Genomic DNA, 121,896 nt, shown 5'->3' with positions numbered 1-121,896 from the left:
TTCATCACGCTAATAGCGTAGGACACGCTAATAGCGTGTGACATTGAACTTTGACGTTTCTTGATCCTTGCTTGTATTTTCCTGCACAAAAAGGGTAGAATAAGGCTCAAAAGCATAAATGACATATTTACACAATAATTGGAGTTTTCCATAGAGAATCTTGCAAAACAAGTCACTAAAATTCCTAAACTCCTATATGAAATATATCACTTTTAAACACTTATCAAACTCTCCCCAACTTGGCTTTTTGTTTGTCCTCAAACAAATCAATTAAAAAGGAAACTAACAAGGCTTTGGACAAGGTTTTCAACATGTTGTCAAACAATTCAAAACAAAAATAAACAATGGTGATTCAAATATGATTGCGTGGACAAGCATGAAGTCCTCCGCTACTCTAGGTTCAAACTAAGAATGCGAAAAATGTCCTAAGCACAAACTATACATCATAAACTTCAAAACATAAACATATCTATCTATGAACCACACCTAACACACTTCTTTGAAAGTAAATGCAATATAATGATAACAATGAATGAGGTAATGAACACACATCCAACAATCATGCTAACATCCTATTTAAGTTAGGTGTCCATCCAAATATCGTCTCAAAAAGCATAAAAGCATGGATCAAAAGGTCTTGCAAGGGTTATAACTTGGCCGGGCTACAAAAGAAATGTCATATGTGGGGCAATTGATCAGAAAGCCTATCAAAGAGGAACATTTTTTTGTATCACAACTTGAAATCCATATACTTCCCTACCAAGAATTACAACCTTTGGTGATTAACAATCAAACTTATAACCTTGACAACTTATTCTATTTTTGATTTTTCTCTATCTTTTTCTTCTTTTTCTTTTCTTTTTTCAAATGTACAACTTTTTCTTTGATTCAATGTTGTCAGGTTATTTTACAACTTCACCAGAACTTAACATATAATGCCTCCTTTTTCTCCCCAACTTGAATACAACAAAACTCTAATTGAATGTTCCCCTATCTTAAGGCAAGGGACAAAGTACAAAAAGGTTAAGGGTTCAACAAAGTAACATTATCAAAGTCCTATAAGATTCAACCATGAACTGGATTTTTGAAAAATTTCAGGCAAATTCAACAAGCATTGTGCTTATGAATATTGACAGTTCATGTTTGAGGACTTGATTCATTTGGCTCAGATTGGGGTATCAGATACTCACTCTTCTCACAGGTAGGCTTTATGTGGTCAAGTAGGTTACTCTCGATTCAAAAAGTGCCTTGATCCTTTCCATGCTTTCAAACAGTTCAAAATAATTATCAGATTTAACATAACTAAAACAAGTTAGACAGTGATTATCGGTCTCCAGCATATATACAACAGATTGAAGCTACCTCACATTTATGCTAAGTACTAAGTGGTTCAAAGATATTTATGTTTATGAAAAGACTTAAATGATATATATTTTGTGCAAAGTACAAGTTTCAAATTCTTATTAAAAACCTAGAATAACAGGAAACCAATACCTTAGCCTTACGCTTTCTCACAAGTAATATCATTATCACTCACCTGCTTTTGCTCAAACATGGCTCCATGGAGCACTTTAAAATTTATTGTTCATGAGCAATTTTCTTTTGAGAGACACAAGCAAGATGCAAACAAAAATTTCATCCAAAGCATAAGTTATTAAACCAAAAAGCTAAGTTATTAAACCAAATATAAAGTAACAAAGTAACAAATCAAGCACTAAAACCACAGTGCTTGAAGAGTACAAAATACAACCAAATAAACAACTGTTCCAACCTGAAATAAAACAAAGAGTTAGAAAGCAAAAAGAAAAACATCACTAAAAACCCAAAATATCACTGATCATCCTCTCTAGCATCATCCATATCAAGATCCTGGTACACATCATCATCACCCACAACTCCAGCATCATCAGGTGTCGCCTCATCATCAACAGCATCAGCCACCCCCACATAAGGACTTGGCCTTCCCTCAGGCCAATGAACATAAGCCTGGTACTGCTCAGGAGTCATAACCGGGTAATCAGCATTTCCCGGATGCATGTGAGCATTGTAGAGGTCCTGGTGTATGCCCATGTTGCTCCTCCAAATTGCCTCATTCTGATCCATTAAGAAGCTATTCTGGTCCCTCACGTACTGGTTATGCATCTGCTGCTCCAGCATAAAGGTCTGCAAACCTGAAAAGTCAAAAGAACCAGCACCCTCAGATGGGCCACCTTCATCATCCGAGAAATGGTATTGGGCTGCCCTCTGCTCTGATTTCTCCCAGGTGCGAATAGAAGTGTCAGTAATGACCCCTTCAATATCTTCATCAAAGGGTCCAGTAATGGCCACTCCATTGGCCTTAAGCAATCCCATAATCAAACCCGGGTAGAACAATGCCACCTTCTTAGCACCTGTGGCAACTTTTAAAGCCACAGCCTTCATCTCATTGGCTATGATGCGAGCAATATGAACAGGCACTTCTTTCATAATGCACCAGATGAGCGGCAGAACGGCTTTTGGGGCATCGGATGTATGGGCTCTAGGAAGGGCATTGTGGACAAGGAATTGGAAAACTAAGCGGGCAGTAGCGGTCATCTCCTTGGTTAGTGCATGCCTAATCTCTCCCTTGTCATTCTTTACAAAGAGCCTACCCTTGTTCATGATATCACGCTCAATTTGCTGAAATTTCCAATTTCCTTGAGCGTTTCTCTTAGCATAGGTACACAAGGTGGGCATTGTGGGGTCAGGTGATGGCTCAAGGTTTAAGGCATTGTCAAGGAAATCATTGATTGCATCCCTATCAAATGGGATTTGCTTTCCTCGGACATAAGAAGTCCAAGAGAAAGTCTCAGCAAGGGTAGCGGGTGAGGCATCAGGGACAGCATTACAATAGAACTCCCTGATCAGGTCGGTGTTAATCTCAGTTGCGGGCACAAGGAGTTTGGTCCATTTGCGACCAGTAAAAATATGGAGCATATCAGCATGCTCACCACTAGGGTGAATGTCAAAGGTTTTCTCGTGCCAGGTTTTGTACTGTGCCATCTTCTTAAACCTGGCAGCGTGGGCAGGGGTAGGGAAACGGTTTGGGATTGCAGGTGCAGCAGAGGTAGAGGCACCTTTGCCTCTAGGACGTTTAGTCCCGGTAGTTTTTTCAACATTTTTCGGTGCCATCTGCAACAAAACCAGGAAACACCAACATATTGCATAGAAAATATTAGCACATGGTAGAATTGGTTATTTAAAAACATCAAAAATTTTGAAAATCTGGGCAAGTAGGAAGATCTACGCTATTAGCGCCTGCCACGCTAATAGCGAAATTTTTCTGGAAAAGTTGCGCTATTAGCGTATATTTCGCTATTAGCGTATTTCTCCGTTCCTGCAATTTTTCAAATTTTCAAAATCTTTGTTCCTGCAATTTCTCAGCACAACCCAGCATATTTCAACCCTAGGTTTCATCCTATGTCTCAAGAACACATTAGAATCATGAAAAGGAATCAAAATCACAACATTGGCATACAAATCATTCAAAACCCTTATTTTTCAAATTTACAAAATGGGTCAAAATCAAAAGATGAATGTTTGTTGCATGTGGGTTATGATTATTGTTCCTTTTCCAACTATTATCAATGAAGAACAATCTCTATTCACAAATCAAAACTCTAACCCTAACCTAACCATCTCTAATCATGTCAAAAACATAGATTTTTTAAATTCAAGAACAAAGATAGGAAGAGAAGATCAAACCTTGTTAATGAAGAGAGAAGCAACACAAATGCAAGAAGAATTGATGCAAAAATGGATGCTTGAAACCAATTGAAAAGTGGGTTTGTGAATTAGGGTTGTATGTGAGAGAGAAGTTGTTTTGTGTGTGAGAGTGAGAAAAGGGCAAATGAAACCGTAAAAGGAATAAGGGGAGTGGGTTGTGGGAAGTTAAGGGGAGTTACTCCCCTTGGGCCCACAAAATTTTTTCTCCCACGCCAAAATCACGCTAATAGCGTGGCTCTCTGGAGCTATCACGCTAATAGCGAAAAATACGCTAATAGCGTGAAGCTTCAGGATCAGTTTTTCAAAGTTTTTCATTTCTGCTTTTAAATGCTTATGTCCTACTACTATATGCAATAAACATAAAAAATACTTACAAAACTGGGTGTGCCTCCCAGCAAGAGCTTGTTTTACGTCCTTAGCTTGACGCATTTTGAAGAAATCATGGCTCGATTAGTGAAATCGTCGTCAAACACCGATCAATTTCACCACCGAAGTAGGGCTTAAGCCTTTGCCCATTAACAGTCCAGTTGGCTTTGGTGACTGGGTCCTCAAGTTCAACAGCTCCGTACGGTTTGACCTCTTTAACCATGAAAGGTCCGGACCACTTAGACTTCAATTTGCCCGGAAACAACCTTAGTCTTGAATTGAAAAGTAATACCATTTGTCCCGGCATGAATTGTCTCAGAATGATCTTCTTGTCATGATACTTCTTGGTCCTTTCTTTGTAGAGCTTTGAAGATTCATAAGCTTGATTTCGTAATTCTTCAAGCTCATGCATTTGAACTTTTCTTCTTTCACCGGCCTTCTCTTGATCAAAGTTTAAGAACTTCAATGCCCAAAATGCTTTATGTTCGAGCTCGACCGGTAAATGACAAGATTTGCCATAGACCATTTGGAAAGGAGTGAGACCTATAGGAGACTTGTATGCAGTCCTATATGCCCACAAAGCTTCATCAAGTTTAGCCGACCAATCCTTCCGAGATGTAGAGACCGTCTTCTCAAGTATGCGTTTGACCTCCCGGTTAGAAACTTCGGCTTGTCCATTCGTTTGCAGATGATACGGTGATGCTACTTTGTGCTTGACTCCATAATGATCTAGGGCCTTGGCAAGTTGTGTGTTGCAAAAGTGTGACCCCCCATCACTAATAAGAACTCTTGGTGTACCAAAGCGGGTGAAAATATTCTTCTTTAGGAACTTCACTACCGTCTTGCTATCGGCTTTAGGCGATGCTACGGCTTCCACCCACTTTGAAACATAATCAACAGCTACCAAGATGTACTCATTTGAATATGATGAAGGAAAAGGGCCAACAAAATCTATCCCCCAACAATCAAACACTTCCACTTCAAGGATGAGTTGTAGAGGCATCTCATTTCTTTTTGACATTGATCCGGTTCTTTGGCATTCATCACAATACTTGCAATGTAAATTGGCATCTTTGAATAAAGTTGACCAATAGAACCCGGATTGAAGTACCTTTGCGGCTGTTCTCTCCCCGTTGAAGTGACCTCCATAGGGCGAATTATGACATTGCCAAAGGATCTTCTTTGCCTCTTCATCATCCACACACCTACGCAAGAGATTGTCCGCTCCAATTTTGAACAAATAAGGCTCATCCCACACAAAGTGGTTAGCATCATGGAGGAACTTCTTGCGTTGTTGCCATTCAAAATCTTCCGGAATGAACCCGGTTGCTTTGTAGTTCACCAAGTCGGCAAACCACGGTCTCACATTGATTGCTAGCAACCGTTCATCTGGAAATTCTTCACGAACCTCCGGTTCATTCTTGGTTACCTCATTGTTTGTCAACCTTGAAAGGTGATCAGCTACAAGATTCTCCGTGCCTTTCTTATCTTTGATCTCTAAGTCAAACTCTTGAAGCAACAACATCCAACGGATGAGCCTTGGCTTTGAGTCGGACTTAGTAAGGAGATACTTGATAGCTGCATGGTCAGTATAAACAACAATTTTGGAACCTACAAAGTAAGAACGAAATTTCTCCATTGCATAAACTATTGCAAGTAACTCTTTTTCAGTTGTGGCATAATTGATTTGTGCCTCATTCAAAACCTTACTTGCATAGTGAATAGCATGAAAAATTTTATCCTTACGTTGACCCAAGACCGCACCAACAGCATAATCACTTGCATCACACATTAATTCAAAATTTAAATCCCAATTAGGAGCAATGATTATTGGTGCGGTGGTCAACTTTTCTTTTAAAGATTCAAATGCATCAAGACATTCATTATCAAAAACAAAAGACTTATCTTTGTTGAGCAAGTTGCTCATAGGCTTTGCGATCTTTGAGAAGTCTTTGATGAACCTCCGGTAGAACCCGGCATGACCAAGAAAACTCCGAACACCTTTGACATTCACCGGTGGTGGAAGCTTTCCTATGACATTGACCTTTGCTTGGTCTACCTCAATACCCTTAGCAGAAATCTTATGACCAAGGACAATACCCTCGGTAACCATGAAGTGACATTTCTCCCAATTGAGCACCAAGCTAGTTTCAATACACCGCTTCAGCACGGTATCCAAGCTATTCAAACACATATCAAATGACGAACCGAAAACCGAGAAATCATCCATGAACACCTCCATGCATTTACCAATAAGTTTGGAGAAGATTGCTTGAACACACCGTTGAAAAGTTGCGGGTGCATTACACAAGCCAAATGGCATTCTTCGATAAGCAAAAATACCAAAGGGGCAAGTGAAAGCCGTCTTCTCGTGATCATCTGGGTTCATGGCGATTTGATTGTAACCGGAGTAACCATCTAGGAAGCAATAAAAGGATTGACCGGAGAGTCTTTCAAGCATTTGATCCATGAAGGGCAAGGGGAAATGATCCTTCCTTGTTGCTTGATTGAGTCTTCTATAATCTATACACATTCTCCATCCGGTGACGGTCCTAGTTGGGATCAACTCATCTTTATCATTAGTGATCACCGTCATTCCTCCTTTCTTGGGAACTACTTGAACCGGGCTTACCCAAGCACTATCCGAGATAGGATAAATCATGCCGGCTTCAAGTAACTTCACTACTTCCTTTCGCACCACCTCTTTCATGTTTGGATTCAAGCGGCGTTGTGGTTGTGCTACCGGCTTGAAGTTTTCTTCCATCATAATCTTGTGCATACAATAAGATGGACTTATCCCTTTCAAGTCGGATAATTTCCACCCTATCGCTTCCTTGTTGGCCTTGAGAACCTCTACCAACTTTGTTTCTTCATCGATGGACAAGGAGCTACTAATGATCACCGGTTTTGTACCATCTTTCTCAAGAAAAACATATTTCAAATTAGATGGTAAAACATTTAATTCTACCTTGGTGTCATCAACTTTTGCTTCTTCCTTGGATTCTTCTTTCAAATCTTCAAGTATAGCTTGATTAGGAAGAACCTCCTTCAAGGAATCTAGCTCCTTCAAACACTCTTCAATGGCACTTGCTTCGTCTTCATCAATAGCATTGAGTGCGTCCACCAAAGCACTCTCAAGGGGTGTTCTATTGTGCAATTGCTTCCGAGTAGTCAAGATGACTTCTTCGGTTGCATCCATTTTGAAACACGCACCCTTGTCTTTCGAGTACTTCAAAGCTTCTCGGATGTTGAAGGTAACCTCTTCATCATTTACCTTGACCTTCATGATATTGTCATCAAGATCAATCATCATCCGAGCCGTTTGCATGAAATTCCTTCCCATTAAGATAGGCACATCCTCATCTTCTTCGACATCCATAACCACAAAGTCAGCCGGAAAAATAAATTTGTCCACTTTTACAAGAACATCTTCGGCCATACCTAGTGGTTTTGCAAAGGATTTGTCGGCCAATTGCAACATCATCCTAGTCCGCTTTATACAAAGGTCACCAACTCTTTTGGCAACGGACAAAGGCATGAGATTGATGCTTGATCCAAGATCAAGTAGTGCTTTACCTCCAGGTGTTGTGCCAATAGCTACCGGTAGAGTGACTCTTCCCGGATCTTGCTCTTTCTTAGGCAACGTTCTTTGAATAATAGCACTACAATTGGCATCGATTTGGATCGTCTCTTCATCGTTGATTCTTCTTTTCTTGGAAAGGATATCTTTCATGAACTTCGCATAGACCGGCATTTGCTCCAAGGCTTCTGAGAATGGTATATCAATTTGCAACTTCTTGAAGAGTTCAAGAAACCTTGCGTATTGCCGCTCTTTGTCTTTCTTCGATGGAGCATGTGGGTATGGTAAGCGTTGAGCCACCACTTGCTTCTCAACTACTTGTTTCTTCCCTTTATCTTTCCCCACATCTTTATTCTTCCTCTCCATCTCCTCTTGTACCTCTAGATCTCTTTTTTGATTTTTTTCTTTTTCAACTAATACTTCTTTATTCTTTATATACACTTCCTCCTCTATCTCTACACTATCCTCCTCGAACTTCTCTTTGTCCTCCTCATTGACAACTTCATCATCCTTCTCTTCAACAACAATATCATCACCTACCCCTTTACCTACTACTCTCCCACTCCTTGTAGCTATAGCTTTTGACTGCTATGCCTTGTGGTGCTCCTTAGGATTTGGTTGAGTGTTTGCGGTGAAAGTTCCCACTTGCGGAGGACCTTGAGCCATTTGTTGTGCTAACTGACCAACTTGCGTTTCAAGGCCTTTGATGGACGCGTCGGTGTTTTTCTGGTTAGCCATGGACATTTGCATGAATTGCTTCAAGACCTCCTCGGTACTTTGGGAATTGTTAGGTTGTTGGGGGTTATTTGGTGGTGGGAATTGGCATTGATTATTGAAGGGTTGTTGGAATTGGGGGAAAGGTTGTTGGTAGAAATTTGATTGAGGATATTGGTAGTTATTGTTGTAAGGTGCTCTCCACGGTCTCTGAAAGTTTTGATTGGCCGGATATCTTCCTTGAGAATTGGAAGTACCCGGATTTTGGGATTGTTGTGAGGTTCCGGCATGTTGTGGTTGGTTAGGCCTTTGTTGGTTTCCCACATAGTTGACCTCTTCCTCTTCAAAAGAACCGGGTTCGGGACAATAGCCGGTTGGATGATCCCCCGTACAAAGTCCACAAGTATTGACTTGAGCGGTTCCTCCTTCTTGCTTGAGAGATTCAAGAATTTGTTTTGGCATAGCTCTCATCTCCTTTTGCATAGCTTCTATTTGTTGAGTGAGAAGCTTATTTTGAGCTAAAACCGCATCATTTGCTTCTAGTTCAAGGATACCGGTTTTCCTTTGTTGAGGACTCCGGTTGTGAGAAGATTTTCTTGTGTTGATAGCCATTTGGTTAATGATTTTGACAGCATCAGCTGGATTTTTCATAGCAATAGACCCTCCAGCACTTGCATCTAGCATCGTCTTGGACATGTCTTGTAGCCCTTGACGAAAAAGATATAGTTGCATTTGGCTATCAAAACCATGCTTTGGACAATTCCTTAGCAATGATTTATAGCGCTCCCAAGCTTCACAAAGAGACTCACTTTGGCCTTGAGCAAAAGTTGTAATTGAAGTTTTAGCCTCAAGATGCCTATCCTCCGGAAAGAACCTTTCTTGAAATGCTTTCTCTAGCTCACCCCAATTTTCCATCAAAGAAGTTGGTTGATCAAGATACCACTCCTTAGCCTTCCCGATCAAAGAATGAGGGAACAATTGCACAAACACACCCTCTTCCTCATCTTCCTTTGCACCAAGTGTACCGGCAGTAACATAGAAGTTTGTTAAATGTCTATATGGATCCTCATGATCCATACCGGTAAACTGGTTATGAGTTATCAAGTTTATCAACCCCGACTTCAGCTCAATTGATTTGGCCTTACGATTGCCAAGATTAGCTAGCCTCCTCCGATCCACATAGGTAGAGCATCATTATCATTTTCTTGAGCCATGACTACTTCTGGTTCACTCTTCGGAGATGAATGTGGTGAAGAATGTGAAGAATCACCAAGTGAAATAGTATGCACCGAACCTGACGGAGAAGGAATAAAAAGTAAAGATTCCGGCTGAGCCAGCCTGGCTAATCTCTTAGCTTCCTTTGCTTGAGCTCTAAGTAACCTAGCAGTTTTCTCAATCTCAGGATCAAATTGTAGGTCTTCGCTAGCAACGGTACCTCGCATAAACAAAGTTCACCAAGACTATACCAGGTGGTTAGCATAAAAAATAATGAATGATATATGTGTATATGTATATGCATGAAAGAATTTTGTGCAAAATTGACTTAACATGACAAAATTGTTTCCATACTTATAATATAACAATACGCTACTCCCCGGCAACGGCGCCATTTTGATGTAAGATTTTTCCTACATGTCATATAACTATGTACACGTGAGTATATATAGGATCGTTTCCACAGGGAGTTACGTTTATTATAAGCATTTTCGCAATAGTTCACATTAAGGGTTTGGATATAATTTGTTTGTTTGTAACACTATATCCATAGATTACAAAAGTAAAAACGAGAGGGTATCGAACTATTTCGCTTGCGGTATAAGATAACGAGCAAGCATAACGGCAGCAATCTCTCAATCGATTAACAGATTCTAGCTTTATAACCAATATTATTACAATCATTTCTACAATATCCTTCGTGTCCAAAGCGACATCGTTATTTCCAAGTTAGCGTTTAAACATTCGTGTCCAAATTCCTTAAACGATAACAAAGTCGATCGGATAACTTAATCGACCGTGTCCAGCCTGATTAAGTATCCGAAAGCATTAAAAGCTTGATTAAAAGTAATTATCAAAGGTTTTCAAACTTGTCAAGAGTGATATAACATAAGATAGATTGTTATTCTAGTTCTAGATTCAAGAGTTTGTGTCCAAATCATCTTGAATCTCTTTGAAAGCATTAAAAGCAAGAATAACAACAATATTGAATCATTAAGCTAGAACCATATATATTAAAAGATCAAAAGATTACATAATAGCTTGATTGTTACCTCAATACTACAAAGAAGATGTTAGTTACATATAGACATGTAAACTAATGCAAGGAATGAAGGAAAGATGAAGATTCCATGCCAAGATCCTTGATGTCTCAATGAATCTAGGGTTGAATCTACTCCTTAATCACTTGCTTTGTGTTTCTCTCTATGAAATAGCTCTAACCTCTCTCTAGAAATGTATAAAATGTTTTAATGGAATAGTGAATAAATTTTAGAGAGAGGGAAGAATGCTATTTAAATGGGCCTGAAATTTTGTACCTACGCTAATAGTGCATATTACGCTAATAGCGTGGTATGTCGGCCTATAATCTGGCCAATGGGCTTGTGCCACGTTGGCCTTGCCCTGCTTCTACGCTTCAGCTACGCTAATAGCGTGGTCCTCTGGAGCTTGTACGCTTATAGCGTAACCCACGCTTATAGCGTGTTTCTTCATGACAGCCACGCTCCAGGTACGCCTATGGCGTAGCTCTCGGGAGCTTGTACGCTAATAGCTCAGAATACGCTATTAGCGTACTCTTCAAAAGTGCTCCAGATCCTACGCCCCAGGTACGCTATTGGCGTATCTCTCTGACCTTGGGCATTTCTTCATCACGCTAATAGCGTAGGACACGCTAATAGCGTGTGACATTGAACTTTGACGTTTCTTGATCCTTGCTTGTATTTTCCTGCACAAAAAGGGTAGAATAAGGCTCAAAAGCATAAATGACATATTTACACAATAATTGGAGTTTTACATAGAGAATCTTGCAAAACAAGTCACTAAAATGCCTAAACTCCTATATGAAATATATCACTTTTAAACACTTATCAGAAGGATCTTGAGTTTCAAGAAGGAGACCATGTGTTTTTGAGAGTCACTCCGGTGACGGGTGTTGGACGTGCATTGAAGTCAAAGAAGTTGACTCCGAGGTTTATTGGCCCGTATCAGATTTCAGAAAGGGTCGGAACGGTTGCTTATAGGGTGGGTTTGCCACCACATCTTTCGAACTTGCATGATGTGTTTCATGTATCGCAACTTCGGAAGTATGTGCCGGATCCATCCCATGTGATTCCAAGAGATGATGTGCAGGTAAGGGATAACCTTACAATCGAGACCCTACCGGTGAGAATAAAGGATAGAGAAGTGAAGAGGCTTAGAGGCAAGGAGATACCTCTTGTGAAGGTTGTTTGGGAAGGAGCAGCCGGTGAAAGTTTGACCTGGGAGTTGGAGAGTAAGATGCGGGAATCTTACCCAGAGTTGTTTGAACAAGGTACGTTTACGAGGACGTAAATATTCTAAGTGGGGGAGAGTTGTAACGCCCACTTTTTCATAATTAATATTTAAGTGATTTATGGCTTTTTATTAGAATATTATGTGAATTATTATATATATATATATATATATATATATATATATATATATATATATATATATTGGTAGAAGATATGTTAATAATATAAGTATTTTCTTAAGTAGGGGAGAAATATTGTTATTAGTAGAAATAACTAAATTATTAGGGGAAAGAGTAAGTTGTGGTGAGAAGAGCAATTAGGGAAAGAATAAAAGTCTGTAATTGGGAGAGAAAATTAGAACGCGTACAACAGAGGAAAGAAGAGAGAAAGAAGAGAAAACCAGAGAGAACCCTAAAGAACGAAGAACGCGGCTGTTGGATTTCAGAATCATAATCTAAGGTAAGGGTGAGACTAACTCTCATTATTAACAAGTTTTGATTCATAGAAGTGGTCAATTGTTGTAGGTTTAAGGGATTGGGATTAGGTCAAAAATCATTAAAAGTGGAAGAATTAAGTGGATTTTGATGTAGGTTGATGTAGACAGATGTTAATTAGTAATAGAAAACGTTTAGATGTTGATTAGTGATGAATTTAGAGGGCTGGGAAGTGAAATTCGTGTGCTGAGATGAGAGATGAGAGCTACGACAGAACCCTGTTCTGTCATCGCTCGCAGCTATGAGCGATCCTACTCGCACCTGCGAGAAACCCCTTAGCTCGCCACTGCGAGCAATGTTGTGCGCAACTGCGAGCCCCTCCGTTGAGCTCGCCATTGCGAGTTGTTTAGCTCGCAACTGCGAGTTAGTGCAGTACAGACCTGATGTGGTGCGAAATTGTGTCTTTTCGCCCGTTCCTTTGATGAGTTAGTTTCTGATGTTTATATTGTAGATGATGTTGCTAATTACGATGTTCCAGTGATGCTGTTTTGATGTAATGAACTGATGTGGATCATTTGTTAATTAATTTAACATTAAAAATGAAGATTGTTGCATTTAGAGTCGAGTTGTTGCATAGTCGGCGATGGGGGCTTAATGCCTGACAGGTTTTTATGACCTTAGCGATGGGGGCTTAATGCCCGACGGTCCAAATATGACCTTAGCGATGGGGGCTTAATGCCCTGGTGGTACCACATGCATGTTGTTGTTGTCTAAGTTGTTGTTGATGTTGTTGTTGCATTGTAGAGTCATCATAACTAAAAATAAATGATGAATGCTGTGATGATGTTGCTGTTTTGATGCTGTTGTGCTGCCCCATTAATTATAATGATGTAAATGGAGTGAATTAAGATGAATATGTTACCCTTGAATAACTATGAAGTTGTGGATTACTTAACCTCGTTAAATGATGATTAAATGATGATATTAATGTTAGATATATGCTGTTGGTTATCTTTTATGAATTATTATTTGTTTTTAATGAATGTGAAATCTCACCCCTTCTGCGTATATGTTGCCTCGACCGTGGGTAATGTGCAGGTAATAAAGACTAGCTGTGTTCGTGAGTAGACTCCTCACTTCGTGTCGTCTAGGATGCTCTGATACGTAACGGGATGGGGGTGTCTGATGATTGTTTTCCTTGTTACGTATTTTATTTAATAAATGTTGAACATTTTATGAAGACTATTTGAGATGTTAAGTTGTGGCCTTTTATGCCAAGATTTTATGTGACGTTGCGAACCAAATTTCCGCTGCATTTGATTATTGAATTTTATAAAGACAGGTTGCTTAAATAAAAAGTATTTTCCCCTTTATTATATTTGTTGTTAAATGATGTATTGATGTATGTGATGCTCCGTTATGTTGATGAACTCTGGTAATTTTAATGAAATTTTTAAGTTGGGAAAACGGGGTGTTACACGTGAAGCCATATTTGAAAAAAAAAATGAAAAGTGAGCAACTGCAAATAACCATTAATGGATCGAACGTCAACACGATATCAAAATTCAAGTGCCAAAAGTTCCCTGAACAAATCAGCAAGCATAAAAGCTCTTTCGAGCTTGAAGAACTAGAGTGTAGGCTAAGAAGACACCTTGAATCCTCAGGCCACCATAACATATTATAAAATTATATTTTTTATGGTTGTAGATTATTAATTATTATATCTTTTAGAAATGTGACTATAAAAAAAAACACCGAAAAAAGGATAAATGAGTCACCAAATAACATAGTTTGTTCAATTCATACACACGAGACTCTTAACGACATCTTTATCAAAAATGAAATCTTTATTATTTAATAACAACTATTTCGATTCTCTCAAAAAAAACAACTATTTCAATGATTTTATCATTGGCAAATTTGTCACGACCCAACTTCTAGCCGTGACCGGCGCACAGACCACTGATACATGAAGTCTGGCCAGCCTGAAGATCCGAACTTGACAAATAGCTTTTGAATAAATAGTACACTATGAAACCAAAACTTACTAGAATTTTGATAGAGTATATTTGTATCTTCAACATTTTCAAAATAAGAACCTTGTTACAAACATATGACATCAAGCAGAATTTGAAAGACTACATATCTAAGGTTTGTACATTCCAAAATAAAAGTATTCCTAGACTCGAATAGCTGCAGATACATCAATGACTCAAGATATACATATACAAAAGAGTGGTTCATCAAGGAGCAGAAGCATACCCAAAGAGTGACATTGCAGGATCTTTAACCTTCAAGAAACTTACACTCAGTTGACTGTAAATCTGAAAAAAAATATAAGATGATGGGGTAAGTCACAAAGACTTAGTGAGAAGACAACAACCACTACCAACTAGAAAGGAAACACACAAGGGCACGATTATTTACATTTCTCAAAATTTAATGTCAATTTACAAATCTAGTAGCCGTATAAAATTCTATTAATCCGCAACCGTTTATGCGCATGAAATCCACGCATTGTAAATATTCCCAATCAAATAGGTATACTTCAACGAAAAGTCCAATATCGTAAAGACATGAAAATAAAATTACAAGCCTTTAAAAATAAATTGCCGAAAATCAAAATAAAAGCCTTTAAAAATAAATACAGAAAACTCCATTTAGTGAAAATAAACAAAATGGGTGAATCGAGAACTAGCTCCATCTCGTTGATAGCCCTCTCCTCCTAATGGTGGCCTTTCCATAGGGGCGGCTCCATCTAACGGATAGCTCTTTTCTCTCGACTCAAAACAAAATGTTTTTAAAGTATAGTCAACTCAATTTAGTAAAAATAATCAAAGTGGGTGAATCGAGAACTAGCTCCATCTCGTTGATAGCCCTCTCCTCCTAATGGTGGCCTTTCCATAGGGGCGGCTCCATCTAACGGATAGCTCTTTTCTCTCGACTCAAAACAAAATGTTTTTAAAGTATAGTCAACTCAATTTAGTAAAAATAATCAAAGTGGGTGAATCGAGAACTAGCTCCATCTCGTTGATAGCCCTCTCCTCCTAATGGTGGCCTTTCCATAGGGGCGGCTCCATCTAACGGATAGCTCTTTTCTCTCGACTCAAAACAAAGTGTAAAACATTTTCAATTAGGGAGCTTACCTCTCATTGATAGCCCTCTCCTCCTAATGGCGGCCTTTCCATAGGGGCGGCTCCATCTAATGGGGTAATTCTACCTAATTGAAATCACATACTAGGTGCACCTAGGTCGTCGTCATTATAACCGTAATTTTCAAAACATCATTCTTAAAACACAATGCTGAAACCATATTTCACAACATAACGAAACTTGTTTCAAAATACGTATCATCAAAACTCAATCGAAAATCTACTACTTAGAATCATAAGTAAATCCAAATTCAAATCCAAATCAAAATCCAAATCGCGTACAAATTAACATCAAACCTTTGAAAAACACATGTTTCAAAACCACCTAAAATACATAAAATCAATTCTTCCGTTTCAATTTCTTTACTTTATAAATCATAGGTAAAATCCAAATCCAAATGGAGCGCATATTAACATCGAAAATTCTCAAAACCGTACTTCCCACATCTCAAAACTCATGTCATTGTATATGCAACCAAATCTCAATTTCAAATCATTTGCTCAATAAGTCAAAGATAAATCTAAATAGAGACCATTATAATATCAATGACTTTTAACATAATATCAATGCGAGGAAAAATGTTCAAAGGGTGTGTTCCCCATTTTTATAAACACTTTAACATATAAAATCATAAAAATATCAATAATGATGATAATGAAAATAAGTGATAATGATCGTCATCAACTCACAGTTATGGCGAATCAACCAAATTTGCTCTGTCAAAACTCCCGAAGCAGCAATCAAAGCAACAACTATCAGCTCTAGTGCTTATTGAGGAATCAAAACAAGTTTGTTGGTATCCAGAGATGAAGAAAGAACACTGATTCTTCCTTCAAGTTTACAGCTCCCAAATCAACTTCTATGTGTGATAAGCAAGGACTCAATTTAGAACCCAAGAACAGAAACGAAAATTTGGGCTTGGCTTGAGTATTTACCCAAACAGAATCTCAATGAGCAACATTCAAGAGATGGGTACTCTTCTCCCTTCTTAAAGCACTAACCTTAACTCTAAAATTATACCACAACACTTGAAGAATTTGGAGATAACATTGCTTTGATATACTATTTTTCTAATGAGGGTTTGATTCCTAAAAAGAATTTTTTGATTCAAAGAAAAGAGGAATGAAATAGAAGAAGGGTGTAGAAGAGTGTAGAAACTGAGAGGAAGAGAAGTGCTAGAGTGAAATGGATAGGAAGAATAAAAATGAGAAAGGAAAAACAAGCCACGTGTGTTTTTTTTTTTTTAAGTTTTATTATTTTATTTATATTTATTTTTATTTTTTTTGAAACGGTGCGTTTCATTCTTCCCCCCTTAAGAAAATTCGTCCTCGAATTTTTAACCACTACAATACTTGGTTTTGAATAAGTGTGGATACTTTGGATATATGACAACTTCAGGTTCCTAAGTTGTATCTTCACCAGTTGACCCTGTACGCTTCCTTATCTACTATAACTACCAGGTGTTCAAGGTATGAAGAATTACTGTCTAACCGCAAATCTTCCTATCTTATCCCATTAGAAAGGTCATAAAGTTACTTTGGAAGCATATATATACTAATAATAATAAGGGTCGAAATAATAATCCAGGTATAGTAAATTGGAGCATTACTTGGCCACTACCCAGATTTGACAGATTAATCAAAAAGAGATTGTATCTAAGCAAGTATAACCATGAATGTGGCCTCTTAACTCTATTGCACCTACTGGAACTAAATTCAAAAGATAGACACAATGAAAGTTGTAAACTCTTAACACACAATTCAATATAAGAAAAGACTTTAATTCAACCATAGCTTATTAAACGGCTGAAAAAAAATCATTGTAAATCAGCACTAAATATTGGTAAACATGAAGATAAATGTGTATTCAACTGTAACCAAATCTCGTACTATAATAAAATTGATACTTTTCTTTAGGTTGTGCTCACAAAACTTCTAGTATAGGGTCTACTTTTTTTTTTTCCTTCTTATTAGTAGTATAAGGTCCACTGCCTCTAGTATGAAATATTAGACATAACAAAAACAATCAATAATAGTGATTTAATCAGTAGTCCTCAGGTCAGGATACTAAAAAAAAAAATGATATTTAAGATTAACCAAGTCAAGGAGACTCTTCAGATATATATAACTACCAATTTTCCTTGGTGCAAGAGGTTTGTTACATGGATTAAGCGATACAATCATGTCCTACACTGTCATAGTAGATACTACAACAACAAAATTTCATCCAATAAAAGGAGCCATCACTGACATAAACAAAAAGGTAACACGAAAGGTTCATAACTTGATTAACAACATGATGATTAACACTAGAGGTTCTTACACTATCTTACATGGTGATTATTTAACTGTCTAAATGCAACAAACCTCCGAGTAAAAGTATGAAGGATGAAATAAAAAAATCATATCAATAACAGTATGCTACTATGTTTAAAGAAAAATTACCTAATACAAGCCACAACTTGAAAAAGAAAAAAAAAAATTGTAAATTATCATTCTTATACGTTAAAATCATAATAAAATAACAGATTTTAAGCACAAAAACAATCTGAATCAAAACCAGCAATGGCATATATAATCTCAGGAATGGAGGGCATAATACTGATCCAGATTATCATGTAGGTTTTTCTTCTAATCTACCTCATAAAAAAAAACAGAAAAACTATCTTACTTCCACACACACTACTCATATCCATATACACAGGATCATTTATTAAAATAAACAGGAGAAATTTAACTTAGTTCAAAACTTGTTATAACACTCACTCATAGATCAGAACCTTAAGAATGTGGGGTGCCACATACATTTGATCAGACGATGCAGCAGTGAACATAAACCAAACTTTTAACTAAATTGATACTCATACAAGATTGATTCTAAAACCTATGTAGTACTGACACTCGAGATTAAAAGTATGTCTAATGTTTGACACTTGACGGTGTCAAACACCTACACATTTGGTTAAATTCAATCACTTTCATTTCCTCAAATAATTATAACATAGTCAATGTGTATCTAATGTATATGCATATGCTTCATAGTCTAACACCCATCAACATCAATACATATTATAACAATAGCAAATTATTATCAAATTTAGATAAACAAATATACATACACTAATAAATCATACAACATTTGAAAAAGTGTCAGTATGAATTAGAGGAAGAAGATTTTCTAGTTCTCAAAACATATTAGTCATTCTAACTCCACTCAGTAACATTACTAGTGCTAACAAACCTATAATTCCCAAACAATCTCATAACCTCTCTCTTCTCATTGGCTGCACACCCCCCCAACAAGGACAAAACACCATTCCTAACTACTCTCTCAATCTCAGATGTAAATCTCGTCAAAAACGACGGCTCATCAAATCTTGCTGTGAAACCAAAATCGAAAACATCGTCAAAGAAAGAAAATTTATGAGGGATCAGCCCGACTAACAAGAGGCAGAGAGTCTAACAGCTCGACGCTGGTAACGTCCTCGACGCCGAGACACAGTAATGTCATGACTTCATGACCAGCATCGACGAAACGCATATGATTTAAAAGAAAAGCATTTTCACTTCAGATACATACTCTCAAGATTGCAAAGACGCTTAAGGTGCATTAATATCAAATGGTAAAACTTCAATTCAGTAATCAAACTCAGTCCCATATTTTATTATTATTATTATTATTATTATTATTATTATTATTATTATTATTATTATTATTATTATTATTATTATTATTATCATTATCATCATCATCATCATCATCATCATCATCATCATCATCATCATCTTCTTCTTAAAGGTGCAAATGAATAAGAAAGTGAAGGACGAAGGAAGTTACACACTAACTGACCAAAGAAAACCGAGGAACTCAATAGATTTCTCCATCAATACCATCAAGGTATCACATGGTTTAGAGACAAACCGACAAGAAAGGTGAGACAAATCGAAAGCACAATGGGATCATAGCTTTAGACAACAAGTGAGACTATCATAGAGTGATAATAGCTTCTTGTAAGTAAATGGTGCCCGGGTTCACAATTTACTAGCAAGAACCTACTACTACTCTATGTCTGCAGCTATTAGGACCTACAACCGAGCTCTGATACCAACTTTGTCACGACCCAACTTCTAGCCGTGACCGGCGCACAGACCACTGATACATGAAGTCTGGCCAGCCTGAAGATCCGAACTTGACAAATAGCTTTTGAATAAATAGTACACTATGAAACCAAAACTTACTAGAATTTTGATAGAGTATATTTGTATCTTCAACATTTTCAAAATAAGAACCTTGTTACAAACATATGACATCAAGCAGAATTTGAAAGACTACATATCTAAGGTTTGTACATTCCAAAATAAAAGTATTCCTAGACTCGAATAGCTGCAGATACATCAATGACTCAAGATATACATATACAAAAGAGTGGTTCATCAAGGAGCAGAAGCATACCCAAAGAGTGACATTGCAGGATCTTTAACCTTCAAGAAACTTACACTCAGTTGACTGTAAATCTGAAAAAAAATATAAGATGATGGGGTAAGTCACAAAGACTTAGTGAGAAGACAACAACCACTACCAACTAGAAAGGAAACACACAAGGGCACGATTATTTACATTTCTCAAAATTTAATGTCAATTTACAAATCTAGTAGCCGTATAAAATTCTATTAATCCGCAACCGTTTATGCGCATGAAATCCACGCATTGTAAATATTCCCAATCAAATAGGTATACTTCAACGAAAAGTCCAATATCGTAAAGACATGAAAATAAAATTACAAGCCTTTAAAAATAAATTGCCGAAAATCAAAATAAAAGCCTTTAAAAATAAATACAGAAAACTCCATTTAGTGAAAATAAACAAAATGGGTGAATCGAGAACTAGCTCCATCTCGTTGATAGCCCTCTCCTCCTAATGGTGGCCTTTCCATAGGGGCGGCTCCATCTAACGGATAGCTCTTTTCTCTCGACTCAAAACAAAATGTTTTTAAAGTATAGTCAACTCAATTTAGTAAAAATAATCAAAGTGGGTGAATCGAGAACTAGCTCCATCTCGTTGATAGCCCTCTCCTCCTAATGGTGGCCTTTCCATAGGGGCGGCTCCATCTAACGGATAGCTCTTTTCTCTCGACTCAAAACAAAATGTTTTTAAAGTATAGTCAACTCAATTTAGTAAAAATAATCAAAGTGGGTGAATCGAGAACTAGCTCCATCTCGTTGATAGCCCTCTCCTCCTAATGGTGGCCTTTCCATAGGGGCGGCTCCATCTAACGGATAGCTCTTTTCTCTCGACTCAAAACAAAGTGTAAAACATTTTCAATTAGGGAGCTTACCTCTCATTGATAGCCCTCTCCTCCTAATGGCGGCCTTTCCATAGGGGCGGCTCCATCTAATGGGGTAATTCTACCTAATTGAAATCACATACTAGGTGCACCTAGGTCGTCGTCATTATAACCGTAATTTTCAAAACATCATTCTTAAAACACAATGCTGAAACCATATTTCACAACATAACGAAACTTGTTTCAAAATACGTATCATCAAAACTCAATCGAAAATCTACTACTTAGAATCATAAGTAAATCCAAATTCAAATCCAAATCAAAATCCAAATCGCGTACAAATTAACATCAAACCTTTGAAAAACACATGTTTCAAAACCACCTAAAATACATAAAATCAATTCTTCCGTTTCAATTTCTTTACTTTATAAATCATAGGTAAAATCCAAATCCAAATGGAGCGCATATTAACATCGAAAATTCTCAAAACCGTACTTCCCACATCTCAAAACTCATGTCATTGTATATGCAACCAAATCTCAATTTCAAATCATTTGCTCAATAAGTCAAAGATAAATCTAAATAGAGACCATTATAATATCAATGACTTTTAACATAATATCAATGCGAGGAAAAATGTTCAAAGGGTGTGTTCCCCATTTTTATAAACACTTTAACATATAAAATCATAAAAATATCAATAATGATGATAATGAAAATAAGTGATAATGATCGTCATCAACTCACAGTTATGGCGAATCAACCAAATTTGCTCTGTCAAAACTCCCGAAGCAGCAATCAAAGCAACAACTATCAGCTCTAGTGCTTATTGAGGAATCAAAACAAGTTTGTTGGTATCCAGAGATGAAGAAAGAACACTGATTCTTCCTTCAAGTTTACAGCTCCCAAATCAACTTCTATGTGTGATAAGCAAGGACTCAATTTAGAACCCAAGAACAGAAACGAAAATTTGGGCTTGGCTTGAGTATTTACCCAAACAGAATCTCAATGAGCAACATTCAAGAGATGGGTACTCTTCTCCCTTCTTAAAGCACTAACCTTAACTCTAAAATTATACCACAACACTTGAAGAATTTGGAGATAACATTGCTTTGATATACTATTTTTCTAATGAGGGTTTGATTCCTAAAAAGAATTTTTTGATTCAAAGAAAAGAGGAATGAAATAGAAGAAGGGTGTAGAAGAGTGTAGAAACTGAGAGGAAGAGAAGTGCTAGAGTGAAATGGATAGGAAGAATAAAAATGAGAAAGGAAAAACAAGCCACGTGTGTTTTTTTTTTTTAAGTTTTATTATTTTATTTATATTTATTTTTATTTTTTTTGAAACGGTGCGTTTCAAAATTACTCTTAAAAAAAATCATGGGCAAATTACACTAACCTCCGTTAAGGTTTTCTTAAATAACACAAATACCCGCTCCATTTTTTAACTAAATGTTATTCTCTCTTATTTTCATATCAAATTGACAAGCACTTCCCATATAATATAACACGGTTCAAACTTTGTTAATTCCATTTTTTTTAGAAATTAACTTCTTCATATGAGTATGAATTCACTTAATTTTCGACCATTTTTTCTTTCTATTTTTCTCTTACGTGATTTTTTCCAACTTATTGTTTCTCAGTCATGGTGATTTAATTTTTAAATGCTAATGTAATAAAACGGATATATCAAATATTATTTCTTTTTCTTTGATCAACCACAATGTCCATCAACAAATTTCTTCTCATTTCTATATTCTCTTTTAATCTCTTATGTAATTGTCGATATTTGATTCTATTTAGTAGTAAAAACAAAATGCTGTTACTATTTCTCCATTGAGAGAAAAAAACCTCATTTAACTTAATTGTGAAAAGAGAAAATAGATACAAACAAACTAAAATGACTGAAATTAAATTGTATATTTACAATGTTATTTAAATGAATAAAATGAGGGGTGATTGATGTGTTTGGAAAATTAAAAGGGGTATGTGTGTTATTTAAGAAAATTTCATGAAAAGTCAATGTAATTTGCCCTTTTATCATTAATGCTAATTTTATCATTGATTTTTTCTTACTTTCTCAATTCATATAGCATTGCAACACGCTTTGATGCATAGCCCCCAGTTTCGAATTAGCCCGTGCGGAGCACAAACTCATGCTTAGCACGAGTTTGTTGCTAGTTAGGCCTTAAAAGTTAAGAACTAAACTCAATCTTCTGTAAGTAATTAGCACGGGTGGCTCATCGGATTAATGTTTAATGATCATGTAAAAAAAATGTCAACGAATTTTAAATAAGTTTTTAAAAAAAAGAATATTAATATAATTATTATTTTTATCATGTAATTATATCAAATTGAATAATTAGGTGAAAACAAATACAAGTACACTCATCTCAATTTAACCATATAAATTAATTACATGAAAATAATAATATTAGATAATAGATATATTAAAGTTATTATGAAAACTAGCATATAAATTACGAACATAGTTTTTATGAAATTTGATTAAAATTATAGGTATAGATAATAGATATTTTAAACTTTTATATTGTAACAATCAAAACTTATATTTTTCAATAATACCAACAATATAACAACTATAAAAAATTTCAAAAAAAATATAACAAAAATTCTTATCTTTTTGAATGACACCAACAAAATAGCATTCTTATGGTCAAATATATCCCTTTTTCTTTCAATATATTTTGGATGTTTCCCCTCTGCTAGGCACATCAGTTTAATTAAAAATAAAATAAAAAACTTTTTTATAAAGATATTATTCAGTAGCTAGCTGAATATTATTTTGTATTTTGGTTTGAATTCATGATAAATACTTTTCGGTTGGTGTATCTCCGATTGGATATATAAGAATGCTCCATAGAAAAATATAATTTTATTATTATTGTTAACCATAGTATAAGAGATCATGTCATTTCAATGTTAAAAATTTGACTTTATAATCTCAAAGGACATGATTCAAATCTAACATATGATAGATAGTTGTACCTCCAAGCCACAATCATCGACACAAAGTTGAGAGATTTGTTGAAGGAAAACTCACCTGCGTAATCCTTGGTTAGAATCCAGTTACGAAGAAGATGTCAAATACATAATGAAACCTTTAAGGAGACTTCTTTATGACAAATAAGATATGAAATTGCTAAGGGATCCTATGATGCATATCATAAAATCTAGACTGTCTGCATGGAAAAGCCGTTTTATGTCTTTTGGAGGTCGATTGACTCTACTAAAATTTGTTCTGACCTCATTGCCTGTCTATGCTCTTTCTTTCTTCAAAGCTCTGTCAGGTATTATCTCTTCCATTGAATCTTTATTTAAAAAAAAAATTTGGGGTGGGAGTGAGGATCATAGTAAAATACCTTGGGTTGGTTGGAACACTATTTGTCTTCGAAAGGAGAATGGAGGCTTAGGGTGATGAAGTTGAGGGAGTTTAACTTATCTTTATTAGGAAAGTGGTGTTGGAGGTTGTTGTAACACCCCGTTTTCCCAACGTAAAAATTTCATAATTAAAAATCAGAGTAATTCCACTTTAAACGGAATGCTACACTTCTTAAAAATTCATAAACTGAATAAATAACAATTTATTCTTCAAAATCATTTAGCATCTTATAATCATCATAACAGCTTCTTAATCAAACTCATAATCGACTTCATAATCATAGTCATAAACAACTTCATGATCGACTTGACTCTTGACTTGACAATGCGACTCAACTCGACTATGCAACTCTTATCATCTTAAATCATCTTGAGTCATCATGAAAATGCAAATGCATGTGGTACCAATCTAGGGCATAAGCCCTCATCGTCGTGGTTGAGCATAAATATACTCCTAGGGCATAAGCCCTCATCGTCGTGGTTGAGCAAAGGCTCCATCGTCGTGGTTGAGCAAAAGCTCCATCATCGTGGTTGAGCAAAAGCTCCATCGTCGTGGTTGAGCAAAAGCTCCAGGGCATGAGCCCTCATCTTTAAATGAGTATGCATGGACTCAACATCTTACGTCTTAGAAACTTCATGAACATCTATGACATCTTAACATCTTGACAACATAACATCTTAACAACTTGATGACTTCATAACGACTCGACGACTTAACAACTTCATATCATCTTAACGTCTTAACATCTTAGCATCATGACAACATATGGATCACATAAATAATTCATGTCATATCATAATATAACAATATCAAATGATAATAAACAACATCTTAAAACATCATATTCATCAATCATAAACAACTTCATATAACATCGTATTTAAACATCAACAATAATTCACTATGTATCTTTGTAAAACATAATAAATTATCCACAACATATATTCATGTCAAACCAAAACTATTGGAAAGATATCACAAATATCAACAAATTTCATGTTTACAACAAAGATCAATTCAAAACAGAAACATATGAACAAAACACAAAAACATGAAACAGAGAATGCTGCAACCGTACAATTTTGCTAAGACCTCCCTGTAGTATTTTCATCATAACTCACAGACCAAACATCATTTTCACGTCAAACCAAAGCCACTAGAAAGCTAACAAAATTATCTAAAACTTTCATGTTTACTCCTAAGACCAATTCTGTACCGATCAATACCAGTTTTTATTTTAAATTCGGAAAAGTTGTGCTGAAAGTCCATAAAAATTTACTGTGACCTACGTGCAGTAATTTGACCATAACTCAAGTTCTATAAATCCTATTGACGTGAGACCAACGGCATTAGAAAGCTAACATTCATACCTACAACTTTTGTGTTTACACCTAAACCCAGTTCGGAACTTAAACTTGTCAAACTGAGACAATAAAAACGCGTTTTGCACATTGACAGCAAAATCGCAGTTCAGCTGCGATTTCGCTTTGGGGAAATCTTTTCCACTTCTTATTTGATCCAATACTCTCCAAACTTGACCCTAATCATTACCCTATGATTGCCCTATCATTAGAACACTAATTATTCATCAACTTACTGTATGCAAATTCAAAGGGTTCTCAAATCTATTAACAACCTATTACAATTATTAAACCCTAATTCTTAAACTCACCAACATCTCATCCAATTCCATGGTTTTAACCTCAAAACTACATCCAATAATCATCCTATGGGTTATCTAAGGACTGTATACAATTTCTACATCAATTCAACAAGTTTTCATCATCTAATCATCAAAACTCTCTCAAAACCCTAATTCTCAAATTCTCACAAACTCTCCCCAACTTGTTAGATGTAATCTAATGATTTAACAACTTAATATTAATGCAAGATAGTCTCACCCTCACCTTAGATTAATTCCTGAATCAGCGGCAGCGTTCTTCTTTCCCAAGGTCTTCTCCTCTTCTCTTGACTTTTCTCTCCTCTTCTCTTCTTTCTTGTTCTCCTCTTTTCCAAAAAGCGGTTTCCGGTAAACTCTTTCTAACCTAAGCTTCTCTATTTATAATACTAAAATATTCTTCCCAAATCTATTTAGTCCCAACAACTTATTCTTCTTTCTATTCTAACCTCCTTATTTCTCTTACACCTCAAAACTACTCTATTCCTCATAATCTTATTTATTTCTAAATTAAATATATCTCTCCCCCACTTAATAATAATAATACACCAATAACAAATATATCTCTAACAAATAACAAATATATTTCTACATTAAATAACATATATATTTTCACACAAAATAACAAATATATTTCTACACCAAATAACATATATATTTCTACACAAAATAACAAATATATTTCCACACCAAAAAATATATATATTTCTACACAAAATAACAAATATATCTCTTCATCAAATAACAAATATATTTCTACACAAAATAACCCCACAACTTAATATTTATTTTATTTTCGAATCTTATTTTATTAAACAATAAAATAAGTTACAACGTCTCATAAATTTCCCTAAAATCATATAAATCATATAAATCTTATAAATCACACTAATCATATAAATATATTCTAAAACTCATTTAAAATAATTAAATAAAAAGGAGGGCGTTACAGTTGTTGGTTGACAGAGATGGGTTTTGGTATAGGGTGTTGGCTGCTAGGTATGGTAAGGAGGCTGGGCGGTTGAAGGTAGGGGGTCGGAGTTGTTCTTATTGGTGGAGGGAGGTGGCTAGGATTAGAGATGGTGTTGGAGAGGAGGGTGAGAGTTGGTTCTCAGGGAGGGTGTCGAGAAAGGTGGGTGATGGGGCAGCCACTCTTTTTTGGCGTGACCGGTGGTTAGGGGATGTTCCCCTTTGTCGGCGTTTTGGTCGTTTGTTTGAGTTAGCGGAGGACAAGTCGATTTCAGTAGCATCGATGTTCTCTTTAGGTTGGCATGAGGGGGGTGAGGCGTGGAAGTGGAGGAGGAGGTTGTGGGCGTGGGAGGAGGAGTTGGTAGCGGAGTGTAAGTTGTTACTTGCTAATGTCACTTTGCAGATAATTGTTTCAGATAAATGGCTTTGGCACCCAGATACTACAGGGGGTTATTCAGTTCGTTCAGGTTACCAGACCCTCTCTGCTCAGATTCCTCCGGTGTTAGATGACTCAGAGAAACTTATATGGCACACTCAAGTTCCATCAAAGGTCTCTATCTTAGCTTGGCGGTTGCTTCGAGGCAGGTTACCAACAAAATCCAATCTCATGAACCTCGACGTCCATTATACATGTGGATGATTCTCTTTGTGTGACGGGCTGCGATCAAATTGAAAGCGCGCAACATTTGTTTATTAATTGTAATTTTTTTGGCTCTCTGTGGCAGCATGTCAGATTTTGGCTTGGTTTTTCAGGTGTTGATCACAACGTCCCAAGCACCCACTTCTCTCAATTTACTAATTACTTGGGTGGTAGGAGGAGTTGTAGATCATTTCTTCAGCTTATGTGGCTCATATGGAAAGAACGTAATAATAGAATTTTTAATAATGTTCATTCTTCCATTATGGAGCTTTCGGAATTTCACGCTTATTGGTGGTTAAAGGCGAATAACGCCTTTTTGTGTACGGTTGCGAGCAGTGGCGGTCGAACCCTTTGTGTTGTTTGGGTATCAGCCATTGCTAGTCCTTGTACATATTTGTCAGACACCTTGTTTTTTTAGCGTCCTTTTTAGTACACCTTGTGCTTACGAGGCATCTCAGTTGTTATTAATATATTCCATTTTAGTTTCTTAAAATAAAAAATGAAATAAGGGAGCATGGAAATTCTCCGTTGTTAAAAATTTGTAAACGACACTAATTGTGTAACCTTTGTCGGGCTCTAAATGCCATTGCCACTTATCAATATCATCACCCTGCAAAATAACATTAGAAAGCAAAGGACTACACCTACCATCTTTTCCTTCCACGCAAACAACCTCCGCCACCATTTACAAGCCTCTTCCCCCACACACCCCCCACCCTAATGCATAAGTATCAACTACAAACAACAATTGATTATCGGACATTTCAAAAAGTCATATGTATCAGAAACAAGTAGACCCCATCTCATGCCATCCTCCTATGTTATCGTCAAACCAATTGCCCACCCCTAACCCAATCCCTCTTCGAACCCCCAACAAATCATTTGCTACATTGACACGTCCCTCCTCTCGCCTTCCTTCAACCACCCCTACCTCACCGTATACCTAACCACTAAAACTTTATACCACAAACTCTCTCTTTCGACACATATCCTCCAACACCATTTGCCTAATAAAGCAAGGATAAACTCCCACGTTCTCCTAACCCCCAAATCACTAACCTCGATACCCAAAAAAATACAGTCCCAACTGACCTAAAGAATTTTCCTAAAATCCTCAACCCTCCAAAAAAAATATATAAAATGATAGAGGATATGATAGACTTCAAAAGAATCGTACATACACGTTACATGTTTCTTCATTTTGATCATTAATGTTGATGTCCAGCCGGTAGGTCATTATCTGCTTAACATCTAGAGATCATACATACACCGTACTACATTCTTTTCTTTTCTTTTTTATCGAGATACATCACACTACATGTTTGTGATTATACGTTTTATTTCAAGTTGATTAATTATATATATTGGTTTTTATGAACAACAAAAATTATATATGTGATGTCCTCTACTTAAGGAGGTGGGACATGCATGATCTACTATTATGACATTTGATGCTGACCCTTTAGATAATCTTCAAAGGTTGTATGGCCTTTAGAACTATTATATGTCCTTGTCTACCTTTAGGTTGTATGGCTCCCAATGACTCAAATCTCATGGTCCTCCTTCACTGATCAGTGATCATTCAAGTTGTCGACTGCTTGGTCCATATCCTTTCATTCATCTCTATATATATTCATGGCTGCAAGCTTTTATAACCAACACAATATCATTCGCAACTCAAAGCATTTGAAATTCAGAAACATTCTTCTTAATACACAAGTCTTTCACTTTTAGCTCAATATCTTCTTTTAACAACACATATATACAAGAATGGGTTTCCGATTACCTGTTATCTCAAAAAGGGCTTCAAACCAAGCGTCTTCAAAATGCGTGAATGTGCCAAAGGGGTATATTGCAGTATATGTTGGAGAGGAAGTGAAGAGGTTTGTGATCCCAATATCATATTTGAACCAACCATCATTTCAAGAACTGCTGAATCAAGCTGAGGAACAATTCGGATATGACCATCCAACGGGTGGTCTCACAATTCCTTGCAGAGAAGACGTTTTCTTAAATATTACTTCTCGTTTGATTCTGTGCTAACATCTTCAGAAGAAGGAACTGACTACTTAGTCTACCTTTTGTAAATGAAAAAAAATAACAGAAAAACAACTGAGTCAGGCGATTATAAACAAAGAGATTATGACTTGCTTAGGAAACTTTTCAGTTAATTTGTATTACAAATTAAACTTAAATGCAGAAATATAATACAAAGAGACTTATTTGACTTGCATATGCTTAGTTTTTTTTTTTTTTTTCCTATTCCATAAATCACGCAAACCAATTTTACTTTACTATGAAAGACGCAAATATGTTGATTTCAAAACCATCTGGGAGTCTACTGTTTTTGGATCAGTAATAGTTTTGTGGTATTGTTAAGTAACCCTTACACAATCACAATCTTAGTACTCAGTATATATTTATTAAGAGAACTCTGTTTCTTTGATTTTGTTGGAAGGAAATTGACCATTGAATTAAAGATATTAGTTAAGGTTAAAAGTTCACTTACATAAGGAACTTGGATTTGAGTACAATTTAAATCTTATTTGTAATGTCTTTAATCTCTTGAGCAAAACCCTCATTGCATTATTGTTTACTACTTATAACTATTCAGCACATACACTTTCCATGATCCCATAATTTATTCAAACAAGAATTTGCTCAAACGTCGCCGTCCCACAGCTCTTCCAAGGTTTTGTAAGGTCCATTATCAGATACAAACATTTCTGCCTTTTGAAATCTGCTTTGATGAATCTGATTAATTTTGTCTAATTCTTCTTGATTCAATTCCCAATCAAATATTTCAATGTTTTGTTTCATCCTCTCCTTGTTGAAGCTTTTCACAATGGGAATTGCCCCTTGCTGGTATATCCATCTTAGTGCTATCTGCATAATATATGTCAATATTAGAGATTGAGTTTCAATGTAACAGTCATTTCAATATAGTAGTATATGTATGACTTTATGAAGTTTCAACTGTTAAAAGAGATAAAATATAGAACCAATTATTTGTTCTCACCTAACAATCTAAGGTTTTGAAGAGTTGGTTCATGATGTGATGTTATATTAGGACTTCTATGACCAAGTCTAAAGTTTGACCATTGAAAAAAAAAAGCTGAATTTTAAAACAAAGGGATGTATATTTAAAAACCTTATCAAAATTTTAATTGGCTAAACATATGAAATAAAATAATGAGCTGCACCTGGGCTACACTCTTCTTTCTAGCCTCTGCAATTTCGCGCAGAATTGGATTCTCCATCACGGTAGGCGAACCCCAACTTAGTTTGTATCCTCCTAGTGGTGACCATGCACTCACATGGATTCCTTTCTGCTTGCAGAACTCTCTGAGTTTCCCTTGTTGCCATGATGGGTTCATTTCCACCTAAATCCAAATAAGAATATGTAACAAAAACATATAACTTTGTGTCTATAATTAGTAAGATGTAACATATCTAGATGACAATTGTGTGGTTAGTCGGTACGAAAGTATTGAAAATGTATTCGAGAAGTATCAGTGGAAATATTTCTAGAAAGAATGAGAATAAATTATTGGATACTATTTGCATAGGGAAGTGTCTGACATGTATCAGTATCGGACATGTGTATACGTGTCTGATGCTTTTCGATTTTGAAGTAACTTAGGCAACCAATTAAGTATATTGAATCTATAAGTCAAAATGAATCAAATCAACTAGTGCTTAATTCTTATACCTGATTAACTGCAGGAGCGATTTCGGCATTTTCTAAGAGTATGGAGAGCTTTTTGATACCAAAGTTGCTAACACCAATAGACTTTGCTAGGCCCAATCTATAACATTCTTCCATAGCTTCCCATGTTCCTTTTATATCAAAGGGAATCATATCCTCCTTTTTAAAGTTTAACCTTTCAGCATCTTGTTTCAACCTTACTGGCCAGTGAATCAAATAGAGATCCACATACTCCAATCCCAGATTTCTAAAATTTCAATCCAAAAAAACCAAAACAATAAGATTAGACAAGTAATAAAATACACAAACTTAAAAGAAGTAGAAAAAAGGTTAAGAAAATTATGCTTGCTTGAGAGTGGTTTTGAGAGCTGGGAGAACAAGGTCATGATGAGCATCAGTACACCATAACTTGGAAGTAATGAACAGTTCATCGCGATTTTTAACGAGGCCTAGCTCTAAAGCCTTTGACACAGCTTGGCCTAGAGGTTCTTCAGTACCATAGAGAGCAGCAGTATCAAAATGTCTGTAGCCAATGTTAATAGCATCAAGCATAATTTGTTGAGGAGGAGTTGTTCCTGTTCCAAAGCCTATCATTGGCATCTTTTTCCCAGTATTTAGTACCACCTCTGGAACTTTCTTTCCTTCCATCTTTCTTTGTGTGTGTTAATTCAAGGCACAAGCTTCACACAATTCACAATTGTCTCTTATGAATGTTAACTTTGAGATTTGAGTTGTGGTTATAAATGAGTTTAAGACACAAATAAGATATTTTAATTATTATATTATTGACTATTTGACTATCTGTTCCCTAATGACCAAAGCAATGACCAAATCAAGATCGTGCATGATTATTTAATGACCAAAGCAATGACCAAAGCAATTGGGTAGTGTTAACTTGTGCCCTTAGGGCACATGTTATGCATTCAACTCATTAAAAAGTTAAAAATTAAATATAATGCACACATTTCAATAAACCATTTCCATATTTGATTAATTAACTTGTGCCTTAAGGGCACAAGATAACATTTCCCTTATTTAATACAGGGGTTTGCTTGGTGACTAGGTTATCACTAAAATTGGTGCAAGTGTTAAATATATGACAATAGTTAAATATGACATCTCTTATGCATACCACACAATTCACAATCAATAGAATGCCTGAATACACATGACATGTCTTGACATTCTCAACAAACATTATATGTGGCATTCACTACAATTGTTTTTTTTTTTTGGTTACTTTTTTCACTACAATTGTTTAATCATGTGCAATACTATAATAAAATTGTTTTAACCTATTGACAATTGTTATATTAACTCAATCATTTATTTTAATTCATTCCATTAAAATGTTAAAATGTTCATTACATCGTAACCATTTTAAAGATATGTTCCATTATAATAGATATAAAAATAAAAAAAATAAAAAAAAACATTCCCACTTCATCCTCCCGTGATTTGTGGCAAATCAAACCTGCATGAAAAAATAAATCACACATTTATATTATTATTTTAATTAAAAAATAAGAAAGATAGTTTATTTTTTAAAGGAAAAAAATAAGAAATATAAATATAAATAAAATATAATGAAAGTGGTTAGTACACTGCCAACAAGAGAAATATTTGTTACTGGTAAATATTAAAAAAAAAACATGAGACAACTATTTATCACTGATACATAAATAAAATTCACAACAAATATTTATCTGGGAAGTTTATAAAAAAACACAAGACAAATAATTGTAATTGTTCGTAGACATTAAAAATCCACAACTATTGACATTTTAGATTTTTTCCATAAATATAATAGATGGATAAGTGCTTTTATTTTGGTTCGTAAAGACCACTTAAACTCACACACTTGTTGGAAGGTCTCAGGTTCAAATCCTGCAGATTTAAACCTAGGTAAAAACGTTCAACCTAACAATTTCGGCATTGTTAGTTGAGTTAGGTTTTACGGACGATGGTTAAGCGTCTTTAGTCGGTGTATTTCCACCATTTTATGTTCTTTTTAAAAAAAGTTGGAAGTGATTTATCAACAAAAAAAAAACAATTGAAAGTGTAATACACACAATCTAGTTTGTGGGGAATATTATGTAAAATATTAGTTACATTAGTGAGTTACACTAATTAGTTAGACTAACAAGTTCTTCTCATTGTTTTCTGTGAAAGTTTCTTCTCACCGACTATATAAACCATATTGTACTTCTTCATCTAATCACAATGTGGAGAATATGTATTCATTTATGTCATATTTTTCAGATTCTAGAAGTGATGAATTGAATCTTGCTAAAAGGGGTGAAAGGTTGATTAGAATCAGTGCTGAAATAAGTTAATGTATCATCATGACTTGTGTGATTCGAATCATATAGGAGCATGACTTGGGACTATAATCATTGGCGTGCATATGTATTCATGACTTTGAAGAGATGAAAACTTCACCTGAGAATTCAAGTGTGTAGGGTCCTTACCAACTGCCAAGTCATGTGATTCTTTATAAGCAATTCCCACCATACAACAATGAAGACTATTCAATCGAAAGGACTTTCCGTGCTATTCACAAAGTACTAGTCCTGCAAGCTGTTATGACAAAGAAAGCCATTGATTTTGACTGCAGAAAACATTATAACATGCAACCATTGAATTTAAGCACCTAGCAGACCAATAACCAATACTAATTTGCAGATAATGTATCAACAATTGAAAAAATTCTTGTAGCTGTCATACCTCCATTTTGGCGATGCATTATTTATTAGGACAAATGACTCATTTATCTGATGCCAAAATGTTTTGATTGAAGATGTGGTGTCCAAGCCACTTATGTGATTGCTCTAGGCCAATGTGATGATCCCTAGGCTCTCCTCGTGATCCAACAGTGGTATCAGAGATGATGGTTGATTAAAGGTGACTGCGGCTCCTTGTATCAAAATTACTCTTGATAATAGTAGTCAGTGGCATATCAAGTTGACGTTGTGTGCCAACGACAAAACATGTATATGTGGATGAAAGAACAAGGTAATTATTCTAGCAAGAAAAATGTGGGTAACTCATTTCAAAGTGGGCCATTATTCTAAAACCCCATGTGGAGGTTCGTGAGCCGTTGTCTCATACTAAACCCCGTCATATAATATAACCTACTAAGTGCTAACCATTCAATTCTTTAGATAAGGATATCCTAACAGGCACCATACAATGAGGCCTGTGAAATAATTGACCTTGTTACTGAATTGTTATTGTGCACTTGTTGTTCATGAAGGGAAGTTACCTCATGTCTATGTTATGTAGTTTTTAAAAAGAAAACTTTGGTCAATTTATGTTTCACCTTTGTCCTATGAAAATTAGTTTTGATATGCCCTTGCTAGGAATCATGTGTTCTAGTCCTGCTTTGAAATGTTTCAGAATATCAAGTCTTTTTTTTCTTTTAGCAAATGACATTACTCATATAGTCGTATTTCATAAGTTTATAAATTCATTAAGCGCGATAAACCAAAAATATAGAAGAGATGCTTGAGTAGTTGAATTCATTCTCATTAAACAAAACATATTTACAATTTGCCAATCTAATGGTCATTTTCTTCCCATCTTTTATAATTTGATGAAATGCCTAGAATACAAAAAAAAAAAAAAAAAATCTACTGAACTATGTCAGTTTGTTTTGGTGTCAGATTCATAGTCCATTCAAGCGAGATGTTATATGTTGAAAGACATCTTCCGTGCAAGGAATGGTGAGGCCACCCATGGGATGATCATATCCAAACTCTTCTTCAGATTGACTCAGTAAGTCTTGAAATGATGGTTGGTTCAAGTATGATATAGGGATCACATACCGCTTTTGTTTCTCTCCGACATATACTGCAAGATATCCCTTTGGCATGTCGACAGATTTCGAAACTGCTCGGTTTGCAGAAAATGTTGCCCTTCTGATGATACCAGGGAAACGGAAACCCATAGTTGTAGGTGTTAAAACTTGAGAATATTTAGTTTGAAAAAAAGACTTGTAAGCAAGAAGCAAGTTTTTGAAATTGTAATGCTTTAGGATGTGAATGATTTGTGTTGGTGCTAATGCTTGTAACCTTTAATATATATATATATATATATATATATATATATATATATATATATATATATATATGAAAGAATATTGAAAAACTGTAGGCTACTTGAATGATATGTGAAGGAGAAAGAATCTACAAAGGAGACAAGAGCATATACAAGATCACATGGAATTGTCTTCGATAATACACCAACATATCACCCCACCAAAAAACAGGCTTATCAATGCAAGAGAAAGTTTAGTTAACCTTGTTACTTATTTAGCAAGGCAGGGACCGCAAAGTTCTGTTCTGGTATGCAAATTTCATGGAGTTTGCCTGGCAACAATATAAATTGTGGTTCATAGTGGTTTGTGATCTTCTGTTCAATATTTGTTCTCTTCTTGCCTCCTAACACTGCCTCTGAGCTATAAATCAGGTCCTACTCAATTAGAAGAAAGATGTGAGATGTCTCTAAACCATGTCTACCATTGCATTAGCTATACCAAAATTCAATAACAAACATCAGGTTTCTTTCACCAATCCACTGTCTTTAATTTTTCCTTAGTTGTGTTACAAAGTAGGGTATTTGCATGTTCTTCCATTTAGCTTCATCTAATCCTTGAAAATGACTTCTAAAAGACAATACCATGTGATCCCTTGTCCCTCACTAGGCCCTATCACAGCTCATCAAAATACTTTCATTGGCTAATTGATTTTGTAGAGGCCCCTTGGAACTATATATACACCTATTCATTGGGATCTCAAGCAACACAAGTCTTTTGCATCCTAAACTATCATAATTCAAACATTTCTTTCTCATCCAATCCTCTAACCATAATAAAACAATGGGTTTCCGCATAGCAAAGCTTATCAGAATGCCATCATTTTCCAAAACACAAGAATCTACCAAGGGACTTGAAGTCCCAAAAGGCTATCTTGCAGTCTATGTTGGAGACAGAATGAGACGGTTTATGATTCCAGTATCATATTTGAACCAATCATCATTTCAAGAATTACTAAATCAAGCAGAAGAAGAATTTGGATATGATCATCCTATGGGTGGTCTCACAATTCCTTGCAGCGAGGATGAATTCCAAAACCTCACATCTCGCTTGAGTGAACTGTAAATCAAGCTAGTGGAGATTAAGATAAATTAGATTAGGCTAATTTGCACAGAAGGCAGTTTTATTTTTTTCTGTTACAAATATTTTTTTCATTTTGTTTCTTCATGTATCAATCATTCCTACGGAAACAAAATGTTCCCTTAATGAGAATGTTATGACAAGACATTGTTACATAATTTTTAGCTTATTCTAAATCTCAACGAATTTTATTATATACAGCATCATTAATTTTCTATATGAACTCATTCCAGAATCAAAAAGAAAATTTATTGCATAAATATATATCCTTGTGTGGAACCACAAATTTATTGATCAAACATTTTCAGAAGATACTCCAAGTTAACATCATAAATTTAAGATCATAATAATGCAATGGTTCTTGACTGTATTGGAAAGGCTGCAAATTACTTGTGTTTCAAGATTAATAGAATAGTTTCGTGCACATAGTAAAGTACATATTAAAAAGATTATATGTAAACATCTGCAGACTGCGGTATAAAGGATGGAAAAAGGTTATCGATTTATAAATATCTAATCTTTAGTTATGAACCATCACGGCATCACCGAAATCGATAACAATGTCACCCATTATATATTTATCACAAATGAGAAAAAATTACAATTTTAGGCTATGATTAGAGGAAGTTAATTGTTTCTTACACCAACCATAATTATTTCTAAATATATATAGATAATGTTTGGAAAACCATTCTGTACACAAATGATTGATGAAGAGCTATGCAAATGGGAAGTGAAGGATCACATGTGTCTAGGACTTCTTATATCAAAGATGAAGAAATTATGTATGATTCAGTGCCCCCACATTCTGATGAAGGCACAAGAGGGTACCTACCCCACATAATACTAGTCAACAGGTAATGCTTGTTATAGTAGCTAGCTTTTTTATTCATTTCTATACACCATTGAGTCATCTCACTTGCGGGAAAAAATGTAAATTAATTAGGAGTATGTTAGTAAAAGAAATAATTAATGTAGTTGAAAATTCAAATTCAAATAGAGCCATATAAAAAAAACAAAGAAAACACTCAATAGGATTTATTATTTACAGGATACGATTTTTTTTTATATATATAACAACTGAAATGGTGCGTTTTAGGAGGTTGATCCAATTGGTAATTTGGAGTTGACTCATCTCATAAGAGCATGGATTCTACATCTGCTGCCGATGAATGGATCTTGATGGCGAGTAATATGTCAATGGCCTTGAGGCAAGACTTTGCCTTCGTAATCCTCTGATATTCACCTCACCTAAATTATGTGTCTGCGCGCGCGTGTGCGTGTGTGTAAACACAGAAGATGTTTGAGTAGTCGAATTTATTGTCATTAAACAAAATATATTTATTCTATAAACTTGTCAATCTAATTGTCAATTTTTTCTCATCTTTACAATTTGATAAGTGTAATATCCCGCCTGTCAGCATCGGTATATTACTCGTGATCGTGCCAGAGGAATTAGATTCATGGAAAAGCAAGTTAATGGAAAATATTTTATGACATGTCAGCATAATACGGATAAATTATCAGTGTCGTTTAAAACACGTTCAAGGCAAGGGCAAAATGGTAATTGCATGTTTAAAGGATATTTAATTGGTTTTATCCCAAAATATCTCATTATTCTCATCTCTTTCTCTCTCTAAGTTGGGAAAACAATTCTCTCTTCCTTCTCTCTAATCTCTCACGCCCTCTTCCTCTCATCTCACCACCAAGCCTTTCAAATCTTTCTTTTATTCATGGCAAGCTTCTAAGTTATGTTCTCTCATGATCTTTCAAGTTAAGGGGAGCTTGTACTTTGTTGATTTCTTTACTTCTCCTCTAAAGAAGATATTTAAGAGTTAGGGTTTGGTTTTGATCAAGAAGCTAGGGCTTTAAGTTGTTGATTTGGAGCTTATGTTGGTCATATTTCATGGAATTGGAGAGTTAAGCAAGAAACAACCTTGAGGTAGAATTCATCTTAAGGTCAAGGGTTAGGGTTTGTATGTGGAAAGCTCAAAGATGGTTCAAGTAATGGTTTCTTCATGGATAGGGATCAAGGAGTCTTAGTTTGCAAGTAAGGACAACAAGTTATAAAGGTTTGAGCCAAAGAAGCAAGTGAATCAAAGCTAGGGTTTTGGTTGCTTGGAGCTTGGTGATGCTTCAAGAACTTGTTTAGGTGAGTTCCATAGATAGTTTTCCCACCCTTTGGGATTATGATTATGTCTTGTTAGATTAATATAAAAACATGAATTTTCTAGGGTTTTCAAGTAAATGTTTAGTTGCCCCTTTTAGTTATGCTTGCTATAAATGCTAATACTTGCCATGAAAATGTTTTACAAGTTTCCTATGACCTCTAAGAGTCGTAATATGCTTAGAGACACTTGGTTTGAGGTTTTTGGGTCAAAAATACCATTTTTAGGGATTCTGGACTGTCATAACTCGCCACGGCGAGCTATTACTCGCCACAGTGAGCTAGAAGGAAGAACAGGGGGTCCTGCTCGCCTCCAACTCGCCATGGCGAGCAGCTGCTCGCCTCCCACATGATTCTACTTGCCATGGCGAGCAAGTAGTGCCTTCTGGTGCTGCTTGCTCGTTCTGGCAGATTCAGTGATTTCCGTTCTGGATCTTTTATGCAGTCTTTTATAAAAGTAAACCCCTCAAACCAAGGTCCAAAATGATAATCTTTTAAAGCAAGATTCTTAAGATAATGAGGCAAGTATTAAGCATGTTAGTAAGGCATGGCATACGAGAGAATCATGTCATGAATAGGGTAGCAAATTATTCTTTAAGCAAGGGAAAGAACTAAAGCCTCGACATAGTTGTCGTGAACTAGCATGTTAGCAAGAATCCCTAGAATGATATGACGCGAAGTGTAATCTCTTCACACATGATCAAGAATGACATAGCAAGCATGTAAAGTCGTGGTTTGATTAGTTAATCTCTCCACTATGATTAAGAATGTACATGAACTAGTAAGAATTTACCGTTAATCGGATCGATTAAGGTTCCGAGGTAAACATGCAAGCATGAACAAGTTTAACTTTCATGAACGACAAGACCATGATTAAAATAATGTAGGTGGCATGTCTCTTGCTATCCACGCCAGGGGGATACAAGGGGTTCTCGTAATGAGAACGATTCAAGCCGTAAGGGACCCGCATGTCACCGAGTAAGCAAGACGTAGGTGTTTGTGTCTCTTGTTATCCACGTCAGGGGGATACGGGAGGTTCTCGACTCAAGGGGAACGGTTCAAGCCACAAGGGACCCGCACGACACCGAGGGAGTCCGGTGTACGTACATCGGTCATGATGGGATTGTTCTCGGGGTTACTCCACCCGGGGCTCTCCGTAAAATGAATCAAGATAATGACTGTTTGTTCAACGCTAACATAATAATGAATGAACTTACGTACGACCATATTCCTTATGACTATGATTATGTTATGATATGCAAGAATGATTCCATGCATGAATAAGTTCAAGAACAAGAGCATTAGATGCTATAAGACAAATAAATGTCATGCATAGAACAGGTAAAGAACATGATACCGATGACGATCTAAGGTTTCCCCTAATCGTCCGGTTTAGAATCGTGCCATGATCTTGATATGTTTAGGCCTCGATACATAGAGCGTACTCTTGGCAATGCAGTTTTAGACTCCCCCTCGACCGCCATGACACGTATAGGAAGAGAAGCCTATAACAAGTAAGATAAGCTTATGACGGGTCTAGCATGCACTACCGTCTAGGAAAGCATGACCACACACGTATAATCAACCGTCAGGTTGTATTGTAGACATGTGGTGACCGTAGGTTTCCCCTGAGGTTACCTATAGCCTAGGATTTAGGGGAACTCACTGAGACATTATGTCTCATCCCAATCCTTATTTGTTTCAGATAATCAGGTTGGATGACAAGCTAGTAGCCGAATGGATGATTCAACAAGTGATCGTTCGTACCCGCAGCTGGATGTTATGGATTTCAAGGACGTATTTATTATTACTTTAGAAAAGATGAGTAGTATATCTTTGTACGAACGCATGTTGTTGTAAATAATTTTCGCTATTAAGTTTTTATGTTGTAAACTTTAATGTATCCAATACTAAAGTTAGCGTTCATGCTAAACTTCCTAGGTACGTTTAGTATGGGTGTTACAATAAGATTCCAAGTTTACACAAAAATGGCTCTACTAAAACCATGTTAGTCTATTTTTGTGTCACATTCATAGTCCATTCAAGTGAGAAGTTATATGTTGGAAGACATCTTAGGCACAAAGAATGTTGAGTCCGCCCATTGGATCATCGTATCCAAACTTTCCTCAGCTTGACTCAACAATTCTTGGAATGAGGGTTGGTTCAAGTATGATACGGAGATCACATGCCGTGTTTGTTTCTCTCCAACATATACTGCAAGATATCCCTTTGGCACATCCACATCTTTTGAAATTGCTCGGTTTGTAGAAAATTATGCCCTTCTGATAATACCAGGGAAACGGAAACCCATTGTTGTATGTGTTAAAAAAAATTAAAAGCAATAACCAAGTTTTTCAAATTTCAAATGTTTTTAGAATGTGAATGATTTGAGTTAATTCTAAATGATTGTAACTTTTAAAATTTATAAAGATAAGCGAATATTGAGAAACCATTGGCTACTTGAATTATTAGTGGAACTATACAGTAGTATAGGATTAGGATGGAGTCATAGAAACTACAAGGAGACGAGAAAATATAAGATCACATGGTATTGTCTTAGAGGTCTACCCTACCATTCAATAGACTTATACATGGAAGAGAAAGTTTAATTGACCTTCTATTTAATTAGGAAGGCAGGGACCGCAAAGTTTTGTTCTGGTATATGCAAATTTGGTGGAGTTTTGTCATGCAAAGATATAAAATGTGGTTCATACTGGCTCATGATTTTGTGTTCAATATTGATTCTCTTCTTTCCTCCTCACACTGTTCCAACACAAGCCTAACAAGTTGCACAAAAATCTGAGATGTATTTAGTTGGTAGATGTATATTAGCTGCATTGTCAATTAGAAGAAACATGTGTGATGTCTAAAGCATGTTTACCATTGTACTACTATACCAAAATACTTGAACAAACATCAGGTTTATTTCACCATTGCAATTGTCTCAAATATTAAGTAGGTTATATGTTGGACATTATTTTCCAAAGTGGGGTATGTGCATTTTCTTCCATTTATCTTCCTAATCCTTGAAAACAATTCCATGTGATCCCTTGTCACTCACTGGGCCATATCACAGCTCATTGATTAATTGGTTTGTATAGTCCCTTATAGCAACTATTTATACACTATTTCGTTGGACTCTCAAGCAACACAAGTCTTTTACATCCTAAATTATCATACTTCAAATATTTCTTTCTCATTCAATCCTCTAACCATAACAAAAAAACAATGGGTTTTCGCATAGCAAAGCTTATCAGAATGCCATCATTTTCCTCAACACAAACATCTAGCAAGGGATTCGAAGTCCCAAAAGGCTATCTTGCAGTCTACGTTGGAGATCAAATGAGGCGGTTTGTGATTCCAGTATCATACTTGAACCAACCATTATTTCAAGAATTACTACATCAAGCAGAAGAAGAATTTGGATATGATCATCCAACGGGAGGTCTCACAATTCCTTGCAGTGAAGATACTTTCTTACAACTGACTTCTCGCTTGAATTGAGATGTAAATCAAGCTAATGGAGATTTAGATAGACTAGTTGAGGCTAATTTGCACAGAACGCAATTATTTTTTTCTGTTATGAATATTTTTTTCATTTTGTTTCTGCCATGTATCAATCATTCCTGCGGAAACAAAATGTTCCCTCAATGAGAATGTTATGACAAGATATTGTTAAATCATTTTTACCTTTTCCTAAATTTCAACAAATTCTGTGATATATAGCAGCATCATTAATTTGTTATACGAATTCATTCCAGAATCAAAAAGAAAATAAAGTTATTACTTAAATATATCTCCTCGGGTTCAACATAAAAATTTATTGATCAAATAATATTAGAAGTTAGTCCAAGGTAACATCATGAATTTAAGATCATAAGAATGCAATTGTTCTTGACTGTATTGGAAAGACTGCAGTAAGTTACTTGTGTTTCAAGGTTACTATAAACATTTCGTGCATATATTGAAGTACATATATGTAAAAATTATATAATTAAAGTTATATGTAAAAATTTGAAATAAAAAGGATTAAAATAAAAAGGTTTTGGATTTTTTGTCAAAAAAAAAAATTAAATTTTAACATTGAGCCTGAAATCTGAATATAAATGAAACAAATAACTAAAGAAAAATTACAATGATAGACTATGATTAGGAAGTATTTACAATACTTGAATTTATAAGTTCATTGTTTGGAAAATCACTAGCTACATAAATGATTGAAGAGCTATGCAAAGGGAGGTGAAGGATCACATGGTATTGTGTAGGACATCTTCAATCAAAGATGAAAAAAATTTATATCGTTGAATACCCCACATTCTGATGAAGGTACAAGTAGGTACCCATTCGATTTTTTTAAAACAGAGAAATATGTACAACAAGTCAACAGCTAATACTTGTTTATTCATTATTCTAAAAAAAATAAGGCCATTATTCTAAAATCTCTTGTGACTCTTGATGAAAATCTATAAGACAACACCATGTGGTGGTTAGTGAGTCATATAGCCTCCTGAGTCATTCAATTCTTTAGATAAGGATATCCTAACAGGCACCATAGAATGCAGCCTGTGTCATTCAGTGAAACAATTGACCTTGTTACTGACATTATTATTGTGCACTTTGGTAAATTTATGTTTCACCTTTGTCCTAGGAAATTTTGTTTTTCTTCTTATAGCAAGTGCAATAAACAAAAACATAGAGGATCAGCTTGCGTAGTCGAATTCGTTTTCATTAAACAAAAAATATATATATACTCCATAAATTTGTCAATCTAATAGTGTCAGTTTTTCCCCATCATTACAATTTCATCAGATGCCTAGTTTACAAAAAAAGTCTCTACTAAACTATGTCAGTCTCTTTTGATCTCAGATTCATAGTCCATTGAAGCGAGAAGTTATATGTTGAAAGACATCTTCCGTGCAAGGAATGGTGAGGCCACCCATGGGATGATCATATCCGAACTCTTCCTCAGCTTGACTCAGTAAGTCTTGAAATGAAGGTTGGCTCAAGTATGATACGGGGATCACATACCGTGTCTGTTTCTCTCCAACATATACTGCAAGATATCCCTTTGGCACGTCCACAGCTTTTGAAGCTGGTCGGTTTGCAGAAAATGATGCCTTTCTGATGATACCAGGGAAACGAAAACCCATTGTTGTATGTGTTAAAACTTTAGAAGAAATGGTTTCAAAATAAAACAAACTTTTAAGCAACAACAAGTTTTTGAAAACTGAATGCTTTAGGATGTGAATGTTTTGTGTTGGTACTAAATGCTTGTAACCATCAATATATATAGAAGTAAGAGTTAATTTTGAGAAACAGTTGCCGACGTGAATGATTGGTGAAGGATGGGTATCCTATAGTATAGGATTAAAATTTAGGTTAGGGTCATAGAATTTACAAGGAGACAAGAGCATATATAAGATCACATGGTATTGTCTTAGAAGTCTTTCACAAAGACCATATGTCATAACAGATAATATACCAACATATCACCCCACTAGAAAGTTTAATTGACCTTGATACTTAGTTAGGAAGGAAAGGACCGCAAAGTTCTGTACTGGTATGCAAATATCATGGAGTTTGTCTTGCAAAAATATAAAATGTGGTTCATAGTGCCTCATGATCTTGTGTTCAATATCGGTTCTCTTTTTTCCTCCTCACACTCTTTGTTTCTGAGATATCAATCAGGTCCTACACAACCGTTACATGTTTCACATAAATCTGATATATATTCAGCTGGTAGATGTATAATAGCTGCAATGTCAATCAGAAGAAATATGTGAGATGTCTAAAGCATGTCTACAATTGGATTAGTTATACCCAAATGGAAGAAAAAACATCAGGTTTCTTTCACCATTTTGCATTGTCTCAAACTTCAAGTGGGTTACTTGTTGGCCATTATATCACAATGTGGGGTATGTGCATGTTCTTCCATTAAGCTTCCTAATCCTTGAAAAAAATCTCTATGGGACAATACCATGTGATCCCTTGTCCTTCACTAAACCCTATCACAGCTCACCAAATTACATTCACTGATTAATTGGTTTGTAGAGGCCCTTAGGAACTATATATACATTATTCATTGGGTTCTCAAAGCAACACAAATCTTTTTCATTCCGAATTATAAGAATCCAAATATTTCTTTCTCATCCAATCCTCTTAACATAATCAGTCTTTTTTTGGGTAAAACCATAAAGAATACAATGGGTTTCCGCATAGCCAGTATTATCAGAAGGGCATCATTTTCCAAAACACAAGGATCTACGAAGGGATTTGAAATCCCAAAAGGCTATCTCACAGTCTATGTTGGAGATAGAATGAGGCGGTTTGTGATTCCAGTATCATATTTGAGCCAGCCGTTTCAAGAATTACTAAATCAAGCAGAAGAAGAATTTGGATATGATCATCCAATGGGTGGTCTTACAATTCCCTGCGGTGAAGATGCTTTCTTACAACTCACTTCTCGCTTAAGTGAGTTGTAAATCATGCTAATGGAGATTAAGATAGATTAGTTGAGGCTAATTTGCTCAGATGGCAATTTTTTTTCTGTTTTTAATATTTTTTTTCATTTTGTTTCTTCCATGTATAAATCATTCCTACGGAAACAAAATGTTCCCTTAATGAGAATGTTATGACAAGATACTCTTAAATCATTTTCAGCTTAGCTTTTTCCAAATCTCAACAAATTCTACTATATACAACAGTATGCCAGTATCAACAATTCATTATATTATATGAATTAATTCCAAAATCAAAAGGATAAATTTATTGCTTAAATTTATTGACAAAACACTACGAGAAAACACTCAAGTATGGGTGAAAAACCAGGCCAAGCCTGTTGTGTCGCCCCGTTAATCCGCAATTTTTGTCAAGACGAGTTGAAGTTTTGCGTTCGACTACTAAATTTGATCTGTCCCGTTTAACCAGCCAAAAAAAGATGTGATCAAATAAACTCAGCTAGTGTTAAATTCTTAATCCGCCGTGTTTAACCCGTCAGAATGAACCAAATCAACTAGTGGGAAATTCGTATACTTTAACTGCAGGAGAGATTATTGCATTTTGTAAGAGTATGGAGAGCTTGCTGATGCCAAAGCTGCTGACACCAATCTATAACCATCTTCCATAGCTTCCCATGTTCCTTTTATATCAAAGGGAATCATATCCTCAGCTCAAAATCAAATATTTCAAGATTTCATTCCATCCTCTCCTTGTTGAAGCTTTTAATCACGTCAATTGGCCCTTGTTAGTACGCGATCTTCCTGCAACCTAAATGAAATTATAATGTGACCATGATGTTAAAAATTAACATAGCAACATTCTGTGTTGACTATTGGCACTTGGCAGAAATGTCCCAAGGGGTGAACAAGACAAAACATGCACCAATAATGTATAAAAGTTTTACATGGTCAATCAATTATATCTCTTCATGTTCAATATGTAAGACTCTTCCATAGTTTTTCATGTCCCTTTTATATATCAAGGGCAACAAATCTTCATAGCAGAAGTTGACTGGTTTAAGGTTTACATACCAACTACCAAGGCATGTGGTTGTTTATAGGAAATTCCCAGCTTAGAACAATGTCTTATCAGTTTGCAATTAAATTATATGTTGCACGGTAGTACTTGTGCAGTTGGATACAGTAGGGTATTGAAGAAGACAATACAATTAAAAGGACTTTCCGTGCTATTCACAAAGTACTAGTCCTGCAAGCTGTTATGATAAAGAAAGCCATTGATTTTGACTGAAGAAGACAATATAACATGCAACAAATATTGAATTTAAACTCCTATCAGACCAATGACTAATAGTAATGTGCAAATAATGTTCCAACAATTTCCTTTAGCTGTCATAACGCCATGTTAGCAATGCATAATTTATTAGTACTAATCAATATAGATATCAAAGAAAGGTGGAAAAAAATGTGAAAATATGAGATGTCTTGAACAAAAAAAGCAAGATCACTACTCTACCAATGAATACGTAGGTGACACTTTCAGAAAAACTTGTAAGCTCATACGACAATACCATGTGGTGGTTCTTTAGATAAGTATATCCTAACAGGTACCATAAAATGAGGTCTGTGTCATTAAGTGAAATAATTGCCCTCGTTGCTGAATTGTATTGTGTACTTGTTTATGAAAGGATTGTACCTCATCTGTGATTAAACCTTTGGCACTCCAAAATTTCAATTTCATGTCTATATTATGTAGTTAAAAAAAATGGTAAGTTTACATTTCACCTTTTGTCCTAAGAAAAATAAATTTGCTCTGCCCTTTGTTAGGACTACTCGTGTGTTCAATTCTTGCTTTGAACTTTTTCAGTACCAATTCATTTTTTCTCTTATAGCAATCAAAATTACTCATAATAATTTCATAAGTTCTTAAGTGCAATAAACCAAAAAAGTAGAGGAGATTCTTGAGTAGCCGAATTCGTTTTCATTAAACAAAAAATATATACAGTATATAAATTTTTCAATCTAATGGACTTTTTTCCCACCTTTACAATTTGATAAGATGCCTAGGTCTACTAAACTATGTCAGTCTCTTTTTTGTGTTAGATTCATATTCCGTTCAAGCGAGATGTTATGTGTTGAAAGACATCTTCTGTGCAAGGAATGGTGAGGCCACCCATGGGATGATCATATCCAAACTCTTCCTCGGCTTGACTCAACAAGTCTTGAAACGATGGTTGGTTCAAGTATGACATGGGGATCACAAATCGATTTTGTTTCTCTCCAACATACACTGCAAGATATCCCTTTGGCACGTCCACAACTTTTGAAATTGCTCGGCTTGCAGAAAATGATGACTTTCTGATGATACCAGGGAAACGAAAACCCATTGTTGTATGTCTAAAACTTGAGAAGAAATGGGTTAAAAATAAAATAAACTTAAGCAATAATTAAGTTTTTGAAATCTTAATGCTCTTGGATGTGAATGTTTTGTGTTGTATATAGATGAGAGATTTAATATTGAGAAACAGTTAGCCACTTCAATGATTGGTGAAGGTATACCCTATAGTACAGGATTAGGTTGGGGTTATAGAATCTACAAAGAGACAAGAGCATATTAAAGATCACATGGTATTGTCTTAGAAGTCTTTCAGATTTCACAAAGACCAAATGTCATAACAGATAATACACCAACATGATCACCCCACTACAAAGTTTAATTGACCTTGATACTTAATTAGGAATGCAAGGACCGCAAAGTTCTGGCCTGGTATGCAAATATCATGAAGTTTGTCTAGCAAAAATATAAAATGTGGTTCATAGTGGCCCGTGATCTTGTGTTCAAAATCGGTCTCTTTTTTCCTCCTCACACTGCTTCTGAACTATAAATCAGGTCCTACTCAAACTTTACTAGTTGCACATAAATATGATTTATTTAGCTGGTATATGTATATTAGTTGAAAGATGTGAGATGTCTAAAACATGTCAACCATTGGATTAGCTATAGCAACAAACATCAGGTTTCTTTCATCAATCCACTGTCTTTGATTTTTCCTTAGTTGTGTTACAAAGTGGGGTATTTGCATGTTCTTCCATTTAGCTTCATCTAATCCTTGAAAAGACAATACCATGTGATCCTTTGTCCTTCACTAGGCCCTACACAGCTCATCAATATACATTCATTGGCTATCTGGTTTGTAGAGTCCCTTAGCAACTATATATATACTATTCCTTGGGTTCTCAAGCAACATAAGTCTTTTGCATCCTAAATTATCACAATTCAAATATATCTTTCTCATCCAAATCCTCTAACCATAAAAAAACAATGGGTTTCCGCATAGCAAAGCTTATCAGAATGCCATCATTTTCCTCAACACAAGCATCTAGCAAGGGATTCGAAGTCCCAAAAGGCTATCTTGCAGTCTACGTTGGAGATCAAATGAGGCGGTTTGTGATTCCCATATCATACTTGAACCAACCTTCATTTCAAGAATTACTAAATCAATCTGAAGAAGAATATGGATATGATCATCCAATGGGTGGTCTTACAATTCCGTGCAGTGAGGATGAATTCCAAAACCTTACTTCTCGTATGAATTGAGCTGTAGATATTATGCTAACGGAGCTTTAGATAGATTAGTTGAGGCTAATTTGCACAGAATGCAATTTTTTTTGTTATGAATATTTTTTTCATTTTGTTTCTGCCATGTATTAATCATTCCTACGGAAACAAAATGTTCGCTCAATGAGAATGATATGACAAAATATTGTTGCATCATATTTTTTAGCTTTTTGTAAATTTTAACAAATTCTATGATATACAGAGGAATCATAATTTGTTATATGAATTCATTCCAGAATCAAAAAGAAAATAGATTTATTTCTTAAATATATCTCCTCAAGTTCAACCACAAATTTATTGATCAAACATTACCAAAAGACACTCCAAGTTCACATCATGAATTTAAGATCATAATATGCAACTGTTCTGTTCTTAACTGCATTGGAAAGGCCACAGTAAAAAATATTAATTTCGGTTCCTTCTTTTATTTTTTTGTTTGTTGTTTTATTTTTTAAAATATTAATTTTCAAATGCTGAGTGTCAAGAGGTTGGTCCACTTGGTAAGAAGTTGACACATTCATCACAGTGACAGGTGTTCGACTCCTTCTGGCGTTGCAAAGACCTCGTTCATGAGTAATATGTAATTATATTTGTCAGCGTTTTATGAACTTTTAGACCTGACCTTAGAAATCCTCGGGATATAACTACCCTAAACTAAATATATATATATATATATATATATATATATATATATATATATATATATATATATATATATATTAGCCATAATTCAAGCAATAAATATGTAACAAACTCATCTTCATCTGTCATTATTCTAAAAATGTGACTCTTGCAAAATCTATAAGACAACACCATGTGGTGATTCTTGAGCTGTTGAGCTCTTGATAAACTACTAAGTATTAACCATTCAATTCTTAAGATAAGGATGTTGTGAATTCGGACAAAATCACACCAATGAATAACAAAGATGTGTGGAGCAAAGGAAGTGGTAATCAATAGATAAAGTGTCTCCAAGCAACAACAACAAAAACAGATCTAAATCTAAGTGTAGAGCAACACCACAAGCATAATCAAAGCAATAAAGATAAGCAATGAAAGAAAGGAACAAACACACCAAGATGGTAACCCAGTTCGGTCCAATATGACCTACTCTGGGGGAGAGAGCAGCCCTCCAATCCACTAAGATGAAAGTGATACAAATGGGTTACAAGAAATTAGCTTAAAAGCTCACAAAAGAACAAGACCTAATTTCTACCCATTTTCATGTCACCCACACTCACAATGAATCCTAAGAGAAAACACAAAAGGAAGCTTTTGATCCTTCCAATGGCGAAATCTCACTACCCAAGGTGTTTACAATGTTTCCCAACCCAAGAGATCCTCACTACAAAGACACTCAACCCTAAAGTTACCTCCTTTGTAATCCAAGTTTCTCTCTCTTCAAGCTCTCCTTCAAAATCTGCAAAGAAACACTTATATAGCAGTCTTCAGCTGTCAAAATCGTGTCACGTTTGTCCAAATCGTGACACGTTTGATACGTACGACCCAAGGTACGACCAACCTTATCCTGAAAACGTGCCCAGCAAGCCGAAAAATCGTGTCACGTTTTCCCAAAAATCGTGCCACGATTATACACCAGCAAAACATGCTTTCGGCATAGCCAAAATCGTGACACGTTGATGAAATCGTGTCACGATTTCTCTGTTTCTCAAAACCACAAATTTGAAGCCAAAACAACATTCTCCACCTTGACTTCTAATTTGGTGATGATGTCAGTTTAACCATCAACCACCATGCTGCTCTCTCCAAAAGGGAATTACTCTTCAACAAACTTGATCAAGTCCAAGCAATGCTTGAACCTTGATCTAGGCAATGACTTGGTAAACACATCCGCCGGATTTTCTTCCGATGCCACTTTTTCCACCACAATCTCTTTTGATTCAATCATGTCTCTAACAAAGTGCAAGCGAATGTCAATGTGCTTTGTCCTCTCATGATACACTTGATGATTCGCCAAGTGAATGGCGCTTTGGCTATCACAATGTATCTTCACACATTCTTGAGTAATTCCTAACTCACCAATCATCCCTTTCAACCATATGGCCTCTTTCACCCCTTCAACAAGGGCAATATACTCCGCTTGAGTGGTAGATAATGCCACCACGGATTGTTGATTTGCCTTCCAACTAATAGCCGTGCCATAAAGAGTAAACACAAAACCCGATAGAGATTTTCTTGTGTCCACATTGCCCGCATAGTCCGCATCAACATACCCCTCCAAAGCATCTTCATCTTGAGCTGCTCTTGTGTATTTCAAACCGCACTTCAAAGACCCGTTTAAATACCTCAACACCCACTTCAAAGCTTGCCAATGCACAATACCCGGATTTGCCATAAACCGACTCACAATGCTAACCGCATAAGCTAAGTCCGGCCTACTACAAACCATTCCATACATGATGCTTCCAACCCCACTTGCATAGGGAGTACTTTCCATCGCTTGCTTCTCATCCTCGGATTGAGGACATTGTTTTATGGACAACTTTGTGTGGTGACCCAAGGGAGTGCTCACGGTTTTAGAGTTTGTCATTCTAAAACGCTCCACCACCTTCTTCAAATAACTAAGTTGAGATAAGAAAAGTTCACCTTTGTCACGATTCCTCAAGATATCAATTCCAAGAACTCTCTTTGCCGGACCAAGATCTTTCATCTCAAATTCACCATTTAACTTTTCTTTGAGCTTCACAATCTCATCCTTGCTAGAGCTTGCCATCAAGATATCATCCACATATAGAAGAAGGTAGAGAATGACTTTCTCACCCCTCTTCAACATGTACACACAAGAATCATACCCGCTTCTCACAAAGCCGGTCTTCAAAAGAAATTCATCAAACCGACGATACCATTGCCTTGGGCTTTGCTTCAACCCATACAAAGATTTCTTCAAAAGACATACCTTAGACTTATCCTCCACAAAACCTTCTGGTTGCTCCATGTAGATTGTCTCTTCAAGGTCACCATGTAAGAAAGCGGTCTTTACATCCATTTGTTCCAACTCAAGATTGAATTGATTCACAATAGCCATAAGTATCCTTATGGAACAATGTTTCACTACCGGTGAGAAGATCTCATTGTAGTCGATCCCCTCCACTTGAGTAAAACCCTTGGCCACAAGTCTTGCTTTGTACCTAGGACCTTCAACTCCCGGAATACCTTCCTTTTTCTTGAAGATCCACTTGCATCCAACTACCCTTTGGTGTTTAGGTAGCTTCACAAGTTTCTGTAACACCCCGTTTTCCCCAACGTAAAAATTTCATAATTAAAAATCAGAGTAATTCAACTTTAAACGGAATGCTACACTTCTTAAAAATTCATAAACTGAATAAATAACAATTTATTCTTCAAAATCATTTAACATAAGTAATTCAAAACTTCGCAGCGGAATTAGTTCATTCAACATAAAAAGTCTTTGGCACGCAGGCCTCATCAGAAAATCTCATAAGTCTTAGTTCAATATTTATTCATAAAAGTTCATAAACAATACGTAAGGAATAGAAGCAAAGTCAAGTCCCATCCCGTTACGTATCAGAGCACCTAGACACACATGTGAGGAGTCCACTCACAACGCCTCTAAAATCTTGATTACCTGCAAGTTACCCATACGAAGAGCAACATTTCCAAGCAGAGGGGTGAGATTTCTCAAAACAAAAATATTAAACATATAAATCATATAAAGTACATTCAACAACTTAAACATCTTATAACTCATTAATCATATCTAACAACTTAAACTTCTTTAACTAGTATCATTAATCTTCCTACATTAGTCATAGACTATCATAACACTAATCATAAACATCTTCATATATCATCAATTACTAATCTTAAACATCATTATATAATCAAATAATAGTCACCAACAATCATCACATAGCATCAATATCAATCATAAGCATCAACATGTAATTCACATAAGTATCATTATCAAAACATAGCATTACCGAAAATAACTTCATAATCAAATTCGTAATCAATTCCATATATCCACATAATTATAAACATCAACTTATAACATCATAAGTACAAACACAACGTTATCATGTATTGTCATAAATATATTCATAAAACATCACATATCATCATATCATAATCCACGTAACATCTTATCATAAATCATATAACATCATAATCAATCATCAACATAAACATCATAATCATTCGTCTTCATTCATCATAGCACTTCATTAATAACTTATCAACGTGACATCTTGACATCTAAACAACTTGACAACTCGACAACTTGACATCTTAACATCTTAAATCATCTTAAAAACCTCTTGATATGCAAATGCATGTGGTACCAATCAACAACATAAATGAGCGTAATTAGGCTCTTCAACGTGTGAGCATAAAGCTGCCGGGCTTAAAGCCCCCAACGTAGTTTGAGCACAAAGGCTGCCGGGCCTAAAGCCCCCAACTTTAATGAGCACAAGGCTGCCGGGCCTAAAGCCCCCAACTTTAATGAGTATGCAATGGACTCAACTTCCTACAACTTAGACAACTTCATGAACATCTATGACATCCTAACATCTTGATATCTTGACAACATAACATCTTAATAACTTGATGACTTCATAACGACTTGACGACTTAACAACTCTTATCATTTTAACGTCTTAACATCTTAACATCTTGACAACATATGGATCACATAAATAATTCATGTCATATCATAATATAACAATATCAAATGATAATAAACAACATCTTAAAACATCATATTCATCAATCATAAACAACTTCATATAACATCGTATTTAAACATCAACAATAATTCACTATGTATCTTTGTAAAAACATAATAAATTATCCACAACATATTTTCATGTCAAACCAAAACTATTGGAAAGATATCACAAATATCAGCAACATTCATGTTTACAACAAAGATCAATTCAAAACAGAAACATATGAACAAAACGCAAAAACATGATGTTGTAACCGTACAATTTTGCTAAGACCTCCCTGTAGTATTTTCATCATAACTCACAGACCAAACATCATTTTCACGTCAAACCAAAGCCACTAGAAAGCTAACAAAATTATCTAAAACTTTCATGTTTACTCCTAAGACCAATTCTGTACCGATCAATACCAGTTTTTATTTTAAATTCGGAAAAGTTGTGCTGAAAGTCCATAAAAATTCACTGTGACCTACGTGCAGTAATTTGATCATAACTCAAGTTCTATAAATCCTATTGATGTGAGACCAACGACATTAGAAAGCTAACATCCATACCTACAACTTTCGTGTTTACACTTAAACCCAGTTCGGAACTTAAACTTATCAAACTGAGACAATAAAAACGCGTTTTGCACATTGACAGCAAAATCGCAGTTCAGCTGCGATTTCGCTTTGGGGAAATCTTTTCCACTTTGTATTCGATCCAATACTCTCCAAACTTGACCCTAATCATTACCCTATGATTACCCTATCATTAGAACACAAATTATTCATCAACTTACTGTATGCAAATTCAAAGGGTTCTCAAGTCTATTAACAACCTATTACAATTATTAAACCTTAATTCTTAAACTCACCAACATCTCATCCAATTCCATGGTTCTAACCTCAAAACTACATCCAATAATCATCATATGGGTTATCTAAGGACTGTATACAATTTCTACATCAATTCAACAAGTTTTCATCATCTAATCATCAAATCTCTCTCAAAACCCTAATTCTCAAATTCTCACAAACTTTCCCCAACTTGTTAGATGCAATCTAATGATTTAACAACTTAATATTAATGCAAGATAGTCTCACCCTCACCTTAGATTAATTCCTGAATCAGCAGCAGCGTTCTTCTTTCCTAAGGTCTTCTCCTCTTCTCTTGACTTTTCTCTTCTCTTCTCTCATGTTCTCCTCTTTTCCAAAAAGCGGTTTAGGGTAAACTCTTCCCAACATAAGCTTCTCTATTTATAATACTAAAATATTCTTCCCAAATCTATTTAGGCCCAACAACTTATTCTTCTTTCTATTCTAACCCCCAATTTCACTCACACTAATAATCCTCATAATCTTATTTATTTCTAAATTAAATATATTTCTCACAAATAACAAATATATTTCTACACCAAATAACAAATATATCTCTAACAAATAACAAATATATTTCTACACCAAATAACAAATATATCTCTAACAAATAACAAATATATTTCTACACCAAATAACAAATATATCTCTAACAAATAACAAATATATCTCTAACAAATAACAAATATATATTATTCTAGTAAATACCAACATATAACATAACAAAATATCACTCATCAAAATAAATCGACTAAATCATAAAAAGACATCTAATCTCAAAACTACCTCCAAATCTACTTACTCTAATAATTCTCATATTCTAATAAATAATAGAATAATGCCACATAATAAAATACTAACACCTCATATAAATAAATAAATCACATAAATAGACTCTAACTTAATAAAGATAATTAAATAAAAAGGAGAGCGTTACAACTCTCCCCAACTTAAAAGAATTTCGTCCTCGAAATTCAGAGCATAAGAGAAAATAAATTTAATTTGGCTTGAGCATCTTAAACCATATATGTCAAAATAGAACTTCAGACAATACACAAAAATCACAACAAAGTTAGTCAGTTAAATATGATCACATAAAAAAAAACATAACTACTAACTAGAAAACATGACGACGCGACACAACTACTCATCTACTTGGCCGGACGGACCGACCTGCTCTGATACCAATTCTAACACCCCGTTTTCCCCAACGTAAAAATTTCATAATTAAAAATCAGAGTAATTCAACTTTAAACGGAATGCTACACTTCTTAAAAATTCATAAACTGAATAAATAACAATTTATTCTTCAAAATCATTTAACATAAGTAATTCAAAACTTCGCAGCGGAATTAGTTCATTCAACATAAAAAGTCTTTGGCACGCAGGCCTCATCAGAAAATCTCATAAGTCTTAGTTCAATATTTATTCATAAAAGTTCATAAACAATACGTAAGGAATAGAAGCAAAGTCAAGTCCCATCCCGTTACGTATCAGAGCACCTAGACACACATGTGAGGAGTCCACTCACAACGCCTCTAAAATCTTGATTACCTGCAAGTTACCCATACGAAGAGCAACATTTCCAAGCAGAGGGGTGAGATTTCTCAAAACAAAAATATTAAACATATAAATCATATAAAGTACATTCAACAACTTAAACATCTTATAACTCATTAATCATATCTAACAACTTAAACTTCTTTAACTAGTATCATTAATCTTCCTACATTAGTCATAGACTATCATAACACTAATCATAAACATCTTCATATATCATCAATTACTAATCTTAAACATCATTATATAATCAAATAATAGTCACCAACAATCATCACATAGCATCAATATCAATCATAAGCATCAACATGTAATTCACATAAGTATCATTATCAAAACATAGCATTACCGAAAATAACTTCATAATCAAATTCGTAATCAATTCCATATATCCACATAATTATAAACATCAACTTATAACATCATAAGTACAAACACAACGTTATCATGTATTGTCATAAATATATTCATAAAACATCACATATCATCATATCATAATCCACGTAACATCTTATCATAAATCATATAACATCATAATCAATCATCAACATAAACATCATAATCATTCGTCTTCATTCATCATAGCACTTCATTAATAACTTATCAACGTGACATCTTGACATCTAAACAACTTGACAACTCGACAACTTGACATCTTAACATCTTAAATCATCTTAAAAACCTCTTGATATGCAAATGCATGTGGTACCAATCAACAACATAAATGAGCGTAATTAGGCTCTTCAACGTGTGAGCATAAAGCTGCCGGGCTTAAAGCCCCCAACGTAGTTTGAGCACAAAGGCTGCCGGGCCTAAAGCCCCCAACTTTAATGAGCACAAGGCTGCCGGGCCTAAAGCCCCCAACTTTAATGAGTATGCAATGGACTCAACTTCCTACAACTTAGACAACTTCATGAACATCTATGACATCCTAACATCTTGATATCTTGACAACATAACATCTTAATAACTTGATGACTTCATAACGACTTGACGACTTAACAACTCTTATCATTTTAACGTCTTAACATCTTAACATCTTGACAACATATGGATCACATAAATAATTCATGTCATATCATAATATAACAATATCAAATGATAATAAACAACATCTTAAAACATCATATTCATCAATCATAAACAACTTCATATAACATCGTATTTAAACATCAACAATAATTCACTATGTATCTTTGTAAAAACATAATAAATTATCCACAACATATTTTCATGTCAAACCAAAACTATTGGAAAGATATCACAAATATCAGCAACATTCATGTTTACAACAAAGATCAATTCAAAACAGAAACATATGAACAAAACGCAAAAACATGATGTTGTAACCGTACAATTTTGCTAAGACCTCCCTGTAGTATTTTCATCATAACTCACAGACCAAACATCATTTTCACGTCAAACCAAAGCCACTAGAAAGCTAACAAAATTATCTAAAACTTTCATGTTTACTCCTAAGACCAATTCTGTACCGATCAATACCAGTTTTTATTTTAAATTCGGAAAAGTTGTGCTGAAAGTCCATAAAAATTCACTGTGACCTACGTGCAGTAATTTGATCATAACTCAAGTTCTATAAATCCTATTGATGTGAGACCAACGACATTAGAAAGCTAACATCCATACCTACAACTTTCGTGTTTACACTTAAACCCAGTTCGGAACTTAAACTTATCAAACTGAGACAATAAAAACGCGTTTTGCACATTGACAGCAAAATCGCAGTTCAGCTGCGATTTCGCTTTGGGGAAATCTTTTCCACTTTGTATTCGATCCAATACTCTCCAAACTTGACCCTAATCATTACCCTATGATTACCCTATCATTAGAACACAAATTATTCATCAACTTACTGTATGCAAATTCAAAGGGTTCTCAAGTCTATTAACAACCTATTACAATTATTAAACCTTAATTCTTAAACTCACCAACATCTCATCCAATTCCATGGTTCTAACCTCAAAACTACATCCAATAATCATCATATGGGTTATCTAAGGACTGTATACAATTTCTACATCAATTCAACAAGTTTTCATCATCTAATCATCAAATCTCTCTCAAAACCCTAATTCTCAAATTCTCACAAACTTTCCCCAACTTGTTAGATGCAATCTAATGATTTAACAACTTAATATTAATGCAAGATAGTCTCACCTTCACCTTAGATTAATTCCTGAATCAGCAGCAGCGTTCTTCTTTCCTAAGGTCTTCTCCTCTTCTCTTGACTTTTCTCTTCTCTTCTCTCATGTTCTCCTCTTTTCCAAAAAGCGGTTTAGGGTAAACTCTTCCCAACATAAGCTTCTCTATTTATAATACTAAAATATTCTTCCCAAATCTATTTAGGCCCAACAACTTATTCTTCTTTCTATTCTAACCCCCAATTTCACTCACACTAATAATCCTCATAATCTTATTTATTTCTAAATTAAATATATTTCTCACAAATAACAAATATATTTCTACACCAAATAACAAATATATCTCTAACAAATAACAAATATATTTCTACACCAAATAACAAATATATCTCTAACAAATAACAAATATATTTCTACACCAAATAACAAATATATCTCTAACAAATAACAAATATATCTCTAACAAATAACAAATATATATTATTCTAGTAAATACCAACATATAACATAACAAAATATCACTCATCAAAATAAATCGACTAAATCATAAAAAGACATCTAATCTCAAAACTACCTCCAAATCTACTTACTCTAATAATTCTCATATTCTAATAAATAATAGAATAATGCCACATAATAAAATACTAACACCTCATATAAATAAATAAATCACATAAATAGACTCTAACTTAATAAAGATAATTAAATAAAAAGGAGAGCGTTACAGTTTCCAAGTTTGGTTCTTTTCCAATGAATCCATCTCTTCATTCACCGCCTTCAACCAATACTTGCTTTCTTTGCTCTCAAATGCCTCCTTGAAGTTTCTAGGCTCCGAGTCTTGCACATCTTCAGCCGCATTTAGAGCAAAACACACCAAGTCCGCATAACCATATCTTCTAGGTGCCGTAATGGTCCTCCTCTCTCTATCTCTAGCCAAAAGATAATCGGGATCCACTACCGGTTGAGTTCCACTTGTATCCGATGTTGAAGCTTCATCTTCCACATCATCTTTCTCTTCATTTGGAAGCTCCACCTCAAACTGAGTTTCCTCCACCATTGTTTCCGGTTCTAAAGTCTCTAGGTCTTTACACTTCATCCCCATACGGGTCTCATCAAAGGTAACATCCCTACTAATCAAGACTTTTGATCCTCCACTAGAGTCCAATTTCCACAACTTGTAACCCTTCACACCTTCCGGATAACCAATGAAGACACATTTCAAAGCTCTAGGCTCAAGCTTGTCTTGCTTGATATGCGCATATGCCAAAGCTCCGAAAACCTTCAAAGAGGAGTAATCTGCCGGTTTCCCACTCCATACCTCCATAGGTGTCTTGAAGTCTATTCCCGTTGATGGACATCTATTGATCAAATAAGCAGCAGTTGTCACTGCTTCACCCCAGAAACTCTTAGGTAACCCAGCTCCTAGAAGCATGCACCTCACCCGCTCCAAAAGGGTCCTATTCATCCGTTCCGCAAGACCATTTTGTTGCGGTGTTCTCGGTACGGTTCTATGCCTCTTGATTCCTTTTAACCTGCAAAACTCATTAAATTGCTCTGAAACAAACTCCAGACCATTGTCAGTTCTCAAACCTTTTAGTTTAGTTCCCATTTGATTTTCTATGAGAGTGTGCCATTCCTTAAACTTCTCAAAGGTGTCACTTTTGTTTTTCAAAACAAAGACCCACACTCTCCTAGAATAATCATCAATGATGGAAAGAAAATAGGAACCCCCTCCATGAGTAAGAGTCTTGGAAGGACCCCAAAGGTCCGAATGCACATACTCAAAAGGTCTACTAGAATGATGCATACCACTACCAAACTTCACTCTATGTTGCTTGCCTAGTATGCAATGCTCACAAAATTCTAGCTTGTCCAATTTATCTTTTCCTAGCAAACCTTGTTTAGCTAGTTCAACTAAACCTCTTTCACTAACATGCCCCAATCTCAAATGCCACAATTCAGAATTATTATGAGGTACAACACTAGCTACCGATGCATTACCAATTACTATGGAACCATCTAAAATGTATAAACCATTCATTTTAGACCCTTTAACCGTAATCAATGCACCATGCGAAATTTTACAAACCCCATGCTCAATTTTAGTGCTATAACCTAGACTATCAAACATGCTAAGGGAAATTAAATTTCGCTTAAGTTCGGGAACAAACCTCACATCCTTTAAAAGGAATTCACGGCCATCAAACATCTTTAGACGAACGGTGCCCATGCCTTGGACTTTGCACGCTTTGTTATTTCCGAGTCGAACAACTCCTCCTTCTTTTAGAGCCAAAGTCTCAAAATATTCCTTCCTAGGACACATGTGATAAGAGCATCCCGAGTCCAAAACCCAACTCTTCTCCGGTTCCCAACTTGTGACCACTAGTGCACCCGCACTCTCATAACCATCTTCATCGGACGCCACCGCAACTTGAACGGAAGAACTACCATTGCCCCCTTTATCCGGGCAATCCTTCTTGTAGTGACCTTGCTTATGACAAAGAAAGCATTTATACTTTGATTTGTCAAAGCCCTTGGACTTAGACTTGGACCTCGACTTCCCCTTGCCTTTTCCTCTTTGCTCACTTCTCCCTCTTGTAACATTCAAGCCTTCACCACCATCATCAATCTTCAAGTCCTTGAACTTGGTCAATTCCTTGGTTCTCAAAGCCGATTGGACCTCCTCCAAAGTAGTGGTGCCCTCCTTACCATAAAGGATGGTATCCTTGAAATGCTCAAAAGACTTTGGTAATGAACAAAGTAACAACAAAGCCTTATCCTCATCTTCCATATTAACTTCAATGTTGGCCAAATCATCAAGAATTTTGTTAAATTCCGCCAATTGCTCCGAGATTGTTTTAGACTCCACCATCCTAAATGAATAGAGTTGTTGTTTCAAGAGTTGCCTATGAGCCAACGATTTCGTCATGTACAATGACTCCAACTTAGCCCACATCGACGCCGCGGTAGCCTCCCTCGCGACATCCCTTAAAACCTTATCTCCGAGACATAAAACAATGGCACTCTTTGCCTTGTCTATAATCTCACGCTTCTCCGCTTGTGTCAAATGTGCCGGCATCGCCGCTTCACCCTTCAATGCTTCTACACACTTTTGTTGTGTCAAAACCGCTTGCATCTTAACCTTCCACAACCCGAAATCATTACTTCCGGTGAACTTCTCGATGTCCCACTTTGAACCCATGATACCAACTTTACCAATTCACGCCTATGCCCCACGGTGGGCGCCAATTGTTGTGAATTCGGACAAAATCACACCAATGAATAACAAAGATGTGTGGAGCAAAGGAAGTGGTAATCAATAGATAAAGTGTCTCCAAGCAACAACAACAAAAACAGATCTAAATCTAAGTGTAGAGCAACACCACAAGCATAATCAAAGCAATAAAGATAAGCAATGAAAGAAAGGAACAAACACACCAAGATGGTAACCCAGTTCGGTCCAATATGACCTACTCTGGGGGAGAGAGCAGCCCTCCAATCCACTAAGATGAAAGTGATACAAATGGGTTACAAGAAATTAGCTTAAAAGCTCACAAAAGAACAAGACCTAATTTCTACCCATTTTCATGTCACCCACACTCACAATGAATCCTAAGAGAAAACACAAAAGGAAGCTTTTGATCCTTCCAATGGCGAAATCTCACTACCCAAGGTGTTTACAATGTTTCCCAACCCAAGAGATCCTCACTACAAAGACACTCAACCCTAAAGTTACCTCCTTTGTAATCCAAGTTTCTCTCTCTTCAAGCTCTCCTTCAAAATCTGCAAAGAAACACTTATATAGCAGTCTTCAGCTGTCAAAATCGTGTCACGTTTGTCCAAATCGTGACACGTTTGATACGTACGACCCAAGGTACGACCAACCTTATCCTGAAAACGTGCCCAGCAAGCCGAAAAATCGTGTCACGTTTTCCCAAAAATCGTGCCACGATTATACACCAGCAAAACATGCTTTCGGCATAGCCAAAATCGTGACACGTTGATGAAATCGTGTCACGATTTCTCTGTTTCTCAAAACCACAAATTTGAAGCCAAAACAACAGATATCCTAACAGTGACCATAGAATGAGGCCTGTTATATTAGCAGAATAATTGACCTTCTTACTGTCATTGTTATTGCACTTACTTGCTTATGAAAGGAAGGTACCTCATACACGATTAAGGCGTTTGCACCACAGAATTTTAATTGCATGTATATATTATTTAGTTTAAAAAGGAATAACTTTTTGGTAACTTTATGTTTCACCTTTTTTCCTAGGAAAAATATTTTTGCTCTACCCTTGCTAGGAATCATGTGTTCTACTTCTATTCCTGCTTTGATTTTTTTTTTCAGAATACCAAGTCATTTTTTTCTTAAAGAAAGCAATATTACTCATATAGTCGTATTTCTTAAGTTCGCAAGTGCAATAAACCAAAAACATAGAAGACCCGCTTGAGTAGTCGAATTTGTTTTCATTATAACAAAAAATATATATACTCCATAAATGTGTGAATCTAATTGTCATTTTTTTCCCATCTTTACAATTTCATTAGATGCCTAGTTTACAAAAAATGTTTCTACTAAACTATGTCAGTCTCTTTTGGTGTCAAATTCATAGTCCTTTCAAGCAAGATGTTATGTGTTGAAAGACATCTTCGGTGCAAGGAATGGTGAGGCCACCCATTGGATGATCATATCCAAACTCTTCTTCAGCTTTACTCAATAAGTCTTGAAACAATGGTTGGTTCAAGTATGATATTGGGATCACAAACCGTTTCTCTCCAATATACACGGCAAGATATCCCTTTGGCACGTCCACAGCTTTTGAAACTGTTCGATTTGCAGAAAATGATGCCCTTCTGATGATACCAGAGAAACGAAAACCCATTTTTGTATGTGTCAGAACTTAAATTGAAATGGTTTTAAAAAGACTTGTAAGCAAGAAGCAAGTTTTTGAAATTGGAGTGGTTTAGGATGTGAATGATTTGTGTTGGTTCTAAATGCTTGTAGCCATGAATATATATAGATAAGAGAATATAGAGAAACCATTGGCTACTTGAATGATTGGTGGAGGGATATACTGTAGTATAGGATTAGGATGGAGTCATAGAATCTACAAGGAGACAAGAGCAACATATATAAGATCACATGTGATTGTCTTAGAGGTCTACCCTACCATAAAACAGACCTATTCATGGAAGAGAAAGTTTAATTGACTTTGATACTTAATTAGGAATGCAAGGACCGCAAACTTCTGTCCTGATATATATGCAAATATCATGGAGTTGGTCTTGCAAATATATAAAATGTGGGTCATAATAGCTCATGTTCTTGTGTTCAATATTGGTTCTCTTGTTTCCTCCTCAAACTGTTCCATCACAAGCCTAACAAGTTGCACATAAATCTTAGATGTGAGATGTCTAAAGCATGTCTACCATTGGATTAGCTATACCCACCCAAATGCAAGAAAAAATATCAGGTTCCATTCACAGTGGAATTGTCTCAAATTTTAAGTGGGTTATTTGTTGGACATTATTTTTCAAAGTGGGGTATGTTAATTTTCTTCCATTTATCTTCCTAATCCTTGAAAACAATTCCATGTGATCCCTTGTCACTCACTGGGCCATATCACAGCTCATTGATTAATTGGTTTGTATATGCCCTTATTGCAACTATATACACACTATTTCATTGGACTCTCAAGCAACACAAGTCTTTTACATCCTAAATGCAACTATATATACACTATTTCATTGGACTCTCAAGCAACACAAGTCTTTTACATCCTAAATTATCATAATTCAAATATTTCTTTCTCAACCAATCCTCTAGCCATTAAAAAACAATGGGTTTCCGCATAGCAAAGCTTATCAGAGTGCCATCATTTTCCAAAACACAAGAATCTACCAAGGGACTTGAAGTCCCAAAAGGCTATCTCGCAGTCTATGTTGGAGATAGAATGAGACGGTTTGTGATTCCAGTATCATATTTGAACCAATCATTGTTTCAAGAATTACTACATCAAGCAGAAGAAGAATTTGGATATGATCATCCTATGGGTGGTCTCACAATTCCTTGTGGCGAGGAAGAATTCTTAAACCTCAGTTCTCGCTTGAGTGCGCTGTAAATCATGCTAATGGAGATTAAGATAGATTAGATTAGGCTAATTTGCACAGAAGGCAGTTTTATTTTTTTCTGTTACAAATATTTTTTTTCATTTTGTTTCTACCATGTATGAATCATTCCTACGGAAACAAAATGTTCCCTTAATGAGAATGTTATGACAGATTCATTAGCTTTTGCTAAATCTCAACAAATGCTATGATATACAGCAGCATCATTAATTTGTTAAATGAATTCAATTCAGGATCAAAATGAAAATATATTAATTGATCAAATAATATTAGAAGTTATTCTAAGTCAAAATCATGAATTTTAATATCATAAGAATGCAACCGTTCATGACTGTATTGGAATGACTGCAATAAGTTACTTGTGATTCAAGGTTACTAGAAATATTCGAGCATATATTGAAGTACATAATAAAATGTTATCTTTATTGGAAAAAGGTCTTAGATTTATGAATGACTAATCATTGATTATGAACCATCACCCAAATCAATAACAATATCGCCTAACTTATCCGGTCAAAAAGTAGGATTTTAGCATTGAATCTGAAATTTGAATATATATATGTAACGTAAATAACTTGAGTTGTTTTTTTAGAAGGAATAAATAACTTGATTTTATTGTTTGGAAAATTTTGTGTATGTTAAACTCAAAACTGCAAAATACTTTATTGTTTGGAAAAACCACCTTAGGTACATAAATAATTGAAGAGATGTGCAAAGGAACGTGAAAGGACCACATGATACTGTCTAGGACGTCTTTTATCAAAGATTTAGAAATTAAATATAGTTTGAATGCCCCATATTTGGATGTACCCACCATTTGAATTTTTTTGACAAACAAAGAAACCTGTACAACAACTCAAACAGCTAATGCTGGTTGGTTTTTTTTATGACACGCTTTAGAGTTTAGACATCTCACTTGTTGTATGATAGGCTTTTCAAACCCTGCAAATGTTACTATGACTATGATAGGATTTTATTTTATTTTTTGCTATATAGGATTGACCATGATAGGATTTTTTTTTTTGACATTGTATATGAACTAAATCCAATAATTTTACCGTAAAAGAGTAAGAGCTAAATTTCTATGCAAAACTAGTTTGTTCCGTAAAACTCAATTTCAAATTTTACAAAATTAATATTTTGACGTGCTTTTTTATATTGTAGAACTCGATTTAAAATTGTAAGAATTAAATGTTAAATTAACAAACTAACTACATTAAAAATATTTTTTTTTTAAAAACTACATTAAAAAATTGAAAATATATGCAATAGGTGAGTAAGCGTGCGAAATAGTGATTGAAAAAATATTCCCTAAAAAAAAGTGATTGAAAAAATATGTATGCAGTATAAGAAATATTTGAAAGTTACCCAAGAGCGTTTGGATGAGATGCACGGGTCTCTTCTAGCTTAACCAAGGTTTTGGGTTCGAATTCAGCCTTAGACATGTAGTAGCATTAAAACTCGAGGGGATACCCAGTTTACACCAAAAAAAAAATTTGAAAGTTACTATTATTTCCATTGAAAACCATTTTCGTCTAGATTTACCCATCTAGACACAGAACTTGGTTTTTAAGTGGGAAAAGTCTCAATAATATTATTTTTTAAAAAAAAATATTTGACTATTACTTTTCTCATCCTATGAGTTTTTCGCGCACCATAATCGGATTCTAAATTCTGAAAAATTTTAACGTGTTTTAGAGGTTTTTATTTTGTGTTTATGCCGTTCAAATTCTTTAGTCCATACTGCTTAGGGCGCGTGAGAAAATTATAGGGTGTGAAAATACTTTTCAGAAATTAAAAAATGTGAAGCAATAAGCCCGTTAAAATCTCCAGTACCATCTGGCCCATTCAGGTTTCAGGCCCAGCCCGTTAAACTATCATCACCGACACCCGTTTACAACGACGTCGTAACACGCAAGAACTGCACCGTGTAATTTTCAGACAGTGACGAACCCTAGAATCAGATTCTGAGATTCAAATTCGATTTCCGTGACGAATTCACAAATTGATATGCTCAACACCTCATCTTCGAAAAACCACGATCAAGCTCAGTCTCAATTAAGTGGTCCCACCCCTATTTCTCACCCAATCAAAATGGGCAAATCCGATGACAATGATAAGAAGGTAACCTTTGTTTTCATTCAGATTCGGTTAAAATCCCAAAATAACGCTTTTTACAACCATACCCTTTTTTTCGGAGTGCATAAAGTTTGCACCTTTATTCAAATTTGAAGCTTTGATTTGATACAAACTTATCACACTGCAATAACTTGAAATCAATCTGTAGAATGTTAAATTTGAAAATGATTTTTGAATGTGAATGCAATGTGAAGAGAAATTTTTCTATTTACTGAAGTAGAATCTCTTATTGATAATGAGCTTGATTGAATTGAATCAGTTAAGCTTATTTACTGATATAAGCATTTGTGATACTCTTTGGGAAGATTTCCTTTGGATGTTTTTAGCTTATTTCAATAAGCTTTCCTGAATAGTTTATGAAAACAACATATATGCAAATAGTTTGCCTTTATTTTATCTTTTACTATAGAAATAGTTTAAGAATAAGCACTTACATTACTATAAGCGTTAAATTAATTTGTTTATTCGAACATGTCGTATATTATCTGAGCTTGATTTAATTGTTCAAATGAGTTTTTGATCTTGTGTCGACCCTTATTGACTTGATTGAATTGAATTGAATTATTTGAGCTTATCTATTGAGGTAAACACTTTTGGGTTTGGGAGAACTGATGGAAACAACTTATAACATTTTCTTAAGCTATTTTCAGCTTATTTATATAAGTTTTCCATGATAGCTTAATGAAAATGGCTTATAGTTTGTAGCTTGTATGAAAACAATTTGTCTTTATTTTATCTTTTGTTACATAAAAAGCTTAATTAAGTGCTTTTATTACTCTGTGTAGAACTCAGGTAAGAAACTCAAAGATGTAGAAATTAGTGTTCCAATAGTATACGGGAACGTAGCATTTTGGCTTGGCAAAAAAGCTAGTGAGTAAGTAACTTACATTGCATCCTTCAATTGTTGTTTTAATTAATTAATAAATGTATTGCTTAAATGGGTTTTTTCCTTCACACAAAAAATGTGCTAAGGTAACAATGTTTATGTTATACAAGGTATCAATCACATAAATGGACTATATATGTTCGTGGAGCATCCAACGAGGACCTGGGGGTTATTGTAAAGCGTGTTGTTTTTCAGTTGCATACTAGTTTCAATAATCCCACAAGGATTGTGGATGCACCTCCTTTTGAGTTGTCAGAGGCAGGATGGGGAGAATTTGAAATTGCCATCACACTTTATTTCCACAGTGATGTTTGCGACAAGCCTGTGAACTTGTGAGTCGTTTGATGTTGTTTTTGATTTAGTCTTTGGTTGCCTGTTTATGGGGAAAATAAAGTTTCTTACCCTTTTGTGTGATACTGTGATCTCTTGCTTCAGTGTAGAGGTTCAAAGTATGCTCAAAAGTAGGGAAAATCTCAAATAGTGTTTTAAGTCCTGTTTGTTACATATCATTAACTATGTGCTTTTGTTTTGTAAAGTCTTGCAGTACTGTGGCTCTATGCCCTGCTAAGTTCAGTTAGATTGAGTTAGTAGTTTGGTTTGCTTTTGTGCCGCATTTTATTAATAATGATAAGCTTAAATGATTATAAAACAACTAATATCTATCGTGTTATGTTTTTATTAGAGCATGCAGCTATACGATTCCAATGCTTGAAAGTTATTCATTGATATACTACATGACCATAGGTCTATTATTCACTGTTATAAATCATGAAGATTGCAAACCATATTTTGTGAATGTCAAAATAATTTCTGAATCTTGTTTTTTATTGAAGTGTAATGTATATACAGATATCATCAGTTGAGGTTGTATCCAGATGATGAAGGCAGTTCCTTTTCCACAAAGAAGCCTGTTGTTGTGGAATTTTATGATGAGGTAGTTTTCCCCGATCCCTCTGAAGCTTTTTTAGCTCGTGTGCAGAATCACCCAGTTGTGAACATGCCAAGACTACCTGCTGGGCTTACCTTGCCTCCTCCTAGTATGTTACTTTGCAATTGCCATAGTCACCTGCGGCTTTCATTTTTCCACATTTGAGTTTAATTAACGTTACATTATCTATAAATGCAGTTCCAATCGAAGATGCTAGTAAACGGAGGAGAGGTGATACTAAAGATAATCCCTTAAGCCAATGGTTCCTGAATTTCTCAGAAGCAGATGAACTCTTGCAGCTGGCAGCAGCTCGTCAGCAGGTATGATGGACATAATATCATATTTAAAATATATAATATTTGTGGAAGTCGAAGTAGTTGTTGTTGCCATGATGATACATTTATTTGAATTTGAATCAACAATTTACAGCAAGTATATGGTTGCATCCTTACTCATAATGAAGTCTGTATCATACATGTACACGTGTTTGGCTGTTTATTACCCTAGAAATGTCGATTGTACATGAGTGTGATAGCATCAAGTTTTATGATTTTGTTCTAAGTATTCTCTCCACACTTCTAAACATATAATCAAGAATCTTCGGTTAAAGATTCAAAACTTCTGTTCTATACTTGAAGTTTATTTTTGTTTACGTGATGCTTATGACCCACTTTTGTATTATTCGTTGACTCAAAATGATTATGCCTTTGTATTAATTAGAATAGATTGCGTCTCATTTTTCTTAAATAAGATTATTGGTTGTAGTTACCTGTGCATGTAAAGGATTCTTGTTTGTGACCAAATGGTTTTATTCAAAATATTTCATAGTTATCTTGTACCATCTCTTGTGATTGTTCATCATTTAAGGATTTGTTTCTGGCATCCATTATCATCAATATATTGTGGATTAGGTTGTTCTAATAATATCTATGTGGGGCATGAATGTTCAGAGTGTATATCATAATGCTATTTTATACTAATAAATATGCTTAAATAAATTTCTGGTCTTGGTAATAGAAGCTTTTCAGCTTTGTTCCTTACAAAAAATTGTGTACTTCTATATGAAGAAAGAAAAATCTATTTTATCTTAGTTATTTAGGATCCCTCCATTACATGGTGAGGTGGCTGACAGTGACATGATTCCACCTTACTTTTACATATGGTACTTATTTGTTCTTTATTTAAAATTTATATAATATTTGTATAAATAAACATAAATAGAAATTAAAAAGTTAGTTTAATTAGGGTTAAAAGTTAGAATTTGCACTGTATATTTAATGGAGAACCTCTTTCCTAAATATTTTCTTTGTTCTTCGTTCATAACATATAATGATGACTTATCAGTCAAAACTTTTTTCTATGCTTCAACTCTATTTTTGTTTGGATGATGCTTACGTCCAATTTTGGGATTAGTAGAGTTAAAATAATTGTCTTCGAATTATTAGTACAAATTTTACTCAAATAAGATTGTAGGTTGTACTGACCTGTGCATGAGAGGAATTCCTGTTTGTAACTAAATGATTTAATTCAACTTCTAAAGAAAGAGCGTGTTCTTCATTGAAGAGTTTGCTTCTGTCATCCTCTATTATCTTTCATCAATTTACAGGTCAGAGAGAAAAGACATTGTACATGCAAATTAACATTATTTCAATTTTATGTAATAGCTATCTCGTACTATCACCTGTGCTTGTTCATTAAAGGATTTGCTTCTGACATCCATTATTATCAATTGTGGGTCATGTGTGTTCTAATAATTTCTATGCCGGGCTGAATATTCAAAATGCTTATCATAATGCTCTAAATAATAAATACTAGTAAGTCATTCTATGTCATTAAGACCAAAGATATACTGTTTCCATGATTTACTTTTTATTTCTGTGATCATGCTCTATAGAGGAACTTATTTTTTCTCCAAATCATTGACCATGTTCAGTATGCTAAACTCTGTGTGATGGTTCTTTTCCTTGTATTTTATTATTAAGTTGTTGTCAAGTTGATTGCTCGAGTTGTGGTCCATTTGGGTAAACAAAGTAGTTAAGTGCTTATCATATAAGCGTTTATGAATAAGTTAATTCTATCATCAAAAGGGAAATGTGGTTAAACTACTTAGATACAAGGTGTATGTTTTCAAAAATCACAGGCTATTGTTTATAATTTACTGAAACAAGTCGACGAAAATAGTGTTTCATTAATCGTGGACTAGTCATAAACTGTTTCATGAGTTAACTCAAACTACACGAGTGCTTATGTTATAAGATAAGCTTAAATAAGCTAATTATTGATGCTTATGTGTCCTCATTTGTGGAAGTTGATACATGCTGAATAGTACTTGTTGCACAAATTATAATATGCTTTACTCTTTCTTGACGACTTTGGATGACTCTATCATCTTAACCTTGTGAGAAAACTGTGTTGCCAACTGATAGTTATTTCATCTTTTCCATGGCGTAGGTTCAAGCTCATATTTCAAAACTCAAACGACAGATAAGTTTGATCGATGGACAGCATAAACAGCTTAAATCTTCTCCTGACCAATAGATATATAATTAGAACTTTGAGATGTATTTTCTCTTCAGTTGTATTGTAACTTATTTCATTTTTGTCTGTGGTGTTAAAATTGTATAACATTAATTTTCCTTAGCCAATAAACCCAAGCAGCAAATCTGTATGATTTAATGATAAAAGATTAAAAAAAATTAATCTTTTTTTTTGTTTGTTATACTTGTTAATCCTTTCCTATAAGCAGCAAATCTGTATGATTTAATGATAAAAGATTAAAAAAAATTAATCTTTTTTTTTGTTTGTTATACTTGTTAATCCTTCCTATGTAGCTGTTATATATTGATGCTGTCAAAAAGAAAAAAAGAGATCATATTGACATGGACTAAGTAATATACCATTGGTAGAAATTGTAGTTTGAATGTTTCTTTGATATTTTTCACCGTTATTGAATAAATAATTACCAGTAGTTTCACAGTTAATTCTGAATGTTTAAATTTATTTATCTCCAATGGTTCTTGACGTACTCATTTAGAGTATGTGAAGAAAATGAATAGATTAGTGGCTGAGGTACTAAATAGCGTCATTGTCAAAATGAGACACATCATCTCAGCTCCAATGAAGAAAAGTAAAATTATGCTTTCTCTGTTGTGATCTGCAATGAGGTTAGTTAAGGTTAGTTAAGGTTATCATTGTATTATTGGAAAAAAGGAATATAGTGGAATAAACTATAATGACATTAGATTGTGGATGGAAGTAGACTTGAGGGATTACTTTACTACTAATGGGAAAAAAACATCTAACTTCCACCTGTTTAATTTTTGGTGTCTTGTAATTTCACAAGTGAAGTTTCTATGTTGATGTTCTTTTTCTTCTTCTTCTTCTTCTTTCTTCTTCTTTTTCTTTCAAAAAAAAAAAAAATGTTGATGTTCTTTTATGTAGGTACAATGAGCAGACCAAAATGCAGAAGTAGTTATCAGTAGGTACAACAACGTATGGATGTTAACCAAGGAAGGGTCTTTTTTTATTTTGAGGCAAGGCGTGAATTTAGGAAGGGTCCTTTAGTACTTCGGTTAGTACATGCAATAACAATTTAAGGGACCTACTTTCTTTCAAAACCTTTGAGGGTTTCAGAGTGACCTGGATTGCAACAAGTTCACATGGTTGCACACAATAAACGATCGTTGATTTGAGATCACATAATTCAGATTGTACATTAGTAAAGTTAAATATAAACGATCCAAGTCATTAACTTGAAATCAGACGATCAAAATTTGTTACAACATCCTGTAATAGCAGGAAATCCAAATCGGTTTCAAAAATCCATTTTCGAACAAATACAATTTGTTTAGAATTACAATTTTGAACACAAAATTAGTAATTATTTGAATATGTAAATCTAGACTCATGTTTGGGGTGTATTTTAGATCTCCTTTCGTAATCCATGTTGGTCCCCCTGGCCCTAGGTTTTGTATTTGTTGTGGTGGATATTTTTCTTGTTATAAACCAAAACAAGAAAGCACTCTATGTAAAATTGGTATTTGCTGCTTCAATTTAGAGACAGAAGCTTACGTTTATTGGATAAGGATGAATAATTGAAAGGGTTAATTATGTTTTTGGTCCCTACAAAATTGCGACCTTGTAAGTTTAGTCCTTACTTAATTTTAATAGCATTTTTAATCCCTACAAAAAAAAATTTACTTATGATTTTAGTCCCTGCTAAAATAAATTTTGTTTAATTATCCTTAAACTCTTAAATTTTTTAACGATTCTTTTTATACAAGTTTAGAACACTATGAAAGGTTCATTTACTAAAATCTATAATTTTTTAACATGAAATAAATTAAATATGAATTTTTTAAAACGACAAAAGTTTAAGATATAAGTAACAAAAATATGGACGTAGAAATCAAATTTTTGCGATATTTTTTTCAGAGGACCTTTTAATAACGTTCTTAACACGCCTGTAAAAAAATGTTGAAAAACTTAAGAGCTTAAGCATAAATAAAACAAATTTGGATTGAGTAAGGACTAATATTGAGTGCAGAAATTTTTTGTAGGGATTAAAAATGCTATTAAAATTAAGTAAGGACTAAACTTACAAGGTCGCAATTTTGTAGGGACCAAAAACATAATTAACCCTAATTGAAATAGAACAAAAATAGAAATGGGATGCAACTGTCATCTTGCAACTAAAGTTTATTATTAAAATCAAAATCATTGTATAATCATAGTCAGTTAGTTGAATGGTCTTCTGAAAAGTCTTCATATCGCACTTTTTCTAAAATACTTAATAACACAATGAATGTTTTGAAGAATTAATTTAGATCTCTCTAAACTTCACAAATAATTGTTGATAGAGAAATTTCAAGCATACCTAAGTGCCAAATTGTACATAAAATTGTAAAAACTATAATTTCCAAATACACATAAGTAGTCATTTTTTGTGTGATTATGGATTAATACATATTACGTGAGATCTACACTTTGCATGTTACCTAACTATCCTTATTACAAAGAAACTTAGGTATTGTTCACAATTCACATGGCAATGAGTTCATTTTATGCAAAATTTTCTAAATATAAATCCCCGCTATTATCACAAAAGCAACTTTGTCCAAATATAGAACATCTTCTTTTATGGGTTGTCTTAAACAACCTCAATTTGGTTCAACATGTTTTCAGGTAATACCAACAGAAAATAAAAATGGCAATATTCACAACACAAATTACATTTTCACATAACACTACAATGATATATGGTACTATTTAAGTGTTGAATGTTCAAACATAAGCATTTTCAAGTTGTTGGAATGATCTAATCTTAACAGGTGTATTTTGAAGGCAAGAGTAACATGGCCTTCATGTGCAAAAATAAAGGTTAAGTCACAATCAACTTAAAAGAACATCCTTTCTTTGATTTGATCATCTCAACACCACATTTTGGTAAAAAAAAAAAAAAAAATTGTGGGCCATGACTGATTGATACAGATTCTAAATTGATCTTTTTCCAATTAATCTTATTCACAGAACATGAAGAGTCTATTCAAGGAATGCGACGTACAAATTATCTGGTTTCATATGTGTACCTTACATTGTTATATTACAAATTTTTAATGTCCTACAATCTCAAGAACCTCACATTACAACTATCCTTTTGTTTTTTTACCTTTGTTTTTATCTCACTTATTTGAGTTACTGGATTTATTATCCTGACAGGATCACTTTCTGTTCTGAGCTTGGAAATTAAAACATGTTGTTACTGCAGGGTAACATTAAATAGTGGTGTATATGCATTGAATATAATGATGTGTTATTTTGGTTCTGTTATCTTGTGGATATGGTTTAGGGAAGAAGTACAGAACCACATGGGAAGCTCGATCTGTCTTGTTGAAAATACTAGTTTCTGTTGGCATTAAGCATTGTTTTTATGTAGCTTGGTAGATCTATATCAACTCTCTAATATATACTAGTATGTGCATTTTCATTTATTAAGGGCTTTTATTAGTTGGCGTTCGATACTCGGTATCTTGGTCCATAAGACCGAGCTCATACTACGTAAGGATAACCCTGAGTATAAACAGGTAGGACCTACTACATTTGTGTTTGGCCAAACCGTCAAGCTAAGAGTCAGTTTATTATGATGTTGGGCCGTCCGAATGAATATGTGCCCTAGTTGCCTTGTGGTCCTTGACATATGGCCCATGAAAGAGCCGAGCCTCTCTAACGTTTTATATAAAGAGCATGACTTGCGATAATTCATATATCTCTCATTACTCTAGATCCGAGCCTAAATTTAGACCACATACATCGACGTTGTTATTATATTTAAGACAAGAGGAATTACTTACCAACGCGACATTTGAGTCACATATAGTTGAATTTATGATAATTTGGTTAACCATTGAGGTTACCCTTTTATAGCTGTACTGATTTTCAATTTGAACAATTAATGCGAATGTCATACTAGAAAAGAACCAACCGACCAATCATTTTGTTGAATGTGACCTCTCCAGGCTCATATTCAAAGTTCCTCGACAACTTAGCTAGCTGGTTATATGGTTTGTTCTTATTAATACAGTATTTCTAAAATCAGAATAGATACAGAGGATATATAAGCAAATTAATTATTGGTCAAATTACTATAAAACTATGATATATACAGTCCAATATTTGTTTGTGAAATCGGAAGGTGGTGATGAAGCATAGTTTGAATTCAATCCGATAATGCAACAATGTTAAATCTCTTAAGGAAGAGTTTCATTATACATTGTAGTTTTACTCTGCTCAAAGAATTAGTCTTTGCAGGCAGATTATATTGATTTACACTAAAATAGATATGCTTGCTTAGTATTCTGATGTATTTATTTAGAAATTATTGAATTATTTTGTGTGGGGGGTGTTGAACTTTGAATTTTAGAGGTAAAGGAATAAGAGTAAGGTGAAAAAGGTTGAAAGTACGAGTAAAATGTAAGAAACACATGGGTTTCTGCTTCATTTCATGTGTCTCTCAGTCTCATCAGAGTATCATAACTGCAATAATCACCAAAGTCAAAATCATCACCAGGTTGTACTAACGAGTACATTGGAGAAAAAATGGCGGTGAATAAAAGAAAATTTAATTTTAAACTTCCACACACTCACTGTCGAACATATTTACACTCCACAAAAACGACAACTTTTATTTATGTTAGTGCATGTTGGGATGCAAGGTGGATTTGTTGAAATTCTAATTATAGTTATTGCAAAATTACGGTGGTTTGTTACAATTTTGTCAAATTTACCATCAATTCGAACATGTAATAACAAATGCACATACTCTAATTAAATATATGAGTAAATGGTATCATACTATCTAATCATGTTGGATTAGAGGTTATTTGGCCCGAGGGCATGCTAACGTGAAAGGAGGTGATGTATTTACAAACACTCCGACGATCAAGCAAGAATGCATTGAATATATAAGATTTTTAACATAGAAAAGTGTGTACATGTGTAGAGACTATAAGTGCCTTTATAGTGGATAGATTAGGGTTTTAAGACCCCAAAACCCTAGTTTAGACAGATGCTCTCTGGACACGTGTTAGCAAATTAATGCAGTATAGTTTAGGATCTGGAACGGATGGTCTAGATGTCTTTAGGCGTCCCTCAATTGGTGCCTTTAAGGCAATCTATAGGATGCTCCGTGCTCTAGCTAATGACTAGGAATAATCCAATCCGTTGAGGAATCAGATTTTAGTCGTTTACGAAAGGTTATCTAAACCATGCAAGAATGTTGTAGAGCAGACGAGCTCCAAAAGTAGAAAATTAGTGCAGGACAGCCTAATTAAGTACGATGGTTGGAACGATGATAATGAAATGAAGTCATCTTTTGATGGTCTATATCAAGTCTTGCCACTATATATTGGATTAGATGTGAGTCTATATTGGCCACACTTTTTTTAGAGTGATTTCAACTTTTAAGTATGCCAGACATGGATAGAACTTTAAAATTGTACGGAAACATCAAGCAAAGATTGGATAATGGATTTCTATCGTCAAAAAGTGAATATCATGAATGAGATTGTGAGCTCCATGTTAGAAAATCTCACTGGATATTGTATTATATACATGTTTTTTTAGAGAAATGATATTTATACAACCATTTTATAACAACTTTTGTGACAACTTTATCTCTTATATTCAAATTTTATAACATATTTTTCTTTGTAAAAATATGGTTGTCCATTAGATTGTCAAAGATGTTCAAATAACACAACTTATTTGTTACCGTTGGATCAATAAATCTTGCAACCGAATTGAATTAGATATTATTATTTGTTACCGTTGGATCAATAAATCTTGCAACCGAATTGAATTAGATATTATAAAATTTATTGATAAAAAAAAAAAAATGTATCCATGGTGTAACACTATCTTTTTTTTTTTTTTGAAAGAATGGTGTAACACTATCTAGTGTGTATAAGCCTAAGGGTTCTCCACCTATTGAGCTCTCCTTATGGACAAGTATATTTTTCTTGTTCTTAATTTAGGGTGGGCAATTATATTCAATTCATAGTAAGGATATTGACGATTATTAATAAATAATCATGTGGTTGAAATTGATTTAGCCAATTTACAATTATACTATTATCTATAATGCATGTGCACAACTGGAAGTAACTATAAGCCCAATTAGTGCATGAGATTGCGAAAGTAGAGGCCATCCAAGTCCACAAAGGAAGGCTTCTTCAAAAAAAAAAAAGTCCACAAAGGAAGGATGACAAATTAAAGTTAACTCGTGAATATACGTACCCTAAACACAAGTATACAATAATAAAATATTCAGAAATGTGCCCTCAAAGCACAAGTTAATGATTCAAATATGAAGAAAAAAAACTTATTGAAATGTGTGCATTGCATTCAATATTTAATTTTTTAATCATTTAAATGCACAAAATTTTAGAGAATGTTTCTTCTTTTAGATTTCTTAACATGTGTCTTAAGGGCACAAATTAACACTATCCTAAAATATTAAACAACATCATGATTATTGAAATGATATACAAGGTTATCCAAAATTTCAGTCAAAAGAAAACAAGAAAAGAATTTAAAAAATAGGCTGTTTGTTATGTCCTTTAAGCCTAACTAAGAGCCCAAAAAATAATTACCCTTTTAAGGAATGAAGGCAAAAAAATAATGCAAAGAAATAAAATCGGTGAGGTTGAACTTGAAACGAAACCATTAACAAATTGTGTACTTGAAGAATGGGTCCATGTTGGCATGAAGAAGAGAAACAAAGAGTAGTATAGCCCAATGGTACTGGGTCCCACCATGTCCTTTGTACTCACAATACACAAACCCCTATACACCCGTGGTCTGTCTTTTCCATTGTCCCCACACTCCACATGGTCCCTCTATTCTATCTTCCCAAAAACTCTCCATAAATACACCCCCCAAAATACTACTTCATCATCACCACATTCTTCATCACCATATTCACCACTACTTCTTCTCAATCTCATCTTTTACTAAACAATGGCCATTATCAAGAAATACTCCAACAAACTACCTCAAAATGCAGTTTTGAAACAAATCCTCAAAAGATGTTCAAGCTTAGGAAAGAAAAATGAGTATGATGATAATGAACTACCTATGGATGTTCCAAAAGGTCATTTTCCTGTCTACGTAGGTGAAAACCGTAGTAGATATATTGTTCCAATATCTTTTTTAACTCACCCTGAGTTTCAATCACTACTTCGTCAAGCTGAAGAAGAATTTGGTTTTGATCATGATATGGGCCTCACTATTCCTTGTCAAGAAGTTGTTTTTCAATCTCTAACATCAATGATTAGATGAAAGAGAATGACATATATAAATGGTTTGTGATTATTTGGAGAAGATCTATATGATCACCAAAGATGAAGCAAATAGTTTTTGCTTCACTTTTTTTTAATTCTCCATTTTTATCATAGCCATTTAGGTTTGGTTCTCATTCATTTTGTTGTGGATGTAATATTTTTACATCTTATTCTTTTTTATTTTTGGGAGTGGGTGATGATGAGGCTTGCATGTTTCAACAACCTATTTATTTTTAGTGGTTTTTTTTTTTATGAGTATTATTATGTAGCTCTAACTTTTTACCCGTGATTAAATCATGGGTTGAAAAATGTATAAAGGTTTCCTTACGGAGGTTCTGTGTAGTATGTACCCTGTGAGAGATATTTGTTTGATGTCATTGAATTGAATGAATGAAAGCAGGGTGGTTAGTTACTCTTCTCTTCTGCACTTTGTTGGTTTGTTTCTTGTCATATCATTACATTACCTATTCCCTCTCCCGCCCTTAATTATAAGGAAATACTAAGAAGTACGGCACTTGTTAGAAAGCATAGAGAAAGTTTATACTTAGAATGGTGTATTCAAAACCTTAACTTTAAAAATGAATATTTTTTACCTCAAATTTATAATTCGTTTCTATTTTTGACATTTTAACGGAGTTACAAGGACACTTGTTACAGCCCTTAATTATATAACCAAAATAAACAATCCATTTTTTGTTTAGTATTAAAATTCATTCCCATCGTCCCTAATTATAAGTAGATGTGTTTAAATCCAAACCGATCTTAACTAAAACCGCAGTCGATCTAAAATAAATTGAAAACCACAAAAAAAATCGAATATATTTAAATGCGTTTAGATGTTGTTTTTTAAAAACCGCTAGTAACCGTTTGGATTTCAGATCACTTTTTCAAAAGCGAAACAAACCAAACCAAACCAAACTGCAAAAGTAAATTTCAATATTTATTTATTCTTTTATTAGAATTATATATTGCATTAATAAATTTCTTGTTGGTTCTTCCTTATATATTTTATTAATTTAATCTATACTATTATTACTTCGTATGTTTTATTATGTAATGTTAATTTTTTAACATGTCTTATGTTATACTTTGCATCAAATCTATTATTTTACCGAGAATGTGTAATATTAATATTAATAAAAAAATTATATTGCATTTTGGATATTCAAAAACTAATCCAAATTAAGCCCTATATATTTGGATCGGATTGGATTTTTTTTTAAATAGTCATCCAAACCGAACTGCATGTCATTTTTATTTTGAATCGGATGACTTTTTTTCCTAAAACCGATCCAAACTGAATCGCAAACACCCCTAATTATAAGTCTCATTTGAAAAGAAAAAAAAAGTATTGTCCCTAAATATAAGTACCTATACAAATTACTAGGTGTATTAATTTTTTTTCTTCCTGGACATACCTCTACTTAATGCTATTGAAATATGAAAAGTTAAATTAAATACACATATAAACAAATGACAATTTAATAAAATTTACACAGAAATTATACACATTTACTGCACTACCAACTCTGTGTAATATATGTGAAAATAGTGAAAAGGGCTTAAAATAAAGGACGAAATGATTATAATTAGAAGACTAAAGGTTGACTATTTTTCATTATTCTAAAGGTTAAATGATAACAAGTGTCTCTGAAATACTCTTTAAGGGCCTTAAATTACCGTCTCACAATAGGTGTCTTATTAGAATTTAATAGAATTATTAAGGAAATTATTACTTGTGTTGAATTTAATGACAAAATGTGTATCATTTACTAAAACATCTTTATTAATTATGGTTAGTAGAATAATTAATTAATTATGCTTAGTAGAATAATTATAGATGCTTGAAATACAATAAATAATGGTATATGTTAGTGAAAAAAAGTAATAAATGAAATATTTAATTTTTTTAAGAAATAATTGAGACGGACGGAGTAACTTTTTATGAAAAATTATGTATTCAATTTATTGGAAAGTGAAATATTTGATTTTTTTTGAAGAAATAATTTTTTTATTTTGAATCTTTAAAAAGTGTCTCATGAACACTTGTCTATTCAAAAAATTCCTTTTATGTTATTGAAAAATATTTAATGTCGATAAATGAGTAGATTTTTCCGCTAAGCATCATTGTAAAAATAAATTTACTTATAATAGAGATCAGAGATGAAGTGTGTCGAAGTTCAATAAAGCTACATTCAATTATGGATTTTACCATAATAAAATATTAATTTTTTTTTTAGAGAAGTTTGAAAATTATTTTTATTATATCGGTCATTTTACTAAATGTTGTTAGGAACTTGTTAAAAAAAAAAACAGATGATAAGTTTTATGTGGTAGAATTCAATTTCTAAAGTTTTAAAGTGTTGATTACACAATTTTCAAAATAAAATTTCTTTCTGGATTACCATTATAGAGATTGTGTATAAACTTAAAGACTATGCAACCACAACAAATTTGTTGCATCCATACACTACAAGAAAAAATGTATTTTGTGGCGGTTCCGACCGTCATAAATGTAACATTGTAATGGTTCTACAATAGTTGAAGATATGTATGTAGTAAGTCCTTTTTACGATGGTTCTTAAAACCGCCAAATAAGTTGTCGCACATTTTAAATGGTGGTGGTTGTTACCTGCCCTTATAATTACAATGTATTTAAATGTATATCATATAAGTGTTTTAAACAAGGATCTATCATAAATCATTTTCATAACAAAAAATGAAATAAAAAAAGTCTTATTTTCATACAAACTATAAATTATTTTCATAAACCATTACGAAAAGCTTACATAAATAAACAACTAAATATTTTATGAACGTGTCATAAGTTGCTTCCACATTGGCACATCCAGAACTATAGCACAGGAGGTTCAAACTTTTGAGATCTTGATCCTCTTGGATTAGTGGTGCAAACAAAATTAAGGGAGTTCAAAATGCAAAATAAATAGGACATATTTGTGTATTTATTTTAGTTTTGTTGTATTTATTTTTTATCTTTTTAATTTATTGAATAATTTTATATTAACTTTTATTATATTTTCTAATTTATTGAAATAGATATGTTCATCTTACACTTAACAAAATTTATTTCTACCAAGAAAAACTCTTAACAAAATTTATCAAATAACAAATGATATATTGTTCCCTTATCTACGCGGGTTGTCATCAAAATTGATTAGGAAAGAGAATAATAATCCTCCTTTTTTAGTTGAATAGAATAATAATTATCTTTGTTTCTAACCTTAAAATCTTGGATTTATTGGAAGTATTTGTATATGAAAAGAGCATGCAAATATCGTTGTAGAGAAAGGTGAGACATGTAGTATAGACAGACTTTCAAATATTTGGATAGGTGATAATGTCCTTAAATCATCATACATGTCTATTTTTAAGAGTAAGGTTTGCCCTTTTCAAATAGAAAAATATTTGATAGACACTCAAAACTTAATTGACACCTTGAGAGATAAAGAAACAAAGAGGATGATACAAAAGACGTGACATGTTGGTGATGCAATAGGAAGACGAAGATATCGAAAAAATGAGTTACAAAGAATTAGAGGTGTTCACTTATCATTTTTTAAATGACAAATGTCAAAATGTTAATTGTTATGTCATATTTTCTCTCTTGCTAAGATGTAAACCATGAACAATTAACTCCTGGACTCGATTAATCTTTTAACTCAACAAAATAAGTTATCCATCCTTGGGGGTTCACTTATCATTCCTCTTTAAAATAAGGGACATATGATTTTGTGGAGTATGTTGGTAAATTGGTGCTTGATAATCAAACATGAATGATTACAAATTCCATTTAACTCATTTTAAAATTGAATAAGTTATATTTTCATGAAAGAATTTAAAATAAATATTTTTTTTTATAAAAAAGGTCATTATCAAGCATGTTCTTATGAAGGTGCATTCAAATAGAGTATCAAAGTAACTGGTTTTCCTATTGCAGCAGGACCAACTGAAAAAAGAAGGCTGCCACGCATAGATTAGATGGTCCTCTTTGTATTAATAATTAATGTTTCCTATAATTTCAGCCACAAAAGACTTCTGACATTTCACAACTCCTCTTGCAAGTTATAACTGCCTCACCAACTCAGCAACTTCCGTTGGTCCCAAAAGAATGTCTTCATATTTTCACATTTCAATTTTATATTCCTTCTTAATAAAAAATAGGCTTAATTACACTTTTAACCTCTCAAGTTTCTCAATTGTGCTATTTTGGCCCCCCTAGTTTTTTTTGAGCTATTTTGGTCCCCAAAGTTTAGCCCCTTTCTGATTTTAAAGTCCCTCACTTATATATAGTTGGATTTATTTGAGGTCTATAATTAGTAACATAGACCCTTCACACCACATCATCTCTTTCCCCTTTCTTCCTTCTCTTACCATCTTCCCCGTTCTTTCATCAACTAACAGCAAAATCCAGAACTTCTTCAAAAACTTCAAATAATAGATTTTTTTCCCATCGGTCAAAACTGGACACCATGAATTAAAACGGGTGGCTTGGAATTTAGAAAAATGGTAACAAATTCACATTAAGAACAATGATGAACCAAGTAAAGCAAAGTTGCTGGATCGTTGATTGAAAACTTGTTTAATTGAAATTTTGCTTTAATTAGCTTAAAATTGGTGTATCCAAGGATGGATCCGAAAGAAGAATAAGTTTACACCATTTTTGTTTTAATATGGTAACAATGATGGTTCCAAGAGAAGAATAACTTTTTTATTTTTATTTTCCACCATATTTTTTTAATTTTAGTATTCTGACTGTAATAGTTAACAAGCATTCTCATCATCTCCATATTGCAATTTTCATCAGAAGTTACAAGGAATTAAAGAAGCTTTAGATATATATATTCTACTTTTCAAATCGAAGGAACATAACCAAAATTGAATGGAAATGAAATAAATGCAGAAGAAGGCCAAGAGAAATAGAAATTGCGTTGAGTGTGGGTTGGTCAGAGAAAGAATAAGGGAGGATGGCAAGGGAAGAGAAGAAATGGGGAGAGATAATTAGGTGTGAAGGGTCTATGTTACTATCATAGACCTCAAATAAATCTAACCATATATAAGTGAGGGGCTTTAAAATCAGAAAGGGGCTAAACTTTGGGGACCAAAATAGCTCAAAAAAAAATTAGGGGGGCCAAAATGGCACAATTGAAAAACTTGAGGGGTTAAAAGTGCAATTAAGCCTAAAAAATATCTTCACCCATTTCTCTCTTACCATTCTTTTTGTTTCTCTCTATCTTCTAATTGTGGTTGTTCACATGAGGTGTTGATTTGTTTGGACCAACACAATATATCATTCAATTTAAAAATAAGAATTCAAACAAATGATAGTTGTAAGTTGTAACTATATCCGATTTTAATTATGTTGTAGGTCATGAGGACATTGTTTCTACAAGGACATATAGCCTCAAAATCTCTTGTCTTGATCTAGTTATTTTTTTCCTCTTATAATATCTATTTGTTTGTATTTGTATCTGCTATAATGCATAGCATGCACTTGGCCTTGTACTTGCATGAGTCAGTTTCTAGATATATCATATTCCCGATAGAATAATAATTCAGTGTGTTGTTAACATGTTTTTGTCTTTCATAAAATAAGAATCTTTCATAAAAAAGGTCTTTTACTTTGTGAGTATGAGATCTACCGTTCAGAATTTATCTTTAGGGTAAAAAAATTGATTTAACTCCAAAGTGAGATTAGAGCTTATGTGATTTTTATATTTCAATTTAGAATAAATTACACTCTCCAAGTATAAGAGAAGTTTAAATTAGACTCTTCACTCTTCTCACATTTTAGGTTACTTCTATCTTTTGAGAAGTAAAAAGCTAGAGTAATATACTTCCTTTCTTGAGAAAAATATGCATTTAAAGTTTGATTACATTAAAATCAACACACAATACCATATATAAAGTAAAGCGTAAATTTTAACATTAGATGGGAGAAATGTAATTCAAACTTCTCTCGTTATAGGAGAGTGTAATTTTTTCCTCGTATGATTTGTGATTTGCATAAGAGGAATAGGAGAGTGTAATTTTTTCCTCCGATTTGTATAAGAGGAAAAGAGAGTGTGTATTAAACATAAATAGTATAAAAGAGTGTAATTCAAGTATCCTTAAAAAAAAAGTATCTTTTAAAAAATAGTATAAAAGAGTGTAATTCAAGTATCCTTCAAAAAAAAAAGTATCTTTTAAAAAATTTACTCTTAAGTTTATTTCTCTGTGATCATGTCAACTAGAGTTTTTGAGTCACTTTTCACTTGAAGATGGTGGAAACCATGTCTCCAAACAAGGTGTGCATTCCTAAGTACATTTCCCACGTTTCAACACAAAGCGCGTCACAATTTCCGATTTTACGAGTGTACTCTTTAAGTCATCTACCATCTCAATATGTCTATATATATATGTGTGGGTTATGATAGAAGACACCTTTTATGAAGGTGTCTTTTATCAAGTTACTCTATGAGCATTTGCGAAAAGACACCAACTTACTTTTAGGAAGGTGTCTTTTATCAAAGTTATAACTAAAAAGTGAAAATCACACCTTAAGGTGTGACTTGATAAAAGACACCACCAAAGGGTGGCTTGTAACATAACCCTATATATATATATATATATATATATATATATATATATATATATAAGGAAAATAATCACTGAAGGAATTATTGTTCAGCGAATCCTATAAAAAGTTGGAGAATATGCTATGATTGTTCTCCCTGTGTCAAAAATTATCCATCTGTCAATTTTATCTTTATCACAAAAGAAGAAAGTATCACATTTGTGGGATTATTTGATTGGAAAGAAATAGTGATTTTTTTAGGTTAATGGTCCCTATAAATATTCAGAATTTTCTTTTTAGTCCCCACAAAATAAAATCACACTTTTTAGTCCATATAAAATTTTCCATCAGCATTTTTAGTCCCTATAAAATTTTTCCATCAACATTTTTGGTCCCTAAAATGCTTAAGGAAAATGTCACAGGGACTAAAAAGTGTGATTTTATTTTATAGGGAATAAAAACAAAAATGTGAATATTTATAGGGACTAAAAACTTAATTAACCATTTTTTATTGGAAAATTTATTTGTTAAAAAATATTAGGATCGAGAAAGGACAAAATTGTCTTCTCAGATCAAAGTGCAAACTTTTTACTGTGTCCAATTGATCTTGGAATTTTTAAAAGCAACCACGATATAGTATTCTCAAATGAGTGCCTAAAATAGACTTTTGTATTAGCACATAGGTTCAAATAAGTTTTTGGTCCCTATAAATATACAAATATAATATATTTTGATTTTAGTCCTTATAAAATAAAACGCGGTGTTTTCATCCTCACAAAAAAAATTTGTTTTGTTTTTGGTCCCTAACGAAAATAATTTTGACGTGTTCTTGCATTTTTTGAACATAATATGAAAATACAAAAGTTGAACATAATAAAGGGACATAACATGAACATATTTTAAACATAAAAGACTCATAATCTTCACATTCATATTAACATAATAAACTGGCCATTTTTCAGTAGATTACCACTTCATCTAAGACCAAAAAAAAATTAAACTGGCCATTAGGGACCAAAAACAAAATAAAAAATTTTGTGAGGACAAAAATATTCGATTTAATTTTTTAATGACTAAAATCAAAATTCACTATATTTTTAAGGACGAAAAACTTTTATTTAACCCTAGTATCTAATAAGTATTTAACTTATCTAAGCCAACATCTAAAAAAAAATTATTAAATGAGTTCTCAAGTGTATATGATTATATTTTCAAGGGTTGAATAACTTTTTTTCTATAAAAATATTAAATTTTGTTTTTAACCCACTAAAAGTTTTCAATAAATTTTGATCCCTAAACTTTTTCCATGTCGATTTTCAATCCCACATTTTAAGTTAGCTTATATGTAGCAACCTTCTTATTTTTGAATGAATCGTCGAGAGATGTTTAGAATAGCGTTAATTATGTTTTTGGTCCCTACAAAATTGCGACCTTGTAAGTTTAGTCCTTACTTAATTTTAATAGCATTTTTAGTCCCTACAAAAAATTTCTGCACTCAATATTAGTCCTTACTCAATCCAAATTTGTTTAATTTATGCTTAAACTCTTAAGTTTTTCAACAATTTTTTTACAGGCATATTAAGAACGTTATTAAAAGGTCCTCCGAAAAAAATATCGCAAAAATTTAATTTCTACGTCCATATTTTTGTTACTTATATCTTAAACTTTTGTCGTTTTAAAAAAATCATATTTAATTTATTTCATGTTAAAAAATTATAGATTTTAGTAAATGAACCTTTCATAGTGTTCTAAACTTGTATAAAAAGAATCGTTAAAAAATTTAAGAGTTTAAGGATAATTAAACAAAATTTATTTTAGCAGGGACTAAAATTATAAGTAATTTTTTTTTGTAGGGATTAAAAAAGCTATTAAAATTAAGTAAGGACTAAACTTAGAAGGTCGCAATTTTATAGGGACCAAAAACATATTTAACCCTTTAGAATATTATACCAATCTCTATCACTAAAATTAAATTTTCTTTTTAGCAAAATTTAAATTAAATACGGATTTTCAAGCGTTAAAAACTTAAAAATTCATATTTATTTCGCCTCTTATTAAAAAGATTAAACTTTTACAAGAGTTGTTTCTATAATGTACTGAATATGATTGTAAAAATAATTTAAAATTTCGAAAGAGAAACGACAGTTTGCTAAAAACACATGGATCAATTTAGAAAAGCAAGTAGCATGGATCAAATTAGAAAACCAAAACTTGCAGCAAAAATTAGAATGATCATAAGCAAAAATTAAAATTTTATAAAGATCAAAAACTTACTTAACCTTAATATCACTTTTAGAGATATGAATTATATATCAAGTATTTTACATTCAATTTATTCAAATTTAATTTAATTTTACAAAAACAATTTATTTAAAATTATTTTTTATCGCTGCAAAACCATACACAATGTAACTAGACACCAAAAAAATTGACAGCACAATGAGAGTGTTGTTTAGCTTGGTGCAGTGCGGGTAATGACCCAAATTGTGGATGATCAAAGGGGAACAAAGAAAGAAAATATAGAAGCTGGAAATGGAAATGGTGATGGTGAATTGTGATGGATATAGCCATTAAAAATGAAGTGAGTGAATATAAACGTTGAGGTGTCGGTCCTTCGGATAAGTCGGTTTTTGGATTGGATGTCGAGTTTTAAAAAAAATAAACGTTGAGGTGTCGTACGGCTGCATGTACTTAACGAATGACTAGTGATCAAAGTTCTCTTGTAGACTGTGTTTGTTTGAGGTGAAATAGGGGAGAGAGAAGTTGGAGAGAAAGAAGTTGGAGAGAGATGTCAAACTTCTTCTGTTTGGTTTGGAAAGAAGTTGGGGAGAGAGACTGCTTTAATATGGGGCCCACCGCCTTTTTGTTTCTGCGCTAACATGCGAAGAAAGGGGGGAGAAACCAGCTTCATTTTTTTGTTTCCTGTTCTACCCTTACTATTATTAATTAATTATTATCACAAGTCACTATTGTTTCTTCATATCTTCATTACTGCCATATGGTTATATGCTGTCTCTTAGATGCGTTCCACCATCTCACCGTGTACAAAGCTTTAATTTTTTCTGTTTCAAATGGATTTGCAGCAAACACCCCAATTAAGATCTTGTGTATTTTGGCTTAAATGGAAAACAACTAAGGCTTGGTACTACTCTCAAGTCGCAAGTTTCTCTTTTTCTATAATTAATTTTCATTATTTTTTAACTTTTTCTTTACATTTGCTTTTCCGAAAGAAAAAAAAAAACTCCCCTATTTTGTTAATTTTTTTTTTATCCTATTTAGTCAATTAATCTGATAATAGCAACACCAGGAAAATGAAATAATTAATTAACACTTAGACAATTTTTTTATAAAGATGACTTTATAAGGTAAGGGCTTTTTTGTCAATTTGTTAAATCATTATAAATCTCTCTTCTCTATTTCTCTTATCTTTCTCTTATTCCAAACAATCTATCAAATCTACTCTATTTCTCACATATTTCTCTCTTTTCATACTCTCTCTCACCTATTTTTCTCTTCACTATTTCTCTTCACAACCAAACACACCCGTAGTGAAAATGGAATCCAGGCAGCAAAGTATATGAGGAGCTGGAATAGGTTATAGTTATGAGCAGCACGTGATATATGCCCCACAGGCCACTATGTAGTGTACCATAAGAGCTGCTTTTTCCCGTCAAAGATTACAATCGAGCATGACCTTGGACTTCTCTATGTATATTCCAGAGAGAATACAATTAAACTAGGGTTAATTATGTTTTTGGTCCTTATAAAATTGCGACCTTGTAAGTTTAGTCCTTACTTAATTTTAATAGCATTTTTAATCCCTACAAAAAATTTCTGCACTCAATATTAGTTCTTACTCAATCCAAATTTGTTTAATTTATGCTTAAACTCTTAAGTTTTTCAACAATTTTTTACAGGCGTGTTAAGAACGTTATTAAAAGGTCCTCCAAAAAAAAATATCGCAAAAATTTGATTTCTACGTCCATATTTTTGTTACTTATATTTTAAACTTTTGTCGTTTTAAAAAATTCATATTTAATTTATTTCATGTTAAAAAATTATAAATTTTAGTAAATGAACCTTTTATAGTATTCTAAACTTGTATAAAAAGAATCGTTAAAAAATTTAAGAGTTTAAGGATAATTAAACAAAATTTATTTTAGCAGGGACTAAACTTGTAAGTAAATTTTTTTTTGTAAGGATTAAAAATGCTATTAAAATTAAGTAAGGACTAAACTTACAAGGTCGCAATTTTGTAGGGACCAAAAACATAATTAACCCATTAAACTATTCCAACCTCAAATGCATGCATTTTGTAATTTGAAGATATATTAACAGATATGTGAATAATTATTATCAGACTTTTTCTATATATGCTTTTAAGAAAAAATTAAGATAGAAGGTTGTGGAAGTGTTTTGCTAATAGGGTAGTCAACTTTAATCCCATTTTATTTGTATATATAGATATAAATATTTGTCAAAGATATAAATATTTGTCATGTCACCAAATTAAGGATAGTATGGTCATTGATTATAATTGCAAATCGGGTGTGCTATTGGACACAATCATGTGTGCTATTGAAACACACTAAATGAGACACAAATATGAATATAATACTGTTCACCATATTTAGACGATGAACAATATTTTATTTTATAATTTTTTTTAATATATAGGGGAGCATTTTGAAAACTCAAAAATCGCCTTGTGTCATTAACCACAAAATGCATGTTGTTAATCATTTTTTTACCATATACCTCATTAGTCATTTTGACTACTTATTATTAACCACAAAAATATAATAAGAAATTAAACACTTGTTTTACGTAAATCCATGTACTTATGTCTTTTTTTTTTACACTATATAAAATAAGTAGTTAAATAATTTGATAAAGAACTCCATCTTGTATTAAAATGGATTTTAAATACCTTTTTAAGGAGATTAGATGTTGTCACACCCCCAAACAACTAAAGAATGTGTGAAGATGTATTTTTTGTTACTTTTGCGTTGAGATTTGATCCTGTTTTAAGACTTAGGTTATTAGGACTTTGTGTTAGAGGGATTAGACTGAGGGGCAGGGACTCAAATAATAGAAAAACCAATTTTGGCGTTCAATGTAGAAAACACATGTGCGAGCAAGCATAAGGGAGGTAATTTCAGGTCTGGAGTTCCACTCCTACGTGAGGTAGTTATGTAGCATATGTGAGCGATGTCATAATGGGATCATTTTGGTTCTTTATTTTTCACATATGCGCTTGGGTTCTTCGCATATGCCGTGAAGTATGGAAAAACATTTGTTTTTTGAGAAGAATCTAGCTTACTTATGCGAGTGAAGCTCTTAAATGAAATGATATGTTCAAGTAGCTAGGTTGCATATGTGACTCATATCGCTCTCATATGTGACAAAATGTGAACGTAGTGAGGTTTTCATTAGAATTTTCTCACCCTTTCTTCACACAAGTTTTTACTCTACTCTAGCCTCCATCTCAAATTTCTCTTCCACCTTAAATTGCACAAAATTTTTGATTGTTCTTGCTAATCCATAGCAATTGGAAGCTCGTTGATGGTCAAGTTTCAATCTAGAGTTCTCGAGCTCCCCACTATTATATGCCTTAGGTATTTTCACCTAGTATTGTGCAACATATTGTTTGAGGAATAAAGCATTTTCAAGAGTTGTTTTTATATCATCGATGTTATTCCTTCGGTAAAAGTTACTATCCATCAACCTTAGAGGAAGTCATAGTTACTACACCATGAGCAAAATAAGGCAAAACAAGAAAGCTTAGGTGAATAACTTGCGGTACAAGTTATACAAGTTAGTTTAACAATACTACAATGATATATATATATATATATATATATATATATATATATATATATATATATATATATATATATATATATCAATTGAGGTAAAATAAGAAGTTGTAACGATCATGACCAACTTTTTGCTACATTCATCGTGAATATTCCCTCTCCTTCGTGGATTTTCCTTCGTTTTCTCGGTGAATCATTCGTGACTTCATCACATTTCTCTCCAATTCTTTTGATAATTCTCTTCATTTTGCATTTTTCTACAATTTCTTTCTTCGCAAGAAACTTCCTTTTCCTCTGTTTTCTTCTTCTCATCATGCCTCCTCGACAAATTCCACCAATTTTGCAACAACCACAAGTGAATACAGATTATGTGGTCTATGTTCATCCAAGTGAGGGTCCCAATTTTGTAACTGTCACTCTTCTTCGCACCAACTCGAACTATCTTGCTTGGAGTAGATCCATGCAACACGCCCTTGGTGCGAAGAACAAACTAGTTTTTGTCAGTGGATCAATTCATCTACCTGAGTTGGATGATTTGAATCACAATGCATGGGAACGTTGTAATCACCTCATTCGCTCTTGGCTTATAAATTAAGTGTCTTCTTAGATTGCTCAAACTATTGTTTTCCATGAAAGAACAATTGATGTTTGGCAACAACTCAACGTACAAAGACACAATTTCCAAAAAATAAACTTCTACGTTTGGTTTCTTCACTTATACACCAAAGACACGAGTTAACATTTTATTTTATTTTTGCAATAATTACAAAACTTGTTTACACAAACATACTCCAAAAAAAAATTTATTTTAGTACTTTAATCAACGTGTGATAGACATTCATTAACATTTCCAAAACTTAAACATGACATTGACATTGTTCTCCACATTTCATTTTATAATTTCTCACTTTTATATTGCATTATCTTAGATACGTACTTTTCAGAAAAGTTGGTCCTTTAGGCTTTTGCATGTGGGATATGATGTATGAGAGGACCCAACATGAAGAAAATTTTGTCAAGAATCCAATTAATGGCATGACAAGATCCATTGAGGCTGACCCAATCGAAAATAATCCGTTGGTCTTGGATTGGATACTTTTAGACCATCATATTTCAAAGACTCAGGAAGTGGGACCTTTCTTTACCTTTAATTATGCAATATAGTAGCCATTAACTTGCTAATCACAACAAGATAATTACATTGATCAATAAATAAAAGAGGATAATTACAGCCTAATTAGTCAAGTTTTGTCACATTATGCAAGTTGCTATTCACAATGGGATTGGTTCATCCTCAACTTTTCAAACCTACCTCCAATAAAAAGATGATAGTACATAAAAGTAAACATTAGTTAAATGAGATTTATGGTCGTTAAAGTGCATTAAGACAATGATAATCGATAAAATTAATATGCGAGTACAATAAGTACTACTTGATTCTTTCTAGGTTAACAGTAGTATATCCACTGAGTGAAATTTTCCTTTTCCTTTGTCAATGGACTATACCCCGTGACTCTCGGCTCCACTGCACAAATTTGCATTGCTTGGTGCTGAGTGCATACTAAGGAATAATGATATGAAAATTGATCATATTTCAATTCAACAGAAGAGAAACAAAATTGCAACCACATATTTATGTTGTCACTAGTCACTACAAGGCATCATTTGTAACGTGACCAAGTTATTATAATTATTATAAACACAGCCCCATATAGGGCCGGACCTAAAACCTTAATTCATCTTTTTAAGAGGTTGATGGAGAATTCAAAACATGAAATAAAATAGATAGTGATTTTCCAAAAAAAAAAATCTAGACAGAGGAAAGGCCATTGCCTCACATTTCAAGAGGTACCACACCTTGGACCTATACATAAATATACTGCAGTGATATGACATCAATTTGAATTGGTGTACTAAGATTAGACGATTCACATTTCAATCGTTTAAACTCGAGTTATCAAAGCCGAAAAGTAAGTTCAATAAACATGATCAATCTTTATTGCATTAATGTGTACTTTATAACGGCATTGATTGTAGGAAATATATAGATCTATAATAGCAATTAATTGACTGTAAAATTTGACAAACTAGAATGTGTCATACCCGAACATTCACCATAGTGAAATGATATGAAGCATTACGTTACCATTATCTCACACCAAATTACTAAAAAGATGGCAAGAAAAATGCATCTAATAAATACATTCAAGTAGTTTATAGCTTATATTTTTTCTCTCTCAATTTTATCATTGTAAGCTTAATTTAGAAAAAAAAATCATTAACTCTTTTTTATGTCATTTCATATTCATATTCTCAGTTCAACCGTTAATTTTACCAAACACTATGAATTCAATTAGCTACCTTGTCAACTACTCCTATAAAATATCTTATCGACTATCATGTATAATAAGCTCATCCACTTTAAACTAGTTTATCAAGAATTTTCACAACTTCAGGGCCGGCCCATAGCCCGTCGAGGCTGGGCTACGGCACCGGGCCTCCAATTTTTTGGGGCCCAAAATATTTTTTTTTTTATGTAAGACGCATTAATAATGAATATATATTTATTAAAAGCAAATTATTTCAATTTGAACAACTTGCTTCAGTGGAGAGTCCACTTTTTGTTGAGTGGGAGGTCATGAGGTCATGTGTTCAAGACCCATCAAAGTGTGATTTTTATGTGATTTTTAATGTGATTTGTTCAAGACCCATCAAAGTGTGATTTTTATGTGATTTTTAATATTTTTTTTTTAAAATGACTTATTTATTTTTTCTGGGGCCCAGATTCTTTTTTTTTGTGATTTTTATGTGATTTTTAATATTTTTTTTTAAAATGACTTATTTATTTTTTCTGGGGCCCAGATTCTTTTTTTTTTTGCATCCCTTATAAAATTAAAACTGGGCCCATGAATTTGTTAAGACGGCCCTGCACAACTTCAACCATTTTTAATGCTGAACATCATGATCACTTGTGTTTACTATATATTCATTATATATGTTTTCTTTTCTTGACTGGATTTATCATGCTTTCAATTCACCAAAGAAAAATGTATCATGCTTTCAAAAAAATATAATTACGGCTAAAATATGTATATCATTAATAGAAGGTGAGATATCAACATCATGATAAAATATTCTAAACGGTAGTATTACAATTTCTTGGTTGCACAAGGACATCCATATTAATACTTGTTGCGTGCGTGATACTTGCAGCTTTTATTAGCTCATTAACTGCATTTCAATTTTTGTATACGTAGATCTTCCATACATTTAACATGTTTAAGAAAAATATACTTTTTTTCGAACAAAGGAAAAATACACTTATTTAGTATAATTTATCAAGATAAAATGTATGGATGAAGTAAAAAAAAAAAATGTATGGATGAGTAAAGAATTTAGTTTGATTCTGTAGATGATATAAAAGTGTAAGCATGGGATGGGACTGGCCAATGGGAGCCTTGTGAGGTGCAATATGCAAAGGGTAAACATGCAAAACGTATACTTCACTTATTTTTTTGGACTCAACATAGATTTACAGAAGTGTTAACTTCTACCAACAAGACCTCTTCTTGAGGATTTGGAATATGAAGAGTTGTAAATTTAAGATTGTTCACGATTTGATCTAATAAGTAGACGTTGAGGTGTCTCCGTGAGCATAACTCAATTGGTAGAAACATATAATATATGCAGATGTCATAGTTCGAATCCAAACTTCCCACTTCTCCACATTTAAAATGTGTGAATTTTAGTCATTAGACTGCATGACAAAAAAAATAGATGTTGAGGCAAACAAACTATATTTCCAATATTAAAATAGCACTTGTGCTTGGGGTAAAATTTAATTAAATGTTAAAAGTGTATAACTTTATAACCAAAGATAATAATAAATAATAAAAGTGTGTAACTTTATTCCTACCGATAATGTAATCTCTATTTGTCAAAAGAAAAATTCTGCATTTGTCAAAATTGATAGAGTTATAATAGAAGAGATATATGGACGTTCTCGTGAGCTTATCTCAATTGGTAAAGATAATGCATAAAAGTAAAGACAATGCATAAAATATGTTCGAACCCCGACCAAAAAATAAAAAAGGGATATGGACACAAACCATCTACCTGATGGTGGAACTCACCATTTATTTTATGTGTATATACTTTTTGAAACAATTTTTAATCAAAACTTATTTACTTTCCGTTTAACTCCGGATCTCTGAACCCTTCATCTATGGATCGAAGAGTTGATTTTTTTTTTTTTTTTTACTTAAGATGATTTATCTTTGGTATAAAGGAGATATCAACTTAACTCAGTAAAAAAAATGTTATTTGACCAAATGATTAAATGAAACTCTACGGATTTAACTTTTTTATTAACATATTTTCCAAAATTTTTGTTCTTAACATATTTCATTTAACAAAAGTAGTAAATTAAAAAATACTGTACAACGTTTTTTTAGTTAAAAATTTCTCTAAATTAGAAGTTAATCTAAATTGAATGTTGACCCAGTTGACTTTGTCTAATGATATTAATTTGAAATCTTGAAGTGCCCGGATTCAATTCCCCCCAATATCAAATTGGTTTGGCTAAATTATCTTCTTCAAAACAATCTAAATTGAACGTTAAATAAAATCCAAATATAAATTCGTAAATATTAAAAAAAAAAAAAACAAAAGGAATACTTTTTGCAAGCTTCGTTTGAAATTGATCAAAGTAATTTGCATCTAATATACATTTTACAAATTACCAACAATCCACAACTTAAATCCAAAAAAAAAAGAATAAAATAATAATAATCAAACCAGATCCATAATTTTTGTCATCATTTCACTAGTAAATATTTTCTTCCTAACATCAATCATTAGCAAAAAAAACACCCCCTCCCCCTAAAAAAAAAGAGTTAGTGATGATTATAATATTTTCCAAAAAGAAAAAAAAGAAAAAAACCCGGTCCATGAAAACCGAGTTAACTCACTAACTCAACAAATCGAGTCATCACGAAGCAAAGGCCTCGATTCACCACTACTACTACTTCTAACATCCACGTGGCACCGTCTCTGAAAATCTTCAACCGTTGAGAACCTGAACTCGGGTCGGGCCATAACCCGAAGAATCTCTTCAAACTCAAACTCATCACACGGAATCGCAAGCGGTCCATGGTTGCAGAAACCGTACTCTTCCTCCGCTTGCATCAGAAGCTTCTTGAAGATCGGGTGATTCAAGTAACTAGCACGAACAACGAATCTTCTCATACTCGGACCCACACAAACTGCTACGTGTCCTTCCGGTACGTCGTAAGCTGTTAATCGAGCTTTCTTTCGCCACCGGAGAAGCATTTGACGGAGGCGGACAATGCGGCGGATTTTACTGCAGTTTCCGGTGGACGATGACGGAGACATTTGGAATTTGGAGGTGTGAAAAGAAAAAAGGTGGAGTGTGGAAAAAGTAACGGAGCGGGTTTTGTTTTGTTTTGTTTAGCTGTAATTGGAATAATTTGGAAATTGTTGTTGAAGGTGAAACGTATATATGGTTTGAGTGGAAATGAAATGCCATTGGAGTTGAAGATAATTACGAGATTGTGCCCTTTCGCTGTTGCTGATATCGTAGTCAAGCCCATGTGTCAGAGGGAGATGGGTCATGTGGGCTTTGCTTGAGCCCACTTGTTATTTTTGATGCTACTGCTTTTTTTAAGAATTTGGATTTGGTGCATATCTTAACCGTCTGATCTTAAATCAATGACTGAGATTGTTTAGCCTTTGTTTACGAGGTTAGAGGAAATGAGACGGAATACTTTTGAAAAAAGAAATGAACAGGTGAGAAAAATAAAGGATTTGAGAAGGGAGGGTGTATGAGGTTTTATTTTTCTTCATAATACGAAATTCTTTTAATTTGTGGATACTTTGAAAATGTATTGGAGAGGATTTTCCATGGTCTATATGAATTATTTAAATTAAATATATCTTGTTATAATTTTTTTAAATTAAAAACATATTAATTATAAGCATTAATTTATCATTCTCTAAAAAAAATGCTCTTTCAGAAGATAAGAAAGACTTTTCTTTAGTTTCCATCCAAAGTCATTCATTCCTTTCCAAACTCTCAGTCCTTGTGAGCTTAGCTCAGTCGGTATGGACAATGCATAAATAAAATATGTAAGGTTCGGGGTTCGAACCCAGCCACCACCAAAAACTCTCAAAGCTTCTACTCTCAAACAACTTAAATCTATGGTTGGGATTAGTGTGCAACTGCTTATACTACGGTTAAGAATCCAAATCCTTTCTTTTTTCTTTTTATGAAAAATTCCAGATCCATTCTTTTATTAGTGCGGTACAATTTTGTAATGCAATGTACTAAGTCTACTTTAGGAAAGCTAAATTAAAGGCAATGTCAACTTTTTATCCTAAACAGTTTTAAAATATTGTCAGATTCTAATTATTTCAATTTTGATTTTGATTTTGATCTTGATCTTTTTTTTATAATTGTTATCTTGTTTCGTTATGTATGGGTCTTTGGGTCCATCTATAGTCCCACCGCAATTATGCAAAGTGGAAGTTATTAAACTAATTAATTAATTGTTTAGTACTATAACCGTATATAACGTAAGAGAAAAGAGAGCATCCATTTATGAATGTCACTTTGACCTCCTTTGCAATTTTTGACATGGCCACTACAACCAATCAACCATACTGATGCGATGTGGGTACTTGTACTTCAACATAAATCCTTCTGTTACGGGGGCTTTAAAAAGCTGTTTATTCAAATTTGGAACATTGTATACTTCCTCCTTCCAAAAAAATATGTCACTTTAGTTAATTTGGTCATAAGAAAAGAGAAGTTTTGAATTATGTTAAAAATTGTCATTGATTAATGATATGAGAAAGCTAGCTTAAAACAATTTGAAAGAGAGTGATCAATAATAAGGAATATAATAGGGAAAAAAACCCGGTAAAAATAATAATATGAAAACCAATATTAACACTTTGTAAAAGAACGATATTAATATTTCATTGATATTATAAAACGATAAATAACTTATTATCTTACATGTAACTTTCAGCCTTGTGATTCTACTATAATTTTTTTTAATTATATTCTGTTGTAGTGTGTCCTCCTAGCAAGCTTCACTTTTTCTTTTTAATGATATGTGTGGAGCTTGAATGCCCAAGATTGTTTTGAAGCTTCTTAGTTTCATTTTTCTTTTGAGTCTTGGCTCTGGACAAAAAAATGGAAAAATAAATTACAACAAATATTGTTAGTTAGAATGACATATATTAGAGTGTTACAAATGATATTTGATAGTTTTGGATGACAACTTAGTTGGTATGTCAAAGCTGGCATGTGATGCTTTTGCACTTTAATATCTAGTTTATACAAAAAATGGTCATTTAAAGATCGTGCAGACGCATACTAAGAAAACTAATTCATTTTTCTTCTGATAAAATTAGTTTTCTTTTATAATACTTTAACTATTCATTAACTCTTTATTCAGGTAAAAAAAACTATTCGTTAACTCTTATAATTTTTTTTCTCTTTAAAATACAAAGTTATGAAAAAATTTGAACAAAATACCACTTTGAATTTTGAAAATGGCAAATTTGAAAAAAAAAATCTAAAACTCCGAAATTCAAAAAGAAATAGAGGGAGTGTTTTATAAGAAAAACTATTGTGAATATATTCCCTTTCGCTTGTTTCATCCTTTTCTTGTATGATGATTAACTGTCCATCGTTATTATTGATGTTACTCTTCCAAGTTATTTAGTGGTCAACTAATTTGGCAAAAATTGAAGTCACACAATTTCATTCAGTATCTATTAACTATTTATTAAAATTGATGCCATGTGAATTTCCAATTTTACTCCTAGGAGGGGCAATTTGGTAATTTCATAATTCATTCACCTTGGAGAGTGCCACCTCATAATTCTATATTTATTTTATATTATTTTCTTTTTTATTTTATATTTATTTTATAAGAATAAAAATAATCTTAAATTCAGTTGCTTCTACATTGTCGTTGTGGGAGATTAAAGTATCGTTTGACCCGACTTTTTTCCAACTTCTATACATTTTTAAGAAGAAGTTAGGCCAAATACAATATCAATTAAGTACTTACTAAAAAAGGTACTTTTTTTAATGTATAAAATTGAGTGGAATGAGCTTTGGCCAAAAGTTGTTGAATGCTACTTCAAAAAACTACTTCTCGACAATTTATTTCACAAGCATCTCTCTTCAATTCACGTTGGGAACCTTTTCTTTTATTTTTTGTTATTATATTTCAACTATGTTTTTTCTTTCATTTAATTTTTTTTAACCGTTCTAGTTAATTTTTTTTAAGCAGGTTTCATTTAATTTTATTACCTTTTTTTTCAAAGGAGTTTTATTATCTTTTTATCACTTATATATTTAATTTCAATATCGTTTAATCATCACAACCTCACAAATATTTTTATTCACGCTGTCATTTAATGATACCAAATATTTTTATTTTTTTTCTTCAACCTTGCTAATATATACACACACATTAGCGTTTAGAGTAATACTTTATGTGTGTCTATTTTTTGTTACGCTAATGCGTATAATTTTTTTTGGCGTTGCATAATGCATATGATTATTTTTATAAAACTTTGATTTTAATTAAAAGTAAAATTGTAGATGTCTTTTCTTCAAAAAGGGTATAGATGCCTAAAAAAATTATACTTATATATATATATATATATATATATATATATATATATTGCACTTTTATAGTGTAACAAACTATGCATATCTTTTTCTTATTAAAAAAACTTAACATATATGTTTTCATGACACCAACAATGTAACAAATATAATATCATATAATATAAATTCTTATATTTTTGAAAGACACCAAAAATATGGTATTCTTATAACGAAAATTGTTATAGAGTATAATTGAAATAGAAAAAACCAACTATTTTAATATTATTTATGTTATTATTTCAGGCTCCTTAAATTGTTTCTCCTATTCAAATATTTAACAAGTCATTTATATGATCATACAAATTTGTATTCATGTTACACAAAATAAACGTTATTGAGTAAATATGGTATTTGTAAAAAACAATATCTTTTATTTTTTAATATTTTTAGCCTTCAGAAAATATTTTATACATTTTTTATTTATTTTGTTAATTCATAATAAATTCAAAGTTTTTTTCTCGTGAGCTTAGCTCAGTTGATAGGAACAATGCATAAATATATGCCAAGTCCGGGGTTCGAACCCCGGACACCATAAAAAAAAAAATCAAAGTTTGTACAATATTTTGCCAAACAACATTTAACTTAAAAATAGCTTTAAAACTAAAAAAAACAAAGAAACCAAACAACTTTAGCTTCTTTCTTAAAGTCCTTTATTTTAACTTTGTTTTGAAGTAACTTTTAGACTGTAAAAAATATTGGCCAAACGGTATCTAAGTTCAACTTGGAACACCGTTTCACTTTCTTCTTCATAAGAGGTCATTTTCTTCCTTTTTTTCATGGTTCTGAGAGCATGCATGACTTGAGTTGACTGATTTTTATGGCTTGAGGGGTTCATTTTTCGACACTGTTTTAGTTTTTTTCTTCATCATAGGTAGTTTTCTTCCTTTTTTTTTTTCACGATTCTGCGTTTTAATGGTTTTAGTTTTTTGTTTTTTTTTTCAATTGTTAGTGGATTATGTACCATAAATTGTTATGTTGCATGGCGGTAGAAAAATATTCCTTTGTTATGTGGAGTATAGTGTCATGATGATTGAATTTTAGCCATGGTAAGGTTTTGACACAATTGTTATTTTAGCTTCTGGTACTGTAGTTGAAAAAAAATTGATGCATGTGGGTTATTTTTGTTTTTGTGAGTAATCCTAAAGCTGTAACAATTTTGATATTTGGTTTATTCTTTCCTATATCATTGAGCCGTACGAAAGTTGATTGGTGTAAATTTGTTTTGGTCATATCATTGAGGTCTAGAAAATTGATGATACAGAAATTTGTGCATTTAAGATCAGGTTGATTTGATGATACATAAATTGATCACATAGAAATATGTTAGCTTCTTTCGATATCAGAATGAACAAAGGGAATAAAATTAAATGATGTATTATTGTATTTCCGTATAGGACTTTCAATGTCAATGGATTATGACTACATTAAGGATCTCAAAAATGATTTGGACATTTGGAAAATAGGATTTGGAGTGCTAGATTCTTGGATTGTGACTGGTAGTAATAAGAATCAACATATGAAGCTCATTATTTGTGATGCAAAGGTTAGATGAGTTAGTTAAGATTTGTTGTAATTTCCTTTATGATTTATCAATGTTACTTATTAGTGTACATTTTGATTTATTTATATTTTTTGGTTTCTTTCTTGGATTTAGGGTGATCGAGTTCATGTAATAACTCGATATAGAGAATTGGAGCAATGGAAGACTTTGATCGAGGAAAACAAGACTTATAATTTGTATAATTGTCATGAGTTTGATAATGACATTGCATTTAATCCTTTTAAGGTTGTTTTTGGTTCTGGTGAAAAGGTGCAGAAATATGACAAGTTAACTAACGTTCTTACTCATGAATTTCGCTTTAAGTCATTTAAGGAAATTCAAGATGGAAAATTCAAAACTGACGTTTTATATGATATAATTACGTGCTTTATTTTATTTCTGTGATTTCTCCGATTATAATGTTCTTATAGATGTTTTTTTTAAGAAATCATCGGGCTTCTTCATGAGATTGTCAAGACAACCAATTGGGACTGGAAAGAAACCATGTACGAACATTGTGTTGAAAGATAAAATGTATTATCTTCTAATTTGTCAGCATCAGATGACAATATTTTTTTAAAGTTTGATAATGACCTGAAAGATGTATTTCCTTATCCAGCGGGAATATGGTTGATGTAACACTATTGGAAAAATACTCCGTAGCTTTATCATTTACCATCTATTTACTTTGAGTTCTTTGCTTCCATTTTGTAGCCAATGGCAACCCAAATATATGTAACAATTGGTCAGGTTCGAGGTTGCTCATCAACCTACATCATCCGGTTGTTGAGAAGTTTAAGACTTGGTAAGTTTGCATTATGATTTCACAATACAATGTTAGAGTAACTTATTATTTCACAATCTGATTTGATTATTTTTTGACCATGTTTCTTGAATTGTTGTCGTGACCTTAACACTTCTCAAGCTCAGAGTCAAAGCTTCAGTCAGAACTTAAGTCAGAGTTCGACTTCTTCTCAACGTACTTCGTACGACGATTTTTTCAATCTGTCTCAAGTTAGGCCAATTGTTGAATTTATAAACTTAGTCAAGGTCTTTTTTTTTTGTGCACAAACATGCTTTGAGTTTTTTTACGCACAAATTAAAAATACATATTGCATTATTCTTTATTTCATGTGCATAATTTGTGTTAGGATACATACTACATCACTATTTGGAAAAAACTAAATGATGCTAGCTATAAATGTACATGCGGGAGTGATGCTAAATTTTCATTTGTTTCAAAAATGTTAATTGGCCAACGGGGTACATATAATCCACATGCATGCATTTATCTAGACTTATAGGAATATAAATTAGAAGTCATGGTACATTTTCTTTTGCTTAAAATCAGTTATTCTACCTTCATTTTATAAATTATATGTAACTATATTCGCATACATCTTATCCATGTTAATTTGCATTAGACTAATATTGCAGTTATTTCTCTGTTTAGCATTTCTCAAACGAGGTGTCAAGAACAATTTTGAAAGAAAAGCCCAAAACAATCACTCTCATTGATGACCAGACGCAGAGAAAGTATAAGTGTCGTCTCATTACCGCCGAAAGAGCAAGCTATGAAAAATACTTGGGTGGGTAGCGGTTCAATTTCTGTAGAGAACATGTGATGGAAGAAAGTGGTAAGCTCATCTTTGATCTCGAAAAGTCACTGAAGAACTTGCACGTTTGAGTTATTCCAAAGTAGATCTTTGCCGTTGAACTATTTGAACTTCTACTATTTTGGCGTATCGCTTTGGACTGTAATCGTAAACTATCTTGACTTTGGGATGCCATTTGTTCTTTTCATTTTGTCTGATGTAAATATTGGCAAAAATCCCTTTTTGGTTAGTCTATGACACTTGCAGTTTCTTTTAAAAACCTAACTATTATGTAACGTTAATCTGCACATTGTTGGTTCCTTCATTGGTTCCAATTAGTATCATGTTAATTATAATGTTGTTTTCCTAATCTCTTGAACAAAATAGAACATGCTCTTTTCCTACAGCAAATCTTTATAATGCTTTGGTAAATGTTTTAGAAATGTACATATAGCTGAGATTTGTGCAATATGCTTGCTTGATTTTCACATTTATGAACGACATCAATTTCTTAGAAAAATGCAGCTATTTCTCTTAATTTGCCCATTTATCCTTTATAACAAAGTTTTTTTTTTAAAAATACAGTAAAAGTGATTTATTTAGAATATCCGAGTTTGTGCAATATTCATTAATTTGCTCATTTTTCATTTGGAACAATTTTTTTACAAGATACGTTATGCACGGGTTTGTAACTAGTATTTTAAAAAATAATAAAATTATTATATAAAGAAAGAAAGAAAAAAATAGTCACAACAAACTAAATTTGAGTGTTTCCTTATATTATATAGGTTGTATAGATTAAGTAATAACATTCTCAACAACTTAAATTTCAAGTTAGAAAAGAAAAATAATAATCTAGACGTAACTTAGTTTATTGCTTAAGTAACTAAACAAACTCACGTTGCATGTGCTTACCGGATTAATTATTAGGTTTCCCATCATCTAACATTGAGATCATTGAACTCAGAACCTGATCTTTGTCTTTAAACTGCATAAGATCCAAACTACATTACAAATCATGTAGCTTTCATTATCCTGCGAATTATAAATAAATTCTCACATACTGCATACTCACCAATCAAGGGCACAAAAATGGGAATTCATGCGAATCATTATTATTAGATGAATAATTAAAAGAACAATTCGCCGTTGTGTTGGGCACAAAAGATATGATTTTTATTCTTTGAATTAATTAACTACAAAAATTGTTTGTTAGCTAGAAACCATAGAGAATTATACCAGTGAAAATGTTAAGTGTCTCATATATAAGATTCATTGAATTGTTTGCTATCAGACTAATCTCAAGTCACAATCATCTCAAAATGTTCAATCTAGAATGTTAAATATATTATTAAAAGTCGTACATATAGAATGAAATAAATCAAGACATCTCCATCAATATAAGTCGGTTTTGTATGGTTGAGTTAGACCTAACCCAAATTGGAAGAGAAAATTTTGGCATAATATACATGGCGTAGGTTTCCAACAACAACAAAATATAGAGTAAATAACTACTCATAAAATAGGAAAATGAATGGTACCGGGCAAAAGAAGACGTGAAATAAAATACTAATAAAAATGTTGGGACCAGGAGAAAGATCCCGTGATAACATACCCAGGTCAATTTATAGCTTTAGTTGTTTATACTAGTGTAATTAAAATATGCAAGGGATATGAAGAAGAGACAAACATGGGAAGACAAAATCAACTGTATTTTCGTTTTGTAATGTAACATTTTCTTCATTCCATGATTTTCTTGTCCCCAGTATCATTTTAACACAGTAATCTTGATTAGATTAAAGTTTAATTGATGATCTTGGAATATATGCTGGGCCCAGCATGAACAATAACCTCAGAAATGAAATATACTCCTACTAACAATACAATACTAATATTTCAATCGCAGAGAGAGAAATTAAAGAAGGTTAACCGTTTGGCAGATTTCTTCGATCCTATGTTTATTTATAGGTTCTTCGATCCTAGTATGTTTTTTTTTTTTTTTTTTGAAATAATTCGATCCTAGTATGTTGTTTTGTTCGGTTAATGCATTGTAGATCTAATATCTTTGTGCGCAACTGCAAATATTAATCCTTAAATTTTGTGGAACTAAATTGGACGGCATAATTTCCATAAATTTTTTTAACCAGGTTATGCGTCTAAGGCTGAATTTGAACTTAATACCTTGATTAAGTTAAAAGATACTCATTTGATCACATCTCTCTTAGTAGCGGTTTGAATTGAATGGGAGCTTGTTTGACAAAATCAAAAGGTGACTTTGTTTGGATGTAACTTTTGTCAAAAAATGCACACTTTGATTCATCCAAACTCGCACTAAATGTAAATATGCATTTAGATTTTTTTATTTTATTAATAGACGAAATAGCAAAGACGTTGTAAACTCACACATGTATAAATGTAGTTGTCAAGATTTGAACCCCGATCCTGACGTTTAATCTAACAATTTTGATATTTTTATCGGTTGAGATAGGACTTGTGGAGTTGCACTTATTCCAGCACAACAAGAGTTAATTAGATATACATTATATCTGAAAATTACTGATATTTTTTATACGTTTCGAAGTTCATTTTAGGATAATTTATATCGTTGGGACATACGCTTCAGATAACACACATTAAGTTTCTTTTAGTAGCAGAATCGCAAGCTGAAAACTACCACCCTCAATTGTAAAAGTTAGAAATATAGCGAAATTTTAGTAAGTTTTAAAATGCCTAGCCTAGAAACCAGTCTCTGAAAAGTAGTTAGATCGAGGTGCCTGGTGAAGAAGTCGATTAGTTGGTTGGCAAAACTAACTGAAAAGCATATGAAAGAGTTTTGCCAGAAGTTTGTTTTTTCCATACAATATGGAGGCGGTCAATATCGATGTGCTTTGTGCTTTCATGGAATGTAGGATTAGAGGCAATGTATCGTGTTGATTGGCTATGACAATAGAGTGAAGTAAGAGATGACGAGATGTAAATGGAACTTGAAGATCATTCAATAAGTAAGTGAGCCATTGGAGTTCACGTGTAAATGATGTTGTCTGCACACTAGAACGCAGCAGCAGTTAACTGTCGTTGGTACCCAACCTCAATTGATTGTCATTGACTGTTGTTGGAAGCAAACGATAGTTAATTATCGTTGGAGGTATTTTAGTATTTTCTATGTGTTAAAGAGTAATTTGTAAAGTGAAACGAGCAAAAAATTTTAGATAGATCAATGAGGGTCCATATTTATTATATTTCAATAGGTTTAAAATGTCACACAATCAAGAATATACCACAATTACTTATCATTATATTAAAATGGTCAAAGTATAATATTACACACTTAAATCTAAGTGTATAATATTATACTTTGATCATTTTAATATGGGAATTGCTAACTTGTGCCCTTAAGGCACAAGTTAAAGAATCAAATATAGAAATTGTTTTTTGGAATGTGTGCATTATGTTTAATCTATAATTTTTTAATGAATTGAATGCACAAAATTTTAGAGAATATTTCTTCTTTGTAGTTTCTTAACATGTGCCCCAAGAGCACAAGTTAACATCACCCTTTTAATATAGAGTAGAATATTACACACTTAAATGTAGAGTGGAATAGTACAAGACTCTACCCAAAAACAAAAATAGTACAAAAAAAAACATAGTTTCATATAGTTTTGTATCATATTGAAAGTAACTATACTTAATTTAAAATTAGCATAGTAGCTACTACAAATAGGTCTAAAATATGATTGTGAGCATTATCGTTTATCCCCATTATTATTATCACAAACACTTTCGCCGCTTCAGAAAACTGCAAAAATATAATAGTATTGTTAAAGCTTTTTACAACATGTATTTTGTTAACACTTTATTTTTTGCAATTCATCACAACCCAACAAACTTTAAACCCTTGCTTTGAATTCTGAGGATAAGAAAAATTAAAGAAAACTGAAGAGTGAAAAAAAAAAACTTTCAAAACATTATTACGAATGTTGAAAAGGGTTAAAATAAAAGATATTTGTATAACTTGAAGAATATGAAAGGAAGATGTCTGCAACATAAAACGAAGAAGACGATTGTACCCAAAAAAAAAAAAGTTGAAACTTTTTTCCAATGTTTTTAATGTTTTAAGTTTATCTTATATCACAGCCATTGGATTAATCTAAGGGTTGATAATAGTGCAACAGAGGGTGCTGCAAAGTGATTTCCATTTATATGGAGTGGTACAAAGAGTGGCATGTCACGTTAGAATGTTTGTGTATCACCGCCCCAAAATTTTGAATATGTTAAATATTTAGGGTATGGCATTCAATGGCATTAAAAGGAGCTTCCGTTCTATCTTATCATCATTGGGATCAATTCCAATTCAGCGGTAATGCACAATACTAATTTAAGCATTTACACTACTTGTAAAAAAAAAACATTTACACAAATGATATTTTTAACTCATTTTTGAAATTAATTTTTAGGAGTCCTTATGACATAAAGACTCCTATGAATGTAGGGTTTGTTGTCATTCCTGAGAATGTAATTAAGCGCAAGGGAAAATTTCACAAGACTCTAGACTTCGGCTTCTATGCGCTAAACCCATTTTTGGAAAGAATAAGCCATGTCTACTTTGTTGATGAACAAATTATTTCGCTTCCTGCAATTTCTATTCCTACAAAACTTCATTGAAGGTATTGTTTCATTCTATAACTTCATTGCAAGTGTAATTGCTGAAATTTCATTGAAGGTATTGTTTCATTCTATAAATTCTGTAACTCTAGAATAAAAGAAATGTGTTTATTAAAGGTACTGTTTCATTCTGTAATACGCACATTGACATAGAAATTGTACTCAATTGGGAGCCGTTGGTTGTATGTTGTAATTTCAGATAATGTGTACTTGTTAGCGGCGGATTGGTTTCATAGACAGAAGTTTGACACCGTTAAAAAAGAAGGGAGGCAAGTGAATTTAGAAAACTAGAAGGGGTGTTTGTGTCGTATAAATAAACCTCAGGGGCGGTTAGAGTAATTTACCCTAACTTTTAATTACAATTGATATTTGAGACTATGAGACTAAATTAGATCTAAAATTTTTGAGGGAAATCAATTCTAATGTTGGAAGCCAAACATAATAATGTAAAGTCAAATCACGTTTAACTTACTCAAACGTAATTCTGATATGCACAAATGAAGAATCAAACATAAGATAGTAACAATTATGAAGAATCAAACATAAGATAGTAACAATTAGTGTGTGTTTGGTTATGCGGTGGAGAGAATTGATTTTGGTTAAAAGTGAGTTGTATATGAATTGATTTATGATTGGATATGTCAATTTAAAAGTGATTCTTATAGATATGTTGTTTGGATAGTTGAAATTAAAATTGAATTTGAACGCATAATTACCAAAATAGATCCATTTCTTTTCTTGAAGGATGAACGCTTATCATTTACAACAATGGATATTTTCATGAGGTTTATAATTTTTCATTGTTGAACAGCTTTGCATTATGCCATTATAATTTTTTTTATTCCGGTCAACCTATTTAAAAAAAATCTATTGAAAATTAGAATTATTTCTATTTTATATAATTATTCAGATTCATGTTGCATTATAAATTTAATTATTTATGGATTAATAAAAAAACTTTAAACTTAACACTTGTCAAGTAAAAAAAAATTAAACTAACAATTATATTAAAAAAATCTACTCATATTAATTAACAAAATATATCAAAAGTTTTTTTTTTTTTAAGAATCTGTCATTATATTAACGGGCTTGTGTAAGAAGAATAAATTAATGGGCTTCTAGAACCCGGTCCCAACCTCTTATCCTCGTCTCTAACAAGAAAGAGAGAGAAGAGCATTGAAGGTTGCAGTGCGGTGGCGCAAATGAAGGAAAAATTGATCAACAAAAGATGACAGGATATGAAACAAAAATTAATCATAAAATCTTGTGAAGCTGCCACAGAAGCTCCAATTTTTTATGCGTATGGGACTATTTTCACGGTTGGTTGAATGTGTTTTGCAGATATACAAACACCAACCTTTTTGGTGAAATCACGTTTGAAATGGGTGAACGCACGTTTGAGGGTGTCAAACGCAGAACCAAACATGTGATTAGTCTATTGCTACCGTAAAACAATTCCAATGCAAAAACCAACCAAAAAGTTGTTTAGATAGACATTCTTTCACTGTGCTCCTTGTGCATCCAGATATGACTCCACCAAGTTGATTCTTTCTCAAATTACTACTAGATAGAGTCCTGCTTGCTTGCTAATTTTTGTAAGATAGTACCGTTCTTTTGGCATTAAAATTCTGTGTTTTCCATTTTGTCCTCGTCCTAGCACAAGAGGAGAAAGCACAAAGAAATGTATAGGATAAATATCTTAACAAATATCAAATGATTAAAAAGTTCAAGTAGTTAAAATTAAACATCAACATATTATAATAACTTGACAATGGAAGCATATTGGAGGAAATGATTGAATATAATACCGATAAATTCAATGTGCGTTTGATTATGCGGTAAAAAAAAAATGATTTTGAATAAATTGACTTTGTAAATTGATTTTAGTTGAAAGTTTTTTTTTTTGAAAGGATTTTAGTTGAAAGTTTGTTAAATGTAAAATTTGTTTATGTTTAAATATATTCTCTAAAAAATGATTTGAAAAACAAATTTCGTTGAAAAAACAAATCTCGGTGTAAAAAATCAGTATAGAAAAAAACTAAAAATCATAAATTTAAATTAGAATCAATTTTACCTTAGCTTCTCCTACCATAAAACCTAACACATAATATCAATTAACATTAACATCACACCGATCGTTGAAGTCTAGCATGCTTGACACCAATTGATAAAACAAACATTACGAAACTTGAAACAAATAAGTGTTGAAAAACAGAACATTGAAATCTTATATTCCAAATAAGTAACTCCTTGTTCAAAAAGCACGAGAGAATATTTTTTTTTTTTGAGGGAACGAGAGAATATGTTATAACTTTATCAAACACCAATTTCAAACCATATAACATTATACTCACTCCTACACGTTCATATAAAACTTCAGCAAAAAATAATAAAAGAAACAGAAAAGAAAAACAAAGTAAAAAAAAAAAGTATTTGCATATTCCCTAATTTCTAAGTTTTCTAGCATACCAAATAAAAATAATTATAAAAAAAAAAAATAAAAGCAAAAGAATCAAGACAAAAAAGAAAGATACTTGTCGAAAGTTTTTGTGAAAAAAATGTTGGGCAAAGTAAACCCAAAACAAAGCACTCAATGTAAAGAAATATTTATATAGCACAAATCGCTCAAACTTTTTCTACAAATATGAAGTATCTCATAATTTGTATTTTTTTTTTTTTATAAAACCTCATATTTTGTTCATGTGATCGCATTTTGTTTGAGTTCTTGTGAGATTAACAAGAACATTTTAACATACCCCTCTTGATGGGGAGTAGGTACAGAAGTCATGCAATGACACATTACTTTTACTCATTCATTCGATTAATAACATTTTAGCAAAAAAAAATATATAGTTCGCATGCTATTTGTGTTAGACATGAATTTGTCATTTCCACGTTAAATGACATTTTCATGTGGTTATAGCACAAAGTATTTATCATGAGTTATAAATGGCTTTTTATTTAAACTACCAAATATAATAAGAGCATTGCTATTTATGTAGAGAGTTTTTATCAAGAAAATGTCTCAACCAATTATCAATTAAATATGAATAACTTCGGTTTAAATATAAGCAAAAATTCACATGTATACCTCAAGCGATTAGGTTAAGTGTTTAATACAATTTATTTATCTTTGGTTAATAACTTGTTTTTTTGTTAATCTGTGCCCAAGTTTTGGCTGAAACATCCCTTTTCTGTGAAAAACGAAGAGTTAAGACAAAATAAAAACGGGCTTTTGCCCTCTTTTGTAACAAAAAAAAAAAAAAAAAAAAATTGTACTCATAAAGTAAAACACGGGGAGTAAATTTGTGTTCCCAATTATTCACTTTAAAATTTGATTTATATCTTACAATATATTTGGATGCGACCATCATTAATCTCTAAAATGAGCAACTGATTATATAATCAACTAACAGCAAGTATATTGAATCCATTTCAATTTTTAGGGTAAATAGGATCATTTTCTAACTGCTGATCACTTTCCATCATGCTTTCATGGTTTGTATTTTGATTCAGATACCTTTCTTCATAGGAACAATTAGTACTTCATGAATAGAAATATTAGTCCTTAATCAATGGCAAATTATTTATTTGTGTGACAACAAAGGCTCAATGTCCCACTCAGTTTTCTCACTACCATGTGTAGAGAAAGCTAACGATTATTATAAAACACCATTAAGAATAAAACAAATCAAGCAAATTAGTATCACCCACAACACAAGTTTTTCCTTTTTTGGAGTGGAAAAAGATCAATGCATTTTTGTAATTGAATAACGTCTGCAATACATGGAGTATACTCTCAAAGGGATGGGGACTCGGCCACTAGGGAATAATGTGGCCACCCCTGCTAAGATATAGAAAGCAACATTAGCTTGTCTATTTACAAACTTAACCTCAAAGTTACGATTAAGTAGCAAAATGTTCCTAATTCCTTGAATAGTAGTCCCAAACTATGTCACATCTTTCACATATGCATTGATAGTGTGAACCACCCGTAGGGCATCCAATTCAAAAGAAAAGAAACAACTTGTAGATATTAAGTGCGGCCATGTATCATCTCTTAAACACATTCATTAATCAAGTAGCATGAAACGAAGGTGACAGGAAGGAAACATCAACATTTATTTTAAATCACCCCGTGAAGGCTTCATTCAGATGAAGGGTGTTTGTGGTGTAGGACATCGAGCTTGATTGGTTGGGACCAAGGAACCACAAGTTAAATGGTTGATATTAAACCGACAGCCAGAATTTCACGTTAAATCACACCAACAATGAATAATTCTTAAAAACTCGTTTTTACATTAAAGAATATGTAAGTGGATTATTTTAAATTAAATCGTTCTAATGCAAGAATTTCAATTGAAATTAGACTTCATAAAAACAGATCAATTATAGATATAGATATCTTAGCACATTGTAGCCTATTTGTAAGATTTCCATACCTCGATAGTTAATTCCAGTGAAAATAAGCCAAACATTTTTCATAATATATTACTAAAAATTCATATCATTTTTGCTTATATGTCTCTCTGCGCGAGAGCATGCATGCATACCAAAACTTCATTATTTTTTTGTTCATTAGTTGAAATAATGTCTTAGTTGAAATCTGTGGATTTGAAATAACTTGTTCTTTCTAAAGTGAAAACTTTTAAATATCAAATCCACGTGAATTATTCCTCAAATTTCGCACATCATTTCTTAGGATATGGATCCCAAAATACGGTCCAAAGGGGAACCCACCAATTATGACAGGGGGATTGCTCTTTAGGCACCCTAGAAAAGTGATTAAACTGATTCAAAAAAAAGTTATGCAGACGGTAGTTAATTGTGGCTTCAAGTATTTTGGGTAATTTGAGTGCAAATGAGAGCAATTACCGGGTACCTAAAGAGCAACGTGCTTATGACAGTGTAGCTATTTGCTCTCCGATTTTTGGCAGAAAATGACTCCCAGCATTCATACCAACATAGGCCACAACAGAAGTCAACTATTCAAATTTCCATTTACACCCCAACCTCTCAACCATTACCCGTCTTAGAAGAACCCAGCACCTCTATGCATTAGGTAAAAGTACTCTAAAACCAGCAGCTATAGAGTTTTCTATCATCAGAGAGAGTGGGTTCAGTCAGCAAAACAGACAAGAAAGCGGCACAATAGAAGAGGGAGAAGTTTGGGAAAGCGCACTGAAATTCAGTAGCTGAAAAACAAAATTGAAAAGGAATGAACTAACAAGATGTGCCATGAATAAGAAAGGAGAGATAAAAACAATACAGTAAAATCAAAGATGCTATTCACAGGGAAACAGACCCACATAGAGTGGAAACCTGCTATTACCAGTAGTTTTAGGAGGACCAAGGATCCGATCCATATTAGGGATTCCCGTTGGAACAGGAGGATTAGTTTCATTAATAACCCCTTTTAAGTAGAAACTCTGATAGATCTAAAACATGGTATAATTTATTGTTTCATATAATCAGAAAGAAAAAAACATCCGGCATTAGAACATTCGACCGCCATTTTCGACTTGTTTTTCGTTAATCTAAGGGATATTACTACTGAGTTTCTACAAAGCACAATAAAACAGTGCTCGACTGACTCAATAAAAAAAGAACAGGAAATTAAAGCAAATGACAAAACAGTATATAGCAGGCCCGTGCAATATCAACTGGAAACTCAAAATGAGACAAGATAACTATCAAAACAAGGCAAAATCCTCATAATTTGAACATTTTCAGTGCACTAAACTCGATGCTTATGATTAACCAAATCTTAAATCAGAAGGAAAAAAAATTGGGAGAACACATGGTACAGTTCCATGTCATGAATTATTTGGGTATTCTGCTCCATCCATGTCACTGGTTTCAGTGGTGAGCCTTGGCCTCAGCTTTCTGGTGAGACTTGGCTTTTGACTGAAAGTAGAACAAATGTTATAACAGGAATCAAACACAATGAATGCAAGGTCAAAAGCAAACAGAAGTTCTACAGAGTGCACAATAATCATAAAAGATGTTGACGCAAGCATCCTAATCTCTTACAAATATAGAAATAACAAATGGAAATATGGAAGGTGTTCGGCATTAGAGACAAGGATGCACTAAACCATACCGTTAAAAACGTAACACATGGAGATCCATAAAAAGTATATCTGATCTAAATCTTTCAGACTTGAGTACAACACAGAATATGAATATTTTACCCTAAATCAGGGGACTACTTAACACTCGCAAGGTTGTCAAACTAGCTTATGTAAAGTCATGAATTCTCCACTTACATAATATGATATAAATAATAATATTAAAAAAACAAACATGAACAAACTCATCATTCGAGTACAACAGGGAAATATATGCAATTTCAAACCTTAATTTTGAACAAGAAGCAATTTTACTCCTTAATTGTTTGTGTTGTTTGTCTCATATTTTACAATACAAAACATTAAAAAAGTAGAAAACAAAACAACCAAAACATATTCTTTTGGGAAAAAGATATTGAGTTTATGTTGCTATCACTATTTTTTATAGATGGAGATCACAACAGAACAAGTAAATTGAGTTTACTTGCATGGGATTGAGAAGGTACTCATAAATAACTGTCTTATACTGAGTACTTATTTATTCAGGTACTAGTAGTTATTTGCGTTCACATTATTACATACCCAAGACTAACTTACCACTCAAGTTCAAATTAGTCCACACACAACACCGCTAAATTTGTTGCTAAATTGTTTGACTTGTTATTAAATTAAACAAACCGCACTACACCTTGAGTGAGAAATTATGAACAAAGTAGTTATTATAATTCATATTTCGTTGTAAGCTTTTATATTTCTATATAATATAGATCCTTTAGTACCAAATTTGTAATTTAAAATTTTTATTGAAGAATCATATGTAACATCATGCCGACCCTGTGCATGTGCAGCCAGTGCTACATCACAAGGCATCAGATCTATTGGAGTTTCATAATATAGTCCACACAACACCGCTAAATTTGTTGCTAAATTGTTTGACTTGTTATTAAATTAAACAAACCGCACTACACCTTGAGTGAGAAATTATGAACAAAGTAGTTATTATAATTCATATTTCGTTGTAAGCTTTTATATTTCTATATAATATAGATCCTTTAGTACCAAATTTGTAATTAAAAAATTTTATTGAAGAATCATATGTAACATCATGCCGACCCTGTGCATGTGCAGCCAGTGCTACATCACAAGGCATCAGATCTATTGGAGTTTCATAATAATAAGCCCATTATACTGCTACTATGTCGTTACTACACGTTGAAAAAAGTTAGACGACAGTTACATAGCCGGATTATTACTTAATAAACATAAATATGAGTACAAAAAGGTGAAAACATTGATGGCAATGAAATGAGTCAGAAATACTACATTATATAATGACTCGCTGATCAGACATACACATGACCCGTCCTTAATTTGTTGCAGTGTCAGCGGTTTGAAGACCTATGCGCATAGGCCTCCTTCCCAAACAAACCCTACAAAATCTTCCTCTTTAGCACAACCATTATTCACCTTTTGCTAGTTCCTATTGCATATTTTTTAACGAGTAAATAGTTATTTTACTATTCTTGTGAAAATTGATCAAATTGATTTTAAATTCTTATAAATCGATAAGTAGTACACTTTTTAAAGGTTTTTTTCCATATTGCCTTTAATGAAATGTGGATTGGATAGTTTACCATCCGTTTGGATTAGGCTTATTTTGAACTTATGTAAAACAACTTATGCAAATAAATAAGCTTTGATATATTATTCATACGTTTGTCAATGTAGTTTATGAAAAAACTGTTTATGAAGATACAATTATCGTTAATGAAAACTTAAAAAGTAACATAAATGCTTATTTATTTGCATATGATATTTTCATAAGCTCAAAAATAATCCAATCCAAACGGACCCAAGTAACAAGTGAAAAATAGTTTGTGGGTAGTGCTTGCAAATTTACTTCTGTGGCTAATTTTTATGTTAGTTACAAGGATGATTATTTTTTATGTTTATTGCAATTTAAACAGAAGATTACCATTTCTAACATTAGAACATGGGCTCCAATTTGATTAGAACGCCCAATATCCATATATCACATAGTATAGCTAAGCAAAGGAACTTAATTCAACCTAAGACTGTGGATCTAGTTTGAAAATGGATTCAGAAAGTTACAATAGCCAAAGTTTAGATTAATAACACCACCAACAATAATAAATCAGTGCTGTTCAGTCAAAAAATCAATATCCCTTGAAGTCTATCCTAGATTAACTAGAGAAACCACAGCTGCGGGAACTTGTAAAGCCGATAATCAAATTAGAGCGAAAAAGTAGCCTAATTAAACAAAACTATTACACAGCAAAACTAATTAACTGCAATTAATCCAAAAACTGATTTTTAATTCTTTTTACATCTGAATTCAAAAGGGGTTTCCTTCATTCGATCAATTGAAATCAGATCGTTAAAAAAAGGGATTCGTTACAATACCTTAAGATATTTGAGCTTAATGGATCCATAAACAATGCCGAAGGAGAAAGCAGAAGCTCTAGCGACCTACAAATACACAAAACCAAAAAAATTAACAAAAATTAAATAAAATTTCTAACAATTCAACTGGTAAATAACAAAGAAGCGAAATTAGGGTTTTACCAAAGCTAGGGTGCTGGTACCCGAATAAGGTCCTGGTGGAGGTGCCATGAGAACGATTTTGGTTAATCGCAAAGGAAACGATTCTGAATGAAGAAGAAGAAGAATACACTCGTTTTCTTCACAACTCACGATTTAATTATCGAACCCTAGAGAGAGGGTTATGAGAATGTAAACGATGTCGTTTTATGAACCCGTACCCTATTTTATTGTTTTGACCCGAACCTGTCTAGGCCCCATAATATTGCGCCGCAAGTTAAGACCAAAATGTTTTCAATTGCTACGCTATGCAAACCATATGGATTACCTAAATTAGCTTTTATCAGTAAATAAAACTAATTTTTTTTTTTTTTTACTTTGAGATAATTTAAAATTCAATTTTTTCAAAATGGAAATAAGTTTCAAGTTTTTTTTTTTGACAAAAGGTTTCAAAGAAGTTGAAATTGAGTTTTTTTGAAATAATAAAATTTAATAAAAAATTGTTCTAAAAAAACAAATTTTGAATTGTTAAAACCAGTTTGTATTTTGAAAACTCAAAATTCAATTTTGTCCAAATATAAATAGTTTTTGACAAAGTTGAATTAGATTTCGTCGAAATAATAAATTTTAAAATAAATATTTATTTCGACAAAGTCAAATTTTAAATTTGCGAGGATATAAATGTGTACCGAAAATCTAATCGGGGGTAGGAGGGGATTTTTCACAAATCAAGCATAGGTATACCGTGATTAGACTAGAAAATGATAAAAGAATATTTTTTAACCAAGGAATTTGTTGTATTAGATTGCAAAATAACCTGTTTTCTTTTACAGGTCACACTACATAATGCAATAATGCAGTTTACATATTTTCTTTGACATATCACACTTGAGGCCTAGCACGATATTAGCAATAGTCAATTGAGATATATATTGTTGTGTCTTCTATCCAGCGCTGATAGTATTAGTTATGTGTTGACACGGTAACATGCACATTTGTTGTTTCAATTGACATAGGATTTCTTAATAAGGTCTCTTGCACCACTTAGTTGTGGGCTACGGGTGATAAATAAAGTGTTTTAGTGTGATTTAGCGGCATCTGAGTGAGAGGATGGGATAGAGAACTGCCCATTCATTTTGTTGGACTGAGCATTAATTTTGCAATATGTTGCAATATGAGCGGTTTATAATATATCCTCCCTATTTTCACCCTTCCAACGCAGCTTGTGTATATTGTCGACAATGACAACATTTGCGCATTTTCCTGACCCCTCGACCCTTTTCCGACGTCAATCCCAACATCTATATTATTACGTATGTTGTCATGAAACCATTGGTTCTCAGTGGGCTTGTTACTCAAGCCTCAAGATTTATCATGTAATGTTGTTCCCCTTTCTTCTCCTATTTGACAAAATCTTCCCCACACCTCTTCGGGCAGTAGCCATAACTGTGGCCTATAATTCCACGCACATAACAAACGTTACCAAGCATTTTGTAACGAAAAGCAACGTTGATACCTTCTGCTCGTTCCCTTTCAAAAACTCAGCCCTATTTCAATAGTTCATTCACTTGCAAGGCCACCACAAGTCTCGTATATTTCCAAAAATACTCTTAGCGTCATATTTTGGGAGGCTACCAATATGGTTAGCATAGAGTATCCTCCATGTTCTTGTTATTATTTTTATTCACATGATAAAATATTTTGTCATATTGTTATTGATTGTAGGCTCCCTAATATTGTTCTTTTGTTTTGATGGCCCAAAGGTTAAGATACTACAATGAAAAAATATCCTCCTACTCAATTTCTTAATTTACCCCGAGATTTTAATATTTTTGCTAACATTTTTTAAAAAATAAAATTTGATTATGATGGAAAACTCTCCAACCCTGTTAGATCTTCGAGACGTTTATATTTTTCACAAATATAAAATTTGAGTTTGACTAAAAAAAATACTAATTTTTTTTTAGTGGTGGTCGTGGTTTGAACCCCGGACCTTGCATATATTATGCATTGTACCTACCAATTATGCATTGTACCTACTAATTGAGTTAAGCACATGCACAAGATAATGTGAAAATAAATACTGGAATTTTTTTATATAAACAAAATCAAATTCAACTTTGTAAGAGCCTATTTCTATTTCAAAATACTAGAATTTTGAATTTTCAAAATGAAAATCTTTTTTGGCAAATTCAAAATTTATGTTTATCTAAAAAATATTTTATGTTATTTCTTTGATTTTATTATCCTGTAAAACTCAAATTCAACTTTGTTGAAACCTGCAAAATAAAACATTTAATGTGGTTATTTATAAAAAAAAAATAGTTAGTTAAGAGACAACGGATGCACAATACATAAATGGAATAAGGGTTAAAATTTAAAATCAATTTATATTTCTAACGTATATAATATTTATTCTCACATTACAAACATGATTTAAATACTCATATGTAATAAATGAATAATAAGGAATATATGCATTATTTGCAAGATATATTGGCCACCGATATATCTTGCGAATAACACACACACATATATTCTATGTAATATGTATTGGTGGTTTGTGTATGTAGTGAGTATTGTTGTTTGTGATGCATGAATCAAAGAGTCGTCATTAATCCATGGGAATAAGAGAAAATGAATTGTGTGTGATTTATCTAATATTTTTAATTGGTTTTTAATTTCAAATTAATGATATATTAATTGTGTTTTTATTTTTTTATTAATTAATAAAACATGCATTTACCAAGGTTTAGTAGATTTCTAAAAGAATTTTTTTTTTTTGAGAAATAAAAGGAATTTTTTTTTTGTTAATTGAATCAAGCAGGTTTGAAACAATTCAAAACAACAATAAATGTTATAATGACAGTATCTGAAGTATTTGAGTTTTTTACTTTTGAGGTCATCCATATCAACGAACAATAAATAAATTTAGTTGGTCATTGAGAAGGGGAGTTTGTTCGGTTTTGAAAAAAATAGTTAGTGTTGTTGTTTGATGTTATGTTTCTTAAGTAACAAGATGTTTTTTTATTATTATTATTTTGACTGATTGTACATATAGTCATACTAATGTTATTATACTTTAACAGGCAAAGGCTACGGTAGGTGACCACTTTAGGTCTCCTACCGTAGGAGACTTCACATTTTTTTTTTTTTTGTTATTTGTAAAATAGATGATAACCATTGGATGTACTTATATTTTTAGAAGACCATAGTATTATCATACTCTTTTAATACTTGATTTTTTTTACACTATGTTCCATCATCCTTCTCTCCCCCTTCCTGTCTGTTTACTGGCCTACCGGCCACCACCAACATCAACCTCTCAATTGTAATTTGTTAGAAAGAAATATGGAGTCTTCAATCATTGTTCTTATTAAGATTGAAGATTTTTGCAGATAATTAAGATTGTACTTCTATATTCATATTATTTTGGATTTTGGATCTTCAATTGTTGTTCTTATTAATTTTCTTGATGCACTGTAAAGGCTTAAGTTAATTGTTATCCATTAAATTACAGTGAGAAGAACAACAGGTGGTTGATGCAGTGCTTATCTTTGAGATTCCTCCATAATTTCATTTCCTATTCCCATTCTTACATTATTATTAAAAGAAAATAAAAGATTACAGGAAGAGGAGGGATATGCGTAAGGTGTTGATGTCGTCTTCCGCCGCGTCTTTGCCTCCCTCCACCTCTCTCGACCTCTCTCTATTAGATCTACCCAAATCAAAGAAATATTACAACGGTGGATCTGAGATTTGGACGGGACGGCAGATTTCTTCAGATTTCGACATGGTTGAGGACGAAGATGACGGGGACGATGGTGGTTGTGGACGACGGAGCAAGCGGCGGAGCTGGGGTTGAGAATGGATAGAGGAAGAAAGTGTATTTTTCGTTGAGTTGTTTTGGTTGAGAGGTTGAAGAAAATGAAAAAATTCTAGTGTGGAGGGATTATAGTAAGATAAGTGTTCTTCATCAATCTAATGGTGACACATGTCATTTTTGTTATACAAAAAAAAAAATCAGTCTTTTTTAATGTCTCCTACGGTGGGAGACCTATTCATGTCTCCTACCGAAAACGGCACCACTTTAACAAACTTGCCTTTTTTTTATGTTTGTAACTTAATTTTTTAACTTCACTTTGGTACATGAGTTAGTTTTTTTGTTAAAGCTCAGTTGTTGTCCATAGACGAAAATATACAAAAATATAATTAAGAGAGGGATACCCTATTTTAGTTGGCTCAAGGCCCCAAAAATCCCAAGATCGACCCTGCTACATATTTATAAGGATGATGCATGATCTGAGCCCTTAGACGGCTCCGTCTACGGTGGGAGACATGGTTGTTTTTTTTTTTTGGTTGATAAAATGAATATGAACCATTAGATAAGGGTTAACTAACCTTTGGATCAAAATGCTTACTATACACCCTCAACATTTAATTAGTTTGTTTTATTCTAAATTACTTTTATCTTTCCTCTCTCGCCCTAGTACTAACCTTGGAGATCTTGTTGTTGCTGCCACTTGGGTCCAAATTTCATCAACAAAGAAAAAGGAGAAAAACATGATATTAATCAATTTTCTTTCAAATATTAATTTTTATCTGGACAGAACTCGAATTAAATGAATTCTATTGATTTCTGTTTTTTTCATTTTTTATTTATTTTAAAGCTTCATTTTCTTCCCATTTTGAAGCTTATTAGTATTTTAGATTCTTCCTTCTTTCTGGGCTCATGTTGTTGGTAGCAAGTTAGTGAAAATTGTTGATTTTTCAATTAGGACAACAATTTGAAGAAGAAGAGAGGAATCAGAATTTGAGTTTCTCAAAAGATGAAACCTTCACAATTGTGATAAATCACAACATCACGAATATTCTTCATTAACTTGTAGAATAAATAGAAAATAACATTAAAAACCTTGGAAAAATTAATAGAGATTGTTTTTTTAAAGTGAATTGAAAGTTGAAACTCGTGGTGATTTTTCCAACACAATCTTTAACAAAGAGGGTAGCTAGAGAGAGAAGAGGATGAAGAGACTGAGAAGTGAATCAGATATGCAGTACAAATTTGCTTTAAAATCATAGATTGCTTTTGCTCCATTAAAGGTGTATGTGATGTTGCAGAAATGAAAGAAGGAAGTTGGGCGAGAGAGAATAGAAGAGTAATTTAGAATAAAAGAAAATAAATTGGGTGTTGGAGGTGTATAATAAGCATTTTGACCAAAAGTTAATTACCTCTTATCCAATGGTTCACACTTATTTTGCTAAAAAAAAAAAAAAACCATGTCTCCTACCGTAGGAGACCTATTCAGGTCTCCCACCGTAGACGGAGCCATCTTGGACTGACTATTTATCTTTCAATTATACCTTTAATTTAAACTAAGTTTAAATGCAATTTTGATTCCTCTATTTTTGAATTTGTTAACTTTTGATACCCCATTTTCTGAAACCAAGATTTTGATCCCCCTGTTTATAGAGTCAACAGAAATTTATGGTCCCCCTCCTCGTTAGATGATGTGGGTTGCTCATTAATTGCAGGGATCCTATGTGGCACTGCCTACATGGTCCATCATTTGACACATCATTTCCATGTCATTTTATAATTAAAAAATAATCATAAAATAAATAAATTAAAATTAAAAAATTCTGAATATAAAATATAAATATTATTCAAGAACCTAACACAAAAATCCCCAAATTGATTTTAATCGGTCTCCCCATCGCCCTCCTTCTTCTCATTTGAACTCGATTCTCTCCCTTTAAACTTTTTCCATGGTGGGGGAAGACAACAACAACACAATTGCGGTACAAGGGAGGATTATAATAATGAAAAAAATATGAAAGTAATAACAATGACGCGCTTAAAAATTATGTTCTTAATTTTATACATACTTGATTTGAATATAATGAGAAAAGTTGCATTGCAAATCTTACCACGCCAACAGGCCAGGTTTATACTGATTTTATACATGCTGAATTCAAGAAGGAGGGCAATGGGGACACCGATTAAAAATCAATTTGGGGATTTTTGTGTTAGGGTTCTTGAATATTATTTATATTTTATTTTCAGAATTTTTTTAATTTTAATTAATTTATTTTATGATTGTTTTTAATTAAAATGACGTGTCAAATGATGGACCACGTAGGTAATACCACGTAGGATCCATGCAATTAATGAGCATGCCACATCATCTAACGAGGAGGGGACCATAAATTTCTGTTGACTTTATAAATAGAGGAATCAAAAACTTGGTTTTAAAAAATGGAGTATCAAAAGTTGACAAATTCAAAAATAGTGGGATCGAAATTGCATTTAAGCTTTTAAACTATTATAATTACAGTTTTATATTTGTAAAATTGTATTTAAGTCTTTAATTAAAAAAATAGTTATAAATCACATTATATATTCTTTTATACCTATATTTATGACAATATATAAAAGAATACTTAATCTGAAATGAAATATAAGTAAAAAGAATAATTGAAAAGTTGATGTATGTGGATTAAATTTTTAACAACATATATATTACTTTTTAACTTCTATTATGGATTATATTTCATTGTGGAGAGAG

The 121,896-nt window shown here is 33.1% G+C and overlaps 14 protein-coding genes, 2 long non-coding RNA genes and 3 pseudogenes across 17 annotated transcripts; 10 read left to right on the top strand and 9 right to left on the bottom strand.

Moving 5' to 3' along the window:
* The first annotated feature begins 12,144 nt into the window (after positions 1–12,144).
* On the top strand, positions 12,145–13,681 carry LOC146931192 (uncharacterized). Its single transcript, XR_015008364.1, has 2 exons — positions 12,145–12,348; positions 13,422–13,681. It is a non-coding gene; the product is annotated as an uncharacterized LOC146931192 (long non-coding RNA).
* A 667-nt stretch (positions 13,682–14,348) lies between these two features.
* On the bottom strand, positions 14,349–22,097 carry LOC146931191 (uncharacterized). Its single transcript, XR_015006618.1, has 3 exons — positions 21,509–22,097; positions 16,166–19,990; positions 14,349–14,647 (listed from the first exon to the last, which is right to left on the bottom strand). It is a non-coding gene; the product is annotated as an uncharacterized LOC146931191 (long non-coding RNA).
* Positions 22,098–27,093: 4,996 nt separating this feature from the next.
* LOC146931190 (uncharacterized) lies at positions 27,094–27,868 on the top strand. The gene is made up of 2 exons (XM_085707640.1): positions 27,094–27,360; positions 27,536–27,868. The coding sequence occupies exons 1-2, from the start codon at positions 27,094–27,096 to the stop codon at positions 27,866–27,868; spliced, it is 600 nt and encodes a 199-aa protein (XP_085563766.1).
* A 1,234-nt stretch (positions 27,869–29,102) lies between these two features.
* On the top strand, positions 29,103–29,683 carry LOC146931189 (auxin-induced protein X10A-like). Its single transcript, XM_085702680.1, has one exon. The coding sequence runs from the start codon at positions 29,221–29,223 to the stop codon at positions 29,491–29,493; it is 273 nt and encodes a 90-aa protein (XP_085558806.1). The 5' UTR covers positions 29,103–29,220; the 3' UTR covers positions 29,494–29,683.
* A 213-nt stretch (positions 29,684–29,896) lies between these two features.
* Positions 29,897–31,874, bottom strand: LOC146931188 (methylecgonone reductase-like). The gene is made up of 4 exons (XM_085702677.1): positions 31,509–31,874; positions 31,163–31,406; positions 30,654–30,833; positions 29,897–30,336 (listed from the first exon to the last, which is right to left on the bottom strand). The coding sequence occupies exons 1-4, from the start codon at positions 31,805–31,807 to the stop codon at positions 30,112–30,114; spliced, it is 948 nt and encodes a 315-aa protein (XP_085558803.1). The 5' UTR covers positions 31,808–31,874; the 3' UTR covers positions 29,897–30,111.
* A 2,797-nt stretch (positions 31,875–34,671) lies between these two features.
* On the bottom strand, positions 34,672–35,229 carry LOC146931187 (auxin-induced protein 6B-like). Its single transcript, XM_085702678.1, has one exon. It carries the CDS (start codon positions 35,106–35,108, stop codon positions 34,827–34,829), a length of 282 nt encoding a protein of 93 aa, XP_085558804.1. The 5' UTR covers positions 35,109–35,229; the 3' UTR covers positions 34,672–34,826.
* Positions 35,230–35,950: 721 nt separating this feature from the next.
* LOC146931186 (auxin-induced protein 10A5-like) lies at positions 35,951–36,504 on the top strand. The gene has a single exon (XM_085702676.1). The coding sequence runs from the start codon at positions 36,039–36,041 to the stop codon at positions 36,318–36,320; it is 282 nt and encodes a 93-aa protein (XP_085558802.1). The 5' UTR covers positions 35,951–36,038; the 3' UTR covers positions 36,321–36,504.
* A 3,993-nt stretch (positions 36,505–40,497) lies between these two features.
* LOC146931185 (auxin-induced protein 6B-like) lies at positions 40,498–40,826 on the bottom strand (annotated as a pseudogene).
* A 722-nt stretch (positions 40,827–41,548) lies between these two features.
* LOC146931184 (auxin-induced protein 10A5-like) lies at positions 41,549–42,185 on the top strand. The gene has a single exon (XM_085702674.1). It carries the CDS (start codon positions 41,731–41,733, stop codon positions 42,004–42,006), a length of 276 nt encoding a protein of 91 aa, XP_085558800.1. The 5' UTR covers positions 41,549–41,730; the 3' UTR covers positions 42,007–42,185.
* A 1,022-nt stretch (positions 42,186–43,207) lies between these two features.
* On the bottom strand, positions 43,208–43,732 carry LOC146931183 (auxin-induced protein 6B-like). The gene has a single exon (XM_085702672.1). The coding sequence runs from the start codon at positions 43,650–43,652 to the stop codon at positions 43,371–43,373; it is 282 nt and encodes a 93-aa protein (XP_085558798.1). The 5' UTR covers positions 43,653–43,732; the 3' UTR covers positions 43,208–43,370.
* A 312-nt stretch (positions 43,733–44,044) lies between these two features.
* LOC146931182 (auxin-induced protein 10A5-like) lies at positions 44,045–45,155 on the top strand. Its single transcript, XM_085702673.1, has one exon. It carries the CDS (start codon positions 44,706–44,708, stop codon positions 44,982–44,984), a length of 279 nt encoding a protein of 92 aa, XP_085558799.1. The 5' UTR covers positions 44,045–44,705; the 3' UTR covers positions 44,985–45,155.
* A 1,768-nt stretch (positions 45,156–46,923) lies between these two features.
* Positions 46,924–48,130, bottom strand: LOC146931181 (auxin-induced protein 6B-like). The gene has a single exon (XM_085702668.1). The coding sequence runs from the start codon at positions 47,342–47,344 to the stop codon at positions 47,063–47,065; it is 282 nt and encodes a 93-aa protein (XP_085558794.1). The 5' UTR covers positions 47,345–48,130; the 3' UTR covers positions 46,924–47,062.
* Positions 48,131–48,137: 7 nt separating this feature from the next.
* On the top strand, positions 48,138–48,732 carry LOC146931180 (auxin-induced protein 10A5-like). The gene has a single exon (XM_085702670.1). The coding sequence runs from the start codon at positions 48,280–48,282 to the stop codon at positions 48,553–48,555; it is 276 nt and encodes a 91-aa protein (XP_085558796.1). The 5' UTR covers positions 48,138–48,279; the 3' UTR covers positions 48,556–48,732.
* A 13,587-nt stretch (positions 48,733–62,319) lies between these two features.
* Positions 62,320–62,971, bottom strand: LOC146931179 (auxin-induced protein 15A-like). Its single transcript, XM_085702671.1, has one exon. The coding sequence runs from the start codon at positions 62,748–62,750 to the stop codon at positions 62,475–62,477; it is 276 nt and encodes a 91-aa protein (XP_085558797.1). The 5' UTR covers positions 62,751–62,971; the 3' UTR covers positions 62,320–62,474.
* A 204-nt stretch (positions 62,972–63,175) lies between these two features.
* LOC146931178 (auxin-induced protein 10A5 pseudogene) lies at positions 63,176–64,215 on the top strand (annotated as a pseudogene). Its single transcript, XR_015006617.1, has one exon. The product of XR_015006617.1 is annotated as an auxin-induced protein 10A5 pseudogene (transcript).
* Positions 64,216–65,921: 1,706 nt separating this feature from the next.
* Positions 65,922–70,670, top strand: LOC146931177 (transcription initiation factor TFIID subunit 14b-like). The gene is made up of 6 exons (XM_085702667.1): positions 65,922–66,120; positions 66,921–67,009; positions 67,132–67,353; positions 67,871–68,058; positions 68,148–68,269; positions 70,401–70,670. Exons 1-6 carry the CDS (start codon positions 66,007–66,009, stop codon positions 70,485–70,487), a joined length of 822 nt encoding a protein of 273 aa, XP_085558793.1. The 5' UTR covers positions 65,922–66,006; the 3' UTR covers positions 70,488–70,670.
* A 6,684-nt stretch (positions 70,671–77,354) lies between these two features.
* Positions 77,355–78,200, top strand: LOC146931176 (auxin-responsive protein SAUR50-like). The gene has a single exon (XM_085702666.1). It carries the CDS (start codon positions 77,466–77,468, stop codon positions 77,784–77,786), a length of 321 nt encoding a protein of 106 aa, XP_085558792.1. The 5' UTR covers positions 77,355–77,465; the 3' UTR covers positions 77,787–78,200.
* Positions 78,201–94,858: 16,658 nt separating this feature from the next.
* Positions 94,859–95,672, bottom strand: LOC146931175 (indole-3-acetic acid-induced protein ARG7 pseudogene; annotated as a pseudogene).
* A 16,663-nt stretch (positions 95,673–112,335) lies between these two features.
* On the bottom strand, positions 112,336–115,479 carry LOC146931174 (uncharacterized). Its single transcript, XM_085702665.1, has 3 exons — positions 115,352–115,479; positions 115,190–115,255; positions 112,336–112,601 (listed from the first exon to the last, which is right to left on the bottom strand). The coding sequence occupies exons 1-3, from the start codon at positions 115,397–115,399 to the stop codon at positions 112,554–112,556; spliced, it is 162 nt and encodes a 53-aa protein (XP_085558791.1). The 5' UTR covers positions 115,400–115,479; the 3' UTR covers positions 112,336–112,553.
* Between the last annotated feature and the right edge of the window lie 6,417 nt (positions 115,480–121,896).

Source organism: Medicago sativa, chromosome 4, assembly GCF_051527215.1.
Source record: "Medicago sativa cultivar Bolivia chromosome 4, Bolivia_mono, whole genome shotgun sequence".
NCBI classification, from domain to species: domain Eukaryota; kingdom Viridiplantae; phylum Streptophyta; class Magnoliopsida; order Fabales; family Fabaceae; genus Medicago; species Medicago sativa.
This window is presented reverse-complemented; position numbering and strand designations above follow the sequence as displayed.

What these genes read in the sequence shown, in the direction of transcription:
- LOC146931190 (XM_085707640.1), top strand. Translation starts at nt 27,094, where the DNA reads ATGTTCTCTTTAGGTTGGCATGAGGGGGGTGAGGCGTGGAAGTGGAGG. An exon ending in ACACTCAAGTTCCATCAAAG is followed by an intron (nt 27,361 to 27,535) that starts GTCTCTATCTTA and finishes TCTCTGTGGCAG; the next exon opens with CATGTCAGATTTTGGCTTGG.
- LOC146931189 (XM_085702680.1), top strand. Translation starts at nt 29,221, where the DNA reads ATGGGTTTCCGATTACCTGTTATCTCAAAAAGGGCTTCAAACCAAGCG.
- LOC146931188 (XM_085702677.1), bottom strand. Translation starts at nt 31,807, where the DNA reads ATGGAAGGAAAGAAAGTTCCAGAGGTGGTACTAAATACTGGGAAAAAG. An exon ending in TCGCTCCTGCAGTTAATCAG is followed by an intron (nt 30,834 to 31,162) that starts GTATAAGAATTA and finishes ATTTGGATTTAG; the next exon opens with GTGGAAATGAACCCATCATG. An exon ending in GAAAGAAGAGTGTAGCCCAG is followed by an intron (nt 30,337 to 30,653) that starts GTGCAGCTCATT and finishes TATATTATGCAG; the next exon opens with ATAGCACTAAGATGGATATA.
- LOC146931187 (XM_085702678.1), bottom strand. Translation starts at nt 35,108, where the DNA reads ATGGGTTTCCGTTTCCCTGGTATCATCAGAAGGGCAACATTTTCTGCA.
- LOC146931186 (XM_085702676.1), top strand. Translation starts at nt 36,039, where the DNA reads ATGGGTTTCCGCATAGCAAAGCTTATCAGAATGCCATCATTTTCCAAA.
- LOC146931184 (XM_085702674.1), top strand. Translation starts at nt 41,731, where the DNA reads ATGGGTTTTCGCATAGCAAAGCTTATCAGAATGCCATCATTTTCCTCA.
- LOC146931183 (XM_085702672.1), bottom strand. Translation starts at nt 43,652, where the DNA reads ATGGGTTTTCGTTTCCCTGGTATCATCAGAAAGGCATCATTTTCTGCA.
- LOC146931182 (XM_085702673.1), top strand. Translation starts at nt 44,706, where the DNA reads ATGGGTTTCCGCATAGCCAGTATTATCAGAAGGGCATCATTTTCCAAA.
- LOC146931181 (XM_085702668.1), bottom strand. Translation starts at nt 47,344, where the DNA reads ATGGGTTTTCGTTTCCCTGGTATCATCAGAAAGTCATCATTTTCTGCA.
- LOC146931180 (XM_085702670.1), top strand. Translation starts at nt 48,280, where the DNA reads ATGGGTTTCCGCATAGCAAAGCTTATCAGAATGCCATCATTTTCCTCA.
- LOC146931179 (XM_085702671.1), bottom strand. Translation starts at nt 62,750, where the DNA reads ATGGGTTTTCGTTTCTCTGGTATCATCAGAAGGGCATCATTTTCTGCA.
- LOC146931177 (XM_085702667.1), top strand. Translation starts at nt 66,007, where the DNA reads ATGCTCAACACCTCATCTTCGAAAAACCACGATCAAGCTCAGTCTCAA. An exon ending in TGCGACAAGCCTGTGAACTT is followed by an intron (nt 67,354 to 67,870) that starts GTGAGTCGTTTG and finishes ATGTATATACAG; the next exon opens with ATATCATCAGTTGAGGTTGT. An exon ending in GCTTACCTTGCCTCCTCCTA is followed by an intron (nt 68,059 to 68,147) that starts GTATGTTACTTT and finishes CTATAAATGCAG; the next exon opens with TTCCAATCGAAGATGCTAGT.
- LOC146931176 (XM_085702666.1), top strand. Translation starts at nt 77,466, where the DNA reads ATGGCCATTATCAAGAAATACTCCAACAAACTACCTCAAAATGCAGTT.
- LOC146931174 (XM_085702665.1), bottom strand. Translation starts at nt 115,399, where the DNA reads ATGGCACCTCCACCAGGACCTTATTCGGGTACCAGCACCCTAGCTTTG. An exon ending in GTACCAGCACCCTAGCTTTG is followed by an intron (nt 115,256 to 115,351) that starts GTAAAACCCTAA and finishes GTGTATTTGTAG; the next exon opens with GTCGCTAGAGCTTCTGCTTT. An exon ending in TTAAGCTCAAATATCTTAAG is followed by an intron (nt 112,602 to 115,189) that starts GTATTGTAACGA and finishes TTCTACTTTCAG; the next exon opens with TCAAAAGCCAAGTCTCACCA.